The sequence below is a fragment of the Talpa occidentalis genome, unplaced genomic scaffold (genome assembly GCF_014898055.3).
Source record: "Talpa occidentalis isolate TD23 unplaced genomic scaffold, MPIMG_talOcc4v2.1 talOcc4.13, whole genome shotgun sequence".
Classification (NCBI taxonomy): Eukaryota; Metazoa; Chordata; class Mammalia; order Eulipotyphla; family Talpidae; genus Talpa; species Talpa occidentalis.
This window is the reverse complement of record NW_023601322.1, coordinates 58,202,693-58,335,858: the sequence shown is the minus strand read 5'-3', so window position 1 is coordinate 58,335,858 and position 133,166 is coordinate 58,202,693. Positions and strand designations below refer to the sequence as shown.

The 133,166-nt window shown below is 40.1% G+C and overlaps 2 protein-coding genes and 1 non-coding gene across 4 annotated transcripts; 1 reads left to right on the top strand and 2 right to left on the bottom strand.

Annotated features, from left to right (window-relative positions):
- Positions 1-14,827: 14,827 nt before the first annotated feature.
- On the bottom strand, positions 14,828-92,311 carry DCTN4 (dynactin subunit 4). Of its 2 annotated transcripts, none has more exons than XM_054694257.1 (13): positions 92,163-92,311; positions 49,197-49,267; positions 46,964-47,142; positions 36,239-36,282; positions 34,007-34,114; positions 32,342-32,415; positions 31,983-32,095; positions 31,580-31,689; positions 25,418-25,491; positions 24,076-24,130; positions 22,996-23,103; positions 21,898-21,995; positions 14,828-17,415 (listed from the first exon to the last, which is right to left on the bottom strand). In XM_054694257.1, the coding sequence occupies exons 2-13, from the start codon at positions 49,229-49,231 to the stop codon at positions 17,205-17,207; spliced, it is 1,209 nt and encodes a 402-aa protein (XP_054550232.1). In that variant the 5' UTR covers positions 49,232-49,267; positions 92,163-92,311; the 3' UTR covers positions 14,828-17,204. The 2 variants fall into 2 exon arrangements, with proteins under 2 accessions (XP_054550232.1, XP_037364820.1); XM_037508923.2 differs by lacking the exon at positions 92,163-92,311 and adding an exon at positions 51,821-52,005.
- Positions 26,369-26,499, bottom strand: LOC119243872 (small nucleolar RNA SNORA17). Its single transcript, XR_005124872.1, has one exon. It is a non-coding gene; the product is annotated as a small nucleolar RNA SNORA17 (small nucleolar RNA).
- A 4,407-nt stretch (positions 92,312-96,718) lies between the features above and the next one.
- Positions 96,719-117,536, top strand: SMIM3 (small integral membrane protein 3). The gene is made up of 2 exons (XM_037508921.2): positions 96,719-96,931; positions 116,110-117,536. The coding sequence occupies exon 2, from the start codon at positions 116,121-116,123 to the stop codon at positions 116,301-116,303; it is 183 nt and encodes a 60-aa protein (XP_037364818.1). The 5' UTR covers positions 96,719-96,931; positions 116,110-116,120; the 3' UTR covers positions 116,304-117,536.
- The last annotated feature ends 15,630 nt before the right edge of the window (positions 117,537-133,166 follow it).

Below are 133,166 nucleotides of genomic sequence, written 5' to 3'. Positions count from 1 at the left end.
ATGAGTTCGATCCCCGGCCTGGAAGGGAGCAATCCACATGGCACAGCAGACCTCTCCTGACTCACCCACTGCTGCCCTCAGCAGTGTACTACAGTACATCTGCCTGCTCTGTTCCCCACTCTGTCTTTGGTGAATCCTCTCACCCCCAACACCTCTGGCCTGTACCTCAGCTCTTGTATGCATAAATAAATAAATCTTAAAACAAAACAAAACAAAATGAAACAGTATTTTGTGTCAGTAGCTACTATTATCTGCAAAATGATCTGAGCCAGAAACCTATGTTAAAAACAACTAGGAAGTATTATATGTTATAAAAATAAGATTATTAGGATAATTTCCTCTTGATTTAACCAGAAGGGTAGGGAGAAAACGTGACAAAGAAACAACTTTCTCATTATTTGATTCCATGTTATTTATTTTCTTTGAAATAAGGTAACATTGGTTTACAACACAGTATATTATTCAGAAATGATAGGATCCCACCTCTTCAGGTGTATATTACCATGCCACACTCACCACCAAGGCATCTCTAGTGTTCTGCCACAATCTATTGTGCCTGCTCCTCCTCTGTCCCCTCTAGTAGCTTCAGTTTTACAGCCATATTTACAGGGTTTGTTTTTGATTTGGGGTTGCCTGACTCTCTAAATTCCACACATGAGCAAAACTATCCCCTATTTGCCTTTCTTATTCTGGCTTATCTCACAGCATAACCCCCTCCAGTTTCATCCATGTTGTCACAAAGGGCAAGAGAGTTCATCTTTTTTTTTTTTTTTTTTAATAGCAAGCTAGTATTCATTGTGTATTCATGCCACATCTTAATCCACTCATCTGTTTTTGGGCACTTAGGTAGCCTCCATAGCTAAGCTATGGTAATAGTGCTGCAGTGAATGTGGAGGGCATGCACCCCTTCACATTAGTGTTTTTGCATTCTTTGGGTAGGAGTGGAATTGCCGGATCACATGGCAGATCTATTTTTAATATTTTAAGGAATCCATACTGTTTTCCATAGAAGGTAGATAGTGTATGAGGGTCCTTTTTCTCCACATCCTTGCCAGGATGAGTCATTCTCAGACATGGTAGCACGGGCAGTTTTGACTTGCATTTCCCTGACGCTAAGTGATGATGAGCATTTTTTTCATATATCTATTGGTTATCTATATGTCTTCTTTGGAAAAGAATTTAGGTCTGCCTATTTTTTGATGGTTTTTTTTTTTTGGTTGAGCTGTGAGTTCTTTGTAGATTTTTAATGTTACCCTATAGTCAGATGTACAATATGCGAGTGTTTTTTCCCATTCAGTATGTGTCTTCCATTGTTTGTTGCTTTCCGTCCCCTCACTTTTATTTAATTATTTATTTATTTAAAGATTTATTTATTTATGTATAGCTGGGGTACAGGCCAGAGGTGTGGGGGGTGAGAGGATTCACCAGAGACAGAGGGGGGAACAGAACAGGCAGACTGACGGAAGTACACTGCTGAGGGGAGCAGCCGGTGGGCGAGACAGGAGAGGTCTGCTGCGCCATGTGGGAATCTCCCTGGCCGGCCAGGGAACAAGCTCTTGCCACAGAGGCTTGGGATTGCTTCAGCTATTGCCACAGAGGCTGTGCAGTGCTTAACCCCTTGTGCCAACAGGGAGGCCCCCACCCCCTCACTTTTAACCTCAGTGCCCTCACAATGTTTATTAATGTCTACTTGTTTTTGAAAGTGTTTTATGTTATTGAACTGTCTGTTATGTAAATGTCCAGTATTTGTTTCTATCATTTTGACTTACTTTGCTGCACATAATTCTCTCAAACTGTCTCCATCTTGTTAAAAATGGCTGCATTTCATTCTTTCTTTTAACTATATAATACTCCATGGTATGGATAGACCACATCTTCTTGATCAAATTGTCCATTGATGGACATTTAGGCAGCTTCCAAAACTATTATAAATAATATTTTTATGACACTGTGGAACATACAGATTTTCTTTGTTGAAAGTTTCATAGTCTTTTTTTTTTTTTAAAGACTTATTTATTTTTATACAAGAATTGGGGTACAGGCCAGAGGTGCAGGAGGGTGAGCAGATTCACCAGAGACAGAGCGGGGAGTAGAACAGGCAGACAGACCGAAATACACTGCTGAGGGGAGCAGCGGGCGAGACAGGAGAGGTCTGCCACGCCATGTGGGAATCTCCCTGGCCAGCCAGGAATCGAACCCGTGCTACAGAGGCTGCGGACGGCTTCACAGCGCTGCGCCAACAGGGAGGCCCAGTTTCATAGTCTTTGAATATATCCAAAGAGTGGGCTTGCCAAGTCATACAGTGATTCAATTTTTAGTTTTTAAAATTTTATTTTCCTTACATTGTTATTCATGGTTGTGCAATAAATGAATAAATCCCCACAAATCTCCCACCACCCACCTCATCACCTGTGAACCACCATGGTATTCCCTTGTATGCTTCCCTCCCTTGTTTTGACCCTACACTCTTCTCTCCCTGCTATATACCTTAGATCTATAGTTTGCCTAAAAGATTTGTCTTTTTTTTTTTTTTTTGGCCCTTTGTTTGGTTTCCTTATATTCCTCCTATGAGCGAGCCATCTGATATTTTTCTTTTTCCTTCTGACTTATTTCACTGAGCATAATCTCTTCCAGCTCCATCCATGTTGCTGTGAATGGCATGAATTTATCTTTTTTTTTTTCAGTCACAATTACCTTTATTTTTTTTTTAATTTTATATATTTTTATATCATTTTTCATTTTTGCACGACATACGCATTTTCATCTTGGTTATAGTCCCCATACAATTCCCACCCCCTTGTTTTGATCCTACTCTCTCCTCCCTCCCCCCATCCCCCCTAGTGTGTCTCTCGTTTATAGTTGCTTGTTGATTTTGATTTTTACTTTATTATAATTAGTCTTTTTTATGGTCGAACCACTATGGAAAGCTGTCTGGAGGTTCCTCAGTCTACTAAAGATGGAGCTTCCATATGATCCAGCAATTCCACTCCTAAGTATTTACCCAAAGGACACAGAAACATTAATTCAAAAGGGCACCTGCACCCCTATGTTTATAGCAGCACTATTTACAATAGCTAAGCTATGGAAACAACCCAAATGCCCAAAAATAGATGCTGGATCAAGAAGATGTGGTATATATATATATATATATATATATATATATATATATATATACACAATGGAATATTACTCTGCGATATAAACACATGCAATTTGCAGCAACATGGATGGCACTGGAAGGGATCATGCTCAGTGAAATAAGCCAGAAAGAAAAAGAAAAATACCGGATGGTCTCACTTATAGCAGGAATTTAGAGTTTATCTTTTTTAACTGCTGAATAGTGTTCCACATCTTCTTGATCCAGTCATCTGTTTTGGGGCACGCAGGTTGTTTCCATACCTTAGCTATTGTGAATGCTGCAATAAACATAGGAATGCAGATTCCTTTTGAATTAATGTTTTTGTGTCCTTTGTGTATATTCCTAGGGGTGGAATCACTGGGTCATATGGTAGATACATTTTTAACAATTTGAGAAACCTCCACATTGTTTTCCATAGCAACTGGACCATTTTGCATAACCACCAGCAATGTAAGAGGGTTACTTTTTCTTTACATCCTTGCCAGCATTTGTTGTAGTCAGGTTTTTTTTTTTTTTTTTTTAAATATAGGCCATTCTCATTGGTGTGAGGTGGTATCTCATTGTTGTTTTGATTTGCATTTCCCTGATTATAAGTGATGTTGAGCATTTTTTCATATGCTTGTTAGCCATTTGCATTTCCTCTTTGGAGAAGTGTCTTTTTAGCTCTTCTGCACATTTTTTGACAGTGTTGTTCACTGCCGGGGACCAGCCTCCGGCAAAATGTCGTGTCAGGGGTTCCTGAAAGGATGAGACAGCCTCGGGGACCTGTAAGGGGCTGAAACTTAAGGCTGAAGGGAAGGGGATGAGGTAGTGAGGAAACACTAACACTTGGATGAGGTGCAAGTATCCTTTGCCGAGAGACTCAGCAGGTCTTTATTTATTCATTTTTAGTAAGCAGAAAAAAAAAATACATTGTCATGTGTAAAGCAGAAACAATTAGTGTATTTTATTCCCATGGACTACTAGCTCCTACGGGTCCCAGCTAGACGGTAGCCTTCAAGGTTAATAGATAAAAAACCAGACCTAACACTAAAACTTATTTTTTCAGCTAGACAATTATCTAAGACAGTGGATAGCCGCCAGTGCATCCCTATTAGCTAAAGCCTAAGCATCAAAAAACTATTTTATTCACATGGCCTTCAGTCAGAGACCAGCTGCTACTCAGCTATCAGAACTTTTTCTGCCTACAAACTTAACACAGTTAACTTCATTTAAAAACTTTCCTAAGAAACTTCTAAATAAAAAGGAAACTTCTGAAAAAACAAAACAAGGATATACTATAATTGTTATGCTGGATTGCTTGTCAGATATATACAATAAATTGTCTCCCTTTGTTAAATGGGCTGAATTGTGTAGTAACTAATTTCTAAACAGGTAATTTTCCGTGCCAATTGCTTGCAGCCTGCTGATACATATAATTTATTGCCTAATGTACTTTTTTGATAAATTTTTCTCTTTTTATGACCAAGAACAAAAAATGAAGGAATGTTAGATCTTCAGCCCCATGGTGTGAGGCACAAGGAATCTTCAGCCCCACGGTGTGAGGCTCTTTAGCTTCGGCCCCACGGTGTGAGGCCCTTCACCTTCGCTGCTTGCCAGTGTCTTATCTGGCTGGGGCATCAAGGCCTCCTGCAGCAGTTCACTTCATTTTTGTTGAGTTCTGTATGTTCTTGTAGATCTTTGATATCTATCAGTCCCTTATCAGTTGCATAGAATGCAATATTTTCTCCCAATTTGTGGGTTGTCTCTTCGTTTTGGTTATTGTCTCTTTTGCTGTGCAGAAGCTTTTCAGTTTAATGTAGTCCCAGATTTTTATCTTTTCCTTCATTTTCTTTGCTTCTAGGAAAGAGTCTTCGAATGTATTTTTGAGATGTATGTCATGTAGTGTGCCTGTGTCTTCTATGTATTTTATGGTTTCGGGTCATACATTCAAGTCTTTTTGTCCATTTTGAGTTTGTTTTTGTGTATGGCATGAGGCAGTAGTTTAGTTTCATTCTTTTGCATGCAGTGGTGCAATTTTCCCATCACCATTTATTGAGAAACTTTTCTTTTCCCAGTGCATGTTCTCAGCTCCTTTGTCATAGATTACTTGATCATATATGTGTGGTTTTTATTTCTGGGATTTCAATTTGATTCCTTTTGTCTATGTGTCTGTTATTTTCCAGTACCATGCTGTCTTAATTATTATGGCTTTGTAGTATAGTTTGAAATCTGGGTTTAATACCTCTATTCCTCCCCTTCTTGGAAAAGAGATCTTTGGCTATTCAAGTTTTTTTGCGATTCCATGTGAATTTTAGCAATATTTGCTCTCTTTCTTTGAAGAATACCATTGAGATTTTTATTGGAATTGCATTGAATCCATAAATTGCTTTCAGTAGGATGGCCAATTTGATAATGTTAATTGTTCTGATCAATGATCAGGGAATATCTTTTCATTTCTTTGTGTCTTCTTCTACTTCTTTTAACAATGTTTTGTAATTTTCTTTATTTAGTTCTTTTACCTTTTGTTAGTTTTTTTCCTGAGGTATTTAATTTTTTTGTGTACAATTGTAAATGGGATGGTTTCCTTGATTTCTTCTTTAGACTGATTGTTTGCATATAAGAGGGCTACTAATTTTTGTGTGTTGATTTTGTAACCTGCTACTTTACTGAACTTAATATTTTAATGAGTTTTTCTGTGGAGTTTTTAGGGTTCTCTCTATATATTATATCATCTGCAAATAATGATAGTTTTACTTTTTCCTTCCCTATTTGGATTCGTTGTATGTCTTTCTCTTACCTAATTGCTCTAGCTAGGATTTCCAGTATTATATTAAATAGTAGTGGTAAGAGTGGACATCCTTGTCTTGTTCTAGATCTTAACAGGAAGGCTTACATTTTTTCACCTTTAAGATTGGTATTAGCTATGGGTTTGTCATATATAGCTTCTTTAATTGTGTTAAGGTATGTTCCTTCTACACTGAGAATTTTGAGGGCCTCCACCATAAATGGATTTTCAACTTAATCAAATGCTTTCTCAGCATCTATTGATATGATCATATGGTTTTTATTTTTTTTAATTGTTGCTTATGAGGTAGATTATATTAATTGATTTTTGAATGTCGAACCAACCTTGTGTTCCTGGAATAATCCCCTTGGTCATGGTGTATTACCTTTTTGATGCATTGTTAGATTCAGTTTGTAAGGATTTTTGCATCTGTATTTTTTAGGGAGATTGGTCTCTAGTTTTCTTTTTGTGTGTAGTCCTTGTTTGTTCTTGATATGTGTTTAATGCTGGCTTTGCAAATGTATTTGGTAGTATTCCTTCTTTCTCAATTTTTTGAAAGAATTTTTGTAGGATAGGCACCAGTTCATCTTTGAATGTTTGGTAGGACTCATTTGTGAAACCGTCTGGTCCTGTGTTTTGTTTTGGGGAGGATTTTGATTATTGTTTCAATTTTGCTGCTTGTAATTTGTTTAGGATTTCTACTTCTTTATTCAACTTTGGATTCTTGTATAGTTCTGAGAATTTGTGCATCTCCTCTAGATTGTTGAACTTTTTTGCATATAAATATTCATATAATCTCTGATGATCCTCTGGATTTCTGCTCTGTCATAATTTCTCCTTTTTCATTTATTATCCTGTTTATTTGAGTTTTCTCCCTGTTTTTCTTTGTGAGCCTGCCTAGGGGTTTGTCTATTTTGTTTATTTTCTTCAAAGAACCAGCTTTGGTTTCATTGATCTTTGGATTATCTTTTTTATTTATGTTTCATTTATTTCTGCTTGTATTTTAATTATTTCCTTTGTTCTACTGACTTTCAGGGTTTTTTTTTTTTGTTCTTTTCCTAATTCTTTGAGGTGGAAAATTAGGTGATTTTTTTTTCTTCTTTCTTGTTTCTTGATGTAAGCCTGTATTGCTATATACTTTCCTCTTATTACTGCTTTTGCTGTGTCCCATACATTCTGGAAAGTTGTTTTCACCTTCTCATTTTTCTCAATGTATTTTAAATTTCTTCTTTGATTTCCTCATTAATCCAGTGGTCTTTCCATAGCATTTCTTCATTTTCCAAGTAGTGAGGGGGTTCCTTGCTTGCTTTCTTTTTGTAGTTGATTTCTAGTTTGATGCCTTAATGGTCAGAGGAGATAGTTGGTTTGATTTTGATCTTCATGTATTTGTTGATGTCTGTCTTGTGGCCCAGTATTTGGTCTCCCAGAGAATGATGCATGAGCGCTTGAGAAAAATGTGTGCTCAGGCTTTTTTTTTTTTGGGGGGGGGTGGTGTACAATCCTACAGATGTCTGTTAGGCCCATGTGGTCCAGATCTTTATTTAGGGCTATTATTTATTTATTTATTTTGTCTCAGTAATATGTCTCTTCCTGGTGTAATGTCCCCTTGATCACTATAAAGTAATCATCTATGTCATGTTACCTTTTTTAGTTTAAAGTCTATTTTATCTGAAATAAGCATGGCTACCCTGCTTCCTTTTGGGGGCCATTGCTTTTAGAATTGTTTTCCAACACTTTACTTTCTATCTATGTTTATCTTTAGCAGTTAGGAGTGTTTCCTGGAGACAGCAGAAGGTTGGATTCTGTTTTCTTATCCAGGCTCCTACTCTGTGTCTTTTTATTGGTGAGTTTAGTCCATTTATGTTTAGGGTGATTATTGATACATAAAGTCTGCACTTGCCATTTTATTCATTTCATGTTTCTATTTGTTATCTTCTTCAGTTCTTCCCATTCATTTTTCTGTTGGTTTAGAATTAAAGCTTCTTGTATTAGGTCTTGGAGAAGGGGCTTAGTAGAGGCAATTTTTTGAAAATTTTATTCTTCAGAGAAGATCCTCATTTGTCCTTCACAGAGGAAGGAGAGCTTTGCAGGATAAAGTATTCTTGGATGACATTATTTTGTCTTGGCACTTTTTGAAAATGTTACTCCATTCTCTTCTAGCTTGTAGTGTTTCTTCAGAGAAGTCTGATGTCAGCCTAATAGATTTTCCTTTATAGCTTATATGTTTCTTTCCCCTAGTCAGCTTCATTATTTTTGCTTTGTCTTAAAACTCTCAGTATCTTAATTATTATGTGTCTTGCTGTAGTTTTCCTTTCGTTATAGTACTTTGGTGTTCTAGCTTCCTGTATATCTATTTTCATTTTCTTCTTCAGATTTGGGAAGTTCTCTTCAATTATTTCCTTCAATAGATTTTTCAGTTCCTGATTCTCTCTTTTCCTAATGGGATTCTTGTGAGTCTTTCCTTTCATCATGGTGTCATATAAATCTTTAAGTTTTTCTTCATTCTTTTTCCTTTGGATTTCATTTCCTTTTCTCTTTTGGTCCGTTTCATATCTGTATCTTCCAGAGTAATTATTCATTCTTCCATTTCATTTATTCTATTTTCATGGCTCTTCCCAGAACTTTTTAGCTCTCTATTGATGCTTTAAAATCTTGTTCATTATAGTATGTGAATTAGTATAATTCACATTAGTATAATTAGTTCCCTGGTATTGTGTTATCAATAGCTCTTTTAAGGTTTTTATAGTTGTTTCTGATTTTATTTTGGTTGCCATTTGTTTGTTTAACTGTCTTCCAGTCTTTAATTCTAAGTCTGTGCTAGTCTTTGTTGGCAAGGTGATTTTCTTGTAACAACAGAAAGCTGGGTTTTATTATCCCTTATTATCAGGGAAATGCAAATCAAAACCACATTGAGATACCACCTTACACCAGTAAGAATTGCACATATCAAAAAAACTAGCAACAACAAATGTTGGCAAGGATGTAGTGAAAAAGGAACTCTCCTACAGTGCTGGTGGGAGTGCAAACTGGTCCAACCACTATGGAAAGCTGTCTGGAGGTTCCTCAGTCTACTAAAAATGGAGCTACCATATGACCTGGCAATTCAACTCCTAGGAATCTACCCAAAGGACACAAAAACACTGATCCAAAAGAACACCTGTACCCCTATTTTTATTGCAGCACCATTTATAATAGGCAATACCTGGAAACAACCCAAATGCCCAAAATATATGACTGGATCAGGAAGATGTGGTACATATACACAATGGAATATTATTCAGCAATCAAAAAAGATAAACTCATGCCATTCACAGCAACGGGGATGGAGCTCAAAGGAATTACGCTCAGTGAAATAAGCCAGAAAGAAAAAGAAAAATATCAGATGGTGGGTCTCCCTGGTGGCACAAGGGGTTAAGACGCAACCTATGAAGCAGTCTGCAGCCTCTGTAGCATGAGTTCGATCCCCGGCCAGCCAGGGAATAACCCACATGGTTCAACAGACCTCTCTTGACTTGCCCGCTGCTCCCCTCAGCAGTGTACTTCGGCCAATCTGCCTGTTCTGTTCCCCGCTGTCTCTGGTGAATCCTCTCACCCGCAACGCCTCTGGCCTGTGCCCCAGCTCTTGCAGGCATAAATAAATAAATCTTTAAAAAAAAGATCGGATGCTTTCACTTACAGCAGGAATATGGGGGAACCAAATAAGACATCAGTGTAAAAAAACAGTAACAGTACAAAACACAACAAAGCAAAAAGACAATTATAAATCAGAGACATACTGCAGGGAACGGGGAGGGAGCAGGATCAGAGGAAGGAAGGGAGGGAGGAGCATAGGGGACTGAGGTGATGGTGCACGGGTGCATTGGTAAAGGAAATTTTATGGGGACTATACCTGAGGGGGTGGGGGGAAGCAAATATTGTTTAAAAATGAATAATGATGTAAAAAATAACAAAATTACTAAAAAATAAAAAGTTGGGTTTTGTTTTGAAATCCATTCAACCACTTTACATTTTTTGGTGAATCCAGGCCATTTATGTTTAAGGTGTCTATCAAGACATAAGTGCTTATCCCATTTTTGTTTATTTATTTTTTTTAGGATTTGCCACTATGTTTTAAGAGCCATTTCATTGTCTTATATGTTTCCTCTATTACTATTTATTTGAGGATTCTACTGTTATTAGCATATGATGCACTATTTTTGTGACTCATTGGACATTCTGGTGTCTGGGTGTGTTTTCCTTTTAATAATGGTGGTTTTTTTGTGCATAGGCTTTTTAGTTTGATGTAGTTCCTTTTATGTACTTCTACTTTGGTTTTCTTTGCTTTAAGAGTTGAGCCCCCAAATACATCACAGAGGTCAATATCATGGAATATTTTGTCTGTTTTCTTCTGTTTTATGGTTTCAGGTCTTACATCTAAGTCTTAATCAACTTTGAGTTAATTTTTTGTATATGGCGTGAGCTAGCATTCTTGTTCCATTCTTTTGCATGTGACTGTCCTGTTTTTCCATCACCAATTTTTGGGGATACTCCTTCTTCTAGTGTATACTAGTAGTTTCTTTGTTGTAAATTAACTGTCCATAAGCATGGGTTTATTTCTGGTCTCTCAATTCTATTCCATTGGTTTATGTGTCCATTTTTATTCCAATGCCATACTGTTTTTGATTACTGTAACTCTGTAGTATAGTTTGAAGTCCAGGAATGTGACATCTCTAATTCTTCCTCCTTTTAGTCAGGATTGTTTTGACTGTGTGGGTTCTGCATGAATACAGTATCATTCTATTTTTTAAAAAAAGGTCAAGACTTTTATAGGTATTGCATTGAATGTGTGTACTGCTTTAAGATGGCCATTTTAAGATGATTCTTGAGATCTATGAATGGGGAATATCATTCTATTTCTTCAGTCTTCTATTTCTTTTAACAATATTTTGCCATTTTCATTGTACAGGTTCTTCAGCTCTTCTGTTTAGTCCTAATTACTTAATATTTTTGGATGTGATTGTTGTTTACTTACATGAACACAATTGATTTTTGTAGATTGATTTTTGTACCCTGCCACTTTCTTGTACTGATTTGTTGTTTCTAATGGTTTTTTAGTAGAGTCCTTTGTGTATTCCATGTGTATTACCAAGCCATTTGCAAATAGTGATAGTTTTAATTCTTCGTTTCCAATTTGGATTCCTTTTATATCTTTTTTTTGCCTGATTGCTCTAGCTGGGACTTCCAATGCTATGTTGAATAGAGTGGTAAAAGTATTTTTGTTTTATACCTAAATCTTTGAGGAAAAACTCCCATTTTCACCACTGAAAATGATGTTAACTAATGGCCTTGTCATATTAACTTTTACTATGTTTAGATATGTCCCCTTTGCTCTCTTGTTTTTGAGGCTTTTTATCATAAATGGATGTTGAATCTTATCAAATGATTTCTCTGCATTTTTTGGATATAATCATATGGTATTTACCTGTCCTTTTGATTTAGAGTTTTTGTATTGTGGGAGATCTTTGATTACTGTTTCAGTTTCCTTGCTTGTAAGTGGTCTGTTCAGGTTTTCAATTTTTTCTAATTCAATCTCAGAAGGTCATATATCTCTAAGAATTGTTCATGTCTAGGTTATTCAGTATTTACAGTAGTCACTTATGATACTCTGTATATCTGAGATGTTATTTACTTCTTTTTAAAATTTCTGATTCTATTCATTAGATTTCCCTTTTCTTTTTCTTTGTGAGCCTAGCTAGAATTTTTTTCTCTTTTATTTCTTAACTGAACCAGTTTTTGATTTCATTGATCTTTTGGACTGTCTTCATCTATTTATTTCTATTATTTCCTTCTTTCTATTCATTCTTGGTTGGTTTGTTCTCCTCTTCTAGTTCCTTAAGATTTAATTTATTTGAGCTCTTATTTCCTTATGTGGACCTATATTGTATATATTTCTCTCTTAGTACTGCTTTTGCCATGTTGCATGTCTTCATTTTTTATTTTCTCCCCTTATTTTTTAAAATTTCTTCTTTGAGACCCTTATTAACACAACACTCAGTAGTGTGTTGCTGAATTTCCATATATTAGAGGTTTTCTATTTCCTTTTTTGTGGTTGTCTAGTTTGATGTTCCTGTGAACAGAGAAGATACTTGACCTGATTTCAATCTTAATGAGTTTTTTGACACATTTTGTTAATTGGTCTATCCTTGAGAATATCCCATGTACACTTGAGAAGAATGTGTACTATTTTTTTGGGGGGGTGGGCACAAGGTGCTGTGCCCTATAAATGTTAAGCCCATGTGGTCTAATTCCTCATTTAAGACTATTGTTTCCTTGTTGCTTTTCTTCCTGATTGGTCTGTCCACTGATGACAGTGGGATGTTAAGGTCCCCTACAACTATTGTGTTGTTGCCGTGTCTGTTTTAAGTTTGTCATATAGTTCAATGCTCCTTCATATAGTGCACATGTTATGTATCCCTGATGTACTATTCCTTTAATCATTATAATCATTACATAATGACTGTCACTGACTCTTATTTTTTCAGCTGGGAGTCTATTTTATCTGCTATTAATTATGGCTGCCCCTGCCTTTGATCCCAGTTTGTTTCTTTCAGTTAACACTTAAAGTCACACTCTTGTTAAAGGCTTATCACACTGGGAACTATGTCTCTACAGATAGCTCTTACCACCAGTAAGTGGGGGTATATTGAAGTACTGCAATTGAACAAGCAACTCAATTTCAGTTGCGAAGTTTGCTCCAGACTGCCCTTTAAATGAAATATGGGAAAAACAGCTGATAAAGGGGGTCTGGTTATGAAGGGAGTTGCAATCCAGTAAAGGAGCTACATGCATACAACATGAAGAGTAAATGTCCTAGAGATGTAGAGGGCTAGGGATTATGATCAAATATACATGGGAATAAGGGGAAATGGGAGCAAAAAAGTAATTCTGGAGAATTTGGAGAGGAAATTGTATTCCAAATATAGAAAACACTAGAACAAAAAAAGTCCAAAGTAAAAAGATATTTGGCTTATGACAAAGAGAGCTATGACATTTGGCTTATGACAAAAAAAATCAAGTTACAAAAGAAAAGGACTACAGTATTAACTTACTAAACAAATACTATTATTTACCAGGAACTATTCTAGGCTTTGTATTAAAACAAAAACAAAAATGACAAAAATCCCCGTTATGTGGAGCCCATGTTCCACTATATTGTCAGAAAATAAGCAAGTGATGTATATCATATGCTAAATGATGATAGGTAATACTGAAAAAAAAGAAAAAAAATAAGGCATAGCAAATATGCTTAGCAGAGAACAGTCTACATTAAATAAAAAGGCCAAGCCTCATAAAGAAAATATTTGACCAAATACATACTCAGGGTAGATGTGGGTTATTGATATCAGGAAGAAAAGTTTTCCAGGCAGAGGACAGTCATTGCAAAGGTCACGAGAGGGAAAGCAGACTCATGCCTGGGGTGGAGTGAGCAAGGGGAAATGGAAGACAAATTTTGGGAGCAGTAAAAGTGAGGCTTGGCTTTCAGGTCAAAGAAGCTATTGTAAAGAGTTTGTACTTTTTTGCTTTTAAAGCTTTATAAGCTAAGAAGCCAGCTTGAGTTTAAAGATAGAAATTACTTAGTCACTGGGTGCTGTGTTAAAAATTGACTCAAGGGTGGGAGTAGAGAACAGGGTGGTTTAAAGACCAGTTTGGATGCTACTGCAATAATCATCTAGGAGTGTGTGTGTGTGTGTGTGTGTGTGTGTGTGTATATATATATATATATATATATATATATACTGATTTAGCCCAGAATAATGATGTTTGGGAGGGTGTAAAGCAGTTGTAGTTTGAAGACAGAGCTGATGGGATTTGACTTATTGGCTATGGTATGTAAGAGGAGGCACCAATGATGGCAAGGTTTGTTATAAACAACTGAAAGGGACAGTTAGTTACAGACAACTGCAGGACAGGAAGATGTGAGACAAACTCCAGGTTGGGCTTTCAGACTATTCTAGCGTTGGTATGTAAATTTAAGAGATGGTCTAAAAAAATAGGTGAGATTAAGAGAGAGAAGTATAAGAAAAAGAGACCTGGTATACACCAAGGTTGGAAAGATGGGGAAGACCTACCAAAGGATACAGAACAGCAATTACCAGTAAAGTAGAAGGAAAAACAGGTTGCTGGCTCTGGAAACCAAGTGAGGAAAGTCTGTCAAGAAGGGGATCAACCATCGGCTGCTACCGAAAGACGCAGATAAGGACTCAGAATAGACAGATATCTGGGGACCTTGACAAGAGCATTCTGGAGATGTGGTGGGGCGGTAGCCTAAGAATGGGTTCAGGTGAGAAGAAGAATAGGTAGAGTTGGAAGTTTGGCTGTGAAGGGAGTACCGAAAATGGGTAGTAAGCTGAAGAAGGTGATGGGTGTCAATTTCTTTTTAAAAAGAAATCATAGGAGGCTGATGGAAACAACACAGGAGGAGGATTGCTGAATAAGTGAAGAGGAAGAGGTTGAGTACATTAAGTGGTTGGGCTGTATTAGGAGTGTGAAGGATTCACCGACAGTAATAGGGAAGGAGGCTAGAGTACAGGAGGTACATGAGTGCTACTTGTTGGGTTTAGGACATTTTGTGTATTTGGAAGAGTAAGTTTGGGAGTGATCACCAGGATGAAAGCTGGAGAGCTGGCTGAGGCCTAACAAAGTGAAATCGACAGAGTGGTTTTGAGAAAATGTTCCTAAAGAGTGCAACATCCACTTACATCTCATGTCACAGTGAACTAACTTGACAGGATTTAGCTTAGTTTGTTTACAGAAATGGAAGGAGTCGCATACCCCCCATCATGACTCATATGATATCCCTTTACTCCACCCATCTTCTGAATCTGAGCCGTGAAATTCCCACCTTGTTCACCACACCAAAAAAAAAAGAGGCACACTCAAGCTTTGTCTGCTTTATTTCACTACATGAAGTTAAGCAATAAGGCAAAACAGTAACCTGTCATTCATAAAGATAAAGGAATGCCTCTCATTCTCACAGGGGTCAAAGGATTTTTCTTTACAAATATGCACGACGCTACCTCATTATGCCTATAAGCACTTTGAACAAAAAACTTTGGTAGGTTAATCAAATCACAAATCCAAATTAACTTAGCTTTAAGTTTCCAAAATTGTAGTTTCAAGTGCTAATGACATCGAATTCTCCTGCAGTGGTGCACAACTACTAGGCATTAAAAATCTTACACCTAATTTAATATAAAAAAGTAACAAATAAAATTCCAAACCACCAGCTGCAGGTGTTAAACCATTTCTTCTAGCACACAGAACATAAGCTTGCACTGAAAACTATCTCAAGGAAACATTAAACCAAGGGCTCTGCTATTCTGCAATTTGGCTTCTGAAGAAAAAAAACTCCTATGATCAGAAGTGTCTGTTTTTGTATCACATGGGGCTGATGAGACCCATCACGTCAACATTATTACTTTTGGGAACAAATAACAGTGATATGCCGTAAGTGCACGGCCAACAATGGTGTACAGTCTATGCAAAGGTGTAGACATCTAAAGCTAGTCTCTATTTAGAGGCCCAATCCTTCCACTGGCCAATAGTGAACAGTGGTTTCACAGCAGGCTCTAGTAGGTCAGGAAATAAAAATGAACTTGACACTCTGTGGGGTCACAAAAATTAAACTATTTCTATAGTCTGTAAATTTGTCATTATATAACCCCTTTCCCACCACCCCAACTCCTAAGAGGCTAAACCTTATTACTGCCATAATAGTAGAGATAGGATTTTTTTCCCTTACATTGAAGCAAATATATTAATCTGTGGAATATTGTTTCATAAAACTGGCCTGACCTTAAACATACAATTTAGTGTCTTTCAAAGTCTTTCTATTTATTTTTATCCTCTCAGTGGAGCTGAGAAGTTACTATGTCCTATCTGTATTCTAGATCATTATATATCTTTCTTTTTAAAAGTAAAGACTTCAACTTAAAAAACAATCAGGGTAAAAAGAAAATTTTTTCCCCAAAAGTATGTTGGCCACTTGCTAATAGTTCACTAACAAAAAATGTCACACAACTTGTCTACTTTGTGAAGTCTCACTTAGAAACTATCATAGAAATTAAGGTGAGTAACCCCACACCAGGATGCCAGGCGAAAACAGCATGTGTGCTGTTAGGCAAGTGTTCTGAGCGATTTGCTGAATTATTTATGGTTTACAATCAAAATGGTCTTGTTCAATATACCATATGATAAGTCTTAAACACAGGAACATGGTATTTTTCTTAGCATCTAGTTTTGGATTTAAGAGATGAAAAGTTGTAATTTCCCTTTCAAATCAGTGGAAAGAACATTAATTCAGATCATGCTAAAAATCCAACCTTTAAATATTTTCTGTATGCCAGAAGTGAATTTGTCCATCAAGGATTCTTTGGGCTCTTTCCCAACCCCAAATACTCAGAGCAATTTACTGAGTTAAAGAGACAGAGTAGAGATGAGAGGCCACAGAGAGTAAAACACAAAGGCTGCCTCCCCATGGCCAAGTTAACTATGACAAGATTTACAAAGAATGGAATTTGCCACCCCCTTGACAGGATGTAATTGCCTACTTCTTAAATTCTTCCTAACTAGCTCCACATTCTACTGGGAAAGATTTTTTTTTAACTGATAGGTTCAAAAAAAATATGGATTAATATTTTGTATTCATTTGGCAGAGGACACATGAAGTGCCTTAAGAATGTCACAGGTTTTCCCAATCACCACAAAACTAAAGATCTTAGTTTTTGATCAAATGGAAACCCATGGAACGATGGAAGCCATGGTGGCAAGTGAAGGGTAGTTTTGACAATGAGGCTGTATCTCATGGACTGCAAAAACCAGTGGGCGCACCGACAGGGCATGAACAGCAGGCCCCTCTTTCATTAACATTTAAAGTTTTATCTGTGAAATTGTGATTTTTTTTTTTTAGTGAGATCAGACTGGGAGATAGTACAGAAAGTTTCTCGGGTGGCAAATCAAAGGCCACTCCAAAGAACAGCCATCCTCTATCTTGGGATGGGATTATGCTGTGGTTATTCAACGTGCAGGGTTCAGTGAGGGAGACACAGATTTACTCGTTAACAGCAGTGAGAGCAAGGGGATTGGCGGTTATACCCTGTGTCCCCAGTGCAGGCCTATGCTCACACCCCTTATAGGAACAGGATTCAGTAGTGCATGGGTACATCATTATAAACAAGGCCTAGAGAAGTAGAGGTGTCCACATTTTAACGTGGGTGGTAGTGATACTGTCCTTTGGGGTCTGGCTGCCAGTGATACCTCTTAAGGAAGAAGTGGGCCCAAGCTGAGTTCCACGTGCTGGGTGAGCCAGATGACTTCGGCGCTCTGGTCACCTTCTTCAGTGGGGCGGACGGATGTCACGTTTTTAAAATCATGTTTCATCTTAAAGCACACGGTCACTTCACCCTCCTCACGTTGTGGGGTCACTTTGATGAAAATACCCACTTTGTTGGCTTTTCTGAAGGCGATAACACTATGAAGGAAATAAGCACGACATTAGACAGCACTCAAGTCAGCCAAACCACTAAGACATACTGTCGTTTTGTGGCCCAACAGGAAAACTCATGACAAGATATGACCTCCACCTTGCTTATCAGCAACGAAAGAGTTCCTCAGCAAAATGCTGCTCTCTTTACTTTAATATTACAAAAGTAAAATATATAGTTATAAAAATTTAAATGGAAAAATATAAGTCTTTCTCCATATTTTCTCTTTCAGCACACAGAGAAAAACTGTACATAATTTGGTTCTTAACCTACCACGTATTTTATGGAGTTTAGTTCTACTTTTCTACTTTTATCCACACAAAAGGGACACACTATTTAATAACTTGCTTTTCCCCACTGTTTATCACAAACACATTCCATATTGCAGATATGCTCTGCATTCTATTTTAACAGAACTCTATTATCTATTTACCATTGGCATACACTGAGATAATGGCCAGTTTTCCGGTTATAAACAATGGTGTCTCCAACATCATTTTACACTTATCTTTGTGTACATGCGGTAATATTTCTATCAGGTAGAGACTGAATCTAACTCTGAGCTTTAATGAGATTTCTGGAATACCACAAATCAGTGTGCATTTTGTAAGTTACTTAGTAAAATTTGGGGGAGAGAAAAATCTCTTTAAAAATCTCTTTGAGACTGGGAGAACATTTTTGCACACAACACTAATGATAAAGGACTGATCACAAAAATCTGCAAAGAGCTGATGAGACTCAACAACAACAAAGAAAATAATCCCGTCAAAAATGGGCAGAAGAGCTAAAAAGAAACTTCTCTGAAGAGGAAATGCAAATGGCCAACAGGCATATGAAAAAATGTTCAACATCACTTGTCATCAGGGAAATGCAAATCAAAACTACCATGAGATACCATCTCACACCAGTGAGAATGGCACATATTAAAAAAACTAGCAACAACAAGTGTTGGCGAGGGTGTGGAGAAAAAGGAACTCTTCTGCACTGTTGGTGGGAGTGCAAACTGGTCCAACCACTGTGGAAAGCTGTATGGAGATTTCTGGACCTACTAAACATAGAGCTTCCATATGATCCAGCAATTCCACTCCTAGGTATTTACCCAAAGGACACAGAAACATCAATTCCAAAGAACACCTGCACCCCTATGTTTATAGCAGCACTGTTTACAATAGCTAAGCTTTGGAAACAACCCAAATGCCCAAAAGTAGATGACTGGATCAAGAAGATGTGGTACATATATACCATGGAATATTACTCAGCATTCAAAAAAGATAAACACATGCAATTTGCAGCAACATGGATGGCGCTGGAAGGGATCATGCTCAGCGAAATAAGCCAAAAAGAAATAGAAAAATACCGGATGGTCTCACTCATAGCAGGAATCTAGAAAACTTAAATAAGGGACCAGGAAAATGAATAACTATAAGAAAGTGAAAATCAAAATCAACAAAAAACTATGAACCAGAGACACTTTTAGGGGGGCGGGGGTGGGAGGGGAGGGATTGGGGTCAGAATGGGGGGGCTGCAATTGTATGGGGAATATAACAATAAAATTTATTAAAAAAAAAAAAAAAAAAAAAAGATGTGGTACATATATACCACGGAATATTACTCAGCATTCAAAAAAGATAAACACATGCAATTTGCAGCAACATGGATGGCGCTGGAAGGGATCATGCTCAGCGAAATAAGCCAGAAAGAAAAAGAAAAATACCGGATGGTCTCACTCATAGCAGGAATCTAGAAAACTTAAATAAGGGACCAGAAAAAATGAATAACTATAAGAAAGCGAAAATCAAAAATCAACAAAAAACTATGAACCAGAGACACTTTTTGGGGGGTGAGGGGCGGGAGGGGAGGGATTGGGGTCAGAATGGGGGGGTTGCAATTGTATGAGGAATATAAAATAAAATTTATTATTAAAAAAAAAAATCTCTTTGAGGTTTCCGTTTCAGTTTTCTGACATGTACTTGAAGTTTGTGATATAATAACTTAGTTTCAAAAAGTAAAAGAGCAATGAAATAAGCTGAATTTCCAAATGATACTCATTTACTCTAAGAAGTTACCAGAATGAAACATTTACATATTTACATAGTACTATTCAGTACTAATTTCTAGGTATCTGAAAAGTTTATACAGCACAATGATGTGAAATATAATTGATTGAAGTAATTGGCCTGGAATTTGGTATCTCAGATGATTTTTCCAAAAGTTTTCCTTGGTGGAACATATTTCTGTACCCTATCAAGTAATTAAGGATTTACATAGGCAAAGATTACAGAGAATACATTTTACATTGTGCTAATTTAACACATTTGTACTGTTGTAGAGCAACCCCGATACAAAACGGGGTGCCTGACTGTGGGTCCTCACCCGCGCGCTTAAAAGGACTTATCAATGCTCTACTGCAGGCACACGTGAAAGGTTAATAAAAGGTTTATTTACAACGGAAAGGGAAATGAGGAAATGTACAGCTCTGGGAGAAAAGTGGGAGACAAAGTTTTAAATGCGTCCTACCCGATCCGCCGATCAGGAATCCCAAAATGGCGCTCTCAGAGTTGGCCGCCAGCCAGGAGCGGTGAAGCCAGGAGGCGAGCGATCGCGAGCCAGAGCGTGAGCAAGGCCCACGTGTTTGGTTTTTATATCCAACCTGGCTGCCCAACTCCACCCTCAGGTCCCAGCCACCCTCCCCTTGGTGGTGATGGGATTTGTCTTTCCCAATGTCCTGATGGCTTTAGTTTGGAGTGGGGGTGGAGTCCACAAAGCCTGTATGAGATTATCTCAGGACATCCTTTCCCCCTAACAGTACCATAACAAAAGTCATGATTTGTATCAGATTGGAAATAAATCACTTAAAAATAGTAAAAAGGAAAAAGTTTTTCCAGCTTAAAGTTTACAGGCAACCACTGATGTCTGGGAAGTTTAAAAAAAAAAATCCAATCTCTGAAGCTCACTTAGACCTGCTAAAGAGGCTCTCTGGGGTGGGGCATGTGCCTCTACAGAAAAACAAACAAAAAAACACTTGCCCCGGGGCTTTCTGGTAGCTGGATTTTGGTAATAGCTGCACTATTTCACACTTTCCTCCCCAACCCATTCCATGTTATTTTTTCTTTCTAATCTTACTGAGGGAGCTCTGATCATTCTGTTACAAAACCTGAAATGCTCCCTTTGCTACCGTTTTTCAGCTCCAAGCCCACAGTCTGTCTCCCGATCCGTACACAGGATTCTGCTAATCACATTTCTGCGTGGCAGGCTGGCTTCCTGCAGGTTCCCTTCCCAGGGGCACGGGAGGATAGTGGCTTACAAGAGGGAGGGGTCTGCTCCTCTCTGGGAGCTTCCCATTTCCTGGTGGTTCCAGTAGGCAAACACCCCGCCCCTTTCGGGCCAAAGTATTTCTTCACCCAGGAAGGGGCACTATCCAGTTGTAGCTTTCCAACTCTTGCATATGCAGCTTCACCCTGCCTCTCCTCTGGGGCCGCCTGAGATGCCAACACTGGTTAGGAAATGTGTCCTCCCCATTAAGAGGTCTGACTCTTAATTTTAGTAATTCTAACTATGCTTCTGTTTTCTCAGCCCTAGGGATGGTAGCTGCTTCATAAACTTACTATTTCTGGGATATTTCGGAGTTTATTATTATTTTTTTTTAATCTTTGAAGTTACTCAGTTAGCATTTCTTTATAGGAAATTCTCTATTCAAATAACCAGATGTAATTTCTGTTTTTATACTGAAACCTAATTAATCTAGAGAAATGTTTTTATTTCTCAATTATTAGGTATAAGAAAGGAAAGTCAATTAGTGACTCAGGGGAGAGGCACATAAATCCATGATGAATCTGTAGGGACAGAATATTTTATCCTGTCCACAGTAAAAATCATGCACTGAAAATTTATTATTAATAAGGGAAAATATATTTAAATGAAAAACACATTGAAAAAACTGTGCTTATAGAGAGATCCCAGAGATGAAACAAATATATAGAAGGACAAACACCAAAACGTTCATGGTGCTTCTCTCTGGCAGTGGGATTTTATTTCATTCTTTGTGACTTTGTATATATTCTATGGTCATTATTTTTGTGTAGGAAGAAATAAATTATTTTAAAAAATAGTTAAAAAGGGCCTCCCCGGTGGCGCAGCAGTTGAGACTGGGTTGCGAAGTTGCCCGCAGCCTCTGCAGCGCCGGTTCAATCCCCGGCTGCTCCCCGGCCACCGGAGGAGGGTCCCAGATGGCACGCAGACCTCTCCTGCCGCCCGCTGCTCCCCTCAGCAGTGTACTTCAGTCCTTCTGCCTGCTCTGCTCCCCGCTCTGGCTCTGGTGAATTCTCTCACCCTCCCGCGCATCTGACTGTACCCAGTGCTTGTATAAATAAAAATAAATAAATCTTTAAAAAAAAAAAAAAAGTTAAAAAATTGGGACATAAAAGTGAGCCTCCTTTGCCAGTCATCTGGGGACACAAGAGATCACTCACTCAGGATCGTCCTGAAAGTCCTGGGGTTCTGCCAATTCATCATACTCTGCTGCTGCATCCTTGCCAGCTAGGACGAGCTCTTTGGGAGGCACCACCACCTGGAGAGTGACACAGAAGGAATCACGGCCTCAGGGGACACTTATTCAAGGGAACACCTCAGAGTGTTACACTGACCATGACAGACAGAAGCAAGCAGCAAATTTCAAGAAACACACAGCATTATTTCACTTATACAAACTTCAGGAATACAGAATTCCTAGTAAAAGTACAAGAAATTTAAAGGAATAATGGGGTCCAGTGAGTGCTTACTTCACTTGGGCTGCATTGGGAAATTCAATGGGGACATGGGGGCTTCAATTATATCTTTAATGTTTTATTACTTAAGGGCTCAGGGTACATGGGCGTTTGCTATATTGTTTATAAGTTTTAACATATATGAAACAGTTCATCACTCTTAAAAAAAAATATAAAGGAGATACATTGGTTCCAACAATGTTGTATCATGCTGAATTATGAGTTAGTAATATAAAGAGAGGTATGGGCAAGTGTATCACGGAAGTGGGGATAGAATGAGACACTGTAGATAAAATGTATATTAACTCTCCAGAACGAAACATCACAACCCACTGAAGCTTCTTGATTGAAAACAATTACTAAGTAGATTGTAGAATGCTAGATTTGGGGATCTGGGGGAAGATCATCCTGAAGAATGGACAGAGGTGAGGTCATTGGGGAGCTCTCATGCTAAGCCAAGGAAAACACTTCATCCCAAAGTCCAAGGGATGCCATAATAAAAAATATATTTCAAAAGATCATTCTGGTGGTAAGATAGAAGATGGGCTGAAACAAAGCAGGGTGGACTAAAAAACAACGAGGTCAGTTAGTTAAAAGTCACAGACTAAAAAAGAAATGACGAGACCTTCAAACAGGACAGTAGCAGTGTGTCTGTAGATTAAGTGAAAAACACAGAGGAGATGGAATCAAAGGAACTTGATGACTGTTTAGATGTGGAAGTAAGAGATAACATAGAGTCCGTTAAGCCAACAAATTAGCCACTCCAGGAAGTCAGCCAGTCAGGATGAGGCAAAATGCTCCTACCTTTGCAGTGCTATTGATATCATCAGCGTCCCCCTCCTCACACTCCAACAGTGTCACATGGGTGAGGCTCTCCACTGGATTTGTGAGAGTCAGGAGGACCTGGCTCTCCTGGTGAAAAGGAAAAGCATCTCTCAGACATGTCCCACTACTGCCACCTAGGGCCACTTTATTAGCACTTACACTAAATACTTCAAAACCATCAGCTTACCTCCTCCCCACCATTACTCCTGAGCACCTATAACTGTATCATTAAATTCTCAAAGTGCTCACTGAGTCCTACTCTAGTATTTTTATGGGATATACACTCCTAGAATTGCTATCTCACTGAGGAAATGAGACAAAGTCCATAGAAAGGTCCAGTTACTGGATTGAGATATTCTGAGGAATGTATATTATTTAAATGTAAATATCGACTGCTTCAAGTTTATAACTCCTGTCTCAACCAGGCTGCACTTAAGAACTAGAAAATAGGAAGTCTTCATAAGTGTATGAGAGCCACAGACTAACCATATGTAGTAACAGATCAAGACTACAAAAGACTAGAGTATTCCTGAACAATAATTTGTCCTTGCTTGATACTTTCTTGAGATTAGCAAGAAATCTTTAAAAATGAATAGGGACTATGTAAATGTCTTCATGAACAGCACAAAAAGGAAGAACTTAAGAGGCTGTTGTAGAACATTCTTTAATATATGCATGTGTGTGTATGCGTGTGCAGGGCATAAATAAAGACCCCCAATCAAAGGGCTATGGTAAAGAAGAAATCTAATTGATTCCTGATTATTTGACATTTAGGTACATGGGATGGTAGAGAATCTCCTGAATGGAGAAGACTTGAGATGCCTCTCCTTCCCCGCTTACCTATGACTCCACCTTTATATAATGGACACACTGTGCTGCACACATTTCAAAGACGCTATTATCAAGAATTCCAGTTTTAAAGAAATTTAAAATCTCATTCCTTTATTATTCCAAACTGTCTTCATTTCTATCCCTTGCTCATTGTAGCCCATGCCAAATATACATGCCACTGAACACACACTCACACACATCCTTTCTCCTGTTAAAGACAGTACTAACCTTCATGTGGCGAAGATTAGGAATTGACATGATTCTCACCTCTGGGATGTAATTGCTATACATGAATAAAAAATTTCATTAATATTTAGTGAAATCTGTTAAAATTATTACTATTTTTCTCATCTAGTACAGCAAAGGAAAGATTTCCTTATATTAACTGGAATAGTGAAAGAGCACTGACTGTGTATCTGGCCCTTTTTAGTTCCTTCCCCTAACTCACCAGAACATGTCTCAATCTTTTTGATTGTCAAAGACTTCTTTTTAATTACAGAGTAATCTACAGAATTGAGTAAGTATATTTTGATTTAATCAGTTATTTCCCATTATTAGTTTGAAATTCAAATCATTTCAATTTCTTTGTCATTAAAATGTCGCAATACACATCCTTGTTATTTCTAGCTGCTGATGCTTTTGTTTCTACAGAATAGAAAGGTGTATGAAGTTTTCTTGCTCCAAAGACTCTAGCAATTCATAAACCTACCAATAATGTACACAAATATGCTTATTCCTATTCTCAAGAGTACTAGAAGCTATTTATTATTTTTTAACTTTTCCTATCTACTCTCAACATCTGTCCACATATTTACAGGTGATTTGGAATTCCTCTTCTCTAAGCTACCTGGTGAAATCCTTTGCCACCTATCCCATTTTTTATCTTTCCAATTGCTGGAAATCTGAGTACTTTGTAGTTAATTTTTTACAATTCCTCCCCCCACCCCCCTTTTTTTGGCAAAGGTCAAAGCTATTTTTCTTAGTGGCTTCTGGGTTTCCTGTCTCTTTCTGCCTCTCTATCCCATAGTGACAATTTCTATAACTTATTTGACTTATTTCTCTATAACTTTAGGAGGGGTTCTCTCACCCTGAGGTCAAGATAATATTTTCCTAATCCTTTCTGCTTGATAGTTGATTTTTCATGCACAAAATTCCCATTCAGTGACAAGCCCCAGTGAGTTAACACTAACTTAATCACTACCTCACTCATGGACATATTATTAGAACATAGCTAAATAAAATGAACAGTTACAGGATACACCTTCAAACTGTTATAATTTTTTACTTTACATAAAAAAATCATTTTCAAACTCAAGTACTTAATAACTTGTGGTGACTCATGATTTCTAATAACCAACATACCACACCACCACAGACCACACCATTATTGTGGCCCTGATGCCATCAAGCACCACTGATTGTATGTTTACACATTTGCCTTAAACTTCATGGTATGTAACTGAACTCCTAAACAGGAACAAATAGCAAGATTATTCTGATGTACTTTTTCTGATAAATACATTTCACATTGGAAAAAACAAAGGAACAAAGCCAATCTTAGAATACTCACACAGCAACCATTTGGATTTTGAATTTGATAGATGTTGGATTGAATTCTGGTTTGCTCAAATTATGTTCACACGGCTAAAAAGGAAAAATTGTAATCTGTATCAGGGAAAAGAATACTCTCTGTTGATCTGCATAGCGGCTACATTCAGGAGGGCAGCACTGACTAGAGTTTAGTTTTATTCAGCTACAAGACAAGGCCACGTATGCTTTGAAGAATGTGCACTACTGATAACCAAAATTTACAAATGCAGCTATTTTGGACTTCTGGATATAAGCAACCACACTGGTAATACCCCATGGTGCTTCAAAACAACTGAAATAGTAACTAACACAAACTGAGTTCATACTGTGTGAGCTGAAAAATGTGCTCCTGAGTTTAAGGGGATGTGAGCATTACATTGACTGTCAGGTGGAACAGGTACTACAGTACTGCTTGTCCCCATTTTGCAGATGACAATGGAACAGGGCACAGGAAGGTAAGCAGTCTGTGCAAACTCACAGAGCCTATTAAGAATTGAAGCTGGGGGCCTCCCTGGTGGCAAAAGGGGTTAAGATACAACCTATGAAGCTGTCTGCAGCCATTGCAACACGAGTTCGATCCCGGCTGGCCAAGGAGCAACCCACATGGCGCAGACGACCTCTCCTGACTTGCCCGCTGCTCCCCCAGCAGTGTAATAACAGGTATCTGTTTTTTTTTTTCAGTAGTCCAAAAAAAGTACAGTATAAACATACCCATTTCCTGCCCTTTGTTTCTCTCCTCAGAGTCAACCTGTTTCTCCTTTGTTTTCTCAAAGATAGCCTGTGCATGAGAAAGTATATGCATCCATATCTTTTCTTCTTCACAAAAACACAGAAGGGAGCCCTTTGCTTTTTCACTTTATCTTGGAATTCTATACCAGCACACAGAGGTGCCTCTCTATCTCACAGTGACAATTTCTATAACTTTTTTCCCCGTGTCAGACTGTCAATCATCCAAACGTTCACAGGCCAGAACGCTGGACATAGACAAGCCTCTCTTCTCTCTGCCACCTAATGACACACACATGGCACAGCAGCCACATCTGCAACGCCTCTAGGGGCAGTTCTACAACTTATTTAACCAGACTTATTTAACTTGATTGCTAGTCAATCAGGATGTTTCCATGATTTTGCTACTACAAATGCAGTAGCAATGAGTACTACATGTGAATCATCGCCCTCAGGGTTGCATGCATTTGTTATCTTCAGACACTGCCAAACTGCTGAGTTTTGTTTGCTAATTTGATGAGTATGAAATGGTATCTCACTGCAGTTTTAGTGCACTTCTTCCTGATCTGTGTAAGTTTGAGTACCTTTCCTACCTACTGGGATTTAATTTTCTCTGCCATGACTTGTATGTTAGTATCCACTGAGTATTTTTATACCAGGATATCTTTTCCTTACTATTTCACAGAAAAGTTCTTTACCCATTCTGGATACTGATACTTTGTTCATTACATAATATACAAATTACATCAGTGTGTAGCTTATCTTTTTCATCTCTTTATCAGTTTTCTTTGGAGTGGTGGTAGAAGTTTTACCGCTAATGTATTCTAATTGATAACTTCTTTATAGTTTGTGTTGATTTGTCTTAATGGAACACATATTACACAAAAGTCTCCCACCTTTCTTTCTGAAAGTTTTCACCTTCGTATTTGCTCTTTTAAGTTTCCAGTGTTCCTAAATTGACTTTTGTGTATGACGTGAGGTAGAGACTCAATTTTTTTTATATAATTATTTAACTGAGAAAAATTTAATGGGTCTTTCTTTCTCTAATGATTTTCAAGGTCATATTTAGTAAATCTTATTTTCTCACAAGCGTGAGTCTTGTTTTTGCTTTCTTTATTCCATTAGTCTTTAACAAGTATATATATTTTTTCTTATTTTTTTATATATTACATGTTTTCACTTCCCCTCCTTATACAAAAAGTAGTGTACCTGCCATGCAAATTGCTTTTTTTCATTTAAAAATGTCCCATCCTGGAATACTGTTCTAGGTTAAACGGTAAATAACTAAACAATGCAAATGTGTCATCCTTGATTGGATTATGGTACAGAAACAAAAAGTCACAAATCTACTTGAGGACAGTTAAAGAATGTGAATATGAAATGAATATTAGGTGATATTAAGACATCATTAAGTTCTTATGTATAGTAATGGTATTGTATTTATGGGGGAAAATGTCCTGTTCTTAGGAGATGCATATGTAAGAATTTATGGGGGAGTATCACTGACTGCAGTATTTTCAAAATAAATAAATGAAATGAAACGTGGCCAAAAAAAAAATAAGTAACACAAAAATGTCCAATCCTAGCATATTCTTTTTTTTAATAGATTTATAGTACTCATTGTGTGGATATACCACAATCTCTATATGTTTTGGTTTATATGTGTGGAAGTGCAACTTGAAGACAGGGTGCTAGAAGTGAGGTCAATGGGTCAATAGAAAACTGCTTATTTAGTTTTGGCAGACACTAGTATATTAATGGTATACTCATAATTGACATTATTTTAAATATACTTTTATTAATTTATTTTATATTAATATTTACTATCACTAACCTTTTAAAAAGAATAAACTTTTAGTTTTGTTGAGTTTTTGTATTTCATATTGGTTACTTCATTCATTAATGTTACTCTTCCTTCTGATTTATTTGGACTTACTTTGCTGTTCTTCTGACTTCCTGAACTGGATACTGAGACCACTGATTTCTTAACATTACTTCTTTTCAAATATTTAAATATCTAAGCATAGTCTTAGCTGAATCCTACAAACTCTCCTGTATAGGAATCACTGATTTCTAACTTAGAGTTGTAGTATAGTCAAATAATATGCTGTAATAATTTCATCTTTTTTTTAAATTTAATTTTTATATTCCCCATACAATTAAAACCCCCTTATTTTGACCCCAACCCCTCCTTTCCCCTCCCCCCCCCCATAAAGTGTCTCTGGTTCATAGTTGTTTGCTGATTTTGATATTTTCTTTCTTATATTCTTTTTCCTGGTCCCTTATTTAAGTTTTCTAGATTCCTGTTATGAGTGAGACCATAATTTCATCTTTTTAAGAGATGATCCAACATGTAGTTACTTTTTATGAGTGTTCTGTGCGTACTTGAAAATATATTTGCAGACTGGGTAGTTTTCTATACATGCCATTCAGTCATGTATGCTAATCTGTATTGTTCTATACATGCCATTAAGTCATGTTCAAATAGTCTACATTGTTATTTGAAAATGTTACTTAGTGCATATAATCAATTCAACCGGGTCATGATCTATACTTAACACTTTCTGGAATTGATTTGCTAATTTTGTTGAGGACTTTGCATCCATGTTCATGAGTTTTCTTGTAATGTCTGTCTGGTTTTGTCATTAGGGGAATACTGGATATTGTTAAGGTAAAATGAGTTAGAAATATTCTTACCTCTGCTTCCTTCTATTTTTTCTGAAATTTTGTTGAAAACCGATTGTCATTTTTTCCAGTTAATACATCTGGGCCTGATGCTTTCTGTTTTGAAAGGTTATTCATTACTGATTAAATTTCTTTGATATGGGCCTATTCAACTTGTCCATTTCTTATGTCAATCTTGGCAGATAATGTCTTTTCAGGAATTGGACCATTTCATCTAGGTTATCAAATTTGTGGAACAGGCTTACTTCATTATTCCATGGGATTTAATGTGATGTCCCCTTTTCATTTTTGATATTGGTAATTTGTGTCCTCTATTTTTTGACTAGAAGCTTATTAATTTTGTTGACATTTTCAAAGAATCAGTTTGAGATTTCACTGATTTTCTCTTGTTCTCCTGATTTCAGTTTTTTTTTTTTAAAAGATTTATTTATTTATTTATACAAGAACCAGGGAACAGGCCAGAGGCGTGGGAGGGTGAGAGGATTCACCAGAGACAGAGCGGGGAACAGAACAGGCAGACTGATGAAATACACTGCTGAGGGGAACAGCAGGTGTGACAGGAGAGGTCTGCCATGCCATGTGGGACCCTCGCCGGCCGGGATCGAACCGACGCTGCAGAGGCTGTGGACAGTTTCACATCGCAGCGCTCAACCACCTGCGCCACCAGGGAAGGCCCTGATTTCAGTTTCATTGATTTCTGTTCCAAATAATTTCTTTTCTTCTGTTTACTTTGGATTTACTCTTTTTCTAGTTTCCTAACGTGTAAACTAATGATGACTGACTTTAGATCTTTCTGCTTTCTATTATATGCATTTATTGCTATAGATTTTTCTCTAAGCATGACTTTTGCTGCACCCCACAAATTTGCTATCTCTGTAGAGATTGATTTTTTGCCCCATGTGTTATTTAAAGTGTGTTGTTTAATCCCTACATACTTTGTGATCTTCCAACTATGTTATGATTTCTAGTTTAATCCATTAGAATCTGAGAGCAGATATTGTATGGTTTCTATTCTTTCAGATTTTTAAGGTGTTTTATATTGCCCAGAATATAGTCTATCTTGGTGAATGTTTCCTATGATCTTGAGAAAAATGTATATTCTGCTGCTGTTAAAAGGAGAACTCTATAGACGTCAATTATTTCCAGTGACTGATGTTGGCGTTGAATTCAACTATGTCCTCACTGATTGTCTGCCTGCTTGAAATGCCAATTTTTTTGAAAGGTACTGCAGTGTCCAACTGTGATGGTGCATTCACTTATTTCTCCTTCTAATCCTACCATGTTTTGCATCATGCAGTTTGACACTCTTTTGCTAGGCACATAAGAATTAAGAATTGTTCTGTCCTTTTTGAAAAATGTCACCTTTGTCATTATTTTTATATTTCTTTATCCCTGATAACTATCCAGTATTATAAATCCCTATATACCCACCCAGCTTTAACAATTAGCAACTTATTAGCAACAATAATCAAACTTGTTTTCATCTGTACTTTCCACCCACTCCCCATGCCTGATTATTTTAAAACAAGTATCAGCTATTATGACATTTCATTCATAAATATTTTGGTATCTCTTAAATACATTTTAAAAATAACTACCGTTATCTCTTTAAAAAAAGTAAGTCAACAGAAACCCAGGCAGTGCTTCAATCCCCACAAAAGGGGATTTATAAATTTTTCTTTCCTTCCTCACTCTTCCCCTTTCATTTCCCTTTTCTCTCTCCCCCGGCTCCTTTTTTTCTGTTTTGCTTGAATCAGGATTTAATAAAGTCTGTGCATTGTGCTTGATTGATATGCCTCTTAAGTCTCTTCTAATTTAAAGCTGTGTTATTTGACAATAATAGCCAGTAATCACATGTGGTCATTTAAATGAATTAAAACAAAAGATTCAGTATTTCAATTACAGCATCACATTTCACGAGATCAACAGTCACAAATGAGTAGTGGCTACCATACTGAACTATGCAGATGCTGAACATTTCTATCATCACAGAAAGTTCTGTTGGATAGCACTGACTGAAAAGCATTTTTAGTTTTTTTTTTTTTTTTTTTAAGATTTATTTATTCTTATACAAGAACTGGGGTACAGGCCAGAGGTGTGGGAGGGTGAGAGGATTCACCAGAGACAGAGCGGGGAGCAGAACAGGCAGACAACCAAAATACACTGCTGAGGGGAGCAGCATGTGAGACAAGGGAGGCCACATCATGTGGGAATCTCCCTGGCTGGCTGGGAATTGAACCGGCTCTGCAGAGGCTGCGGACAGCTTCATAGTGCGGTGCCCAACCCTCTGCGCCACCGGGGAGGCCCTGAAAAGGTTTGTTTTTAAGATTTTCTTTTACAATTTATTTATTGAAGAAACTTGTTTGCTCTGTAAATTCACAGAGCCTGGATTTTTCTTTTTAAATTGATTATTTTTTATTACTCCTTTTTATTCCCTCTCTTCTAGCCAAAAAGCTACACTTTTAGGGGTGAGTACTATGAACATTACCTTCAAATGCCTCCATTTCCACATCTGCAAGGGATAACAATAGTACCTACACCTCATAGAGCTGTGAGGATTAAGTTTATCTTGAAAGAATTTAGAATAGTGTCTGGATGCCAAGTGCATCCTTTCAGTGATTTACCTGCTACATTCCAGGTGTTCTGCTATTGGCCAGGTACCAATCACGTTTATTTTTTTTGTTCTCTTATATAAATGAGAACATGTAACTCTATAAAACGGAACACTCACCCGGCAGCGCAGGGACCGTTTAATCAGAAGATGTTTGTGACGAGGATAGAGCTGTGAAGCACAAATTGGTTGGAAGTCAGGCTGTAAGAGGCGCTGCTGAAGAGTGGTCACTAGCATGGAAGGTAGAAACCAGGCTTAGTTTATAGTGGCTTGCTCAAACTCAGACTTATATGCAGTATTTACATGAGAAAACACTGCCTTTATGAAGCAGGTTCTTCAAAAAATGGTAAAATAGATATTTGACATTTTAAAGTTTTTCATGATCACTTCTATTTTATGTTCTACAGGATTCATTTTATTATGAACTAACACCATTACAAAATCCCAAAACACAAGAGATATAAGTAACAAAAGCAGAAACAGATATAAGATAGAGACAAAGTTGAATAGTGTATAAACTTACCCTCTGTTAAATTTACTGGTCTTGTATAATAGTCTTCAGGTAGAGGCTCCACTTCTTCTACAGCCTGAGCTGGCTCAATTTTTATCTCTTTCTGGTCCTCCCCTTCTTTAAGGCTGAAGGATTAAAAGTAGAAATTTCTCAAGGATCCACTTGATAATCTTCAAAGTCTATGACATCAGTTATTGAAGCATTCTTCTACTGTAAAATATTCTTTCTGTTTAGGTCTTTTCTAAGTTTGAGAATCTTCCCCATTCGCTATGATTTTGCTTTATAAATTATATTCCTTCAATATAATTTATATTATATTTAATATCCCTGGTACCTCCTTTTCGCCTCAGTCATTTAATGTACAAACTTACGAAAGTCCAGCAAGGGTACTGATTGTTGCACCAGCTCGTGGTCGCTGAAGTCGGGTTCCAAGACCGTATTTATCCTGAAAAGTTCAGAACATCTAATTAGAAATTCCATATTTATACATTCTATGCTCCAAAAGAAAAGATATGGGGTGGGGCAGCATGAGAAGCTCAGGGAAATAAGCAAAAACAAACAAAAACAAAAAAACCCCAGCTAATTTGAAAGATTCTTTTAGACAGACTAATGTATAGTTCCACATCATCTTAAAGTAATAATAAAAGTACCAAACATGGAGACTAAAACTACATTAATACTGTCAAACTGAACCAAATGTGAATTCGCTACTATCGAGTATAGAAAGAGCTAAGCTATCGCTAAGACTAGTACTATGTGGAGCATCTAAGACACATGATGAATATGTCTTCTTGGAACACCAGTGATCATCTGCTAACTTCTTCAGCGTTGGCAAGAATCATAAAAGAGAACTTACCACTACATGAATAGTGTGTTGCTGTAGGCCCCAAAATAGCAGCAGGTTGCAACAGAGACAAAAAAATGCAGCATAAGATAGAAGCAAACTCATACAGCAGGCAGGTTGTAAGGGAAAAGTTGAAAGAATGCATTTAATTCCAATTTCTCTCCTAAATATACTTGTACATACGCCAAATTATGCCACTGAACTACTCAGAAAAGTTCACTAAGACTTCATTAAGGTCTTTGGCAATTGTAGATCCTTTCAAGTTTTAATGTTTTAATCTGAGCTAGGTATTTTTAAATGTCCTTTATCGATCCTTAGGTTTCAAAGGCTTAACTCTCAAGTGGAAGTGGGATGGCAAGTTATTTAACCTTTATAGGTTTCATTCCTCAATTATAAAACAGGAATATATCACCTACCCCACAGAACTGGTTATGAAAACAGAATGGTAAGAGTAAAGTGCTTAGCACAATGTTTGACACAAATCATTGCCCTTTAGTGTTATGGGTCTGTTTGGCTCCAAGCAAATACAACAAAGTACTACATACTGTTGGTAGTACTCAATTAATTTGTTCATCCGGAACCTGGGGGACAATAACAAATATTCTAAATCTTAATGTAATGCTAAACAGTAACCATTTTGGGGGAATAATCCACAAAGAAAGAGGAGTGATGGAGAAAGAAACATAAATGTCCTTAAAACTTAAAAAACTCAGGCCTCCCCTGGTGGCGCAGCGGTTGAGCGCTGGGCTGCGGGGCTACCCACAGCCTCTGCAGCACCGGTTTGATCCCTGGCCGCCAGTGAGGATCCCATATGGCGCAACAGAACTCTCCTGCCATGCCCGCTGCTCCCCTCAGCAGTGTATTTCATCACTCTGCCTGCTCTGCTCCCTGCTCTGGCTCTGGTGAATTCTCTCACCCTCCCACGCTTCTGACTGTACCCAGTGCTTGTATAAATAAATAAATCTTTAAAAAAAAAAAAAGTAAAAAAAAAAACCTTAAAACTCAAACAGAACTAATGATATGGCAAAAGCTGAACTGCTGAACTTAAAGGTCTGTAATTCGAGGAGCTTTTCCCTGCTACCCATCAGTTAGGAATTCAGGGACCCTGGCTACTTCCTGAAACTGTCACTGCTCTCATGCCACACAGTCTTGATCAATGAGCTGCAAACTCCATTTTGGATAAAGTTCTCACCGAAAAAGCCAACGGCATATAGTTTCTACGCCGCGCCAGTTTCTTGCGATCTCGTTCAACCTTCTCTTTTTGGGCAAGCTGTTGGTAGTACTCAATTAGTTTGTTCATCTGTAAGAAATCAAAGACAAAGTTATTTGTTTCATGAAAATGTTAACAGGAAACATGCAAAATTAAAATTAGTCAACTACACTGATGAGACAAAATGAATAGAGAAGACAAATAGTTTGCCCTTTTCTTCAAAAACAACTTCTCTTTACTACATAACCTTTTCAGAACTGAAATGAATCAAGTTTAACAAGAAATGTGCAATGAAAGGTTTACTAACTTTATGCTCTTTTTATTGTGTTTTTACTTCGCTGTTTATTTCCCCTCAGCTCAGACTGCTCCTATTTTTTTTTTTTTTTTTTTTGGCAAGGCCACAGGATCATCTATTTTTAAGAATATGACATTTTGCACTGCTTTATCCCTCAGTCCATCACACATTTTCACTTTTAAAATGTTTTCATCATAAAAGCAATAATTGTTAATTGTGAAATTTTCAAGAAAACAAACACAAAGAATCAAAAAGGGAGACTTCTCTTTAACCTCTTGGGCCCACGTCCAGCATTCCCCTGAGCAGAGGTATCCACTATTATTAACAGAGATCTTTTTATACACTCACAGACACAGGTCTGATGATGTTATATTTTGCATACATTTAAAAAAAATCTATAAGCAGACCTATAGCTTTGATAAGTTTAAAAACAAATACAAGTTTTTATTTTTTAATAAATGTATTTCCTTTGCAAGGAAACTATATCGTAACTTTCTTTTTCACTGAAAGTATCATGAACTTTCCATCCAATACAAAAAGATCTACCTCATTCTTACCAAAGGCTGCATCTTACTGAATGTACAGATGTCCTGTAAGAAATGTAAACATTTCCTATGAAATGATAAATGGTCTTCTGGTACCCACTTTGGGTCTCTTAAGTCAGCCGCAGTTACATTTTAGAAACACCAAGCTAATCCTGTTATTACTTAAAGGTATCGCAAACTTCTTTACTTGGTCTACATGGTCCTGCATGGTCTGATCCCAAATATTACTCTTCATTTGCTTAATCCTATGCTCCATTACAGTCATATTCCATTTCTTTCCTACAATTTGCTTTGTTTCTTCCATTTACAAGCTCTTTGCATATAGTGTTCCTTTGCTTTGAATTCTTTCCTATCTTTGTTAGTTGTTCTCAGATCTTAGTGCAATCCTTAGACATGAAGCTGACAAGCTGAAATTCCTCCCTTACATATTAGCATGGCATAACATCTCTCCTTTACTTTAGTTAGCATAGTTTTTCCTTTATCTGTGGACTATTTGACTGGTTTTTGTTTTCCCATTAGACTTAAGCTCTATGAAGGTAAGAACCATGTGTCCTATTGTCCAGCACAGTCCCTGGCACATAGTAAGTACTCAACAAATGTTGAATGAATAAATATCGTTGTGCACAAGTTCAGATATTTCTGTAGATAAGAGCCCAGGAAATAGATAATGCTGAGAACTCAAGAAACCTGTACTAGTTTACAATAACAATAATGAATGTCAGAAGGTCCAAGTTTCTAAAGCATCACCTCGGATAGGTTTGGTTATTTCTAATTTTGTTGCTGATATAGGTGAATAACTACAAATTATTAAGTTGTAGTTCGACTGTAAATACTTCATTTCAACAGCATTTCATTATCTTTCTTACATTCTACTTCCAGGGGAAAAAACAATAAAACCCAACACCTTTACTACATACTACAGAGATCTATTCACTGTGAACTATTTAAAGGGTGCTCAAGTCACGATTCTATAAGCTACCATGACTGAGTCCAAGGGCATCTTCTGAATTAGTGGGGTTCTCAGGAGTTAAGATGTCAACATGTTGATGTGATTTCAAGAGCATCTGTGAACAAATGGAGCCTTCATTTTGTTGGTACTTCTATGAAAAACAAAAATATATTTTTTTCTTTTGCCAATTTAAAATTTGAGTAGGGAGCTAAAACTACATCTAGGTTTCTCTATTAACTCAGACTTGGAAAAAATCGCCATGGTGACAATGTCTAACAGTGAGAAGCACTTTCTATGTGTAATAGATACCAAAATACAGAAACATCATGGATTTCTAAGCATAGGCCACATTGATGAAATGGAAGCTCTTCAGTCTTTTCTCCATTTTTAATTATTTCATCCTCTCTCTGAAGATCTTTACTTACCCTCTGTGTGTGAGGATTTTCAGGTTCCTGCCAACCACCACTAGCTGCAAAATAAAGGAACATTAAACAATTTGATAAATTTTCAAAAATACAGATCATCTGCAGGCCACAAAATGAACTTAAAAACACACAAATTGCAAAACTTCCAAGAATGAGTCCTAGAATTATATAGATCAGAATGAGAATTAATTTTTTTCTTTAAACAAAATGGAGATAATGCTCATCACCACCACAATGACACATGTATAGCTTCTGTCCCAGGCAACTGAAACACATTGCATTTCATTTTATTCTTATAATAACCCTCTCTGGCAGGGACTCTTCTTAGTAGTTTCATTTTATAAAAGAGGATACTGAGACTCAGAGGGATTAAATAACTTGTCCAAAGTCACACAGAGTCAGTGGTAAAGCCGGAATTCCAGCACAGGCAGCCTGACTCCAGAGACTCAGTGTTATAAGGGTCTCCGCAATTTTTTATGATCTTGGTGTAAAGAAGAATTTCTTATATAAGAAAGAAACAGCAAAAATCACAAAAGAAAAAATTATTCCAGAAAGCAGAAAGTAAAACCATAATAAATACTTTCAATAAATGGTGCTATAAGAATTGGATATCCACATCCAACAAATGGACATTGACCCTTACTTCACAATGTATACAAAATTTACCCTGCAATGGACAAGAGGTTTACATGTAGGAACTAATAATATTTCTATAAGAAATTATAAGTGAAAATCTTATGACTGGCTTAGACTTAAGTTTTCCTTATTTGAACACAAATACGAAATACAAAAATTGTATGACTATATCAAATTAGAAACCTGTTTTCTTCAAAAGACCCTGTTGAGAAAATAAAAAGACAAGGTACAAACTGGGAGAAAGAATTTGCAAAACATATATTCAAAGAAGGGCTTGTATCCAAATAGAGAATTTTTATAATTCCACGATAAAAGATAAAAACCTCAATTAAAAAATGGGCAGAAAACGAAGCCAGCTGTATTTGCTGAACTGTTAAGATTGTCTGGACCTAGAGCTGAACACTTTACATACAACTCAGTCAAGTTTTATTACAATCTCACAAAAGAAATATCACTGTTCTCATTATAGGAAGCGGAAAATAAAGGTTTAAAGAGATTAAAGAATTGCTCCCACAGCCTGTTAATGACAGAAGTGGACTTCATGCTTAGGCCTGTCTCCAAAGTCATGTTTTAATCTGCGGTCTTCAGACATATTTGTAAAATTTTTTGAGTGAATACTCTGATGGATGTGTAAACGTATAACACCACATTGTATACATGTGCTGCTGCATATGTACCCTTGTAAATCATACAAAATAAAAATATTTTAAAGATGCCATAAATATATTTGCAAAATATTTGTACAAACACCTAACAAATAAAATATATTCTTTGCATGGTAAATAAACAAAGTAAGAACATGCAAATTAAAATCATAATGCTAACTGAATGACTAAAATGAACAATTGACATTATTAAGGGTTGGTGAGGAACTGGAACTCAGTTACATTGCTGGTGAGGATCCAAAATGGAAATTGGAAAAGAGTTTGGAAGTTTCTAATCAGGTTAAACATACCCTGTGACCCAATTCTACTCCTAGATATTATTTACTCAAGAAACCACACATCTACACATCACTAAGACTTGAAGGCAAATGTTCATAGAAGCTTTATTTCTAGAGTACAAACACTGGAAAAGACCCAATGTCCATCAACTGAAGAATGAATAAACAAACCAAATACAATAGAATACTACCTGAGAATAGAAAGTAAAAAAACGGACAAGCCTCAAAGGCATGTTAAGTAAAGACTACAAGCAACTGTCCAATTATACAAACTTCTAGAAACAGCAAAATGACAATGACAGAAAGTTATCAGTGATAATCAAGGGCCAGGAGGTAGGAGGGAAGGCACTGACTGCAAAGGGACATGAGGAAACATATTAGGGTGATACAAATGTTCTACAACATGACTGTGGTGGGGACTACATGATGATACATATTTACCAAAAATCATCAAGTTCTTAAAAATGGAGAGCTTCATTTTGAGCAAATTATTATCTTAATATAACTAACAGAAAGGATGTAAGCTATAATGAGGTACCATTTCCTAACTATCAGTTTGGAAAAATTAGAAGAAGTCCAACAATACCAGCAGCTGCCAAGGATCTGGAGCCTACTCATATATGATCAGTGGGGACAAAACCTGTTAACCATTTAGGAGAACTAAAGATGTCTACAACTTAAAGCCAGCAATTTCACTTTTGGTTATGGAGAGAAGTCCATACAAAGTCCACACAGCATTGCTGTCAAAAGCAAACAATCAAAACCAATTTAAATGTCTATGAAGAGGAGTCTGAGAGCCTCCCGGGTAGCACAGGGGTTAAAAGCTTAGTGCCATCAAGCTACCACCAGCCACTGCAATAAGAGTTCAATCCCCAGCCAGGGAGCATATGACTCAGCAGAACTCTCCTCTCTTGCCCACTGCTCCCCTCAGCAGTGTATTTCAGTAGATCCACCTGTTCTGCTCCTCACTCTGTCTCTGGTGAATGCTCTCACCTCCTGCACCTCTGACCTACACTCCAGTTCTTGTATGCATAAACAAATAAAATCTTAAAAAAAGAGGAGACTGAACAACTATGTATCACAAACATCAAACTGATAGAGAAAAGTAGCAGGACATATAGAATGTTTTTATTTGTTTCAAACTGAAAAACTATTTTAGTGGCTACACACATAAATGGAGATATAAAGACATGTGCAGTCATTAGCACTGAATTAGGATTGTGATGATTGTCTATCTGGGGGGTAAAGGAAGGGGAATGCAGTGCTAGGTGGATATAAAAGGGGCATAAACTTTTTCACTGTTTCATTTCTTGAAATGAAGTACTGTCAATGAAGTTGACAGTTAAGTACATGAAAGCATATTATCTGTATAATTAAAAATAACCATTTTTCAAAACAAAAATGGATCTCATTGAAGGTAACACTGCAGCCCCTGGGAAGAAAAGTCAGCAATAACATCCTTTAGCACACTGTTTGTATTTTAGAGGTTGCTTTATGTAAAGCAAATACAAAAATAATTATGTGAAAGAAATGTTTTAGTGGTACCATTTTCAAAATCTTAATGTTTTACCTAATTGCATCTTTAGAAACGGCAACTTATTTGAAATGGCAATTTGGGGAACATAGTGATATCATTATTAGTTTTTCTATGTCCATTACTGCACAAACACTTATAAATAAACCAATAGTTCTAACTGAAGCAGTTCCAGGACTTCTCGGACACCAGTGACATCATGGAAGAATCTCTACTCTTATTTAAGAGCTTTTAGCTTTCAAGTATCACTGTTAAGATACCCTAGGGGGATGTTTCTAGAAGCAAACACAAGTTTAAAGCTCTGAAATATAAGTTCACCAATTCTAATGCCTTATAATCCAAAAAGCAAAAACATTCATTTACAGAATAGTAAATTGAGAAATCTATTTGGATTTCTGGATTTTGTTTCTTCAACTTAGAAACATGGAAAACTATACTTCATCTCACTGAGGCATGAAAGCCACTTTGAGGTTATTCTTAACCTTTAATTTTTAAACAAATTCAAACAACTTATCTGCAACATTGACAATGAAATATAAATATTTACTAACTTTTAAAAAGATGCTATAAACTCTTTCTACATAAACAATATTCAGGTAAATCATCTACACACCAAGCACTTATAAGAAACTAAGATATAAAATAGTTGTCGGGCCTCCCTGGTGGCGCGAGGGGTTACGACACAGCCTATGAAGCTGTCCACAGCCACTACAGTACCAGTTCAATCCCCAGCCAGCCAGGGAGCTATCCACATGGCGCAGCAGACCTCTCCTGACTCGTCCGCTGCTCCCCTCAGCTGTGTATTTCAGTCAGTCTGACTGTTCTGTTCCCTACTCTGTCTCTGGTGAATCTTCTCACCTCCCCACACCTCTGGCCTGTACCCCAGTTCTTGTATGCATAAATAAATAAATCTTTAAAAAAAAAAAATAAAATAGTCGTTAACTTTTTGTTAACTCAATGACTATTTTATTAACTCAATGTACAAAATATTTTACAAACACAATGTACAGAAAAATGATCAATGCCCTTTGATAACAAAGGACAAACTCAACAGAATCAAAAATTAAAATGTTAAAAATAGTTGAATCTAAAGAAACTTCACTCACATTTACTTCCAAATTGCATTGAGAATTTAGACAAAGCTTTTAGCTAATTCTTCATTTGTTATGTAAAATGACACAATGAGTTTATTATGGGCTTATTTGTATACTAGTAAGCTAAATTTTTTTTTTAAGATTTATTTATTTATGCATACAAGAACCAGGACATAGGTCAGATGTGTGGGAGGGTGAGAGGATTCACCAGAGACAGAGCTGGAACAGAACAGGCACACTGACTGAAATACATTACTAAGGGGAGCAGCGGACCAGACAGGAGAGGTCTGCCATGCCATGTGGGGATGGAACCCGAGCTGCAAAGGCTGCGGACAGCTTCACAGCGCTGCGCACAACTGCCTGCGACACCAGGGTGACCCACTAATTAAATTTTTTTTTTTTTAGATTTATTTATTTATACAAGCACTGAGGGTGAGAGAATTCACCAGAGCCAGAGCGGGGAACAGAACAGGCAGAGTGACAAAATACACTGCTGAGAGGAGCAGCAGGTGGAGGAGAGGTCTGGGCGCCATGTGGGACCCTCATGCAAGGGCCAGGGATCAAACTGGAGCTGCAGAGGCTGCGGGCAGCTTTGCAACCCAGCGCTCAACCACTGCGCCACTGGGGAGGCCCTAATTACAATTTTTTATGAAAATCCAAAAAGGGAATCTAACAAATCTAAAAATTTTTCAGAAAACAAATGAAATTTCAGAAAGAATGAAAAAAGTGGGAAGTTAGCAATTTTAGTCTTTTTATAAATATATATATATACACACACACATATACACATAATCTTTCCACTCTGATGTTAACTGTGGAGTATGTAAAATGTAAAGAGGGAAGTTTCCTAGTAAAGGTGAGTGTAATCTTTCCCTGAAACACTCAAACAATGAAAGTAAATAAAGCCCCTGGTGCAGCTGGTTGACTCTGAGGATGTGGAAAGTGTGGATATAGAGGGTTGACTGAAGTAGTAAAGTTGAACTTATCTTATTGCTTAACTATTTTTTAAAATATTATCTCACAAAGCTGTGTCTGAAAACAAAAAATCCAAAGAAGCCAATAATTAAACCTATGAAGAATTCAGATATTCAAAACAAGGTCTTTGTTTCCAAGGAACTCATTACTGGAGCTGAAAACACTTGACAAATTCACATATAAAAAGAGTAATAGTGCAAGGCAGTTCATGATACCCAAAGAAAGAGTAGTAACAAGAAAATGACAAAAGAATATTACTCAACAATCAAGAAATATAAATTCATATCATTTGTGGCAACATGGATTGATCTGGAAGGAATAATACTCAGTGAAACAAGACAGAAGGAGAACGATGAATACTGGATGGTATCACTATTATGTGGAATATAGAATAACTAACTAAAGGTCAGATAAAGACAAGCTTAAAAATTAACCCTTGATAGCTTACTATAGAACTAAAGCACCAAGGAGGGTTAATGTCAGGGGGTGGGGAGTGGGGGTGAGAACAAAGAGAGAAGGAAGCAAAATGGTCTATGGTGATGGAAAAGGGATGAGTTGGTAGTGGGTGCACTATGGTGGTAATACCTTATGGGGGTACCCCAGAATTATCTCAGTTAAAAAACAAAGCATATTTTGTGGGTCTGCTAAACTTAAGCAGCCTGTTTGGCCACCAATATTGTTACCTGCAGTTCTGCATTCCTATACGAGGTCAGAACTGCCCTTCAGAACCAGTCAATCAGCCATAGGCGCCAAACCTTACAAGGTGCCTTTCAAATCAATCTAGAGCAGAAAGCTTGATCACCCTGGGAAGCTGATGATAGATGCATAAACTTACTCCGACTCATACATCATGAGGTATGACCTGGAATGTCCGAGAACCAATGTATGACAAGGGACCCCAGAAGCTGATCAGTGGAATGCCTTGTCGATAACATTAGGACCATGGCTGGGGGTCTGGTTTCAATTACAACACTTGATCATCAAGCAGATAAGAATTACTTGGTCAGTAGACTCATGTCCCTCCCGAAGCCCTACACGACATTCCTTAGTTTCACCCATCCATTTCTCCTTGTCCTCCTAACCCATGTAACGGATGCTGTGTAATTATTCTATCAATAAAAACGGCCAGGATCTTGCTCTTCAGCAGCATCCTGCATATGTAGCCTGCTCCACAATTCCCATTTCTTTATCAGTGTGGTGTTGCCTGAGGCAACATATTTAAAAAAAAAGAAACAAGAAAAAAAGGAGCTATAAAATTTAAGAGGAGGGACACATAGGCAGGACTTGAGTTGTGACTTTATAAGGGTTAGGGTCGTTCATGGAATCTGTAAAGATTATTGAGGAGTTTGGGGGTGAAGACAGATCATTTTAACCCTACTTAATCCTTTTAGTGTGCACATTTTGGTTACCAACCATTTTTATTTGCACTTCTGAGAACTGCTATTTACATACTTTGCCTATTTTTCCAATAGGTTTTTCTTATTGGCTTATGAGGTTACTTATTTTCATATGATATATGATCCAAATATTTTCTTTGGGAGACAGGAGATCAACATGGCGGCAGGGAAATGCTGCGAGTAAGTCCTCCCATAAAAAAAAGTTAATAGGGAGGAATAGTGGCAGGTCCCTCCGAAAACCAGGACGTGGAAGATAAATGGCGACTCTGGCAAACTGCCCAAAGAGGAAAGCTGCCATAATAGAGGACGAAAAGAGAGGAAAGCTCAGAACCCTACTACCCTCGCCCACCCACAAAGCTGGTACATGCCGACCAACAGAAAGAAAAAAAAAAAAAACGAGAAAACTAGAGATCAAGCAGGACTGTGAGTGGAAAGGAACTATTGCAGGCACTGCACCCCTCCAACAGGAACTGTGGAGAACTGTGCGGGAATCTCCACAGAGGTGTGAGAATGGCGTCTGCGCCATTAGAGGAAGATAAGGACTCCGTGAAGAGACCTACAAATAGCCCAAGGCCAGCAGTTAAGCTTGTGTGGCAAAGTGCATACGTGCTCGAAAAGCATACACAAATCACGGCTGCCTAGATCCCTGCGCCTGCACCCTAGGTTCATGGGGAGACACTTGGGAACCGTCAGTGAGGTGAATGACCCTCACTGAATAATCAAAATCCAGGTGTTTGGGCACAGGAGCGGGGTGCAAAAGGCGCTATTTCTGAGGACAATGAACTGGGCGACCGCCAATGTCCCAGAGCTGAAGGCTTTGGAACTGAGACCCGGGGCACGAAATTCGGGGCGTTGGATTCCCAAGGCACGAGGCAGACACATCACCCATTGAGCCATTCCATGATGCCATGGAGCCATTCCATGACACCCCCTTTCAGTTCCCCAGAGACCCACGGGAAAAAAGCACAGCTCTGGAAGGATACTAGGAAAGACCTCTGGTGCCACCTAGCCATCAGAACAAAATTATCAACTTCTTAATAGTTGGAAGTCAGGGTTTCCAAAACCACCCTTGGGCTCTGAGAGGGGGTGGGCCACACAAACAGGGGTAAGAAGGGAAACAAGGCTTGGAGCAAGACCCCATTCTGGAACTGAGAGCTAGGCACAGGATTTGGGCCTGGGACACACCATAACAGTGGGCACTGCACAGGGCAACAGCCGTCGTTTTGGATCTGAGACCCTGAGATTGAGAACTAGAGCACAGAATTCAGAGCATGGGATCAACACAGTCATGGGCACATCAACAGGTGAACACCAGGCAGACACAGCACCCAGCGTGAGCAATAGCCCCTGTGTTGAGGTGCTCCCCTCCCCCCAGGCTAATCTCCCTATTGAACACTGATGCAAAAATCCTCAACAAAATCCTTGCCAACAGAATCCAACAATGCATCAAAGGGATAATACACCACTATCAAGTGGGATTCATTCCATGGGCACAAGGATGGTTCAACATATGAAAATTCATCAGTGTAATCCAACACATCAACAAAAAGAACAATAAAAACCATATGATCATATCAATAGATGCTGAGAAAGCATTTGACAAAGTCCAACATCCATTTATGATGAAGGCCCTTGAAATTCTTGGGATAGAAAGAATATAACTTAACATGATAAAAGCCATATATGACAAACCCACTGCCAATATTATTCTCATGGCGAAAAGCTGAAGGCCTTTCCTTTAAGATCAGGAACAAGACAAGGATGTCCTCTCTCACCACTGCTCTTCAATACAATACTGGAGGTCCTAGCCAGGGCAATAAGACAAGAGAAAGACATACAAGGAATCCAAATAGGGAAATAAGAAGTAAAACTATCACTATGTGCAGACGATATGATAACATAGAGAACCCTAAAAACTCCACAGAAAAACTACTCAAAATAATCAACCAGTTCAGTAAAGTAGCAGGATACAAAATCAACACTCAAAAATCAGTAGCCTTCCTATACACAAACAATCAATCGAAAGAAGAAATCAAGAAAACCATCCCTTTTATAATTGAAACAAAAAAAATCAAATACTTGGGAATAAACCTAACAAAAGAGGTGAAAGACCTATACAAAGAAAATTATAAAACACCGTTCAAAGAAATAGAAGAAACACAAAGAAATGGAAAGACATCCCCTGCTCATGGATTGGAAGAATCAACATTATTAAAATGTCCATCCTACCAAAAGCAATATACAGGTTCAACACTATTCTAATAAAAATCTCAATGACATTCTCAAAGAAATAGAACAAATACTGATGAAATTCATTTGGAACCACAAAAAACCACGACTAGCCAAAGCCCCACTGATGAAAACAAAGGAGAAAGGAGGTATCACACTTCCAAACTTCAAGCTATACTACAAAGTCATAATAATTAAAACAGTTTGGTATTGGAACAAAAACAGACACACAGACCAATGGAACCAAATAGAGAGCCCAGAAATAAAACCACACTTATACGGACAACTGATCTTTGACAAAGGAGCAAAGAATATGCAATGGAACAAAGTTTGTTCAATAAATGGTGCTGGGAAAACTGGACAACCACATGCAAAAAAATGAAACTAAACCACTGCCTTTCATTGTGCACAAAAATGAACTCAAAATGGATTAAAGAACTGGACATAAGACCTGAAACCATTAAATATATAGAAGAAAATATAGGTAAAACACTACAAGACATACAACGCAGTAACATTTTTAAAGACTCATCACCCAAAGCAAAGAAAGGCAAGGAAACATAAACACCTGGGATTACATCAAACTGAAAAGCTTCTGCACAGCAAAAGAGACATTAATGAAAACAGACAGACACCCCACCCATTGGGAAAAAATCTTTGCAATCCAGACAACTGATAAAGGACTGATCACAAAGATATACAAAGAACTCACACGAGTCAACAAAAACAAAATAAACAATCCAGTCAAGAAACGGGCAGGAGAACTTTTCTCCAAAGAGGAAATGCAAATGGCCAACAGATATATGAAAAAATGTTCCACATCCCTTATCATCAGGGAAATGCAAATTAAAACCACACTGAGATACCACCTTACACCAGGAGGAATGGCACATATCAAAAAAAAAAACAAGCAACAACAAATGTTGGTGACGATGTGGTGAAAAAGGAACTCTCCTACATTGCAAGTGGGAATGCAAACTGATCCAACCACTTTGGAAACTGTCCAGAGGTTCCTCAGTCTACTAAAATGGAGCTACCATATGACCTGGCGATTCCACTCCAAGGGATCTACCCAAAGGACACAAAAACATTGATTCAAAAGATCACCTGTACACCTATGTTTATCGCCGCACTATTTACAATGGGCAAAACTTGGAAACAACCCAAATGCCCAAAAATAGATGACTGGATTAAGAAGATGTGGTATATATACACGATGAACATTATTCAGCAATCAAAAAAGATAAACTCATGCCATTCGCAGCAACACTGATGGAACTAGAAGGAATTATGCTCAGTGAAATAAGCCAGAAGGAAAAAGAAAAATATCGGATGGTTTCACTTATAGCAGGAATATAGGGGAACCAAATAAGACATCAGTGTAAAAAAATAGCAATAGTACAAAGCCCAACAAAGCAAAAACAGACAATTATAAATCAGAGACATAGTGCTGTGGAGGAGGAGGGAAAGGGATCAGAGGGAGGGAGGAGCACATGGGACTGAGGTGATGGTGTACAGGTGCTCTGGTGAAGGAAACTCTATGAGGACCACACCTGAGGGGGTTGGGGGGGAAGCAAATATTGCTTAAAAATGAACAATGATGAAAAAAAAATAAATATAAAAAAAATATTTTCTTTGTCACTTTTATCTTTTAGTTTTGTTCTTGGTATGTTTTCATGACAGGAATGTTTATTTTTTATTAAAAGCATTAGTATTTGATTCTAAAAAAGTACCAGATTTGAAAAACTAGTTTTTTAAAATATTATGGCCCATCATAATACAAGAAATCAAAGATTTAATGACAAAATACTCTGAATTTAGCTATTACCATCCAACAGGTAACAGAAATAATAATCTGTGGGCAATTATAGCATTACCAATTTCATGAAGTCTCATGTTGAATTCCATCTCACTCACCCACAGATTTGTCTGCCATGCCCACATCTCTTGAGGTCCAACGACAAAATCCACATGCCAGGTAATAGGCTTTCTTCATGGTGGTCTTGGCTGGATCATCAGGAAGCTGTGTGGAAATACTTGTTGCCCGGGTGGAGAGGGTGTGCATGCATCCAGGACAGTCAAAGCAGTTGGCACATCTACAATAGAGACATTCATTCATTCAGTAAATATTATCAAGTATTTACTATGTGCTAGATATTGTTCCAAGTATTAGGAATTTAAGGGAGGAACATCTCTCAAGCAAAAAGAAAAAAGTACTCCTGACTCTTACAAATTTTGTTTTAAAATTTCAAAAGCATGATACTTATTTTTTAAAAATGCAATCATCACTAAAGTTCTTGAAGAATTAAGAGCCTATTCCATAGAGGGAACCACTGTCAAAAGACAAGAATTAACTGTTTCAGTCTCTTTAGGCTTGTACAGACCACAAAACGCTTAAGTCCTTATACATGACAGACCAATTATACAATAGAAAACTAAGTGGAAACAATACAATAAGTGGTGAAAATGGGTTTGGAAAATAACTGCTTGTTTGCTGTGCCAAAGAGCTGAAACAGTATCAAATAATGCTGTCAAACTTGAGCAGTTTAGAGGCAGGGCATCTTCAGGGCTTTCGAGGTTTTTTTTGTTTTTCTTTCTCTTTAGGCATTACTCTTTCTGGGGCTCAGCCAATATTTCTGCTTCAGGGGCCTCTGTGCCCCTGAAGGTGTTTCGTTTTAAAGTCCTGCCACCTAAGTCCAGTTCTGGACTTGGTCTGAAGTTTTATCCGTAAATCCAATTACCTGTAATATTTTGTTACCTGGATAATATCCTTGAATGAAGTTAGTAACAATACCTTCCTCACATGCATACTTTGAGGATTAAGTGACACAATTCATATGCAGACAGCATAGAAAGCAGTGGTAATGAGGACTGATTTCTCTGGAACAGGAGACAGGTAATAGTGGTTTACATCCATGGAGGTGTAGGGATATGACTGGTTGCAAAATGACTTTCACACCAAGCTAAATGAGCAGTGAGTGCCTATACTACCCAGATCTTGGTTTTTAATACCATTCTCCAATAAAACCAGGGCTTCTTGGAGAAAGGGTTAACTCTAGGACTGAGGCAGAAAACCTACGGGATGAACCTAGAGTGGTACTCAAAGGAATGAACAATTCTCCCTCACCAATGATGGAGGTATAATGTAGGCATACAGGAATCCACTGAAAGAGTAGCCAAAAGCCAAAGTTGGAACAATTTGAAGGAACAATGAAAGTAATATTGGATTACATGCTAAAGTATGAAATAAGTATTTGTAAGCCCATTCTGCTTTTTATGCAAATAATAAGGGAAAGAAGAAAAAAATTTCCATGCTAAAGAATTCCAAATTGATGTAGTTAGCCCTGAGGAGGGCGAGCATAACTCCTCATATTTAAGTGTGGGCTGTGACTGACAGTGATTTTCCTTTCAAAGAGTACATAAACTGTGGAAATGGGGTGGGGGGCGGGGGAGAGCAGAGGGTAGTAACTTTACAGTGGAGATTCCTGACAAACATTAAACTCTGGTAATCAAGGTTCAAGCCAGGTAGTCAAGATTAATATCAACAATGATAAGTTGATGATAGTATGCATCCTTCATATAATGAGATGAGAAATGCACTTTACTTTTGTGGTCCTCCTCCCAAAACTCATTCCCCAGCTGATGAGAAAAAACATCAGACAAATTCCAACTGACACACATTCTACAAAATATCTGACTAGTCTCCTCAAAACTCTTAAGGTCATCAAAACCAAGGAAAGTTTAAGAAAATATCAAAGCAAAAAGAATGGAAGGAGATATGCCTATTAAATATAAGATCCTGGAACAGAAAAAGATTAGGAAAAACTGAAGCAATCTGAATAAAATGGGTTTATTTAATAATAATGTAGCAACACTATTTATTAAGATAAATATGCCATACTATGTAAAATGTTGATAATGGAGACTATAGGGTAAATTGAAATTCTACCATCTTCACAATAATTCTTAAATATGAAACTATTATAAAATAGCTTATTTAAAGAAAATCAAAGGACATTTCATTTTTGGTAAAGGTAATGCCAAAAAAATGAAAAACAGCTCATCAAAAGAGTTAATTCTATGTATTTTTTAAACCAAGTAATTAAAAATAGTTAGGGAAAATAGAAAAACAAATGGATCTCAGTCTTACCTATTCTTTTTTAGTTTGGCTTCAGCCGATGGCATATTTTCTAAGCAACTGGGACAATAATGGGAGTCCACCTAGAAAAATAAATCAAAAAACCAGGAGTAAAGAAACTCAGTTTAGCTTGTATATATGCCTATGCTAAATACTAAAAGTTAAAATGCACTGTGACTGCAGCTCTCTTGCCTGTTTGTGACTATGTAGGTGTTTCTTTTCACAAACCTTTTCCCTTTGCAATACAGGAGTGGCAGCTCTCCTACCCACCTGCTACTATGCAGAGGCCTCTTTTTTCTTTGTCTTTTCAAAATGTTTCAAAAAAAAAAAAATACTGCAATTGACAAAAAACAATGACTGCCAAAGAACCTGAACTTGAGGTTTATTCCTCAAGTCACCTGTTTTTCTTATTATTCAGTTTTTCTGAAACCCTTGTTTTTCCTTTCTGGTCTTTCCTGTTCTCGTTCATCAGGGTTTTATGTATTAGATGGCTAAGTTATCTTTGTAAAAGAAAAACTATTATAATCTATGAACAGGTTGATAACTCAGTTTATAAACCTGTAATCTAGCTTAGCATTCGTGGACAGTAATAACTTTACCACATGTAAATTGTAAGGGAGACTAAAAGCTTTCTCATTACTAAGGTAACAGGCTCACTGAAGAACAGTATAAATTAACAATATAAATTTTCAAATTCAGCTACAGTCAACCAACAAGATTTTTAAATGATAATTAGGTTGGCAAGGTAGAATCTTACTGTATTTAACTAGATAGTACAAAATTTAATTCATTATTTTTAAGGCCTGAATAATTATTTTTAATTTTATTTTATATTTTAATTATTTACTTTAATGTAAGTGAAACTTTCTTAACAGTTCTAGACCTCTAGTCCACTCTAGACAGAAAGACGGACTGACTTGAGCATAAGTACTATAACAGAAATAGGCTTCTTTTTCATCATTTGTATAAACAGGAACCTTCTTTGAAAAAACAACCAAAGTTGCTGCTCAAATAATAATCAGAAACATAAAATACAGTATTGTTAACTAATATTTGCACTGACTTTTCATAAAAGGCAAAATATAATTCATTCCTTCTTCCCTTCTTTCCAGATTATGCTTGACCCTTCATGTGCAGCTCCAATTCCAGGTTCTCCGTGGAACTTTCTAATTAGTTTTAGCCCTCACTAGCCTCATCTTTCCCCAAGCCCTAATGGCCTCCAATTCACAGGCATACACTGCTCTGTAAAAGATATAGTCACAGATGAAACATCCTAGCTGAAGAGATCATGGAGACTGAGCTCCCTCACCACCACCAAATGGGAATCTAATTTAGTAAGTTCTGGGGTGGAGATGGAACAAGGGAGACTCTAAAAGAGAAAGGACCTGCCAAGGTGAGAGAGGTAAGAAGAAAGGGAGGGAGGAAAGGATATTGGGGGAAAATATAAGAAAAATCAAAATAATACAAGAATCTTTTATTACTTAACTGTTTTACTATTCTCAGTATTATAAAAAGTCTCCAATAGGGTTATTACTATTATCAATGTGTTATGTAGCCTATGGTAAAAAAAGTCCTATAGTATAGGACATGGTTTCATATGCATTTTTAACAATCCAGGTATCTTCAATGAAGCTGTAGGAGTTACGCTGCTCGGTTTCTAATCTTGGTTGTCCCTCCCACCCCCAAATTTCTGGTTGTATGACTTAGGACAAACATTATGTCTGCTTTTTAATCTGTAAAATGATTTTTTTTAAAAAAGGTATCTACTCCATTGATTTATAGGAATATTATAAATTAGGTAGAGCATATAACATAAAGTACTGAATAAACGGTATCTATTATTACTATCAGCTTTTCCATCTAGCAGGATTTATGTCTTAACTTGTTTTTTAATTTCAAAAGTTTACTGTTTAAACAACAAGCTATGCCAAGGACTGCAAAAGTTTTGGGATTTTGTTATTTGGTGATTTTTTTTTTTGGGGGGGGGCGGGATTTTGCAGTGTCAGCAATCCAGTGGCTAACGCCCACTTGTGCCTGTGAAGGAAGTGGCTGTACCTTCAGAATTGCCGTGAATATAACAGGTTAAGCTTCTTACAGACCCTATTCTAAGCGCGTTTCATTCAGTTCACCCCATCCCATTCTCTTTCTTGCTACAGGCCTCGGCCAAGAAACAAAACAAGGCAGTCTGATGAGGGCCCAGTTTCTGGCCATAGGGGCAGAACTTCCAGGATGGGAGGGGCAAGAATGAAAACCCCTGTCTTCCCAGCACCCCCCAGCCCCCGCGCCCCGCAAGTGGCCAGAACTAAGCAACCCTACAACCCTTTCTTTCCCACCTACCCAATTAGCAACCCTCCCCCAGGCCACAGCCAGGTCACTAAACCCAGTTCTGCCCAATCAGGGGGCGCTCTACAACCAGAAGATTCGTTCAGCCCCACCCAAGGCCGCACCTCCTTCCCAAGTAACAAATTACAAACAAATTAAATCGCAGGTTAGATGTGAGTGACGAAGACAGAGCCAATCAGCAATTAGGAAAATAACCACCCGCCTCCAACCGGCGGAACTTCCCCGCCGCCCCGGTGACTCGGTTGAACGCCTCTCCCACCCCACCCCCACGACTCATGGGCCGGCTGCGTTACCTCGTGAGACACACATTCCAGCGACCGCAGCTCTTTACAGTAGCGGCAGAAGTAAAGCTGCGAGAGCGGGGCCCGAACCTTCTTTTCTCCCTGGACCAGATAGAGAACCCGCTCCGATTGCAGCAAGGACGCCATCTTGGAGGAGGAGGAGCCAACGACGCTCACGTCTGTCACATGACCAGGGCGGCGCCACCCTCGCCGTCCTCTCTACGTCTTTTAACGTAGCCCGTGTGTTGAGCGTTCCGACCGGCGAAAATCGCAGTGCGCGTGCGCAGCAGGATTACAGTTTCTCCTCGGTGATGGTGTCGCGTCCCCTACCCCCCCCTGCACCTTACTGCGTGTTCACGGCTGGGGCCGAGCGCAGACTTCTGTCGTTAGGTCCGGGAATCACACATAAAATCCAAAGACGTAGTCCTCCCCTTTGCTTTTTGTAGAAAGGAAGGCTGCTCTTGCTTTCTTAACATAGGTTCTCCGCTCCCACCTTCTAGGCAGATATAACGAGAGTAGATACCACATTGCATGCATGGAGCATTGACTTTTCTTGTATTAGTTAACTGCTTTTATTATTATTATATTATTATTTATCTCCCCAGGGACAGAGTTCCATGGGAATTAGAAAGCTGAGTCACGCTAGCATGTTCTTCGGACAGCCTTGCCACCTATGGTGCACAACTTGAACAGAAATTACCTCCTTGCAAGTGTCTTAAGACTGAGTTGCTCCACAAAGAGGACATATCTTTTTTAAAATTTTTTTTAAAGATTTATTTATTTTTATACAAGAACCGGGGTACAGGCCAGATGCCGGGAGGGTGAGCGGATTCACCAGAGACAGAGCCGGGAACAGAACAGGCAGACTGAAGAAATACACCGCTGAGGGGAGTAGTGGGCGAACTGGAGTGGTCTGCCACGCCATGTGGGAGTCTCACCGGCCAGCGGGGACCGAACCCGCGCTGCAGAGGCTGCGGACAGCGTCACAGTGCGGAGCCACCAGGGAGGCCCTCTTTTTAAAATTTTTAAAAAAGATTTATTTATGCATACAAGAACTGGGGTACAGGCCAGAGGTGCAGGGGGTGACAGGATTCACCAGAGACAGAGTGGGGAACAGAACAGGCAGAACGACTGAAATACACTGCTGATGGAAGCAGCAGGAGAGACAGGAGAGGTCTGCTGTGCCATGCGGGTAGCTCCCTGGCCAGTGGGAATGGAACTGGTTCTGCAGAGGCTGCAGGTTGCTTCACAGTGCTGTGCTTAACCCCTTGCCCACCAGGGAAGCCCCACAAAGAGGCCATATCTTCTTCATTTCCAGGTTTCCAATACTTAAAATTAGAGATATGCCTGTATTGTGGATAGTCAATATGCAAACATTACCTCTATGCATACTGCCATCAGCGTTTTCCTTGTTTTACTAATTGTTTAAGGTTTAATTGACAATTAAAATTATTTATCATTAAGGTGCACACCTTGATGATTTGCTATACATTGTGAAATAATCAACACAATCAAGCCAACTAACATATCTGTCACCTCATACAGTTACCTTTTCCTCTTCCTTTCCTTCCTCCCTTTTGTCCTTTCTTTACTTTGTAATAAGAAGACTTAAGATCTACCTACGTAGCAAATTTTAAGTATATTATGCAGTATTGTTAACTATAGTCACATTGTTGTATAGTAGATCGTCAGAACTTATTCATCTCCCATAACTGAAAGTTTCCACCCTTTAACCCAAGATTTCTTGGTTTCCTGCCCCCACTACCCCACCCCCATAATTGGTAACCATTATTCTTCCTGCTTCTATAAGTTTGCCTATTTTATTTACTTTAATGAGTACCATTGTTTTACATCCTTGTTAATTTTTTGACAGTTTAGGATTTTCCCCCTCAGGTGTAGTCACCATAGCTCTCCCACCAACAAAGCACCCATAGTCCTCCATCGCAATACATTGTGCTCCTCTCTCCCTGCTTCCCCATTTTCACCCCTTGTCCTTTCGTCCCCTTCTTTACCCCTCCTGGATACCTCAGATCTATAGTCAGTTTTCAAGTTTGTTTTTTTTTAACTTACATGATCAATATTTTTTATTTTCCCTTCCCACAAACAAGTTTGAAAGTTTCTATTTAGGAAAATAATTTAAATCTGACCAATCAATACATTAGGTCAGCACTTGTACCCACTACTATTAATCTCTCAATAGCTATTACTTTCTATCTTTTACTTCTACATTCTCTTGCTCTGAAGATTCAGGTACCTCTGCATCCTCAGTGCTACTCAATTTCAGGTTCAACCACATCCCTTACTAGTGTGAATAAAATAATTGGTCAAACTGGTCTCCCAGTCTCCAGTCTTGTTCAGTTCAGCTTGCACTTGCTTAAGTTCTTTTTTTTTAAGATTTATTTTTTTTTAAAGACTTATTTATTTATTTATTTATATAAGAACCAGGGCACAGGCCAGATGTGCAGGAGGGTGAGAGGACTCACCAGAGACAGAACAGGGAACAGAACAGGCAGACTGACTGAAATACACCGCTGAGGGGCACTTGCTTAAGTTCTTAATGGTGATTGAGCTGCTCTGGTCTTCAGATGGCTCTCAAATGCCAAAGTCAAGGTCAAATTCCAGGGTCCCATATTTAAGCTAATTTCTGATTCTATTTCTCTTGCTCATACCTCAGATTCTGGTCCAACAGAACTACTGCTTCTGCTCCTAGTACACATTTTTGGATTTTCTACCTCGGCAATGTCTACTCACCTGACAAGTCACTGTCCTCCATGATTACCATGGGCCTGCATTCTTCACTGACGCAAACTAGTGGGATCTCTCAAATGTGCTAGAGTTTCTGTGGTTTCAGGTCCTTTGGAAAGGCTTATCCTTGTCTTGGAATGTGCCTTTCTCCTAATTTCTATTCTTGCCTCTGGCCACCATTCCCCGATAGGTCAATTTCCCTTAATGCCTTTTTCATTATAAAACATCTGTGATAAATATTAACTCTTTTCTCCCAATCTCAGCTGAAGAAATCTTGAGAATGGAGCAAGTTTCAGCTTACCATTGTTAACCCAGAGCCTAGCATAGTACTTATCAAATGAAACCCAGAGTAAATCTATTAAATAAGCAAAGACTCTCTGTAAAAATATTCACTTGCACATTGTTTATAGTACCTAAAATGGAGAAATCATCTGATAACTAAAATAGGAGAAAGATTACATTACATGTATGTATGGTACATATGTACATATGGTACATATAGTGGCATAGCATACAATCATGCTTTCTTTTTGTGGTTGATTTCTGGTCTGATACTTATGTTCCGAGAAGATTCTTGGTATTATTTCAATCTTCATGAATTTGTTGCTATTTGTCAGTATTTGTTTTGTGCTTCACTGTGTGTCAATCCTGGAAACTGTCGCATGTGTAGGTGAAAAAAATGCATATTTTGTTTGTTTGGACTGCAGGGTCCTATAAATTTCTATTAGGTCCATATGTGTTAATTCTTTAACATTATTAAGTTCCCATTTATTTTTTGTCTCATTGATTTGTTCACTGGTGAGGGTGGGTTGTTGAAGTCTCCTACCACAAATGTGTTTTTTCCAATGTTTGTTTTCTTAGTTAATAGTAGTTATCTAATGAAATTTGGTCCTCCTTTGTTTGATTAGTACATGTTGATATGTGTATGTCCTCCTCATGTATTTTTCTCTTAATCACTATGTAGTGTCCATCCCTGGCTTCTGCTCTCTTTTTTTTTTTTTAAGCTGGATATTTATTTTGTGTGATATAAGTATAGCTGTTTCTGACTTTCTTTAGGTCTTGTTCACTTATTGCTTTGTTTCACAACCCTTTACCTTGAGACTTTGTTTACTTTTGGAACTCGGGTGCATCTCCTGGAGACAGCAGAAGTTTGGATTCTGCTTCATAATCCAACCAGAGACTCTGTCTTTTAATTGGTGAGTTTAGCCCATTAAGATTTACAGTGATTATATGAAAGTCTGTTTCTGTCATTTTGTCTGCAGTTTTCTGGTTGTATCTATTTTCTTTTTCAGTTCTATTAGTGTGTTTCTCATTTAGATACTATACTTCCTTTCATTACTTCTGGGGTGGGGAAGGTGTCTAGTTTTTGCAAACTCCTTCAGTTTTTCTTAGTCTGAGAAGGCCTTTATTTCTCCTGCATAGCTAAAGGAGAGTCTAAAGGATATAGTATTCTTGGTTGGAAGTTTTTATCTTTAAGTTTTTTGAAAATGTCTTTCCTGTCTCTCCTGGTCTGCAGGGTTTCTTCTTAGAAGTCCAACATTAGCCTGATCTGGGTTCTTTTGTAGGCTATCTGCTTCTCCCTCACCAATCACAGTCTTACCAAAACCCAGTCACCTCAAATCCAGTCACCTCAAACCCAGTCACCTCAGTCACCTGTTGCTACACCATAAGTCAGTTGTGGCAGTTGTTTACGCCTCAGAGTCCAACAACTGCCCTTAATTCCTGGATCATAGAATTGACCAATCAGATGAAAACTATGAGCTGATTGGTGTTAAATGGTCCAATCAGCCAGAGGAGTCAAAAAAAGTTCCAGTCAGACTTGTGAGGGTGACATCTTGAAAGAGGATATAACTCAGGGCTGGAGGGAGCTGGTAAGAGACTCTCTGTACCAGCCTCCAGACTCTGTTCCTGACCTCTGAAGAAAGAGGAAAGAAGAAGGAGCAGAAGCTGGCATCCAATAGCCAATCTCTGAGGAGGGAAGCGAAGCCAAAGACATTGCCTGAAAGGAGCACCAAAGACTCTGGGCCTGGTGTCACAAAGAGCTGTTTGTGTCTCAGACGCTGCCTCAGGAGGACCAGTAGTCATCATGAGTACTGGCCAGAGCTGTCCTGGTGACAGGTGACTGGTACTCTGCTTGTACTTATGGTGAACACTATCTGGGTGAGATAGCGGGTCACTTGTGTCTACACGAAGCTCTTTGTTTCCTCAGTTTGTAAAGTAAACCCCATAGTTGTTCTTCCCAGAGCTTGAGGTCTCTTGCAATTGTGCACGTGGGTGAGACAGCTTTTCAGTGACTCTTTTGTCTTAGACCTTGGTAGCCATTTCGGCCTATCCTTGTATCCCATCTTCCTGCCCCTGTGGCACCAGTTTCAACAATATTCTTTCTTTGTCTTTAACACTTAGAATTTCACCTCTATATGTTTTGGTGTTGCTAACATTTTTCTTGCCCCAGTTTTCTTTTAGCTCCTTAGAATTGTGTATATCCTTTTACAGATTTGGGGCATTTTCTTCTGTTATTTATTTAAATATGTTCTCTGTTTCTTTTCATCTCTCTCCCCCTTCTGGGAAACCCATTATTTTTATATTTTCTTTCCTTGTGATGTTGGATAGTTCAGAAAGTGTTTCTTCTTCTTTTTAAAAGATTTTATTTATTTTTTATATATTTATTTTTGCGTAGAACTGGGTATAGGCCAGATATGTGGGGGAGGGGCTGAAAGGATTCACAAGTCAGAGTGGGGAGCAGAACAGGCAGATTTACTGAAATACAGTGCTAAGGGGTCAGTGGGTGAGACAGGAAAGGTCTGCTGTGCCATATGTGGATTAGTTCCTTAGCTGGGTATTGAACTCAGGCCATTGTGGTGAGCTGTCATGGTGACTGGGCTGAGACTAAACCCCTAGGCCACTAGGGAGGCCCCCAGAAAATGTTGTTTCTTTTTACTTCATTTTTCTTTTTTCTTCTTTCATCTTTGTAAATTTGTATCTTCAAGTTCAGTGAATCACTCTTCCATTTGGTTTATTCTACTTCCATATCTCTATATGGTATTTTTCATCGCCTCTTTATTTCTCTTCATGAAACACCTTTTTCCCTTGTTAGGGTATCATTTTCAATATTCTGTGCAATGATTTGTTTCTTAGGACAGTCATTTGTTTTTCTGTATTTTCCTGTATATCCTCAATCCTCTTTCCTTCATGTTCTATGATTTATTTGAATTTCTTTATGATTCAAGCTTGAATCCTATGTCTGATAGGAGAAGTGTATCTTCCATGTCTTTTGCTTAGGTCCTAGTGATTTGTTCTGTTTCTGTGGTGTAGCATTTCCCTTAGGACTACTCCAGCCACTCATCATGTTATTCCATCTCCCCATTGCCTTCAGGACTTCACTACTGTGGGTTTGGCCACTGCTAGGCATGTCTCCGCCCCTATCACACTGAACTGCAGAAATCACCAGAGGCTGGTTGGTGGTAGCTGATGATGTCAGGTGTGGGGGAGGGTGGGGGTGGGGAGTGGGGGCAGCGGGGGTGGGGGGTGGGGAAGGGGGTGGGAGGTTGGGGGGGGGGAGTCCTGCCTGCATTCTGGCCCCTGGCACCCCTGAGTGCCATGTACCTGGTTGCTGCAATGCATGTAAATCTCAATAGAAGCCTGAGAAAGCCGCTGAGGGCTCCAAGATATGTGGGGGAGGGGCTGCTGGATCAGAAAACCTGCTCAGTGGCCTTCCTGCCCCTACAGTCGGCAAGATAATTTGAAGCAGACGGGTATGGAGCCCTCCGAAGACCTCAGGAGGGATTGAGGCGCAGACTGTTTTTGCCTGTGATAATGCTAGATGTGCCACGGCAGCACAGGTAGTGACCAAAGTCCAGAAGTTGCGGAAACAGCTGAAGATGCTGCAGGAGCATAGAAGGTGGGCAAGGTCCAGGAACTGTAGGACAAGACCTCAAGTGAAGGAGGAGACGGCCCGCAACCCCTGTGGCAGCAGAATCTTCGGGAAAGAAAGGACCACGATTTGGAACTCACCCAGTGCTGTGCAAGAAAAGATTGATGGACTTGGGCTGACAATCCTGCCAGAATGCGGAGGATCTTTGGCAGGGTAATGTTATATTTTGGCGACCCTGGGGAATTATGGTATTGTTTGTACATCCCAGGAGATGGGAATCTTGGGGTGGCCAGTGGGCCTTGATGCCCAAAAGCAGCCTGTGTACTGTCCAGCAGCCAGGCAGAGGAAAAAGCCAACTTAAAAAGGCAAAAGCTGTTGCTGATATTGGGAAGCCCTGAGCTCCTGTTAAACAGCCTAAGTATGTTGAAGAAGGCCAGTGAGTCTCTTAAAATCACCTGTGGGTGATGCCCTGCTCACTGTTGAGTAAGGTGAGGAGCTGAGGAACCCGTCTTTGGGGGATGGGTGGGGAACGTGGCTTGCAGTGGAGCCCACAGCCAAAGAGGGGACCCAAGAAAGGCCGCATGTGGAGCTTGTACCAACGGATCCCCGACCCATGTGCTTGTGCAATGGGTTGGCCTGGGTGCAGGGGTCTGCATGTCGCATTGGTGGCTATGAAAGTCGAGTGTTGGAGTGACCACAGACAGAAAACCCTGAGGATTGGGCAATCACCCCCAAAGAGTACAGAATCGCCAATCCAAAAGTGAGTGCATCCTGGGGGTGGATGTGGTGTGTGGCTTGTGGCCGAGACTACAGCCAGAGAAGGCCAGGAAGCCTAACGGCTCCTGGTGTGTGACAGCAGATGCCTGAGTGGTTCCCCTCCCTCGAATGAGCATTGCCTTCAGCAGCAGAAGTGATGGATCATCTGCTGGTGCCAATAATCATCTTTTGTGTTCTGCTGTATTATTTCACTATTCAGTTGTATTTTTTTTTTTTTGTGGGCTATGGCTGCAGTGTTTATGCTTGTTAAAGGAAACTTGTATACAGATTGTATGGCAGAAAACGCTGAGGGGGTAGATTGTAGGGTAAATGGTTTTCAGGCTTTTCTGGCCTCCCACCATTAGGATTGCTCTGCCTAATGAGGCACCTGCAGTTGTTACATTGTTGCAAGCTGTCTTATTTACTTCTGTGGGCCATGGGAGGAATATTGAGATAGTCACCAAGAGAAACAAGCAAGAGAGAAGAGGCAGGAGAGGGAAGGGGAGAAAGAAGCCAGAGAAGCCCAGAGTGAAGACTTGCTGGGGACGTGGAGGCCTCCGGGCCTCCTAGCCCCCTGCCACCCCTGCCTGCCATGTACCTGTTTGCCACACTACTTGTAAAGCTCAATAAAAGCCTGAGAAACCCACTGAAGGCTCCAGGACTCCTCCTTTACCTGGTCTGGTCTGCTCAGATCATAGATTACCTGCTTTGTGCCCTTCCTGGTACTACACAGAGGCACTGAAAGATGTGGCTTGTGCCACAGGTGCTTCTCACAGTGGGGTTTTCCAATTTTAGCTCTCATATGTGAGACATGTATTCTTTCTGGGTATGGCTTATTTCACTTTGTTCATTGTCTTCTAGGTTCATCCACTTTGTTGCACATGGAGGATTTCCTTTCTAAGACTGAACAATAATCCAGTGTGGATGTATGTGCACACATACTATAACATTTTACCTATCCATCTCTCAACAGGTTGTTTCTATATATTGCTGTTGTGAATAATGCTGAAATGATCATGGGAATGCAGCTATTTCTTCAAGATCCTGATTTAATTTTCTTTGTATAAATACCCCAAGTTGGATTTTATCATCATAAGGTATTTCTATTTTTAATTCTTTGTGGAACCTTCATTCTATTTTCCATAGAAAATAGAACCTTCATTCTATTTTCTTTGTGGAAACTTCATTCTATTTTCCATAGTGGCTATACCAGATTACATTCCCCCAACACTGCACAAGGGTTCTCTTTTCTCCACATCCTCACCAACACTTGTTATCTTTTGTCTTTCCTATAATACCTAACAGGTTTGAGTTGATCTCTCATTGTGATTTTGATTACATTTCCCTGATAATTAGGTTGAGCACATTTTCATATACTTTGTGACCACTTGAATGTTTTCTTTTGAGAAATACCTGTCCAGGTCCCTTGTTAATTTTTAATTGGGATGTTTATTTCTCTTGAGTGGTTATGTTTTAGATATTAACTTACATATTTTGGATATTAACTTCTCAAATATATTATTTCCAAACATTCCCTCCCATAGAAAAGATCACTTGTTTACTCTGTGATTGTTTCCTTTGCTATTCAGGTGGTTTTTAGTTTGATACATTCTTGTCTATTTTTGCTTTTGTTGCTTGTACTTTTGGGGTCATATCCAAGAAATCATTGCCCAGACCAATGTCAAAATTTCCATGTACGTTTTCTTCTGACTGTTCTACTGTTTGAATTCTTACCTTTAAGTTGTTAATTCATTTTGAGTTGATTTTTAAGATCTGGTGGGGAAAAAAGGGTTCACTTTCATTCCTTCACCTGAGGACATTCAATTTCTCCAGCAACATGTATTGAGGAGATTATCCTTTTTCATTTGTGTGTTCTTGGCATCCTTGTTGAAGATCAGGGAACTGTTGATACATGGATTTATTTTTGGGCTCTCTGTTCTGTTCCATTGTTCTATATATTTACTTTTATGCCATACCAAACTGTTTTACTTGCTGTAGCTTATAAAATCAGGAGGTGTGATGCCACCAGCTTTGTTCTTTTTGCTTAAGATTGCTTTACCTATTGAGGGATTTTTGTGTTTCCACATGAAATTTAGGATTATTTTCCATTTTTTGTAGAGAATGCCATTGGGAGTTTTGGTAGGGATTGCATTGAACCTGTAAATCACTTTGGGTAGTATGACCACTTTAACAATATTAATTCTTCCAATCAAAAAATATGGAACTTCTTTCATTTATCTGTGTTTTCTTTAATTTCCTCATTGATGTTTTATAAATTTTTCAGCATACAAGTCTTTCATATATCTGGTTAGGTTTATTCCTAAGTATTTTATTCTTTTGGTGCTATTGTAAGTGGGATTATTCTTTTAATTTTCTTTTTCAGATAGCTGTTTTTAAGTGTATAGAACCACTGATTTTTTATGTTGATTTTGTATACAGTAATGTCACTGAATTTATTCATTAGTTCAAAAGCGTTTTTGGTAGCAATTTTTACATTTATGATAACGTCACTTCTGATTTGGATGACTTTCATTAATTTTTCTTGTCTAGGTACTCTGTTATGCAAGCACTGGGTATAGTCAGAAGCACGGGAGGGTGAGAGAATTCACCAGAGCCAGAGCAGGGAGCAGAGCAGGCAGAAGGACCGAAGTACACTGCTGAGGGGAGCAGCGGGCGGCAGGAGAGGTCTGCAGGCCATGTGGGACCCTCCTCCGGTTGCCGGGGAGTAGCCGGGGATCCAACCGGCGCCGCAGAGGCCGCCGGCAGCTTCACAACCCAGCGCTCAACCACTGCGCCACCGGGGAGGCCCTCTGGTAGGGCTTTTGCCAGTACCATGTTGAATAGAAAATAAAGAGTAGGCATCCTTATCCAGTACTGGATCTTAGAAGGAAAGTTTCTACTTTCCCTTCAATGATTATGATGTTAACTGTGGATACTTCATATATGGCCTTTAGTATTTGAGGTATGTTTTCTTCTGTCCTTAATTTGTCAAGAGTGTTTGTAATGATTGTTGAATATGGTAAAATGCTTTTTACAGGCAGAAGGACCGAAGTACACTGCTGAGGGGAGCAGCGGGCGGCAGAAGAGGTCTGCGCGCCATGCGGGACCCTCCTCCGGTGGCCGGGGAGCAGCTGGGGATCGAATCCGCACTGCAGAGGCTGCGGGCAGCTTCGCAACCCAGCGCTCAACCGCTGCGCCATTGGGGAGGCCCTCTTTTCTTTTTTTTAATTTAATTTTTATTTTTATATTCCCCATGCAATTGCAACCCCGATTTTGACCCCAATCCCTCCTTTCCACCCACCCCCCACCAAGAGTGTTTCTGGTTCATAGTTGTTTGTTGATTTTGATTTTTTTTTTCTTTCCTATAGTTACTCTTTATCCTGGTCCATATTTAGGTTTTCTAGATTCCTGCTATGAGTGAGATCATCCGGTATTTTTCTTTTTCTTTCTGACTTATTTCATTGAGCATGATCCCTTCCAGCTCCATCCACGTTGCTGCAAATTGCATGTGTTTATCTTTTTTGAATGCTGAGTAATATTCCATGGTGTATATGTACCACATCTTCTTGATCCAGTCATCTATTTTTGGGCATTTGGGTTGTTTCCAAAGCTTAGCTATTGTAAATAGTGTTGCTATAAACATAGGCATGCAGGTGCCCTTTTGAATTAATGTTTCTGTGTCCTTTGGGGAAATAACTAGGAGTGGAATTGCTGGATCATATAGAAGCTCTATCTTTAGTAGGTTGAGGAATCTCCACACAGCTCTCCATAGTGATTGGACCAGTTTGCATTCCCATCAGCAGTGCAGGAGAGTTCCTTTTTCTCCACATTCTCACTAACATTTGTTATTGCTAGTTCTTTTAATATGTGCCATTCTCACTGGTGTAAGATGGTATCTCATTGTAGTTTTGATTTGCATCTCCCTGATTGCAAGTGATGTTGAACATTTTTTCATATGCCTGGTGGCCATTTGTATTTCCTCTATGAGAAGTTTCTTTTTAGCTCTTCTGCCCATTTTTGGACTGGCTTATTTTCTTTATTTTTGTTGTGTCTCATCAGCTCTTTGTAGATTTTTGTGATCAGTCCTGTATCGTTAGTGTTGTGTGCAAAAATTTTCTCCCAGTCGGTGGGGTTTCTCTTTGTTTTGGTTATTGTCTCTTTTGCTGTGCAGAAGCTCTTTAATTTGATGTTTGTTGATTTTGTATCCTGCCACTTTACTAAACTGATTAGTTTAATTAGTTTTTCTGTGGAGTTTTTGGGGTTCTCTATGTATATTATCATATCATCTGCAAATAGTGATAGTTTGACTTCTTCCTTGCCTATTTGGATTCCTTGTATGTCTTTCTCTTGTCTTATTATTCTGGCTAGAACTTCCAGAATTATGTTGAAAAGCAGTGGTGAGAGTGGACATCCTTGTCTTGTTCCAGATCTTAATGGGAATGCTTTCAGCTTTTCACCATTGAGAATGATACTGGCTGTGGGCTTGTCATAGATGGCCTTTATGATGTTGAGGTATGTTCCTTGTATCCCGAGAATTTCAAGGGCTTTTATCATAAATGTGTGTTGTACTTTGTTGAATGCTTTCTCAGCATCTATGGATATTATCATTTGGTTTTTATATTCCTTTTTGTTGATATGTTGGATTACATTGATTGATTTTTGGATGTTGAACCATCCTTGTGTCCCTGGAATAAATCCTACTTGGTCGTGGTGAATTATCTTATGGATGTGTTGTTGGATTCTGTTGGCAAGTATTTTGTTGAGGATTTTTGCATCAGTGTTCATTAGGGAGATTGGCCTGTAATTTTCTTTTTTTGTGCTGTCTTTGTTGGGTTTTGGTATTAGTGTAATGTTGGCTCCATAGAACATATTTGGTAGTATTCCTTCTTTTTCAATTTTTTGAAAGCATTTGTGTAGGATAGGCACTAATTCACTGCTGAATATTTGGTAGAATTCATTTGTGAAGCTGTCTGGGCCTGGGCTTTTGTTTTTGGGGAGTGCTTTGGTTACTGCTTCAATTTCACTGCTTGTAATTGGTCTGTTTAGTTGTTCTATTTCTTCTTTGTCCAGCTTTGGATGATTATATCATTCTAGGAATTTGTCCGTCTCTTCTAGGCTGTTGAATTTGTTTGTGTATAAGTGTTCATAGTAATCTCTTATTATTCTTTTGATTTCTACTCTTTCATTTATAATCCTATTTATATGTGCTTTCTCCTGTTTTTTCTTTGTGAGCCTTGCTAGAGGTTTGTCTATTTTGTTTATTTTTTCAAAGAACCAACTTTTGGTTTCATTGATCTTTTGGATTGTTTTTTTAATTTCTAATTCATTTATTTCTGCTTTGATTTTTATTATTTCCTTTCTTCTACTGGCTTTAGGTTTTTTTTGTTGTTCTTTTTCTAGTTCTTTAAGATGTGAGGTTAGTGTCCGGAGCATGCGCAGTGTTGCGCAACACGTGCCATCAATTAAGTTTTGCTTTACCGTTTCGCATTCTGAGAAACCACAGGTTTTTCCTGTTAATCAAATGAGACTGGGAGGTACAATGGGAGGAGCTACCAGGATATTAGAAGAGAACCACTAGAAGGTCAGGGGGTTACTGCGAGAGGAGCAGAGAGAAGGTCAGGGAAGGTAGAAAGACAGGGAAAAGTAAGAGAAGGTAAAGAAAAAATAAAGAAGCAACCGCTAGCGTCAGGTTGTCTCAAGCCCCTCATTTCAATCCTCAGCCCTTCTCTTTTCGTGCCTACGAATCCTGCGGGTCAGGACAGGTGGTACCCAACGTGAGGCACGAAAAAGAACAAAGGAACCACTGAAGGACCAGCTGTGGTAAGCCGGCAAGTAAGGGTAGGTAGCTGGGATCATGGGCAATTCAATGTCCAAGGGGCAGTTAGTTATTTTCCTGGAAGCTCTCCTAAAAGAGTTTGGGGTTCCTCTCAGTAGAAAAATTCTTAAAGGATTTGTAGAGACCCTTAGTATCACTAGTAAGTGGTTTCTGGAGCAGGATCGGGTCGATTGTGCCAACTGGAATAAGGTGAAAGGAGATATCGTCTTACATCAGCAATTATATGGCCTTGAGTCTCTTCCTGGCACTTCTTTGATGGTCTGGGGTGTGGTGGGAGATGCTCTTAATGCCGGTGGCACTGCTGCCGCTCAGTTAGCCACTGAGGCCATCAGGACCGCTAAACAATCGGAGGAAGAAGGTAGAAGTTCCATTGTGAGTTCTACATCAGTAAATCCCCCTTCCTCTACTCAAAAAATACCAACAGCCCCTCCCCTAGATTATTCTACCGATGAGTCTGGAGGAGAGGAGGAACAGAATGAGGAAGGCCTCAGTTGTTACAAGCCAGGGAAGCGTAAAAGGAGATGGAAAACACCTGGGGAGCCACCTCCTGAGCCACCTCCTAGAACACTCAACAGGGTTGATCTTCTGTTAATGGAAAGACTGTGCTCTATGATGGAAAGGAAAGAGTCCTGGTTTCCCAGGCTCCTAATTATGCTTACCCAGTCGTGGAAGGGACAGATCCTGAAGGGGTGCTTACTAGAGTACATGTCTCCACAGCTTTTAAAGATTTGAAGGCGTTAAAGGAGGCAGTTACTCAGTATGGCCTCCAGAGCGCTTTTACGCATACCTTATTGGATAGCTGGATCGGCAAGAATCCGACTCCTAATGATTGGAAGGCGCTAGTCAGAGCGGTGACTTCCCCAGGGGATTATTTGGTATGGAAAGGTATATTTTTAGAGAACTGCACCCATACAGCTAAACTCAATGCTGATGCTGGATTTCTGGTTAGAAACAAGGATATGTTAGCAGGAGAAGGGCAATATGATAGTAATAACCGACAAAAGGATTAAGATCGGCTGTATTTGCCCAAGTTGCAGCAGCTGGACGGTCAGCCTGGAAGGCAATAGGAGATAGAGGAGGAGCCAACATTCAATTAACAAAGGTCATTCAAGGGTCAACAGAACCATATGCAGAGTTCCTAGCAAGATTGATGACTGCAGCTGGCAGAATTCTAGGTAACACTGATGCCTCCCTACCGATAGTTAAACAGCTTGCATTTGAAAATGCTAATAAGTGGTGTCAGGAAGCTATTAGACCCTGGAAATCTCGGGCTAGTTTGGATGATTATGTGAGACTTTGTAAGGATATTTGTGAAGCTCAAGTTACCAGTGCGGTGATCGCTCAGGCTTTGCGTGGTCCAGTTACTGGACCACGAAACCATGCCTGTTTCGCTTGTGGTCAGCCAGGGCATATAAAGGCCTCCTGCCCGTTTTTGGGGTGGAGTGGGGGCACTACGGCACCACGAACTGCTAACCCTCAAAAGAAACCAGGAGTTTGTTCACGGTGCCGAAAGGGTAGCCATGAACGAGTGTCGGTCTAAGACAGATTATCAGGGAAATCCGCTGACCACCCCCCCCACTATGGGAGGGCAGCCGGGAAACTCATGGGGGAGGGCGCAGCCCCGGCGACCCTCTCAGCCAATTATAGGGGCCGTTCAGAGCAATCCCCAAATGAGGCAAAGTTTTTCTCTAACCTCTTCCGCACCTCCCCAGGAAGTGGCGGATTCGATTTGAGTGTCTCCGCATACACTGTTCTGACTGCTAGCATGGGAGTGCAATGCTTACCAATGGGCCAGTATGGTCCTATCCCCGATGGAATTGTGGGACTAATAATTGGCCGCCGCTCCAGTGCCCTTAAAGGCCTTCAGGTCATCTCAGGCCTCGTTGATACTGATTACACTGGAGAAATTAAGATTCTTGCGTCTGTTGCTCGTGGAGTTATCTCTATATCCCCTGGTGACAGAATAGCTCAAATTATACCATTACCAAGACTAGCCAGTGATGGAAAAGTCAACTGTGTAATTCGCGGTGCTGAAGGTTTTGGCTCTTCAGGCAACCCTCTTGTGAATTTGGCTTTGACATTAGATAAGAGGCCTCTAATTGAATTGATAATTAATGGCAGAATATTTAAGGGCCTTTTGGATACTGGGGCAGACACTTCCATTATATCCAAGGAGCATTGGCCTTCACAGTGGCCTGTGGCTACCGCTTACACCTCCTTGCAGGGTCTGGGAATATCCCAAAATCCTTCCAGGAGTACTACTGTGCTCCGCTGGAGGGACAATGAGGGCCATAGTGGGCAATTTCAACCTTATGTCCTCCCTGGAATCCCCATGAACCTCTGGGGACGAGATGTTCTGGTGGAGATGGGGGCTTCATTAGTCACGGATAGTCCAGCTGGCCAAATGATGATTAATCAGGGCTACGTGCCCGGACAAGGTTTGGGTAAACAACAGCAAGGGTCTCCCTCTTTTAATCTACAGGAAGTGACGAGGGAAGCGGGGGATAAGTGAGGGCTTGGTTACCCTTTTTCTAGGGGCCGCTGTGATTAGGCCTCCACCCACGCCCATTGCTATCACCTGGAAATCTGACACACCTGTGTGGGTACCACAGTGGCCCCTGCCGAAAGAGAAGTTAGAGGCCGCAAGAATGTTAGTAGAAGAACAGCTACAGGCTGGACACATAGTCTTGTCTACCTCCCCCTGGAATACTCCCATCTTTGTTATCAAAAAGAAGTCTGGAAAATGGAGACTATTACAGGACCTTAGGGCAGTGAATGCGACTATGGAGAATATGGAACCAGTGCAACCTGGCATTCCCTCTCCAGGTGCCATTCCACGAGATCATTATATCTTTATCCTTGATCTTAAGGATTGTTTTTTCACTATTCCATTACATGATCAAGATTCCAAACGCTTTGCATTTTCTTTCCCGGCCATTAATGCTGCTGCCCCGCATGATAGATATCAATGGGTGTGCCTTCCTCAAGGTATGGCAAACAGTCCCACCATCTGCCAAATTTATGTCTCCAGAGTCATTGCTCCTGTTAGAGTCAAACATTCGCAGGTGCATGTATATCATTATACGGATGATTTGTTACTGGCAGCTCCTACGTCCGACCTGCTGTATGCCTGTTTCCAGGACCTGGAGAATCATTTACTGATGTCAGGTCTAAAGGTTGCTCCTGAGAAGTTACAAATGGCTGAGCCTTTTCAGTATTTAGGATACGATTTGAGTAAAGGCAGTTATGCTCCAGCAGTACCAAAACTGGCAGTAGCTCACCTTTGCACCTTGCATGATTTCCAACGCCTATGCGGCGATCTAGCATGGATATGCTCTTTGCTCTCTATTGCATCAGGAGAGCTGAAGCCTCTTTTTGACATGTTGAAAGGAAATGCAGACCCCGCTTCTCCTAGAGCCATTACGTGGGAGGCCCGTGAAGCGATTACTAGAGTCAAAAAGGCTCTAGCCCAGGTGACCTTAAATAGATTCTGTCTCTCGCCCTTTTGATGTCTTGGTATTTTGTAGTAATTTTACTCCCACAGCGCTTATAGGGCAAGATGGTCCTGTTTATTGGATCCACCTTAACATCTGTCCAAAATGAGTCTTAGAGCCATATTTTCATTCAGTTGCCAGAATTGTACAAACGGCTCTGGACTCCAGCCTACATCTTTCAGGTACTCACCCGCAAGCAGTGATTCTCCCCTATAACAAAGAACAAATTCAGTGGTTAATACGCCACAATGAAACATGGAGTATTCTTTATTTTACCACTTCAATGCTTTTTGATTCACATTATCCTAGCAACCCTTTATGCAAATTTTTACAAAACCATCCAGTCTGTTTCCCCAGGATCCTCGTTACTGAACCTATTGCGGGGGCGCAGATAGTGTTTACAGATGGCTCCAGTAATGTTACAGTCTCTTTTGTCTCTGAAGGAGATCGGAAGGTGGTCTCGGTGCCCAGTGGTTCGGCCCAAGTCCTTGAGGCGACTGCCGTCCTCTCGGCTCTCGAGACCTACTCACAAGAACCTATCAATTTGTATTCTGACAGCAAATATTTGGTACATGCTTTAAATGTTTTGGAAACTGTTGCTCATATTTCTGTTCATAGTTCATTGCACCCCTCCTTCATCAGTTGCAAACACTGATTCGTAAGAGAACTCATCACCTTTTTGTGGGTCACATCAGAGGTCATCTTCCATTGCCAGGACCTTTAGCGGCTGGCAATGCCGCGGCTGATTCTCTTACTAGGGGACATCTAATTTGTCCAGCACTTCAGAGTGCTATGGAAGAACATGCAGTCTTGCACACCAATGCCATGTCACTTAAGGGTCGTTATGGGTTGACTTGTCGTCAAGCTCGTGACATTGTTCGTGCCTGTCAGTGTGCACCTTTTGCACCAGCTGCTGTGCCGCCCCCAGGAGTTAACCCCCGAGGCATCCTCCCTAACAATATTTGGCAAACCAATGTGACTCATGTACCCTCTTTTGGACGACAGAGCCTGGTCCATGTCTCCATCGACATATTCTCTGGTTTTCTTTTCGCCTCCCCACATTGCGGTGAAAAGACTTCTGATGTCCGCTCACATTTGTTACAAGCATTTGCGGTAATGGGACGCCCACATGTCATTAAGACAGATAATGGTCCTGGTTATACCAGTAAGGCTTTTGCCTCCTTTTGTGCGGTCCATCGCATTGTGCACAAAACGGGAATTCCATACAATCCGCAGGGGCAGGGTATAGTTGAACGTGCCCATGGTTCTCTGAAAACTATGCTTTTAAAACAAACAGGGGGAGAACACTCCCCCAGGGACCGTTTGACTACAGCTCTCTTTACCCTTAATTTTTTGACCCTAGATACCCAGGGGCGGTCAGCTGCTGCTCAGCACTGGTCGCCAGACCCTCGGCAGGTCACGATGCTGCAAGCGAGATGGAAGGACCAGGTCAATGAGTGGCAACCACCCGCGCCAGTATTAATACAGCTGCCCGGAAGCATTTGTCTTTTCCCACAGGATGCGGAAGTGCCCCATGGGTTCCTGCTCGATTGGTTCGGTTTGTCAATATACCTGACCCTGCTAACCTTGATGACATGAGCGTCCCAAATGTCAGTACGTTGGGCGATTGTGCATCGGCTGCCTTTTTTGCTCCTCATTGATCGTCATGATTCCACTTTTCCGCAAGTATTTGCCACTAATCTTACTACTGGTCTGGCTTCCAAGCCATTGGATAGTGCCCTGTTGGGCCAGGGTGAGGTGAAATTATTTAATGGCATTTACTCTGCAAACATTAGTTCTACCATTGAACAATCCGTTAGTATCCAGAATAATAGATCAGAGAATTTGTCTACTGTTGTTTGCCTGTCCCCTCCTTCTTTTTTGTCCTCTCCAATAATGCAGGAAATGCAACTGTGTTGAACTGTTCAGCGGAGCCCTGCGCCCTCTCTGCCTGCTGGACCCGGAGTGCGGAAAGGGTGGTGATCGTTCTTCTGCTTTCTACTTTAATCATGCCCGTGGATGTTTCTGCACATCTTTCCTTTTCCTGTTCTACCTAGGAGGAGACGTGATTTTGGCATCACTGCAGCTGTTGTTGCTGTTTCACTAGCGGTGGCCGCGGCTGCGGCTGCTGCCGCCGTCTCTGTCACTCAAGCTGCTGCAAATGCTGACACTATAAACAATTTAGCTGCCAATGTTGCTTCTGCATTATCAACATAGCAAGACATGAATGAACATTTACGAAATGGACTTTTGATGCTTAATCAGCAGATAGCTCTAATGTAAGAAGAGATAGACACACTTTTGTTAACTGTTCACATGCCTTGTAACCTTCTGTACCGTTTTATTTGTGTAACTCCTGTTGTGGTGAAAAATATGTCTATGGAAGTAAATAGGTTAAATAGTGTAATCAGAGGGCCTTGGAACCACCAGTTCCTGAACATGAATGCTCAATTGGCGAGACAGCTCATAACTGTTAACAACACTCGGGTTACCCTGTTTCGAGTAAGGGTCTCATTGCCTGGTTTAGAGGACTCCTCCCAGAGTTGCTGTTTGTGCATTTGGCATATGGTTTCTTGTCGGCTACGGAAGCGAAACAAAGAACGTGCTATTGCGGTCAGGCAAGTACTTGGCGCCATGGTACTTGACCAGGACTCCCCAGTGGCATCCGGATGGGTCAGCTTAGCCCTAGAGAACCTGAGAGCCAAAGACGGGTAAGAGCGTAGCCCGTCCAGATCAACCTAAGACAGCGGTCCGGACCAAGTGCGCCGGATTAGCGATGACGGGTAAGGCTGGTCACGGAATATGCCAACCTAAGACAGGCCAGGTGTCTCATTTAAAAGAAAAAAAGGGGGAGATGTCCGGAACATGCACAGGGTTGCTTGACACGTGCCATCAATTAAGTTTTGCTTTACCGTTTCGCATTCTGAGAAACCACAGGTTTTTCCTGTTAATCAAATGAGACTGGGAGGTACGATGGGAGGAGCTACCAGGATGTAAGAAGAGAACCTCGAGAAGGTCAGGGGGTTACTGCGAGAGGAGCAGAGAGAAGGTCAGGGAAGGTAGAAAGACAGGGAAAAGTAAAAGAAGGTAAAGAAAAAATAAAGAAGCAACCGCTAGCGTCAGGTTGTCTCAAGCCCCTCATTTCAATCCTCAGCCCTTCTCTTTTCGTGCCTACGAATCCTGCGGGTCGGGACAGTTAGGCTGTTTCTTTGAGTTCTTTCTTGTTTGTTGATGTGAGCCTGTATTGCTATATATTTTCCTCTTATTACTGCTTTTGCTGCATCCCATACATTCTGGAAAGTGGTGTCCTCCTTGTCATTCAACTCAAAGTATTTTTTAATTTCTTCTTTGATCTCATTAGTCCAGTGGTCTTCCAGTAGTGTGGGTTTCAATCTCCATGAAGTGGGAATGTTCCTTGTTTTCTGTCATGATTTATTTCTAGCTTGATGCCTTTGTGATCGGAGAAGATAATTGGAATGATTTTGATTTTCATGTATCTGTTGATTTTTGTCTTGTGGCCCAGTATGTGATCAATTCTGGAAAATGACCCATGAGCACTTGAGAAAAATGTGTACTCAGATTTTTTTGTGTGCAGTGTCCTATAGATGTCTGTTAAGTCCATGAGTTCTATGTCTTTATTTAGGGCTTTAGTGTCTTTGTCTATTTTCTGTCACGTTGATCTGTCCATTGGTGAGAGTGGGGTGTTGAAGTCTCCCACTATATATGTATTTTCTTTTTTTAAAGGGATTTTTTTTAAGATTTATTTATTTATTTATACAGCACTGGATACAGTCAGAAACGCAGGAGGGTGAGAGAATTCACCAGAGCCAGAGCAGGGAACAGAACAGGTAGAGTAACGAAATACACTGCTGAGGGGAGCAGCAGACGCGGCAGGAGAGGACTGTGTGCCTTGTGGGACCCTTGCCAGCGGCCGGGGATCGAACCCGCGCTGTAGAGGCTGTGGGCAGCTTTGCAGCCCAGCGCTCAACTGCTGCGCCACCAGGGGAGGCCCTATATATGTATTTTCTTTAATATCTGTTTTCAGAGCTGATAATTGTCTAATATATTTTGGTGCCCCTTCATTGGTGAGGATGTATTGATGAGTGTTATATCTTCCTGATATATTATCCCCTTGATCGTAATGTAGTGTCCAGGGCCTCCCCGGTGGCGCAGCGGTTGAGCACTGGGTTGCGAAGCTGCCCGCAGCCTCTGCAGCACCGGTTTGTTCCCCGGCCACCAGGTGAGGGTCCCACATGGTGCGTAGACTTCTCCTGCCGCCCGCTGCTCCCCTCAGCAGTGTACTTCGGTCCTTCTGCCTGCTCTGCTCCCTGCTCTGGCTCTGGTGAATTCTCTCACCCTCCCACGCTTCCGACTGTACCCAGTGATTGTATAAATAAATAAATAAGTCTTTCAAAAAAAAATAATGTAGTGTCCATCTATGTCTCTTTACTTTTTTTAATTTGAAGTCTATTTCATCTGATATAAGTATGGCTGTTCCTGACTTCTTTTTTGGTCCATTTGCTTGTAGGATTGTTTTCCACCCTTTTACTTTCAGTCTATGTTTATCTTTTGTGGTTAAATGTGTTTCCTGGAGACAGCAGAAGGTTGGATTTTGTTTTTTAATCCACTCTGCTACTCTGTGTCTTTTTACTGATGAGTTTAATCCATTTACATTTAGAGTTAATATTGATATGTTGGCATCTGTGTTTGCCATTTTGTTTGTCTTTTTTTGAGATTTTATTCCTTGCTTTATTCTGTTCTTCTTGTTCATTCCTCTGTTGGTTTTGTTTTTAGGGCTTCTTGTAGAATTTTTTTGGAGTGGAGGTTTAGTTGTAATGAATTTCTGGAGTTTCTGTTTGCCTGAGAAGGTCCATACTTTTTCTTTGTAGAGGAAGGAGAGCTTTGCAGGGTAGAGTATTCTTGGTTGGCATTTGCTGTCTTGAAGTTTGCTGAATATGTTACTCCGTTCTCTTCTTGACTGTAATATTTCTTCGGAGAAGTGAGAAGTTAACCTGATTGGTTTTCCCTTATAAATTATCTGTTTCTTCCCCCTTGCCAGTTTATTTTTTCCTTGTCTTGGACTCTTGCAAGTTTTACTATTAGGTGTCTTGCCGTAGTTTTCTTTTCACTATGGTAATTGGCAGTTTTTCTCGCTTCCTGTATGTCTATATTCATCTCCTTTATCATGCTTGGGAAGTTTTCTTCAATTATCTCCTTGAATAATTTCTCAGTTCCCTTGTCTCTCTCCTCACCTTCTGGAATGCCTATAACTCTTACATTTCCTCTCTTCATGGAGTCTGATAATTGCCTTAAGAGTCACCTCATACTGCTTCATTCGCACTTCTCTCTCCTTTTGTCTTTTGGCTCTTTTTATTTCTGTATCTTCTATAGTACTGATCCGTTCTTCCATTTCATCGATTCTGTTTTCATTGCTTGTCCCAGAGTTCTTTATCTCTTCTAGTAGTCTTTTTATCTCCTGCATTTCTTTTCTTTCCTTTCCTAAGGTCTCAATTTCATTCTTCTGTTTAGTGATTATTTGTATCAACTCATTTTTTCCCTTTTCGTTTTCTCTCTGCTTTTAAATCAGGATTATTATTAATTCTCCATCTGATAGGCCGAGAAGTTCTTCCATGTCTTCGTTGAGCTCTGGTGACTGTATTTCTTTTTGTGCTGTGTCCTCCTGCTGGCTTGCTTGGTTATTTATATTTTTATTTCTGCCTGTTGTTTGCTTTCTTATTAGTTCTATGTGTTGGGATGTTGTGCCACTGGTGTTGGTGGGCATCTCTTTGGAGTGCTCCTTTAGGGGTGTCAGAAACTGTTTACCAGACTGAGACCAGCACTGGTAGGCCAAAACTCCACCATGGTGTTGATGCTGTGTTGCTGGGCTCTGTCCCTTACAGTTCCCGCCCTCTGTATTTACTCAGTTCCAATAGGGATCAGCTAGTTGGTGATTTAGTTCTGGTCACGCGGTGGCGTCAGAGACCTGTACTTGCTGATCTGTGCTTTTTCCCAGTGGTTCTCTGAGTAGTGGAGGGGGTACACAGGGAAGCACCTCAACACAGGGGCTCTTAGTCAAGTCAGGTGCTGTGTCTGCCCTGTGTTCACCAGGTGTTGTGCCCACATCTGTATGGATCCCACGCCCTGAAGTCTGCTCTCTAGGTCTCAGTTCCAGGGCTATCAGATCCAAAATGCTGGCTTTCACCCTGTGCAGTGTCCGCTGCTATGGTGGGTCACACGCCCCGGATCCTGTGCCTCGCTCTAAGTTTGAGGATGGGGACTTGCTCTATGCCTTATTTCCCCCTTACCCCCGTTTTCACGGCCCACCCTCTCTCAGCGCCTGAGGGTGCTTTTGTGATCCCTGGTTTCCAACTATAGGGTGTTGGTGATTTTTTTTCTGGTCGCTAGGTGGCGCCAGACATCTTTCCCAGTGTCCTTTGGAAACTGTTTTCAAGCCCGTGGGTCGGGGGAACAGAGTGGGAGTGACGTGGAGAGCCTCAGCGGCGTGGGGATGCTGTGTCTGCCTTGTGCCCCACCATCTTGGGGATCCCACACCCTGAATTTCATGCCCCGGGTCTCAGTTCCCAAAGTCCTCAGGTCCAGGACGCGGGCTGTAGCCCAGTTCAGTGTCCGCAGAAATGGCACCTTTTGCACCCTGCTCCCGGGTCTGGGCACCTTGTTTCTGATTACTCAGTGAGGGACATTCACCTCAATGAGGGCCCCTGTGCATCTCCCCGCAAGCCTAAGTTGCAGGCGTGGGGACCAGGGCAGCCCTGATCCCTGTACACTTTTCAAGCACGCCGCTTTTCCGCACAAACTTTCCGGCTGGCCTTGGGCTATTTGCAGGTCTCCTGGGAGTCTATATTTTTCTCCAATGGCACCCAGAGCCGTTCACTCACCTCTGCAGTGAATCCTGCAGGGTTCTCCACAGTTCCAGTTCACAGGGTGCGATGGCTGAAATAGTTCCTTTTCACTCACAGTCCCTCTTGATGCGTAGTTTGTTCTTGTTGGTTGTTTTAGTTTTTTTTCTTCTTCCTTTCTGTTGTTCGGAGAGTGCCGACTCTGTGGGTGGGGGAGGGGAGCAGGGTTCTGAGCTTTCCTCCCTTCTGATCCTCTTTTATGGCAACTTTCTTCTTCCGGGCAGTTTGCCAGAGTCGCCTGTTTATCTTCTGTGTCCCAGTTCTCTCAGGGACCTGCCGCTTTTCCTCCCTATTAACTTTTTTTTTATTGGCGGTCTTACTCGCAGCGTTTCCTTGCCATGTTGATGACCTATCTGTAGTTTTACTTTCTTGCAGCATCTTTGATTTTGGTATCAGTTATGCTGGCCTCATGAAGTGAACTTGGAAGTGGGTCCTCTTCTATTTTTTATTTATTTTTATTTTTTAAATATCATTCTTTTTTTTTAAGATTTATTCATCTATTTACACAAGCACTGGGTACAGTCAGAAGTGCGGGAGGGTGAGAGAACCCACCAGAGCCAGAGTGGAGAGCAGAATAGGCAGACTGAGGAGGCACACTGCTGAGGGAAGCAGGGGGTGGCAAGAGAGGTCTGCACGCCATGTGGGACCCTCGCCCTTAGGCCAGCGATCAAACCGGTGCTGCAGAGGCTGCGGGCAGCCTCGCAACCCAGCGCCCAAACACTGCACCATGGGGGAGGCCCTCTTCTATTTTAAAATAAAGTAAGAAGGATTGGTTTTAATATTTATTTAAACGTATGGTATAATTAATCCATGAAGCCATCCATGCCTGCTTTTCTTTATTGGAAATTTTGATTACTGTTTCAAATTTCTTTTCATTATTCAAGCATTCTATTACTCTTTGATTCAATCTTAATAGGTTGTGAGTTTGAAGGAATTTTATTCATTTCGGTTATCTAGTTTGTTGAAATATAATTGTTATAGTAACCCCATATGATCCTTTTTATTTCTTGGCCATCTATTGTAGTGTCTCATCTTTCATTTGTAACTTTACTTATTGAATGTTCTCTCTTTTTTCTTTGTTAGTCTAGCTAAGAGGTTGGTGACTTTATCTTAAAAAAGCCAACTCTCAGTTTTGTTGATTTTTCTATTTCATTTCTATTTGATTTATTTCTGCTCTAATCTTTATTATTTACTTCCTTCTGCTAATTTTGACCTTAGTGTGTTCTATTTTTACTTCCAAGAGGCATAAAATTGTGTTGTTTATTTGAGATATTCTTCTTTTTTTAAAAAAATTAAATTTTATTTTAACACACATGTATTTTACATCATTTTCCATTTTTGTATAATGTTTTATTTCTCCTCTCAGTTGTAGTCCCCATAAAATTCCAACCACCAGGTCACCCTGAACCATCACCATAGTCTCTTGAGCTCTTCTCACCACTGTTTTGATCCCTCTCCCTCCACCTTGCTGCTGAATGTCTCTGATTTATAGTTTGCCTGCTAGTTTTTGTCTGATCCCTTGTTTCATTCCCCTATATTCCTCCTTTAAGTGAAACCACCCCATATTTTTCCTTTTCCTTCTGACTTATTTCACTAAGCATAATCCCTTCCAGCTCCATCCATGTTGCTGTGAATGGCATGATTTATCTTTTTTGATTGTGGAATAGTATTCCTTCTGTATATTTACCATATCTTCTTGATTCAGCCCTCTGTTTTTGGGCATTTAGATTGTCTCCGTATCGTAGTGCAAGCAGTGCTGCAGTAAACATAGGAGTGCAGGTTTCCTTTTGGATTAATGTTTTTGTGTTCTTTGGGTAGATTCCTATGAGTGGAATCACTGGGTGATATGGTAGCTCCATTTTTAATAGTTTGAGGCTCTTCCACACAATTTTCCATAGTGGTTGGATCAGTTTGCATTCCCACCAGAGTTGTAAGAGGGTTCCTTTTTCTCCACATCCATGCTACCATTTGTTATTGCTGTGCTTTTTTTTTTTTTTTTAAAGATTTATTTATTCATGCATACAAGAAACAGGGTATAGGCCAGATGTGCGGGAGGGTGAGAGGATTCATCAGAGACAAAGCGGGGAACAGAACAGGAACACTGACTGAAATACACTGCTGAGGGGAGTAGCGGGCGTGACAGGAGAGATTTGCTGCGCCACGTGGGATTCTCGCTGACTTCCTGGGAATTGAACCGGTGCTGCAGAGGCTATGGACAGCTTCATAGCTCTGGGCTCAACTGCCTGCGCCACCAGGGGAGGCCCTGTTTGTTTGTTTGTTTGTTTGTTTTTAATATGTGCCATTCTCACTGGTGCGAGGTGTTACCTCATTATGATTTTAACTTGCATTTCCCTGATTATAAGTTATGTTGAGCATTTTTTTCATATATCTGTTAGTAATTTGTATTTCCTCTTTGGAGAAGTGTCTTTTTAGCTCTTTTGCCCATTTTTTGACTAGGTTGTTTGCTATGTTTTGTTAAGTCATGTGAGCTTGTTGTGGGTCTTTGAAATCAGTCCCTTATCAGCTGTATGGAGGGCAAATATTTTCTCCCAGTCAATTGGGTATCTTATTTGTTTTGGTTAATGCATCTTTGGCTGTACAGAAGCTTTTTAGTTTGATGTAGTCCCAGCTATGCATCTTGTCCTTCACTTTCTATGCTTCTGGAGATGAGTCCTCAAAGATGTTTCTGAGGTATATGTCATGGAGTGATAGTCTTCTATATATTTTATGGTTTCAGGTCATATGTTCAAGTCTTTTATCCATTTTGAGTTGATTTTTGTCTATGGTGTGATGTAGGCCAGACTTCAAACTACACTACAAAGCCATAATTAAGACAGTATGGTAGCAGAACAAAAACATACACACACAGACCAATGGAATTGAACTGAAACCCCAGAAATGAAGCCACACATATATGGACAACTAATCTATGACAAAGGAGCAAAGAATATGCAATATAACAAGGATAGTCTGTTCAATAAATGTTTCTGGGACCACATGCAAAAAAAATTAAATAAAAGAATTTATTTTTTAATTGATATAATACGAGGATATTATACCCATCAAGTATTGCTACTATAGTGTAACCATCACCAAATCACCTGTAGTTCACCACTATAGTCCACTGTACTTCCTTCTCTCTTTGTTCTTTACTCCCCCCACACCTGCTACCCAGTCTGGATGCTTCAGTTCTATAGTAAGCTTTCAAGGGTTAAGTTTGTGTTTATCTGATCCTTAGTTTAGCAATGCTTTATGCTATTAGTGACACCATTAGTGATATGTTAGTGATACCAACCAGTACTTACCTTTCTCCTGAATTACTTCATTTAGCATTATCCCTTCCAGTTCCATGCATGTTGCTAAAAATGGCATGATTTTATCTTTTTATAATCACCATTATGTATTTATATATTACATCTTCTTGAGCCACTCATTTGTTTTTGGGCTGTTACGTTGTTTCCATGATTTGGATATTATAAATAGTGCAGCAATAAATAAGGAAAGCAAGTTTCTTTTGAATTAGTGTCTTTGATTTTTTTCAGGTAGATCCCTAGGAGTGAAGTGACTGGGTCATATGGCAGATCCATTTTTGTTTTGTTACACTTCCATACTACTTTCCATAAGGGCTAGACAAGTAAGGGTCCAAGAAATATACTTCAATCTTTGTGAATTTGTGGAGAAGGAAAGTGTGGAGAAGGAAAGGAGTTTGCTCAAGGCCACTGAAGTAAGAAGTGATGCTAGTGTTTCAATGCAGGTCATCCTTTCATTTTTGCTTTCACTATGCTCAACTGTACCTCTAACTCTACACAATTCACTGCCTAACCCCAATGCTTGCTTCTAGGAGACCAGCAGTATATTGTTTGTTGAATTGAATAAAATAGATTTGAAGCTTGAATTCTTTCCTAACTCAGTGCTTGACCCAGAGCAGGCACTCACTATTGGGAACTTGCTGGTAGATAGAAACCGGTAACTAAGAATTTTTTTTTTTTTTGATCATTAAGCAATTCATTTTTTTAGAAGGTAGAGGAAGAAATCATTGAAGGGAAACAGATCAGTTTTAAATAGTGTGGTCAGGGTGGACTTTATGAGAAGGTAAGATATAAGCAAAGATTTGAAAGGTGAGAAGGGGGGCTGGTGGATGTTGGGGAACTGTCTTCCAAGCAGAGGCTGAACAGTCTTAAACGTTTCATTGTGAAAGAGTAAGAGGACAGTTGGGCCATAAGGGAGTAAGCTAGGGGGCAGGTATAGGAGATGAACTTCAAAAATAATGGTGGGGGGAAGGATACAGCACATGTGATACCTTGAAGGGCTTCTTAAAGATGTCTAATTTTGCTCAAAAGGAGGTGGGTGCCAGTACAAGATTTTATGCATAGCAGTGATGTAATCTAACCTACATTTAATATGGGTCACTCTAAATGCTGTTTCAGAATGGATTGTAGAGAGATAAGGCTAGGAACATGGGGTCAGTTTGGAAATTAATGTAATGTCCAGGCAAGAGGTGTCAGTACCATGGAATAGAGAGCCTGACTATGTTTTGATGGTAGAGTTACATATTTTCTGATGTCTGACACTGAGACATCATGTACATAAACTGCCATGTAAAGGGAAGTTGGAGTGAAGTACCAATGAGAACCTTGTTGGGCTAGGGAATAATCCATTTTGTGGGTTAGCCAGAATCAGCACTGAGAGTTTCTTTTCTTAGAAATTAGCAAGGCTTTCTGATTATTCTTTCTTAAGGTCAAAATAAAGATTGTGGAAAGGATCACTCACTTTTTTGTCTAAAGGAAGGGGATGAAGTTATCTTGTTCAGTCTTCAGTTTACTTTTTTCCATATCGTAAAACATGATGATTACCACACAGGAAGGCATATTTCACAAGGGGCCCAGAGAAAAGTCAGTTGCTAAATACATGAATCAGACCATCAGAGCTCAGGCTGAGGAAAAGTTGTAGGAGAGTCCATCCCTTTTGGAAAGGTACCAAGGGCTCTTCCAAACAAAGCTTGCTCTCGCTCTGAAGTTAAATGAGTTAATAAAAGCTAGAGAGTATAGAGAGGGAAACACTGTAAGTTACTATGTAAGTATTTACTACCAGGCCACAGAGTTTAGTCCAAACCCCCCATTTACTAGTGAATAAATCATTTTGGAAAGAGGAAGTGGTTTGTTCAGCATTACACTGGACCTCCAGCTTCCTTATTGAACACTAGATAGATTTTTTAAATTATGTTTGCATGTTTGTTTTCCCAGTGTTGCCCACACTCCTGTGTGTGTCTCTTGGGTGTCTTTATAATTCATTTCTGGGAAGCTCTTACAGCATTTGGGCTGTCAGTCTCCTCTGAGAATTGTTCTGCCTTCCCAGGGAAGTTCAGTTGGAATGTTTTGCTTTTCTTGAGATCCTGGGAAAGCCAGTCTCCAGACTCCCCTCAGTTGTGCCCTGTGTATGCCCCTTTGCCATGGCACCAGTTTGGTCTATGTAACCAACAGTACACAACAGAAGGGGTGATAAGACACCTCTGAGAGTAGATTATAAAAGTTCGTGCTTTCTGTGTTCGTGCTTTCTACTGAAGTCTCTGGCCAGTAGCCTGTAGTGACTGAGACCTGACGGTTACCAACATGTGACCTTAAGGTGGATTCTCCATCCAGGGTCAAACTTTTAGGTAACTACAGACCCAGCTGGTGACCTGACTGCAATCTCATAGGAGACCCTGGGCTAGAATCAACCATCTAAGCAGCTCTTGGAATCCTGGCCCTCAGAGACTAAGACTGTGAGATAATGTGTGTATCTTTTCTTTTAGCTGCTAAATGTGGGGACAATGTGTTAGCTAGTACAACCATAGTAGCTTGTACAACCACCACCATTTACCACTACCTTAAAAGTTAGCCTTTGTTGCACTATACACTGGTGTTTCCATTTTAACTCCCTACACCATCCTCACTTGATGCTTTCCTTATATCATCATCTGAGGCCAAACCCTTATTTCCTTGAAGCTGCTGGGCAGAAGGTGAGCTAAAATTAGACTTTGAGAAAAGTTTAATAAACAAACTATTTGCAAAGGCATGTTAGAGGAACCAGGCCAGTTAGAGGAACAATAAGGAGCAAACTCTAAGTGTGGGAGCTTGGATTATTCTGTGCATCAACCTTTCTGTGTCTTTGCCTGGACTATTCTGTGCCTTTCACCCAGAGTATGAACAGGGAAAGTTTGAGATAAGGAACCTCTCAGAGCAAAAGTCCTGGTATGAGGATCTATGTATGTTGAAAACAGCAATAGATGTTAAGCTTAGAGTAGCAAAAACACTGAGGCTTCCTCTGACGCTCTCCCTGATTTCCCAGCCTTAGCTGGGGCCAGAAGGTTATGTATCCCCCACACACTTACACACTACCCGTTTGCCTGCTTGTTGCTGCTGCTGCTGCTGCTGCTGCTGCTGCTTCTCTTCCTCCGCCTCCTCCTTTTTGTTCCTCCTCTTCCTCTTCTTCTTTTCTGAATTTTTCATCCCACACCACATCTGAGCCCATGTAACAAGACATCTGAGCTCATGAATGACATCCTGAATGAACATACATGCTCTTTCTTGGTTTTCTAGCTTTAAGTTGCACCCTGGTGTCTCAGCTCAGCTCAGACAGCATTGCTGGTAGGATGTGTATTCCCATTAATCTTCTTTCTCTTTGTTCTCCCTCTTCTTATTCCCTTTGTAAATAAACCTTAAAAAAAAATCTCTCTCTGTATCTCCACTTTTGGGTTTGTCTCAAGTTCTTAAGTGATGGGTGAAGACTCATACCCAGGTCCTCCTGTTTCCCCGTGGGGTTGCTCTGTAACAGGTCTAGTAAGGATGAGGTGATTTTTGTGGTGTGAGGCCTGTATGATAAGGGAAGGTGGCAGTTTTGGAATCTAGAGACAGAGTGGGTTGTGTGAATGTGGCCCCTTGACAGCAATTGAAACTTCGGGTCCAGGAAGAGCCAGGCATTGGCAGTACCTGAGTGGAAGGTAGGAAATAAAATATCTCATCTTCTGCTGGTGCTACTCTCTTAGCTGAAATCAGCAGGAAGCCACCTATCTTAGTTTGGTTTCCCTCAGAAGCAGACTATGGGTTAAAGGTTTAAGTGAGTAATTTATTTGAAAGGTTCAGGATACTGGCAGAGAAGTGAAGGAATGATAGAGGGAAGAGAAGGCAGCCAGTAAGATTGTGTTATTAAGCAGCTAGCATAGTGGGACTAGAGCTTAGTCCCACAGAGAAATTCTGGGAAACAATGTGAACACACACCTGAAATTGTTGCACCTAAGTGGAAGCAGATGGGGTATTTATACTCCTTGAAGTCCTTGGTTCAGGGCTGCTCCTGGTGATGGGTGTTGACTTTTAGATACTTTTGCATTAGTAGGCTGACAGTTTGCTCCTCTGTGGGTCTAAGAAAAGCCCTCAGACACAAAGATGCAGATATTGATAGTTGGAAGTCTGTGAAGAACTGATATAGGTTAAACCAGTCCAAGAGATTTGGTCAGGGCAGTGGCAGTGCCTGTGACTGGGCCTGATGCTGTAGGCCAGGTGGTAGACATATGACCACCCCACGCACAATGCAGGGTTGGAAAGTTTGTGGAAGTTGAATTTTTAGGGGCAAATAAAATTTACATGCTTATTTAAAGTAAGTAAGTGATTTTTACTAATACTTTCAATTACTAATAGCATTGTTTAGGTTTCAAAACAAATTTTCTTTTTGAGTGTTACAATTACTGTTCTCTTCCTTCCATCACAGTCATGCATCTAATTGTATGGTTGTGTTTGTGCATTGTTCTCTGTGCTTTAGCTAGAGCAGTTACTCAGAGCATAAAATAGGTACAGAGAGGACTTAACTCAATAGGTCAGTTAGGGGTGGGGCTTTTAGGATTAGTTCTGCCATGTACTGGTTGGATAATCTTAAACAAATTAATTTACCATCTTCGGGCCTATGTTTCACCATAGTATTGTTGCAAATATTAAGTGATATGATCCTTATTTCACAGTAAGTACTAAACAAGTGTTTTTAAAGTAAGTAATCTTTTATGAAACTAAAGGCAAAGTCCTTTAGTTCTTTTGTCAAAGTCTTGACTGACTAAAATGAGATATCTTTCAATACAGGCATTCTATTCTTTCAGCTACATTTCTTTAATAATTGAACACTTTGGAATTAAGCCATGGGAACAGATTCAAATAATTATCACCACACTAATGAGATCATGTGACATCACTCCACATAAAATTTATAAAATAGAACCCTTCCATTTCCTTTTCTGTCTGTCTGCCCAGCAATTTATTTGGTCTCATATTCCATGTTCGAAAAATCCCATCATTTTACTTTCTTGCCTGAATATTAACAAAAAGTCTTCATTAAAATAAAAATTCCTACATTTAGCTTTCAGATTAAAAACATATTTTGTTTGACAGTTTGTAAGCAAGTGGGGCTTCTACAAAGAGTAAAATGACATTTTGCCCAAGGATCTAAAAAGCTGCCAGTGTTGACTTTTTTCTTTTTCATTTTTAATAATCTATATGTGTGGTTATATATATATATATTTTTTACATCATTGTTCATTTTTTTCACATTGTTTGCTTTCTTTTCTCTCATCACAGCCATGCATCTAATTGTATGGTTGTGTTTGTGCATTGTTCATTGTGCTTTAGCTAGAGCAGTTACTCATAGAGCATAAAATAGGTACAGAGAGGACCACCAATTCACCCGTGGTCTTATGTTCAGATCTTTTATCCATTTTGAGTTGATTTTTATGCATTGCCGGTATTGACTTTTCTTTTTTGTAACCCAAGTGCCTGACGTAAGCTTTGATGGCTGAGGCATCCACATCAAAGGGGCTTCCGGTAAAAGAAGGCTAACTCAAACCCACTTCTACCAGACAACTAGGTAAGAGTCAGGCCACCTCCCCCGACTGAGGCACCTTTGTTTTACATATCCTGGTTGATTTCGATAACTGGTCAATTGGGACTGACTTGTTTTTTTCTTCCCTTTTGTGGGTCTCTCTTATCTGCACCCTCTGATCCCCTTTTTATGATTTAAATTTACCAATAAAGACTGAGTTTGCAAAATCCTAGACCTCCACACTCAGCCCAGTAAAAACAGAACTCCAGCCCATGCTCTTTCACTTTCCCACCTAATCTCCTACCCTCACCTCACTGGCCCACTTGTGCTAGTAATTTCCAGGTCGTGTGAGTAAAAGCCTCTATTTTTTAAAAAATTTCCTCGTAGTTATTGCTGAGGGGCATCTTGCAATCATAACACAAATTCTAAGGACCAGTCATTTAAATACTGGTTTTAAAAGAGGAAATGTCTAGGGCCTCCCCGGTGGCGCAGCGGTTGAGCGCTGGGTTGCGAAGCTGCCCGCGGCCTCTGCGGCGCCGGTTCGATCCCCGGCTGCTCCCCGGCCACCAGAGGAGGGTCCCACATGGCTCGCAGACCTCTCCTACCACCCCGTTGCTCCCCTCAGCAGTGTGCTTCGGTCCTTCTGCCTGCTCTGCTCCCCGCTCTGGCTCTGGTGAATTCTCTCACCCTCCCGCGCTTCTGACTGTACCCAGTGCATGTATAAACAAACGAACAAACAAAAATAAATAAATAAAACATGCCTCTATTAAAAAAAAAAAAATTAAAAAAAAAATTAAAAAAAAAAAAAGAGGAAATGTCTATGGGAAACTTATCTGGGTCTAGATTAGTGCCTCCAGGCATCTTACCATTAAAAATTGTTATCTATAGGGTGAGGATGGTAAATAGATCTGCAAAGCAAAAAGAATCTTGGGAATTTTTCCTGATGTGGGAGATTTATGGGACTGTAACTAGTGGCTGAAGGCAAAGGCTGTTATAGGTGGTGCCCCCTGAAGGGGGTTGCTGGTGAGGATAGATAGCCCCAGTGAAAAACGCTAAAAAAATCCCATTTTGGGGTAAAGTGACTGATAAGAAATATAAGAGACTGCAGAAACAGCCGTGGATTATTTCAGTGTTTGAGATTTAGTATTTCAGATCTTCAGCAATTTTGGGGTCAGCGATTTCGGCTTCCATGGTGCTGATCTTCCAGAAGGCTATTGTGGGCCTCAGAAGGTAGAGGCCTCCAGCAGCCAACCTCAGAGAGAAAAAAGTTTGGAGGTTTTTCAAGAAGCCAAGCAACTGAAAATGTTCCTGGTTTTGCTGCTATTACAGCCTGGCAGAGAAGACGAAGACCCGGAGCTGGGTGCCTCACTGAGCTGTGAGTGTGGCCATTTGTGGGTCGTTCAGCCACTGCAGTTGCTGTTTTGCTGTGCTGGGGCACCTCGGCAGCTCCAGGAGCTTCTCCTATTGTGTCTTCTGTTGTCTTCATGAATTGGAACCTGGCCTATAGTCTGACTGCCGTGTGCTTCAGGTCCACAGTTGCTGGAAGATGCCATCTTGGACATATGGCCTATTGCTCAGAAGAGGAGCTCTGTGTCCTCAGTGGTGGGAAGATGCCATCTTAGCTGCTTTGATTAGGACTTAAAAACACTAGACACTGCTTCCAGTGAGGTACAGTTATTTTTGACCTCACTAACTCTTTGTTTTTCCCTGGTTTGTTAAATAAATCCCATTGTTGTTCTTTGAGCCTGAGTAGTCTTGCAATTGTGTACCCGGGTAAAGAACTCAGACAGTGATTGGCAATCTATTCAGGCTGTGTCCTCGGCCAGATTTAGTGCCCCTTGCTGCCCTGTTTCAGGAGGAGAGCCATATTCTGAGTAGTCCTGAATCTAGTTCCTTACTTTTGAGGACGATCTGAGCTATTTTAGGGCCCTGTACAGAGTGAACTGGTGTCTGAGTCAGGACATATCCATAAGTAGACCTAGATGGATCACATTCCATGTATATATATATTTTCACTCAAACCTGTTGTAATCTTTACATACTTGAACCCTAGCTGTGAAAGGATTTTGGAAGAACAAATTGTTAGAGGAAGAATCCACCACGTTTTTTAAGACTCCAACTTCATCTCCACACTCAAGAAAATTCCAGCACTAAGGATTACAGCTCCCAGGATGCCATGGACCTAACTTTCCAAGTGGGAACTGCTAACTATACTTTGGTGGTGGAGTTAATTTTTTGTTTGTTGATTATATAATAAAGAATGACTGAGGCATCTACATCAAAGGGGCATCCATGTCAAGAAGGCTAATTCAAACACACTTCTACCACACAATAGGTAAGTGTCAGGCCACCTCCCTTTGCCGAGGCACCTTTGTTTTACATACCCTGGTTAATGCTGTACAGTGCAATAAAAGCATAATTTTTAGGTAATATTTTCTATCAGATTAAAGGATTCATTTAAATCTCTTATTGGACAAACAAAACCAAACAAAGAGCATTTGCACATATTAAATGTTCTACAAATTGGTAATTAACTTCATAAGTCCCAAATATCTTGGCCCTTATTTATAGAAGAGAGTGACCCTAGCAATATACATATTCCTAAACAGTAAATGATCTTTAGGCAACTTTGTTAGACCACATTCTAGGCTGACATTGATAAGACATATTTCCTTTTACAAGTTCTGGATAATTTTTTTTCAGTCCACCTTTATGATCACAAATTTAAAAAATTATGCTCTTAAAAATGGTTGATTTAATTATATTTTGAGGTTATTTGGCCTAGCTCACTTGCATGGAAGCTCCATTTTATGGTAAGCAAATCTAGAAGCTATGGTAGTGAACAATTATTATCGACAGAGAATTAATTTCTGTTTGGAGATTTCACAAAGAATTAGAATTTCAATATCCACTAAAATTCCAAAGACAGGAAGGAAGAGAATAAGACATTGGTGCAAACATTTTGGTGGAAATAGAGTGAAGCATGTGCACATAAATAAGTGTGAAAATGTATCCCCCAAATGATATAATTATGTAAATTATTGACAAATTAATAAAATTTGAGGGAAAAAGACATTTTCAATTTCCGTGAGATACAATTCACATATCACCCAATTAATTCATTGTTTTTCAGTATGATCACAGTTTGTGCAACTACCATCACAATCAATTTTAGAAGATTTTTGTTATCCCAGAAAGTTATCTCACACTCTATATAGACATCATCCTCTATTCCCTTCCAAGCCCCAACCTTAAGAAACCACCAGTCATCTTTTCATCTTTATTGACTTACCTGTTTTGGATATTTCAAATAAACTGCATCATATACTATGTGATTATTTGTGGTTGGCTTCTTCTTCTACTTAGCATAATGTTTTCAAGGCTTATGCTGCATCAGTACTTCATTTTTTTGATTGCTGAGTTATATTCCATGTAGATTTACTACTGTTTTCTTCTAAGAGTTTTATAGTTTTAATTCTTTTCTTTACGTCTTTTATCCACTTGAGTTCATTTTTGTAAATGGTGTAAGATTCCAGGTTATTCTTTTTCATTTGGAAATCCAGTTGCCCCAGTACCATTTGTTGAAGAGACTATTCTTTTTCCATGTAATTGTTTTGGCACCTTTGTTGAATATCAACTGACCCTGAATGTGAGGATTTATTTATGGATGCTCAAGTTTATTCCATTTATCTATATGCATGTCACTATTTCAGTAGTATTCTCTCTTGAAACTGTCACTTTGTAGTAAATTTACAGTTGGAAATTGGAAATGGTTCAATTTTGTTGTTCTGTGTAAAGGCTGTTTTGGCTATGTAAGTTACCCTGCATTTTCATATTCATTTAATTTATAAGTGTCTACATTTTTGCAAAAATACAGTTGTTTTAATAACTTGGCTGTTGTAAATAGTGCTGCAATGAGCATAGGAGTGGATGTATCCCTTTAAATTGGTGTTTTGTATTCTTTGGGTAGATACCTAGAAGGATTGCTGGGTCATGTGGTAGATCTAGTTGTAATGTTTTAAGAAACATCCTTACTATTTTCTGTAGAGCCTGGACTAGTCTGAATTCTCACCCGTAGTGTAGGTGGGATCCTTTTACTCTACACCCTCTCCAACACTTGTTCCTGATCTTTTTTGATACAGGCCAGTCTCACAGGTGTGAGATTGTATGTCATTGTGGTTTGGTTTGCATCTCCCGAATGATAAGTGATAGTGAATAATGACCATTGGCCATGTATATGTCTTTTTTTGAGAAATGTTTGTTTAGCTCTCTGCCTATTTTTTGATTGGGTTATTTGTTATCTTGTATAGATAAGTTGTTAAGTTGTGTAGGTTCTTTGTAGATTTTGGATATTAAATCTTGTTGAATGTATAATGTCCAAATATTTTCTTCCATTCACAAGGCTGTCTTTTGTTTTAATGTTAGTTTCTCTCACTGTGTAGGAGTTTTTCAACTTTATGTAGTCCCATTTGTCTATTGTTGCCTTCATTTTTCTTGTCATTTTAGTCCAGTACCCAAAGACATTATTGAAGCCAATATTGCAGTGTTTTCTTCTAGTTGTTTTATGGCTTCTGATCTTATGCCCAAATCTTTGATCTATTTCAAATTGATTTTTGTGTATGGTGTGATATACTGGTCTAGTTTCATTCTCTAGCATGTGACTGTCCAGTTTTCCCAATACCATTTGCTGGAAAGTCTTTCCTTTCTCCATTGTATAGTATTAGCTCCTGTGTCATAAGTCAATTGTCCATATAAGTGTGGGTTTATTTCTGGGCTCTGAATTCTATTCCATTGGCCTATAGATCTATTTCAATTTTAATGCCTTATTATTTTGGTTGCTATAGCTTTGTAGTTTAATTTGAAGACTGGGAGCATAGTACCTCCATTATTCTCAGGACTGCTTTGGCTATTGAGGGTTTTTAAAGATCCATATGAATTTCAGTAATGCTTACTTTGAAGAATATCTTTGAAACTTGCACTGAATATATATATATATATATATATAGCTTTGGGTAAGATGGTCATTTTAACAATGTTAATTCTTTTTTATTAAAGACTTATTTATGCATACAAGAATTGGGGTACAGGCCAGAGGTGTGGGGAGTGAGAGGATTCACCAGAGACAAAGTGGGGAATAGAACAGGCAGATTGACTGAAATACACTGCTGAGGGGAGCAGTGCATCTCAAACTCATGCTTCAGTGGCTGCAGATAGCTTGATAATGCTGCAACTTAACCCCTTGCACCAATAGGGAGGCCCCCAACAATGTTAATTCTTCCACTCCAAGAGTGGAATATCTTTCTGTTTTCTTGTGACATTTTTTCCTTTAGCAATGTCTTATGCTTCTCATTGTACAGGTCTTTTTCTTCCGTGTTAATTCCTAGGTACTTAAAATTTCTTGATTCAGTTACAAATGGGATTGTTTTCTTGATTTTATTCTTTTCTGGTTTGTTATTTACATATAAGAACATGACAGATATTTGTATATTTGACTCTGTGGTCAGCCACTTCACTGTAGAGGTATGATGCCTCTAAAGTATATACAATATTATAAATGAACATTGCTTCAATAAATGTAATACAAAATGAACACAAGGAGAATAGAAGTTATTTTTTATGAATCATTTATTTCATTTTTTTGTTTTAAGGCATAAATCATATCTTTCAACTGTAGGATTAATTTTTGGCAGTAGTCTCAATTAAGGCAATTAACATATATGGAATATATAAAGCATACCTATTTAATTCTACTATCCCTCCTAATTGAGAATGACAAATCATGGGTTATCAGGTGAGACTAAGCTTTTGGTATCTTAGTCATCTAGAAAGATTCAGAAGTGATTTGAGATGTAAAAGCTTATTATCAATTGCACCTTTATAAACTGTGGAACTGATCTTGGGAAGATAACATTAAAAAATAGATTTTCAAGAAATAATCATCACTAGGTTTAGCATAGATCCCAGGGAACAATGATGAGTTGTAGCTTAACTATTAATAAGAGAGATAACACACTGGTACTAAATAAACATAATGGTAGGTATAATTATTAGGAACTTCAGCTATTTAAGAAATGAGGAACTTCTACTATTGTTTTGTTTTTAAATAATCAAGGCATGGCAAACCACAAAGCAGAGATCTGACAGATATATGGTAGCTGCTATTTGAGAAGATTACACAGAAGTTAAAAATGACTTTTATTATCTCTCATTAAGAATAAACTGAAGGGCCTCCCTGATGGCACAAGGGGTTAAGCACCACACTATGAAGCAATCCGCAGCCTCTGCAGCATGAATTTGATCCCCAGCCGGCCAGGGAGCAACCCACATGGCACAGCAGACCTCTCCTGTCTCGCCCGCTGCTCCCCTCAGCAGTGTATTTCAGTCAGTCTGCCTGTTCTGTTCCTCACTCTGTCTCTGGTGAATCCTCTTCACCCCCTGCATCTCTGGCCTGTACCCCAGCTCTTGTATGCATAAATAAATAAATCTTAAAAAGAACAAACTGAATATTCCAAAACTGTTTTTTTTCATTTTAAATAAAATTGGCAATTAAATATTCACAAACTTAAAAATAAAAAATTCTATTAGGAAGTTCATTAAAATAAAGCCAATTTTGTAAAAATGTTAATATTTTCATTCTATATATGCATATATGTAAACTGTTCATGTACTAAAGAAAACGAAGTTTTCTTTTCCTTAAACATGAACAGCATATCTAGTCAGATATTTTATTTTAGTAATCTTTCAATTTCTGGCACAATCAGTCCTTTATTTTACTTCAAAACTATTCTCCTTTTCCCTTGATATGCAAAACTATACTCAATATCACATACACACTCATAGTTTTTTGCTACTTAAATCTTAATATAGTCTCAGTGGGCCATAGGCATTATAACTTTAAAGTTTATATATTTACTTGAAGAGAAATGACATAGCAAAACTTTAGATTTTTCTGCTAAAGAACTATGTTCATACATTTGTCCATTTCTTATTTTGCGTATTTCAAGAACAGTTTTTCAGACTTCATCATATTGAATACAGTGTGTTCCTACCCATTTTTTCCAACTTTATTTAGATCTAATTATAATTGAGACATAACGTTGTATTCTTTTAAGCTATGAATGGTGCTGATTTGATACATTTAAACTGGAAAATGATTACCACTGGTCATGTGGTTACCATTTCTTTTTGCCATAATATTTAAATCTATTCTCTTAGGTATAAATTACAACCTTTTAACCAATGTAACTACTTTCTGTTTCCTCATAGAGAGAAACATAGGCAAATAATTGCGTATGGACTGAAATACATTAGCAGATTAACAACACAAACATTATAAAACTCATGGCCACTACAAACTTTTTATATTTCTTAAGGTGGCAAAATTGAACATACACATGTTGATACACCTCAAAGGTTTATCCATTCACAACCGTATAAAAACTAGAGACAAAGGTCATACATGCTGTGTTTGGTGAACAATGGTTTTGTGTTTTATCTTCCTTACAAATTCTCCAGGCAAGTGAAAACTACTCCCACCAAGAGACTCTCACCAGACCGTTTAGCTTCCCGCGCTGGGCCTGTGCTGTTGCCAAGGGGATCCCCCGTGGTAGGCGAGGAGCCGCAGGTTGGGACTTTTGGTGTCTGTGTCGGCTGAGAAGCCACTGGGGTGAAGCTACCATCTCTGGGATTGTGACTTACTGCCTGCGTAGAAGTCAGACTCCTGCCCAGGTGGGACCAGAAGGCAGCCCCGGGGAGCCTCGGTTGGCCGCGGAGAGCCTGACCTCTGCGGCCCCACTGGTGGCCACCTTGCGCCTGGATGGGGGGCAGAGTGAGGCTGGAAAGGAGCCGCCCCTTCACTCCTCACACGCCGCCCTTTGCTGGGGCTCTAGGTGCTCACCTGCTCCTAGACGACCTGCACTTGGTCTACTGGGTAGTGGTAGCTGCGAGGTAGCTCCATTGCTGCGCTCTGTTTGTTACGGAACCCAGCCGCCTCAGCGTGGGAGCCGCAGGACAGTGACGTCCTCTCACCCTGCTGCTCCACCGCAAGTCCGTTGGGGCAGTTGCTCCTCAGAGCTCAGTAACTGCCGTTTTATAATGGACTCATCAGTGCGAGCTATGAGCTGATTGGTGCCAAATGGTCCAATCAGACTTGTGGGTGGGGCACCTTGAAAGAGGCTATAAGGGAGGGTTGGAGGGAGCTGGGAGAGGCTCCAAAGAGAAGAAGAGGAGCCCTGGAGAAGGAGACGATGACTCCAGTCCTGAGAGAAGAGCATGGGGGCCCCAAAGAAAGGAAGATGACACCAGCCCCCTCAAAAATAGAAGGCAGTTGCTGGCCTCCAAAGAAAGAGGAAAAGAAGCATCCCGCAGCTGTCCTCTGAGGAGGCAAGAGAAGCCGAAGGACGCTGTCTTGTCTCTGACATCGCCTGAAAGAAGCCCCCAAGGCCCTGGGCCTGCCGTCTGGAGGAGCTGTTTGTTGTTGGTGTCGCCCAACACCTCACAAAGAGCTGTTAACACTACATGTCTCTGGCACTGCATCTGCAGGGCCAGTAGTGATCACCACCACTGGTTAGTGCTGTCCAGCACTCCTGGTGACCGGTGGCGACCATCACTGCCTCATCCACTGCCTTTTGTGGATGAAGTAAGCGCTTTGTTTCCCGTCTGTAAAATAAACCCCGTGATGGTGGTTCCTGGGGCCTGAGGTCTCTTGCAATTGTGCAGGGGGGGTGGGGGGTGGGGGAGGTGAGACTCACAGACAATGACCTTTCTTCTTATTGGGCGCTGTTCTTTGTTAGGCTATAGCCCAGAGGCCCCTACTGGGTGGGTGCTGTATTGCTATAGCCCTTGGTTTTGATTTTTGACCTTTTGGGGCTTTTTGATGGGTCTCTGGTCTCTGAGCCTGGGTGGGCGGGTGGCTGTTCCTTCCTTCCATCCATCTGGCCTCCTACTCTGCTGCCCTTTCACAGCCCTCTCTGCTCCTGTTTCATATTGAAAATCATCTTTCAATATAAGTACTTGTATGTAAAATAGACAAAATGAACAGATTACTCACCACTTTACTTGATTTAATATCAGTCTAAATTATTAAAGACCTTGGAAATTAAGTTTAAGATGATCTATTACAGAGTAACATAATTACTGATGATATAAACACTTTTGGAAGTTTGGGTGAATTACAATCTCCATGATTAAACACCTTTTATCACTCCATCACGTCATCGTGTTTCATATACTTCATAGTTTCACAAACTGATGTGACCTTATGTATTTGAATGCTTATTCATTGTAAATATTTTATATTCAACATAAACACAAGAGAATTTGTCCTTTTCAGTGCCTGGGATATGTACGAGACTTAAAATGAGTAGTTATGCATGCAGAAATACATGAATGAAAACTTTACTCATAGTAATTGTATCAGGCAGGAGGACCGGGCACTATTTTATACATGAGGAAGCTGAGGCGTTAATGATCATTTAGCTTTTGAGAGACATGAGAGGAGCTGAGACCAAGAGAAGTTGGGGAACAGGAAAGACAGACATGGGACAGTGATTTTAAACAATATAGGAACAGAAGGAACAAAACAGCTCCCAGGAAAATAGAAGTGTTTTGCTGAAGTGTTGCTGAGCCGGTCACCACCTAGGGTAAGATCTGGCTACAGGGTAATTAGGGAACAGAAGAAAAAAAAAAAAAAACCACCGTGAAACTTCCTGACCACATAGAGACCAATCAGTAGTCCAGCACGTTGGGCAACAGGAGCCTGGCAGTATACAGTCATAGACAGGGCTGGAGTAAATGGGCTTCCTCCCTTGGACCCCTCTTGCTGTCAGGAGTTCTTTCCTCTTGCTTCAAAAAATCCACACTTGCTTGCTCTCACATTTGGTGTGGCGGCTGTTATTCTTCAACCAGGGAACACATCCAGACCCACGAGCATCCACTCTCCTGACAGACTCAGGAGTTTGGTTTCCTGATTTCCAATCCAATAAACCACATTATTTTAACAAATTAATATATATGTGTGAAAAATGTATAAAAGAAGAAAATTCACACAGATGGGACTCACAGAGAGGGCCCACCACTAAGAGGGGGCCCCTCTAAAGAGACAGTGTTCTGATAGAAGCCAATGCCATCAGTCTACAACTTTTAAAATTCAAATTCCCCCCACTGTTTGGGTATCTTCCAGGCACTACTATACATTTCTTTGAGTTCCTGGTGGTTTTCCATTTGGAGTGCTTGTAATTGAAGATCAAGGAAGTGAAATGTGAGTTGTCCTCTGGATTTTGCTGTAACAGAAGCTTCCTGCTGGGTTGGCTGTAATTGCTACTCTTAGTACTCTAGCACAGCATCGGTTATTCTTTACATGAAAAGCCCTATTGAGCAAAATTGGCCCAGTTGAGACATCAGCACTAACGCCCTGCAGGTATTCAAACTTGCTCTTGGCTTGCTCTACTGGGTGTCAGGACAAGTCACTTTTGAGGTTATCGAGGCGCTGCTACATGGTAACAGACAAACTAAGCTAAGTCTTGCTGAGGCTGGCTCTGGTGCCAACTGAGCAGGAAGCCAATGTTCCCACCAGGCATGCTACCGCTTCCATCCCAAGGAGCTCCCTCTCCCCTCCCACAGGCTGAGGAACATTTTGTATTAAATCGAGATGTTCCTCTTTTAATGTTTTTTCCCCTGTGAAGAGTTTATATCCAACTATTTAGAATTGTGAGGTACTTGCTCTCAGGATCCCACGTTCCTCTTTTAATTAGAACATGTTGGGTGACGATGCCTAGAATTTTTGTCAAATTATTTCACATGTCAATTCCCTTCATCCTCATGTCTTCCCTGTAAAACTCTGACATTCAGTAAAGATGATTTGGAGGTGATTTCTTCTGAACTAATGCTGATTCCTTCCGAGGGAGGAAGCCCATTTACTCCAGCCCTGTCTATGACAGTAGGCGGTAAGCGCAGGCCCAATGCCATAAACAAGTAGCCCTGGGTAAGGCTGTGTGGTTCTTACCATATGTATTAGACAAAAGAAGGAACTGAAACTCAACTGGGCTCCAAGTTTCCTCAAGGTCTCACTGATACTCAAGGCCTGTACTCTTTTTATGGTTTTCAGAAGAGTAATATTGGAGAAAACCGGACCACTGAGCTAAAATTGTGAGTGTCACAATGGACACTGTGGATCGCACAGGGGCAAGAGAGCAATAAGTTGGTGTGGTAGGTGGGAACTGAGGCCATAGGGCTTGGGAAGTCTCTCAGACACTGGGTCTTGATTGCCTTCGACCAAATATTTTCACTGTTGTCACAAAATAAATAGGATGCTCAGAGGCATGTTGCCTCTGCCAAACAACTGATAACCATAATTTCAGGTTTTCAGACCTAGTCTCCCAGCCAGGAATGGATCCCAAGCTACAGGGGCAGCACTGAGTCCCAGCCACTAGACCACCACAGGTTGGTGTCTCACAAAACCTCAGCAGGAACTTCGCTGACTCTCAGGCAAACAAGCGAAAAGAGGCATATTTGTTCAGAGAAAAAGTTGTAAGAGAAAAGAAATAGAAACAAAGTGGGACTCCCAGGCCCTTGGAACCAGGCCAGGGAGGGGCAAGGAAGTGGAAGTGGGTCATGACTCAGGGAATATGTACATTCTTCCCCTAATTATTCTAAAGCCCCATCAGTCTGTTTGTGATTGGTTAGTTCTCAGTGGTCTCATTCACTCTGCCTTAATGTCTCGATGCCCAGAATTAAGTCTCTGTGTCTCAGCCCTTAGAGCCCTTTTCTTTATGGTCCTTGCTCTGGAATGTCCTGTTGTCCCTAGTTCTGGGGTATTTGATTAGTCCCTTTGGAATTTGTTGCCCCTCTCTATGGAGCCTTCCTTATTATTCCCAGGCTTTTCCTATTCTATTCTGACCCTAGAAGCCATCCGCTTGCTCTGTGACTCACAACCAGCTTGATACTGGTCTACTAAGTCAATCTTCTCAGGAGGACTGGGAGATGGGTATCATCCTCACTTTAAAAGAAGCAGTCCACGAGGGGAAGCTTGGGGTTAAGGATCTACGCTACAGGCATGGCAAAGTAGGCACCCCAAGTCCAGGCTCCACATTCCGAATCCATGGGCTAGACTTTCCCATGGGCACTGCAGCTGGAAGGGATCTCGGAGGACACATTTTAGATGGACAGCTTGGTTTACAACTCAGAGAACAAAGCTCCTCCCCTCCCCCAACACACACCTACACCCACACACACACACACCCGCGAAGTAACTGCCCAGGGCGGAACAGGGCAAGAGAGGAGCCCAGACTTCTTTATCTCTTCTTGCCCTGGCTCTGGCTGGCTCCTTCCTCCCCGGAGCCTGGGGGAGGAGTTAAGCAGGGTCGGGGCGGCTGGAGGCCGGGTGGGCGGTCCTGGGGCGCGCATTCCAGAGCCGCCCCTGCGAGCGCGCCCGGCGCCGAGCAGCTGCCCCCGCGCCCCCGCGCGCCGCGGCTTCCCGGAGATTTGGAGGATCCGGCACGTTCCGAGGAGGCGCCAGGGCTCGGGGCCGTGGCCGCTCCGCATCCCGCGTGGTCTCTGGCGCCCTGGAGAAGCGCGCGAGGCTTCTCCGCTCCAGGAACTTCCCGCACACCCGGCGCGACCCGGCTGCGGCGGGGCCGCGGGCCCGACCGGCCTCGCCGCGGGGCTGGGGTGAGTGCGGCCGCCGGGGGTCGGGAGTGGGGTCCTCGGCTGCCTGCGACCCGGGGTTCCGCCCTTGCCCCCCGCCCCCCAGCTTTCCCTTTTGATCCCTTCTTCTCTCTCGTTTCTCCATCACTTCTGCGTCTTCCTTTTATCTTCTTTCCGGTCGTGAGTTCCAGCCACCCTGTCCACGCCGCGGGCCCCGGGGAGGCGCGCGGTGGGATGGGCGACCCGCAGCCCCGCCGGAGACAGGCTTCTCCCCGCTCCGCCCGCGCTCGCCTTCCCGGGGCCCGGCGCCTCCCCGCCCTTCAGGTCGGGCCGGGGCTGGGCTCGCGGCCGGGCAGCCGCCGTCGCCCGCGCGCAGGCTGGGGCTCCGCGCCCCGGGGCTCGGTTCCTTTTCTCAGAGCCCCGCGAGGGCGCCAGGAGCTCGAGTCGGAAGTCGGGGCTCCTTGTAGTTTCTTCGCGTATTTTCAAAGCTTAGCCTCTCCATCTGTGAAAGGGAGACAATAACCTTTGCGTAAGAAACCAGATGAGAAAGGCGCTGAGCACAGAAGCCCGGAGAGAAGCCTTTCTCCCAAGCATCCTACTTTTTCCTCCTGCCTCTTCTCTTGAGACTCGGTGGTTCAGACTGCAGGTTCACTCGCGAACTCAGCCCTTGGCACAGGGCCTGGCAAATAGGTGCTCCACGCATGTTTACTGAGTGAAAGAAAGAGATGTAAGCCATAAAACCTGTCCCACTGAGGTTATTTAATTTTTTTTAATTGGTTCAACGATGGTTTGCACTGCTGTGTGTTTCCAGAGTACACTTCTGCACCTTTCACATGTGCGTCCCTCATGGCACCCACTGCCCAAGTTCCAGGCATTCACACTGTCAAATTCACCCCATCCCTCCATCCCCTCTTCTTCCCCGCTGGCATCCGGGTTGTATTTTGATCCGGTGGCCGGGTCTGGCTCTTACTCATGCTGTTCAGTTTTTTCTTCCTGACTGGCTCTAGGCCAGCGGGCACCAGGGTTGCCATTTGTCAGTTCCTCAAAGCTGCCGTCTGTGGTGGTTGAAACTGCCCAGCCTTTCAAGTATCAGAGCTTCCTGGGACATTGCTATGATCTGTGTCCCCTGCGTGGGCCAATAGTCAGGAAGGATTGTGAATGCCCTCTGGGGGTGAGGTGGGGGTGAAAAGAACAGTTCTCTCTCTAGGCATCAAGAGGCATCTTTTGGACTCCTCTCCCCATCTGAGAAGTGAGGAAACGGTAGTGGATTAGATAGGAGGCCATGGCTGAGCATGATGTGCTGCTCTTTGGCTGTGGTGGACCTCCAGCAACCCTCCCAGCACAAACAGGCAGCCCAGCGGAGCTTCAGAACATCCTGTACTTCTGCACTAACAGTTGAAAGAGCTAAGGAGAAGTGATTCCCTGCTTGAGCAGTGACCTCCTGTTCCCAGCTGTCCCCAGGGTTATGAATCATGATGCAGAGGTTACAAGTCATGCTCCATTAAATCTTCCAACATGGACCTGTCAGGGTGTCAGAATTGTGAGCTTTGTTGCATAATCAGCCCGGGGACTCCCCAACTCTCTGGCATTGCCTGAGAATCACTGAGCTGCGGTGAGGTGTTTGAGAAAGAACAAATCTGAATCTCTGGGGATTTACTGTGGCTGGTGACAGGGCCTCGGGGTGACAGACCATGGGGCAAAGTGGCAGTCACAGTCTCAGATGCTTTCCTACCATATTGACTTTGTTTAAAAGCATGCTTTTGTTTCTTCCCCATGGATTCAGTCACACAAGCACAGGAGAAAAGGGGGTATCTTGATTGGTCTGATATTGCTGCTGGTAGCGGTGGTGTCAAAAGGACACATGGACTCCCACCGCACCCTGCAGACCCCCATTCTGACTCACCAGGTTAGCTGAATGATATAATAACGATCATATTTGACATTTATTGAGGGCTAACTATGAGCCATTGTTATTTTTTTCTTATTTTTATTTTAACATTTATCATTTTTTAAATTTTTTAAACAATGTTTGCTTTCCCCAGTCCCCTCAGATTGAGTCTCCCTAGAGTTTCCTTCCCCAATGCACCCCTGCGCTATCACCACAGTCCCCTGTGCTCCTCCCTCCCTTCCTCTGATCCCTCTCCCTCCTCCTCCCCTGCAGGATGTCTATGAGGCATTGTTCTTAAGAAATTTTTTTATTGAAGTCAAATTGGCTTCTGAAACATTCAAACATTCTCTGTTTCAGAAGTGCATCATTGTGGTCAACATGTGTTTATTTTACATTAAGTTCACCACTGAAAGTCTTATTCAATTCATTACGATACCAAAGACCTCTTTTCTCCACTTACCCTTTTCCTCCCTTCTGGTAAACACTCATTTGGTCTTAGAGGCTGAAATTTTTTTTCTTTTTTTTTAAGATTTTATTTATACAAGAACTGGGGTACAGGCCAGAGGCATGGGAGGGTGAGAGAATTCACCAGAGACAGAGTAGGGAGCAGAACAGGCAGATGGACCAAAGACACTGCTGAGGGGAGCAGCGGGTGAGACAGGAGAAATCTGCCATGTGGGAATCTCCCTGGCTGGCCTGGAATCTAACTGGTGCTGCAGAGGCTGCGGACAGCTTCACAGCACTGCACTAAAACACTGCGCCAACGGGGAGGCCCGGAGAGGCTGAAATTTATTTTTGTTTTCTTTAGTTGTTAATTTGACTTCACATAGAAGTGAAGTCAAAGTGTTTGTCTTTCTCCATCTGATGTATTTCACTAAGTGTAGTACGCTCTAGTTCCACCCATGCAACCATGCATTGTTCTGAGGATTTCACGTGTATTAACTCATTTAGTCTTTACCACAATTCTATGAAGTTGGGACCATCATTACATCCATTTTATAGATGAGGTAACTGAGGTCCAGAGAGTGAGTGACTCCCCCATGATCTCACAGGAAGTGTCAAGCTGCCATCGGAACTCAGGTGCTGGTTCTGGGGCCTTGTGCTGACCCTTACTGCAATTGAGGGACCTGCATTCACATCTCGCTTCTCACTTCCTTGCTGAGAAAGCCAGGGAAAGCTGAGTCTGAATTTTGACAGTCGCTGACCTAGTGAATCACTAGGGGCCCTAATACCTTCTTACTGTCTAGGGAAACAGAAGATTTACTTCAAGAGGATGGTGTACAGAAGTAAAGGCTAAAAAGTTAGGTACCAGGAAGGTGAGCTAGTTAGAATTCAATTGTCCGACATATTAAACAACAGTGAACCAGATTCCATGACTTCATTGTGTTCTTTCAGTTGCTTAATTGTGTATGGATATAACTTCCTTATTTTATCGATCTGAACTTTGATTGGCCAATTGGTCATGTGAATCAGGACAGTGAAATAGAGGAGGGAGAAGGAGAGGCAGAAAGTGAAACTGGGTTCCCCAAATTGGTTTCAATTAGGGACGACGTATCTGGCACACACGTCACTCCTCATCCTTTGCCCCATTCAGGGGAAGACAGTGATAATCAGGACTTTGCACCTATTTTCGGCAGAATCCTTCTTAACCCAGTGCTCTGGACAGAGTCAGTCAGTTGACTGAAGCTTTTATTTTGCTTCCCCAGACTGCCCACTCCATCCCTCTGGGGCATAGCAGGAGACCTTTGTTTTTGACGTGCCTTGGGTGGCAACTTAGGAAACACCTTGGGACTTTTTAAAGATTAATCTTTGCTTCACTCCTTTTTGTTTTTCCTTTAATGACGTTCAACTTCAGACCCTCCTGGAACTGGGGCAGGGCAGTAGGGTGGGGGTAGGATGTCAGAGGAGCTGTCAGTCTGTCTGATGTCATTGCATCCATCTTTTTTCATTGACTGACAGGAGGCTGAGCTCAGATTGTAAAAGGGTCACACAGTATATTGATTTCCTAATGCTGTAATAAGTCACCCTAAATTTAGTGGTTAAAATAACTCTCGAATTGTATTGCAATTCTGTAGATCAGAAGTCTGATCTGGGTCTCCTTAGAATGAAACCAAAACATAGTCAGGCTGCTGTGGGCAGGATTTGGTTTCTCAGGTGGCAGGTTTCTTTGGCTGAAGCTGAGGATGGTCCCAGCTTCTGGTTGCTGTTACACTCCTTGGCTCATAGACCTCCTCCTCCATCTTGAAAGCCAGCAAAGGTGAGTGAAGTCTGTCTATCATATTCCTCTGACTCCTTCTTTCAGAGAGTCATGTGATTAGATTAGACCCTCCCAAATAGTCCAGGATCCTCTCCCATCTCAAAGTCCCTCGACTTTGATCACATCTGCAAAGTCCTTTTTCGCCTGTTTTCCTGGCTCCGCCCTCTGAGTCATGCTTCCTTTTTCACGTTTAAATTTCTGGAGACCAGGCCATGCACATCTTTGCAGGGCTGCCTTCCCACCTACCAACACAGCGAGGCCCAGTTTGGGTGACTGACTCATTCTGACCATATAGTGAGGTGCAGGGGGTTATCGGCGTTCTGGGGGCCCTTGTGGCTCTGTGGCCGGAACCCTGACAGCCCACCCCATGGAGATTCTCCTTTGTTGGCCCAGCTCACAGCAGGCAGCCAATGGAAAATCACAGTGATGGATAGTAGAAGCTTAAACAAGGCTGTGGATTTGGCCTGGGGTTCTCCTCAGTGGCTCCCTGCTGGTCTCTGAGACCCTGGCATGGGCTGGGCTGGATGACATATGAAGTCTACAGCAGCACTGGCTCTTTATGATCTTTGAAATATCCTGGTGTTTTTCCATTTTTCCAGCCACAGGGGAACAGACAGAGACTCAGGCAGGAAACAAGTCTTTAGACTCTTAAGAATTTTGGAGGAGACAGAAGCCAACTAGCGTAAAATGAGAAGGGAGCTTGCTCTGGGACTTTGGGTCCTTGGAGAAAAGCCTCTGCTTTGTTTCACACCATGTTTCTGATGGTAGTGTGTGCCTACATTCCTCTTTCTGGGTCCTGTTTTTTGGAACAGAGATCTCTGGTGAGATGGACTCCTTGCTGGGCTGGTGAATATTTGAGGCCAACTGTTACATAATGAGAAGACAATTATGTCAAAGAATAAGTGTGAGGCTCCGATAACCTCACACTGGACTTGACATGGGGAATCTTCCACCTACCCCCCCTTTTAACAAGTTCTCCTGTCCTCTTCTGAGAGAAAAGAAAGAAAAGCCCATGCTCTGGGCAGCACCCCATACCCCCTCAATGCCCAGCTCCTGCACAGAGGGAATCTAACCTTGATTTTGAACTCACCAGCCCAAGGGAGTCAGCGGGAGGGAATCCTGGGGCATTGATTCTGAAAGTTCAGGTCTCCTCAGCCTGGTATGTACACAGTGGGCTTGGGAAGAGAGGTGTGTCCCGTAGTCCTTCCTGATGTACAGACAAACAGACATGATCTAATCAGAGGATGATTTTTTTTAAAGATTTATTTATTTATTTTATACAAGAACTGGGGTACAGGCCAGGTGCGCGGGAGGGTGAGAGGATTCACCAGAGCCAGAGCGGGGAACAGAACAGGCACACTGACGAAATACACTGCTGAGGGGAGCAGCGGGTGAGACAGGAGAGGTCTGCCCCGCCACGTGGGACCCTCGAACCGGCGCTGTAGAGGCTGCGAAGAGCTTCACAGTATGGCACTCAACTTCCTGTGCCACCAAGGGAGGCCCTCAGAGGATGACTTTTTACAGATTTTTTATTTTTTTTTTACAGATAAGGGTTTTGACTTTGAGGGTCTTTGGGACTTCTGCTGGGTGAGAATCCTTCCTGGACCTCCGCCAACTAAGTTACAGGAGTCAAATTCTAAATGAAGTTTCCCAAGTCTGCCGTATCCATTCCTTTATTATTTGCCTTTGGAGACACTTGCTGTGTGCCAGGGCCTGTGCCAGGAGCTGAGGGTACAGAAGTGAACAAGAAACCAGGCTTTTGCTATCTTTGTGCTTGCATTTGAGCAAGCACACTAATTTTATGAAAGATTATTTAGTCATTTTTTTGACAGAAAAATCTCATCATGGTATATAAGCTTCAGGTGTGCATCATTCTAAATCAGCATGACTATATACTACATTAAGTTCACCGCTAAAAGTTCATTGCAATCCTTCACCAGAGAATTGACTCCTTTTATCCAATTTATCCCCCTTCCCTTCTGATCAAACAAGTTAATTTTAGATTGTGAAAATACATCTATGAAGAAAATAAAACAAGGTCTGAGATAGACGATGGCTGGTGGAGGGCTGATGTTTAAATGAGTGGACCTGGAAGGACTTTTTAGGGAGGAGACATGTAATTTGAGATCATGGATGTGGGGACACTGGGTATTGAAGAAGAGAACCTGGAGGGCAGAGCAGAGCATCTTGGAAGGGGGAGCGGCCAGCACGATGGTCTGCACCCAGGACACAGGGCATTAGGTGCTCAAGGATACCAGGTGGCCAGTGGTGCCCTTCCTGGTGCAAGAGTTGCCGTTGCTCGCTGGCCTACATGCTCCAAGCTCTGACAACCTCCCCAGCACCTTCTGAGAGTGGAACCTCTGAGCTGGGTGACGCTGGTAAGTCCCAGAGTCTAGTGGCCTGGAAATATGAGCCTCATTGTACCCATCCTGCAAGATGCTTGAGGAGATGCTCTGGTGTCAGTGGCTCAGCTAGTTCTAGCTGCCCCCCCACTCCCACTGGTCTCTGTGTCTGGTGGAAACGAAACAGCAGCAGCTGTGTCTGCTCAGACTCTGGCATTGCCGGACTACGACCACACCTGCCTTTATCTGTCTTTTCTCCCATTTTTGGATACTGCAGCTTGCCTGCCAGCAGGAAGTCATTTTCTTTTATTGCCTTCTTCCTCAGTCAACTCCTTGGCTGTAAAACCGGTTGGATAACCATTGGCAATCTCTCAAAAGTAAACTGTTAGCTGCAGTTCACATGTGGAGGGCGTGCATTTCCGGTGGAAGGTCAAAGCTGGGACAGCATGCAAAAGGCTATGTTTTTTTTTTATGAAACCATTACTGTGGTTTCCTAGATCAGACTCAGAGCAGTCACATGCCCACAGAAGTGGTGGGGCCTTGAGGGCTTTGAATTTCTGGGCTGAGCTGTGCTCACTAGCCATGTCTGTATTGAAGGGACCCTTGTGTCCTGGGCATTGTCCTAAGCGCTTTTTGTGCCTGCACTCATTCAACTTCCATGGCATCCCAATGGAGTAGTTGTTGTTATTAGTTATTATTATTCCCAGTTGACATATGAAGCCCAAGTAAAGAGGTCACTCGTCTCCCAAAGCCACAGGGAATGAACTTTGCTCCCACCAAACCCATCTCATTACCTCTGGGCTTTATTGGTGACATCTGTTCTCCTCATCCTGCCTTTCCCCTCACTTTTTCCTTTTGAACACCTTCAGATCTTTGAAACCCTTCTCATGGGCTCCCTTCTTTGCAGAGTCTACTATTTTACTTCGACAAAAGCAAAGGAATGAGAATTAAATTTTTTTGGTGCGTTTAACGTTCCGGGACTCTACACATATTGTCTCACTCTACCCTTACAGTAGGATGTTGTGGGAGCCTCTGCAGTGCTGTTTGCATCCCTATTTTAAGTATGAGAAGACTGAGGGTTAGAGATTTTAAATAATGTCCAAAATCAAACCTCTAATAAGGATGGAAAGCGGGATTTAAATCAAGATCTTTTTAATTCCAGAGCCCATGCTCTTTTTCCTTTTCTCCTTCCCTTTTCTGCAGTAGCCTGTGGTTTGTGCCTTCAGTGCAGTCCTTTGCCTTGTCTTGCAATTAGCAGTGGTAATTACTGTCTTTTTTCTTTAGGGGAGTGAGCTTCTCAAGTGCAAACAACTCAATTTATTTCTGTCTGTCCCTACTCCTCCGTCCCCAGTATTATTCACAGTGCCATAAATGCTTATCAAATTAGACCTAATTGCTGCTCTAGCAGCTTCATACTTGAACTGGAGGCACAGGTCAGGTTAATCACCTTTTCTGCCAATTGATTAGAAAAATCATTACTATGGATTAATCATTTGTCATCTTTGTGATAAGTGATGGCATTGACCACATCGCAGATGCTAACAAACTCAAGCTGCCAGAGGAGGGTTCTTGCTGAAGTCAGTGAGTCCCTCCAGTGAAGAATGATTTCTTATTAGCAGGAACATTTGTGGAGTGCTTATCGTGTGTCAGGATGCTGCTACGTACTCTATGTGATTATCTCATGGAATTTTCCTCACCCTGTGAGGCAGGTATTTTTCCCCATTTTTGGTTCTGCTTTCTGTTGAGTCAAAAGAAGCATAAAGCTTCAGTGACTACATGGAGGTAGATGGGCTAGAAAGGGTTGGAGTCACATTTAAACTGGAGCCTGGACCTTTAACACTACTTTATAGTGAGTATAAAAAAACAGAATTCCCTGCTGTTTCCAAGTATTTCCTCCAGCAGAAAAGTCTCCATGTGCCTACCAGAATACAGGAGCTTGGGGTTTGTTGACTTAAGAAATGTTTACTTATTACCATCCCACTGGGAAGTCAGGGAAGGCATTCATTCCTTCAGAGAAGCCATGAAACCTGTTGGGTAGAATCTTATGAGGCGGAGGGAGTCTACGCAAAGGTGTGTCATTCCTCTCCCAGTCCCCTTCCTTTACATATGCATGTGTGTTTTTTTCCCAACTTGGTGGAATATCCCACCCCAAGTAGGATACTGGGGCCTCTTTACTCTTCTCCAAAATTCTTACCCACAGTGAGGAGTAAATAACCGGAGGCTTACTACCTTCTTTGCCAGGTTTATTTGTGTTTGGGCCTGAAATCAAAGGGATGAAATGCAAAGAGAAGTGCATCCTTCAGTGATTCTGACATGCATTGTTTTGCTTTGCTTTGCTTTGCTTTGCTTTGTGAGTGTGTGTGTGTGTGTGTGTGTGTGTGTGTAAAACCTCATCTGCTTCAATGGTTGTGAAGTTGCTAAGGGCTCTGGACCTCAGGTCCTCCAAAGGCTTTTACATAGAAGAACAAAATAATCAGGAAGCCTGGCTGACTTTCATTGTTAATACTGTTTTTTAATTTTTGTCTCAATCACCAACCTGACTCCATTTTCCTCTCCGGGCTCCCATCTCAAATAGGGTAGTGATGGAATTGAAAAGAACTCTGCACATCAGGAAGCCAGACTTCTCCATTTGGTCCTGCACTGAACTTGTACTGACCTGGGCATATTCATTTGCTTCATCTGCGAAATGCAGCGTAGGTTATATTGTTTAAATTAGGTCATGTCTAAATTCTGAGTAGGTTTCCAGAATACCCTTAGTTTGTAGAAGTTTCAGCTCCACAGAACAACCCCTATAGGATATAGTACCTCTGTGTTAGTTTTTGATTGCTGCATGACAAACTACCACATACTAAGTAGCTTACAGCACACATTTATGATCTCACTTTCCACGGGTCACGGGTCTGTGCACGGTTAGCTGGGTCCTTTGAGAGCTGCAGTCCAGTGCCAGCCAGGCTGCGTTCCTGTCTTTTTAGGGAAGGATCTGTGATCTAGATCATTCACATGGTTGTCAGGTCCATTTCCTGGCAAGTCAAGGCCAGCAAAAGAATGTCTTTGACCTAAGGGACAGCTTTAGCCCCCTTTAAAGGATTTACACTAGATTGTCAGGCTCACCCAGGATTGTTATCTTTCTGATTACTTTCAAGTTTAATTACATCTGCAAAATCTCTAAATCCTTGTTAAATGACCTAACCTAATCACAGGGGTAACATCAGGGACTGGAGATTAAGGGATCCTCTTAGAATTGCTCTTCATACAGATGCTTTACAGGAATGTCCTATTTTCCAGCTTTCTATTTTCTGAGTTAGGTCAAATGACGAGTAGGGCCAAATGTCATTTGTCAAATGCCAAATATTGCCTGAAATGCCCGTTATTAGTAGGGCACTTTCTGGGGGGAAGAGCTTCCTCTGGACTATCATGAACCTAAAAATAAAACTGGTTTAAAAAATGACTTAGTTTATGAAATCAGTCCTAAAAGTTATCTGGTTCTACACTAAAACTTACTCTGCTTTGAAGTCTTTTTAAAAATGTGTTATGTTATGCTTTCCTTTATTCTTATGTTCAGATCTTTAAAGTTATTGTCAAAGCTATTTTCTTCTAATACCCCTAAGTGAATATATATATATATAGTTATATACAGAGGGAATAATTAAAAGTTAACATATAAATTATTTCCTCTGTATATAACTATATAATATGTTAACTTTTTTATATTTAATTAATTTTGGTACTCTTCTCTTTGGCATCAAATCCAGCAGGTTCTCATAAAATGTTGTATCATATACAATATGTGGAAAAAGATATCCTATTTGATGTTGAATGAAAGATGTTTGGGGATCTGCTTTCATTATACATTGTTTTGCTTATAGTCAGTTTTCAGGAATCATTTGAAGGTATTAATGAGAACTTAATATATTGTGGAAAATTATTAATTTAAGAAAACACTTATGTCCTTAGCTGATTCAAAAGATCTTTTTATTCTATCAGTATCTGAGAGAGAAATGTTGAACTCTACCATGATAATTGTGGGTATGTCTATTTCTCCTTATAATTCCAAGATTAATTAAAATTAAACACCATTTTACCTTTTGGTATCTAGAGTGGTACTTTTTGCTTAAAAGTCACTTTGTCTGCTAGTAAGATAGTTCTACTAGCTTATACATCTCATGATTAGATGTTCTGTTTGTGTCCTTTTACTTTTAATCTTTCTGAATCCCCATGTGTCTCTATTATATTTAATCTGATAGTTTTTGTTACTGTGGGTTTAAATCTACCACCTATATACTTTCCATTTGTCCTACCTGGGCTATATCCCCTCCTACCCTCCTTGTTTTTGATGGAAGTTATATACTGTTACTTTTAAACGGCTACCATAGAAATTACAATATACATCCTTGACTCAACAAAGTCTAATGTTATTTGGCTGTTTTGTCACTTTCCAGACAATGCAAAAACCAGAACACTTTAATTTTATTTCTTCTTCTGTTATCGAATATTTTAATTCTATGTTTTTCTCTGTAGATGTCTTATTTCATCTTAATTCTTGGCAGTGATTTTTGTTCAACTCTTTAAGGATATCGTTCTGCTGCTTCCTAGAATTCATTATTTCCTTTGAGAAGCTAGTTATCAGTCTAATTGGTTTTCATTTGAATATAGTATCTTTTTTTCTCTGAATTTTGGCTTCCAGCAGATGTACCCATGACCTAACCATGGATTTCATTTTATTTATCCTGCAAGAATTTCACAGGACGTCTTCACTTTGTGAACTGATATCTTTCATCAGTTTTGGAAAATTCTCAGTTATTACTTATCCTAATATTGCTTCTGCCCCATTTTCTCTTCTCTCTTTTTAGGAGTCCAATTACATTAATATTGTACCTTGTCACTATTTACTCTATGCCCTTTACCTGGTTTTTTGTATTCTCCATCATTTTATCTCTCTCTGCTTTATTCTGAGTTCTCCTTTTTTGCCTCCAGTTCACTAACTCTTTCTTCAGCGGTCTCATTTGCTATTAAGCCCATCTCCTGAATTTTAATTTCTATTATACTATTTTCTAGTACTGAAATTACTCCTTTATTCTTCAAAAAGAAAAAATCTGTTGTGTTCTTCATTATAGTTTCCAGTACTCTGTTGTATCTCTCAGTTTAAGATTTTCCTTTATCTCCTTGAACATTGTAACTGAAGCAATTTCAAGTGTGTGTCTGGCTCATAGTTCCAATAACTGGGGCCTTTGTAGATATTCTCCTGTTGTCTGTTGTTTCTGTGGTTCTCTTCTCGTCATCCTGCCTTTTCTCATTCCTGCTTTTTTTTCTTCTGCATTGGACATTATATTTGAAATTGAAGTCTATTGTGATGTTATTTCTTCCAGAGAAGATGTAGGTTTGTTTCTGCCAGGCACCAGAAGGTAAGAGTGACCTGGAATAAATAATTTAATTTCAGAGACTATGATGATTCAAAGTTGATTGCAGTCTCTGGGACTGGTATATTTCTAGTTCACACTTGGCATTAAGGACACTCTTTAAGGTCCAGCCTCAAAATTCAGGGGTTTTATTCCCTCTGTCTTAGCTGTCTTAGACTCTAACTTTTGTCCCCTTAGTCACTTGAGTCTTTCTTAGTGTTGAGACTCAGTTCTTAGTCTCCATCCTTCACTGGGTAAATACTGCCTGAGATGCTGGGCTCACCACTTGGAATTTCTGTCTTCTACCAGATTTTAGCTTGATAAAATCAGTGTTTGTTGGTTATTAATGTCTTCAAGCATTTTTTTTGTCCAGTATTTCTAGTTGTCTTCAGTAAAAGCATAGGTCAAAACTGTCTAGTTTGATATTACCAGAAGTCAAAGCTCTGATTTTTATAGATGGCATAGCACTTTTTTTTTAAAGTTATTTCATCCTTTTTATTTATTTATTTTTTAAGATTTATTTTTATTTATTTATACAAGCACTGGGTACAGTCAGAAGCGCGGGAGGGTGAGAGAATTCACCAGAGCCAGAGCTGGGAGCAGAGCAGGGAGAAGGACCGAAGTACACTGCTGAGGGGAGCAGCGGGCGGCAGGAGAGGTCTGCGCGCCATGTGGGACCCTCCTCTGGTGGCCGGGGAGCAGCCGGGAATCGAACCAGCGCTGCAGAGGCTGCGGGCAGCTTCGCAACCCAGCGCTCAACCGCTGTGCCACCAGGGAGGCCCTGGCATACCACTTTTTAATTCTCTAAATGTAGAATGGCATTTGAATAAAAGCAGTAAGAGACTGATGTGGATTTACAAGAGCGCCATGGACCTAATGACCTCCCTGCTCACAGTCCTGGGTATGTGGATGTTTTGGGTAGTTGTTTGTTTGATGAATACCAGATCAGGAGACTTGAGTTTAAATCCCATTTATGGGCCTCCCTGGTGGTGCAAGGGGTTAAGATGCAATCTATGAAGCTATCCACAGCCCCTGCAGCACGAGTTCAATACCTGGCCAGGGAACTACCCACATGGTGCAGCAGACCTCCCCTGACTTGCGTGCTGTTCCCGTCAGCAGTGTATTTAAGTCAATCTGTCTGTTCTGTTCCCTTCTCTGTCTCTGGTGAATCTTCTCACCCCCACACCTCTGGCCTGTAACCCAGTTCTTGCGTGCATAAATAAATAAATCTTAAAAAAAATAAATCCCACTTACTTAGCTCTATGATCACTTGCCAGTTGGCCTCTCTCAGGTTTAGTTTTCACATCTGTAAAATAATATATTCTGTACAAGATAACTGTGAAGGTTAAACAAATTAATGTATAGGATATGACCTAACACAGTACTTAATACTCGAAATTGTTTTTAAAATTGCTGGTCTGAGGCCTTCCTGGTGGCTCTGAGTTAGTCTCAGTGCTATCAAGTGATCCCCAGCCATGAGTTCAATCCTGGGCCAGGGAACTAAACCACATGGCATAGCAGACCTCTCCTGTCTCGTCTGCTGCTCCCCTCAGCAGTGTATTTCAGTAGATCTGTTTGTTCTGCTCCCCGCTCTGTCTCTGGTGAATCTTCTCCCCCTGCCCCAACCTCTGGCCTAGATCCCAGTTCTTGTATGCATAGATAAATAAAACGAATTAAAAAAAAAAATGCTGGTCTGTGTGAGTATATTTGAGGAAGTAGGGGGAGGGGAACTTAACTTCTCTGTGCTTCTTGAAAGTAAAAATGTTATGTCTTCTAAGTAAATAATAGTAAATCCTCAGCAAGTGTCTAGTATAGAGCAAGTACTTGATAAATGAATGACTGAATGAATATCCTGGACAGTTACTTGCCCTGACTGACAGTGCTCAACCAAACTCAATGTTGTTCTATTAGAGAGGTGAAAGTTGCTTGCTGGGGAGAGATTCTCATGACTGGATTAGCCCCTTGAATTCGGGTATTCTAAAGCCATTGAATTATGGGAAATTTTAATTTATGAAACCTACATATTTTGTGTTGAAAATAGAAAATTTGTCATATGATGGGATGGGCTGGGATAATTTACTTTTCTCCCACCCCCTTTTTTGTTTGCAAGAGTACTTGTAGTTGTTTAAGAAAAATGGTTCCAGCAGATATCAAAGCCCTCCCTTTTCTCCTTAGATTGACTGAAATAGAGTATTTGACAGATTAGGTGAGTTTTCCATCTTTAGAGAAGTTAAGATACCTTTCACCTTTGGAGGAACTGCAGTTTTTTGATCTTATATTTAGTCTGGCTAATGGATGCATAATAGTCATTTGGGGATGATTAGCTTTTCCATTGACTGAATTGCATTTGTGGTGTCAAGGGAAGCCAGCACCCGGAGGTGATGTTGGGCCTGTTACTACAGGTGCCGGTGTTTTCCTTGCTGCTCAGTTCAGGGTGGTGGTAATGTAGTTGGACTTACACTGAACATATATATATCAAAGTTCATTATTCATGAATGGAGTAAATTACAGATAAAGTGTGTCAGTTTAAAATCACAGGAGTTTAGAGCTGACTGCCATTTTAAGAGGATCTTTATGGTCCTCTGAAAACAGGTTTGTTTTTTGTTTTTTTTTTTTTTACTGGTGATAAGATTTAATTTGTGACATGAATGGTTTGGGTTGTATTCTGATATGACCCATTCATCAGAAATACCAAGTAACTTATCTGCAAAGAAAGTGATAAACAGGTTGATCTATGGTTATTAATTAGATCCACCAAGAAACAGGGTTTTGTGCACTCACTGAAGCCCCACACCCGCTGCCAAATAAGGGTCATACAGGAGTCAATAGGCAGAAGCTTTCTTCAAGCAAAATTTTCCAGCCTGCCATTAAAGATACTGAACAATTCTTATTTGGTAGACAAAGACACCATACAATTCTTTTTTTTGGGGGGGGAGCAAAGTTGTCTTACAGTGGGGAGAGGCAGAAGTGACTAGGCCCCCTTACACAGGAAGGAACAACCTGTTGGGGACACATGTTTGAGGACTGAGGAGATAGAAATAGTGAGCTTGAAGTCCCTGTGACCGCTGATGTCTGGCCACATGCAGAGCCCTGAAATAGCAGCTGGAAGGGCCCTGGAGAACCTTATAGTCTGTGGTCTCCAAACTGTTTTGAGGCACCCCAGGGGTCAAGGGGAAGCTGAACAGCTCACCTGCTGTACCAAGTGTGCCAACTGTGCCAACTATGCCGGGGTGAGGAGAGGGGGGGGAGCACCAGAAAGACAAGTGGGAAAGCAATTTCCTCAGGTATTTCAGCCAGAGGGAAAAAATAACCGTAGTTCTATCAGAGCATACATGTTTTGTGTGTCATGTTTTTGTGTTGCTGTTTTAGTTTTTGTGTTTGGGTAACAAGAGTCAGCATCCTAATCTCGAGTGTTTCGGGCCTCTCAGGGTGTTTATCTAGCCCCACTGAATGGGAAGCCCCTCCCCTACCGCCTCCCTAGCATTCTGGAGCAGCTCAGCTTTTAACTACGCGTGCGTGCGTGTGTGTGTGCGTGTGCGTGTGCGTGTGTGTGTGTGTGTGTGTGTGTGTGTGTGAGAGAGAGAGAGAGAGAAAGAGAGATTGGGGTTGTAAACAATTTATTACATGAAAGAGTAATATCGACAGTCTAGACCACAGGTCACAGAAGAAGGTCCATGTGTTCAGCTACTTGCTCTGTTCTGTTTTGTTTTAGTGGAGTGACTTCATCAGATTTTTGTCCTTGACGGATTGTTTTGGTGGAATTGGAAGTGGGGAGGACCTTTGGACTTCAGTCCACCAATAGATGGTTCTGGCTTCAGGACTTGTTTGTGGATGAGCCCTGAGCCCAAATTCCTGTAAATGACAGGTCTGGTGTATGAAAATCAGCCAAGGAGATTATATAGTCCTCACATTTGGCATCATGGAGACTGTTTGATGTTAATGGGTTTACCGGAAAGGACCTTTGTGGGGTTCACTTGGCCTAAGGCAGTCTAGCTATTGATGTAATCAGGAGACCACAAAGCATGATTTCTCTGCCCCGTCTCTCCTTAGCAGTGAGTTTCCTGTGAGTCATGCATCTGTGCCGTAAACCTTGGAGAAAGTTACCACGTTTCCAAGGCAGGGGCAGGGCTAACTTGATAATCCTGTGGCTCTGGAGAGTCTTGCCAGAGGCTTCGCCTTCCTCCTGGAACTTGCCCAGATCTGACTAGAGCTACAGAGCACCTAGAACTGACTCCAAGTCACAGTGGTAGAGGCCTAAGAGATAGTGGAGGCCAGGGCCCCCCCAAACTTTCACCTTTGAATTGCCTGGGAAATGTAAAAAAAAAAAAAAAAAGCCTTCCTCCCATCCTTTAAGTCTAATTCAGAAAGTCTGGAATAGGACCCAGAAGCCTATTTTTAATATATATATATATAATATTAGCATGGCATATGGCATTTGGGACCACTGATCTTAGGCCATATTTTAATTTTATTTGACTTAAAATTATATGTATTTATTTGACTTAAAATTATATGTATCCCATACAGAGAATTATAAAGAAAGCCCTACCCACTTTTCTCTTTGTCCAGTTGATGTAAACAATTGACAGGAACACAGCAAACTCATGTTTCAGCAATTCAAATAGAAAGACAAGAAGGATGAAAACCAAAAAGCCTCTCACTCCTAGTAGAGCTCCCAAAGGTAATCACTCTTAACACTTTCTTGGGATTCCACGCACAGAGGAGTTTTCATTTATAGAGTTAAAACTTAATTGATCTACTTAATTCTATAAAATCTGAACTCAAGGCCTCATCCTATACCCTTTACCTTGTACTTCTGAGCCCACTACAGAGTAGAGTTCTTTTTAATAACTGTTATGTAACTATTGATAACTTTTAAATAATATCTTATTGGTAAAGTCAATATTTGTAACATTTAGGACAATGCTTGTAGCAAGCCTCATGTATTTGTTAAATGAATGAGTGAATGAATGAAAGTTGCTGCCTGTATTCTATTACATGAATATATCCTACTTACTTTTGCTCGTTATGGACACTTTGTTATGTCAGTTACTATAACAAGAATTGCAGACATGGACATTCTTGTATCTTGGGGACTCCAGTTTGGGCATGGTGATCAGTACCTATTTAGAGTGACAATAGTAGGCATGGAGCCAAAGGTATTAGGAAGGAAAATTCATTGATTACATAGAAGCAGGAAGTAGAACTGGATTCGGAGTTTTGCTTGGGTCATGGAATCACAGAATTATAAACCTTAGATCTAGAAGGAACTATAAGAGATAATGTGTTTCAGACCTAGACCCTGGACAGGGAACATGTTACCTCTTAAGTTCCAACTTGTGCGTTGAGCCACAGTGAATTCATTGGAAAAGAGTGTGTGTATGTGTGTGTGTGTGTGTGTGTGTGTTCGAGTCTATGAGATCTTTAAAATTTTGACAGAGACAATGATATTTGACATTGCTCAGATTCTGTGAAAACTACAGGCTCAAGACAGCTTACAGTTTAGCATTAATCTTCTGCATTCCTTTTAGTGATATTATATTTAGTGAAGCTGAGCATTTTTCAGTTGCCATGATTCAACAAACAATGTGCACAAATGGATGTGGGTTAGGGAGCGAGGATGGTGTTGTCCAGTCTGATTCCAAAATTTCAAAAGTTGTGTAGTGACTAATGGTTGTACATATGCTGTGAGTAATTGGATAAAAATGTTCTTTGCTTTCAATTTGTGTGATTCCTTTTTCAAAGTTATCAATTTGTTGGGATGCTTATTAAGTTGGTAGAATCTAACTATGTAATAAACACAATTGGTACGTATTACTTTTGGCCTGGAAAAACTGTGAAGTAATTGTGAGGATACTAAGGGTACCACGAAACAAAAAGGTCTGGGAACAACTGACTTCATTTGTATTCATCAGAACTCAGCTGCGAGTGAGAGAAAATTAGCTGACATTGGCTTAAGCAAAACCAGGGCATTATTTGCTTTTATATTTGGGACATCTGGGTTTGCGGATGGTGTCAGCCTGGGCTGGGTTCCACTTCTCCTTCCATACCTAGAATGGGATCTCCACATGTGGACGGGACTTCTTCAGGACCCTCCTTCTCAGACTCACGTCCTTCCAGTTTAGCAGTCCCAACAGAAACAACCACCTTTCCCACTGGTTTGTACATAAAAGCCTTGAGGGAACTTGGGTCCACAGCCTGGGTCACTTGCCCGTCCCTGCACTATGGGGATGCAGGTTTGTGGTGGCCAGTTCTGGGTTACATGACCATCCCTGTGCTCAAGTGGGCGCCCCAGCTAAACTGCACAGAACAGGTTCTGCACAGAAAAGCGAAGATTCTGTTATCAAGAGAATGGGGGAAGGGGCTCCAGACCAGAAAACAGTGATTTCCCATGTTACAGATGAGGGAACAGATGGCATGATAGGTTAGAAGATGGACATGGAGCCTCTGAGGTCCCACCTGTCCGGTTTCACTTCCTTGGGCAAATTAACTACATCTGTGTCTTTTAAGACTTTGGAGTCCCCATTTGTGAAATGGGAATAGCTGAAGCTAAAAGTCAGGATGTTAAAAAGGATGACAGTAATGGCTTCTACTTCATGGTGGATCAGGTTTTTTGGGAGCAGGCCCAGAGTCCCAGGACTCTGTTCTTGTCTTAGGCAAGGAAAGATTTAAAGTTGAGACCAAAGTTACAGAGAAGCAAGAGATTTATGGATAGGAAGAAGAACGGGCAAGCTCTTGAGTGGAAATGGGCCCTGAGTGGGTAGCCACTGAAGGGGTCAGAAGTGCTTTTACGGGTACAGTGAGCAAGAAGGCAGGGTTTGACCATTGGGTGCTCCTCCTTGTGTCTCTTGCTGATTGGCTGGGCCCATAGGGTCTCCTAGGCTACCAAGGCCCACTGAGTTTTCCCACATTACCCCAGCCTTTTTTTTTTTGAAACCAGCTTTGGTCTATGGCTATTGTGCTATTATGTTGGTATCCTGAACATTCCATTTTTAATTGAATTGGGGGCGGGGAACCTGCCTGGTGTGCGATTGTTTCTCAGTCAGGCTGATCCAGGACTTGGAACTTGGGGCACCCTGGTACTAACTGACTGCTTATACCCATTTCCCAACTTCCTTCTTCAGTGAAGACTGAGTGAGTTCATGCATGTATCTGCTGCATGCACCTGGCACAGAGGAAGTCCTCAGTAAAACAGGCCCTTACTATTATGATTGCCTAAGTAAGTGACCTCTGTGTCTGACTCCTGCAGCAGGTCTCCGCCCAACTAGGGAGGCGCGAGAGGACGCAAAGCAATGATTTCCTCTTTCTGTCTGTTGCAGAGTGGAGCAACATGGACGCTGTCAGTCAAGTCCCCATGGAAGCTGTGCTCCCCAAGCACATCCTGGACATCTGGGTCATTGTCCTCATCATCCTAGCCACCATTGTCATCATGACATCCTTACTGCTGTGCCCAGCCACTGCGGTCATCATTTATCGCATGAGGACTCATCCTGTCCTCAATGGTGCGGTTTGAGAACTGCCTGGGAGGGGCAGGTGGGGGCTGAGGACAACACCCCCTCCCTCACCCGCATCCCCTTCCTTAGAGATCAGCAGCAGTGACATTGGAGTGTGGACTCTGGAGCATGACATGTAAGAAGAGACCTGAGATCTGGTTTGGATTCTGCCACTGGCCAGCTGTGTGAGGTTGAGGGACCTAAATCTGAGTCCTGGGTTCTTTATCTTTCAAATGGGGATCATGATCCCTGTGTCCTTCCTACCTCATAGGGTCATGAGAACCAGTTACTTCGTGGATTTCAGAGCAGTAAAGCAAGTGCAGGTACCAGGTGTTGCTGCTGAAGGCTGAGAAACTTTGAAAAATCAAAGAACCTAATTGCTGATGATGATCTTCAAGATGGAGAGGGGGACACTTGGCCAGAAGCAGCCTTTACCAATGTCCCTTTACCAAGGTTAAACCAAGCCAAGCAGGGTCACCCTGACCTCATTCCAAAGGGTTGCAACACATTGGCTCAAAGTTTTATATTTTCTCAAGTTTTCTGAGTCAAGAGGAAATTGAGTGAGGCAGGGAGAGTGGGTAGAACTTTCTAGGACCTTCTTTAGTCAGAATCTCTGCCATTGGGCAGTCTGGAGTGCTCTCTTATTTCTTGGCAATGCTAAGGGAGCTGGGGCAGTGGGCTTCTTTCTGCACGGGACTCTCATTGATTTGACACTCAAGCTATGTTGGAAAATGCAGGGTGGTTGAGTTCCCTGGCCAGCTCCCAGGACCTCCAGCCCGCACCCCTTGCATGTTCCACACCAGAGGAGCCTGTCCCTCAGCCTGGCTCCTGCTAAGTTTAGGTGTCCTCCTTTATTCCCTCCAACTAGCACTGCAACCAGTCCAAGGGACAGACTTGTACTTTAAGAGATGGTCCCAGGGCTGTGGGAACCAACTCAAAACACTGATGGTTGTTTTAGATGCTGACTTACATTTATGTAGAGAGATCTTTGGACTGCTCAAGCTCTTTGACCAAAATCAGAAATGTCTTGAATTTGCTGAATTATGTAAGAAGATAGCCCCAGTACCAGGATGTTATTATGTGAAAACAATGCTTTTACTTTGATTTGATTTCATTGATGTGCAGAATAATTTCTAATAAAGTGCTAAAAAATGTGCCTGATGTCTTTCTTAAAGAGTGTGCCTGTTAAACCTGAGGAAACTCAGGGAAAAAGCTCCCACTGCATTTATGGACCCTAAAGGCAGTTTGAATTAGAAATAGAAAGCGAAAGAGAAGAATCAAATCCCCTGGAGGTTCTGGCTTTGGTAAGTGGTGATGTCGTGCAGTTTATACAGGAGACAAATAGATTTTGGGAGGAAGGTGTTAATTTTTAAACAATGTTTGCTATTTCCACCCCCCCCTCAGGTGCAGTCCCCACAGAATTTCCTTCCCCAATGCACCCGTGCACCATCACCTCAGTCCCCTGTGCTCCTCTCTCCCTCCCTCTGACCCCTCTCCTTCCTCCTCCTCTGCAGGATGTCTCTGGTTTATAACTGTTTGTTTTTGTTTTGTTTTGTATTGTTATTATTTTTTCCCCTGATGTCTTATTTTGTTCCCCTATATTCCTCCTGGAAGTGAAACCTTCTGATATTTTTCTTTTTCCTTCTGACTTATTTCACTGAACTTAATTCCTTCTAGCTCCGTCCACGTTGCTGTAAATGGCATGAGTTTATCTTTTTTGATTGCTGAATAGTATTCTCTTGTGTGTATATACCACATCTTTTTGATCCAATCATCTATTTTTGGGCATTTGGGTTGTTCCCAGGTTTTTTACCTATTGTAAATAGTGCTGCAATAAACAGAGGGGTATTCTTTTAAATCAATGTCTTCGTGTCTGTTGGGTAGATTCCTAGGAGTAGAATTTCTGGGTCATATGGTAGCTCCATTTTTAGTAGACTGAGGAACCTCCAGACAGCTTTCCATAGTGGTTGGACCAGTTTGAACTCCCACCATGGGGTGCTGGTAATATGCAGGTGGTGCTTTGAGAATGCAGCTGGAGACGTATGTTCTTCAGGAAAGATATCAGGGCTGGAGTTTTGTTTTGGGAGATTATCTGTACATGGTAGATATTCCACATGAGTGGACAGGATCACCGACAGTTTACAGAGAAGTGAGGGGCCAAATGCAGAATGTGGAGCACACTAAGTGAGGATGGAAAGAAAAAAGGAAGCTCTGAGATCAAAAAGGATCTGTGATAAGGAGCATATGACCATACGTAAGGGGTCCAATCTGGAGGTAAAGGACAGCGGGAGTTTAGGAAGCGTAGGCAGGGAAAACAGACAACTCTTTCCAAGTGTTTTAGTTAGAGGAAGGTATTGAGAAAAATAGTTAAGCTATATGTGATAAAATAGATGTGATGAGATTCTGATTGGTTGGCTCAGCGTCCATTCCAACTTTTCTTTCTGATGCAGTTTTGTAGACGACAGGGCCTGAAAAGTGAAAAACTTCTTTGAAGGTGAAAAACTACTCCCATTATTAAACAACAGTGCCACAGACTTGATTCAAGTTCTACTCATCAGATGCACACGGGTGAGGTTAGCTTGGAACTCAGTTAGCCTGGGGCTTTTATGGTGCAGAGTAGAGGCGAGTTCCAGAACTGAACAAGCAGCTTTTTCATAACCTGGATTGTGTTTGAGCACGGGTCCCACAGCCTGACGCGGTTTTCTTACTCACTGGCTCTCTATTTGCGGCGGAAGTAGCAGCTGGCCACAGGGGCAATCCCCTGTACGGCTTTGGAAGGAATTCTAGCTCATCTCTGCCTTCAGTGCTTCTCGAACCCTCATATTGGTTTAAAGCATGTTAATTCTCTACATTAAAACTCAAACTTTATCTTAAATCTTTGCAGTGAAACTTGATTGGTCCTGATGGAAGAAATATTTATTCCATTCAATTTTTGCTCTAGTCATTGCATTTCTAAGCTCACCATGTGATCCAATATCTGTGGGGAAAGAGCTCTGTCAGTGAGACACAGGTGGTCTGAGAGAAACAGATGCCAGGGAACCGGTGGTCTCAAGGAGAGCCTGGAGGTCTGCTGGTGGTGGGGAGTGAGAACGTTACTTGAGTTTCTAAAACAATAACAGTGAGGATAGTGAGATAGTTAGGGGGGCATCAGCAACAGAGTGGATTTTGAAAAGAGAGTGAAAATATCATTTCTCAATCCAAAATCTATGGGCTACTTTGGAAAATAAAGGACTAGTAATAAATGTTTAAAAATACATCTATTGAAATTAATGCCTAGATCATATCATTTAGTTGCATGGAGTGTTTTAAAAAAGAATGTGGCATGCCGACAGGTAAGAACAGTGCATGAACACTTCTATCATAAACTCCCAAACGTGTCAGTTCATGTTTTCACATTTCTTTAACAAATAACATCCCCACTGAAGTTAGAAGAAATAAGATTTTGAAAGGATATGTGGTAAATCAGAGAGAGCACGATTTCTTGTAATAACTAATAAGCATTAATACCTTAACTCCAGAACTAACTAACTTGAGAATTACTAGAGGAGAAAAGAGAAATAATTCCAGTATTTATATAGCCATAGAGGAGAGGTCTGGTAAATACGGCATAACAAATGGAATAAAACTTGGTGAGGGAGTACTATTATAAGTAATGAAAAGCAAAATACATTAGTGCATTTATTCAGAGATGCCTCTAGCATTTTTTATAACAGGTAAAGATGTGCTAATCTGGTCAGAACATGCAATAGGAACTCCTATAGCTTTTCATATTTTATGTGAGGCTTGGAAAACATTTGACTGCTTATACAAAAGAATTGAGGGGATTATAAGTGGAGATGATATTGAGAATATACTAAGCATCCAGACCAGGCCAGGAAGGAGGATAGAGAGGAGAAAAAGAGAGATTATGGTGACAATTTGTTTGCATTTGATTCTTCATTGGTTACAATTGCCTGTAATAAATCATTGACTACAAGTATTGCCAATTTTTCACAAATAAAACGATTTGACATTCTACTCCACTTCTCATGAAAAGGGTAATTTCTGCTACTATACCTCAGATGTAACTGGTTTCATCAGACTTCTTCAAATAGACTTGTGTCTTTGGAAACCAACATTCCAAGGACGTGCCTCTATACGTCATCTACAAAGCCCAAATGCAGTTTGAGAAATTTCATGTGTTTGCATGTGTGGGTGCATGCACACTACTAAGTGTATGTTAGAATGTAATGTCCCCCGCCCGAAGTGCACAGGCAATGTTTTGTGTTGAGCTATTTCACCAAACCACTCATTTCTTGATAAACATTTTTGGAAGTAAACAAATTTTGTGGCCTCCCAACACATACATGGCATGTTTGGTTTCCTTTTAGTTTCTGGTAAGAGTACTCAATCATCACTAATAAAAATTACATAAGCTTTGGAAACAACCCAAATGCCCAAAAATAGATGACTGGATCAAGAAGATGTGGTACATATATACCATGGAATATTACTCAGCATTCAAAAAAGATAAACACATGCAATTTGTAGCAACATGGATGGCGCTGGAAGGGATCATGCTCAGCGAAATAAGCCAAAAAGAAAAAGAAAAATACCGGATGGTCTCACTCATAGCAGGAATCTAGAAAACTTAAATAAGGGACCAGGAAAATGAATATAAGAAAGTGAAAATCAAAATCAACAAAAAACTATGAACCAGAGACACTTTTTGGGGGGTGGGGGGCGGGAGGGGAAGGATTGGGGTCAGAATGGGGCGTTTGCAATTGTATGGGGGAATATAAAAATAAAATTTATTATTTAAAAAAAAAATTACATTTGACGTTTGAACAGCACTGGCTTGAACCCTGTGGTTCACTTAGAACCACATTTTCTTGTAAACAGACAATACCACTAACCCCCAAGTGTAGCTTTTATGAGATTTTAAATGCAGCATCCTGTCTTTTGAGAAACACAGTACTGAAGTAGTCCAGAAATTAATTTTATTGTGATAGCCCTCTAGAAGTGAAACCTAATTGCCTGTTGTAGGAAAACTTGGAAAATTGTGTGACAGATAAGCATAGGAATAGTCGTGCAATTTCAGCCCTTGAGAAGTGAGGAGTGACTGGGAATTGCTGGATGTGGGACATAAGCTCTGTGTGCTGTCTAGCCTTTCTGGGTCTGATTCATGCTTTGCAAGTGTAGACAATCAGAATTAGATGGGAAAAATCAGTCCACGGTTTTAGGGTGAATGAGTGTAAGGAATTTGCAGGCAGTCCACCAGAGGGCGATATTGCTCTTTTTTCAAAAGGCTCTGTTAACAGACGTTTCCAAAGTAACCCTATCACATTGCTACAGAATTTTGGCTTTACTCTTCACTGGCTTTGTGATTAGGGGCAAGTCACAACAACTCTTTGAGCCTCATTTTCCTTGGCTGTAAAATGGTATGAAATTAATTAAATTATACTTACCTCACAGGGTTGATCTGAATATTAAATCACAGATGCAAGGTGGAAAGGTAAAACACCAAAAATGCTTAATAGGTGATCTGACAATGAATCTTTAGTTTCTTCATCTGTAAAAGGGCAGTTATTTCATGATGAAATAATAAGTATAGGATTTGGCCAGTGTCTGAGTCACAGCAGTCTTTCAATAATGCCACTTATTAGATGGTCAGTGATGCAAAGACACCTAAGGTCTATGTTACCTTTCTTAACTGGAGAGGTGTATTTGAATTTACCTCCTGCCTCCTTACCAATCAATTTGCAATAACACTTCTTTCTTTTCTCGAAACCTGGTTGCAGGTATGTGGGCTTCTATGCATATTGGTCATGAGTCCATTGCTCAGAAATAGGAGGAGATGATTTTTGATTTTTAAGTCTTCACAGAAATTCCTTTGAAAAATTTTAAGAATTTTTAACGTAAAAAAACATTAAAATCTTTCAGTAAGATTAAAACTTTAATCTAGTCCTTACATAATTCTTGCTAATGAGAGAATGGAAATAGGATTGTGAAATGGAACAATGATAAAACAATAAAATTCCCTTTGAAACCCTTAATTCTAAAAGTTGAAGAACAACGTTTAAGTTGTCCAAATCACACAAAGCATTTAATTGAGATGTGTGAAATGTCCTCAATTCCCATAAAAAAGTTCTGTGTTAGCAGGTCTCTAAATGCTATCAAAATCATAAACATGATATATAAATATTTAATTGATATGTAATTTAACTTATAGAAACAGAATTTATAATATGTAATGTATGGTATGTATTATATCATATGTTTGTATATTTTACGATTATATAAATACATACTTTACTTAATGAATATATTTATAGGTATTTAAATTCAAACATATGTATTTCACTTTGGACAGCTTCCATTATCCAGTGAACTGTTTATGTGCACAAACTTTCGGGTTTAGCACACCAAATTCCCATCTTGCTCCACCAAAGTCTTCCTTAGTAACTGTCTCCAGTCTCTCTGGCCTCATTTGTAGAAAGGAGATCATGCTTATCTCGGCAGTGATGCTGGAAGGATTAAGCAAGATGCTATATCTGAAATATTTACAGAAAGCCTGGTCTGAAATAAATTCTCAATATTACTTGAAATGAAGAAGGATCATTAGCTCCATCTTAAAGAATAGAGATATGAGGGTAGGTGGTGCGAGGGAGGTTGACTGGACTCGTCTCACTGAGTTGGTTTCAGCCAAACACCTCCTCCTGGGCTCCAGCAGGAAAGTGGAAACCCTGAAAGAGGATTGGATTGGGAGACAGTATGAGATATATTAATAGCCAGAAATTAAGAAACAGCATAGGAATCTAATTGAATAAACTCTATTATTCTCATATTGCATTTGTACATTTTTTTTTAAAGATTTATTTATTCATGCATAAGGGATACAGAGCAGATGCGGGGGAGGGTGAGAGGATTCACCAGAGACAGAGTGGGGAACAGAACAGGCAGACTGACTGAAATACACTGCTGAGGGGAGCTGTGGGCGAGACACGTAAGGTCTGCCCGTGCCATGTGGGTATCTCTGCAGCCAGCCAGGATCCAATTTGTACTGCAGAGGCTGTGGATAGCTTCCTAGCGCTGCGCTCAACCGCCTGCACCACCAAGGAGGCCTGCATTTGTATATTTTTCTTAAAATTATTTCTCTGTAATGATCAAGTTTCAGTTTGTGCCAGTGATAATGAAAAAAAATCCCACAGACTATGCAATAAAAGTTTAGTGGTGGTTGGAATTCACAAGTTTCATAATAACAATTTAAGGAAAACATTCTTTATGAATTTTTATGTATGTATGTATTTATTATTATATAATTTATTTTTATATATTTTATATCATTGTTCCTTTATATATATAAATATAAATTTTTATATATAAATTTTTTATATATAAATTTATTTTATATCATTGTTCAATGTTTGCTTTCTCCTCTCAGGTGTAGTCCCATTAGAGTTCCCATCACCAATCCACTGTGCACCATTGCCATAGTCCCTTATGCTCTTCCCTCCCCTATTTTGATCCTTTTCCCTCTTCTTCCCCTTCCCCTGCAGAATGACTCTGATTAATAGTTACTTGCTAATTTTTTAATTTATTGTTATTATTTTTTTCCCTGATCCCTTATTTGTTTCCCCTATATTCCTCCTATAAGTGAAACAATTCAGTATTTTTCCTTTTCCTTCTGGTTTATTTCACTGAGCATAATTCCTTCTAGCTCCATCCATGTTGCTGCAAATGGCATGAGTTTATCTTTTTTTGATTGCTGAATAGTATTCCATTGTGTATATATACACCACATCTTCTTGATCCAGTCATCTATTTTGGGCATTTGGTTTGTTTCCATAGTTTACCTACTATAAATAGGTCTTTAATAAGCATAGAGGTGCAGGTATCATTTTGAATTAAAATTTTTATGTCCTTTGGGTAGATTCTTAGGAGTAGAATTGCTGGGTCATACGGTAGCTCCATTTTTAGTACTTTGAGGAGCCTCCAGACAGCTTTCCGTAGTGCTTGGACCAGTTTGCATTCCCACCAGCAGTGTAGGAGAATTCCTTTTCTCCACATCCTTGCAAACGTTATTGCTATTTTTATTATGTGCCATTCTCACTGGTGTAAGGTGGTATCTCATTGTGGTTTTGATTTGTATTTCCCTGATTATGAGGGATGTTGAACATTTTTTCATATACTGATTTTGCATTTCCTTTTTGGAGAAGTGTCTTTTTAACTTGTCTGCCCACTTTTTGACTTCTTTATGAATTTTTAAATTGCTATCAATGACTAACATTTCCACCAATGGAGTACTATTTTATATTTCTCTTTATCTTCAATCAGTAAACATTTAAAATTTAAAACTCTGTTGTTAGAAAAAGTTCAATATGATTGCTATTGTCTTATGCATGGCACATATTTGGTTTAACTATAATAAAGAATTGACATTTACTCTAAAGAGATATTTTGTGTTCTAGGAATTGAATAACAATTGGTCAAAGAATAATTGGAAAATCTCTGGATGCCAGGGCAGGCCACTTAACTTTAATTTCTTAGTTTTCTTTCTTTTTTCTGTACTTAGTACTAAATTATTTTGAATTTATGGAATGTTAAGCTAAATGAAACTTGTTTAATTTTGTTGCAAGAAGCATGCCATGTTCAAAAGAGACTAATATTCTTTTAATGGATTGACCAGTGACCCCCAAAGATATGCCCTCTTCCTAATTCCTGGAACCTGTTAATGTGAACTTATTTTGGAAAGAGGTCATTGCTGATATTACTGGATTGAGGACCTTGAGATGTCAGAGAGCATTATGGATTATCTGGGTGGGTGGGCTCTAAATCTAAAGATAAGCATGTATTTTCTAATTACTAGATTCACATGAAAGAATTTTTTCTTTTGATAGAAAACTAGAAATGCCAGCAATTTCTGCCAGGAGAAAGGGCAGGGAAAAATTCCTCCTCCTTGGAATTCCTCTGTTCCATCCTGTGTGCTATTATGGTCATACATCTTATTTTATATGTATTATAGAAACCATAATATGTTATTACCATTTTCCAATTAGCAGTTAACTTTGGCAGTTAGTTGTCTTTTTGAACAAATTTTTAAAAATAAACTTTTGCATTTACACTTATTTTTCACCATTTCCAAAGCTCTTCACTTTTTTGTGTAGATTCTGTCTACTATAATATTTCTATTCCCAAAGAATGTCCTAAGGAAAGAGAGCAGGGAATTTCTTCATTTAGCAAAGTAAAGAAAATATTCCAGGGCCAAACTGGTGGCACAAGGGGTTAAGACGCAACCTATGAAGCTATCTGTAGCCACTGCAGCACTAATTTGATCCCTGGCCGGCCAGGGATCTACCCACATGGTGCAGCAGACCTCTCCTGACTTGCCCGCTGCTCCCCTCAGCAGTGTATTTCAGTCACTCTGCCTATTCTGTTCCCCACTCTGTTTCTGGTGAATTCTCTCACCCCCCACCTCTGGCCTGTATCCCAGTTCTCGTATGCATAAATAAATAAATCTTAAAAAAAAAAATTCCATTCCCCAAGAAAAGATATTTCTTATGTAAGGGTGGAGCAAAATTCTTTTACAGGGAGCCTTATTAAAGGCTGCATTTCTGTAATTTTCTTAGGTGCTTTTTCAAGCCTTTTCACAAAGCTTTTGGCCTTCTGAGTTAATTTCATGTTCATTTATCCTTTCCAGTTCTATCCATATTATTGCAAATAATTGCAAATTATTGCAAATAATAAGCAAGAGCTGATTCTTTTTAATAGCTGGGTGGTATTGCATTGTATATATACACCACATAGTTCTGATTCATTCTTCTGCCCTTAGACACTTAGCAGTTTCTGTAACTTAGCTATTGTAAATAGGACAGTTATGAACATAGGAGTACATATATCCTTTTGAAATAATGTTTTCCTATTCTTTGGATAGTTACTAGGAGTGGAATTACTGGGTATTTGGTACATCCATTTTTAGTATTTTGGGAAACTTGTATATTGTTTCCATAGGGCTTGGAATTAATTTACATCTCGACTAGCAGTGTATGAGAGTTCCTTTCTCTCCATATCTTCGTCAACTCTTGTTGCTGGTCTTTTTGATATGGGCCATTTTCACAAGTGTGAGATGGCATCTCACACCTTTTGATTTGCATTTCTCAGATGATAAGTGATAATGAGCAATTTTCATGTGCCTATTGGCCATTTTTATGTTTTCAAGGAAGTATCTAACATTTCTGCCCTTTTTTTGTATTCATTGTTTAAAACACTTTTGTTGGTGTATTTTTGTTTTACTGATAGTGTCTTTCACTGAGCTTTTTATTTCGATATTTGTTTATATTTGCTTTTTCTTCTCTTGCCATTGGAAATGAATCTCCAAAGGTGTTTCTGAAGCCAAAGAGTATTTTACCTCTTTTTTTCTTCAATGTATTTATAGTTTTGGGCCTATGTCCATGACTTTAAATCATTTTGGGTTAATTTTTGTTTACGTTGTGGATGGTGGTTTAGTTTCATTCTTTTGCATGTGACTGTCCAGTTTTCCCAATACTATTTACTGAAGAGTCTCCCCTTTCTCCAGTGTATACTCTTGGCTTTGTCAGAGATTAGCTATCCATAGATGTGTGGGTTTATTTCTAGGCTCTTAATTTTATTCCATTGATTGGTGTGTCTATTTTTGTTCCAGTACCATACTGTTTTAATTGCTATAGATTGTGGTATAGATGTAGCTGTGTGTGCTATGCTCTCTCTCTCTCTCTCTCTCTCTCTCTCTCTCTCTGTTTTCAGGATTTCTTTGGCTACTCAGGGTATTTTTGTGGTTCCATATGCATTTCAATATTATTTATCCTCTTTCTTTGGAGAATGTCATTAGAGCCTTGGTAAGGGTTGCACTGAATCTATATTTTGCCTTGGGTAAGATAGCCATTTTTAACAATGTTGATTCTTCCAATCCATTTTCTTGTGTCTTCTTCTATTTCTTTTAACAATGTCTTATAGTTTGCACTGTATAGGTCCTTGAACTGCTTTATTAAGTTTACTTCAGGTATTTCATTTTTTTTTTTCAGTTGTGAATGTTACTGTTTTCTGACTCTTCAAACTTGTTTGCCTATAGATATAAACTGATTTTTGCAGATTGATTTTGTACCTGCTACTTTGCTGAACTTAGGGTTTTTCATATATATTATCATGCCATTTGCAAATAATGAAACTACTATTTCTTGATTTGTATTATTTTATAGCTTTCTCTTGCCTGATTGCTTTAGCTAGAACATCCAATGTTATGTTGAATAGTAGTGGTGAAAGTGGAATCCTTGTCTTAAACCATATTTTACAGGAAAATCTTCTGGTTTTTAACCATTGAGAATGATATTGTTGGTGGGTTTGTCATATATGACTTTTATGATGTTGAGGTATATACCATTTATCCCTAGTTTTTTGAGGGCTTTAAAAAAATCACAAGAGGATATTGAATATCATCAAATATGATATAATCATAAGATTTTTATCATTCCTTTTGTTGATGTGATGAGTTACATTGATTGATTTTTGGATGTTGAGTCTTTGCTGTGCTTGTGCAATAAATCCTACTTAGCCATGATGTATAATTCTTATGATGTATTGTTGGATTTGGTTTTGTTAAGATGATGAGAATTTTTGCATCTATGTGCATCAGAGAACTTGGTATGTAATTCTTTTTTTGTGATACCTTTGTTAGGTTTTTGTATCAGAGTAATATTGGCCTCATACAATGTGTTTGGGAACATAACCTCTATTTTTTGGCAGAGTTTGAATAGAATATATTCCTCTTTGAAGGCTTGGTAGACCTCTCTAGTGAAACCATCTGGACCTAGACTTATGTTCTTTGGGAGTCTTTTGATTAGTTTCAAGTTCCTGGTTGTAATTGGTCTGTTCAGGTTTACTATTTCTTTCTGATTGAGTCTTGGAATTTCTCAATTTCTTTTAGTATTTTTTAAAAAGATTTATTTATTTATGCATACGAGAACTGGGGTACAGGCCAGAGGTGTGGGGGTGAGAGGAGTCACCGGAGACAGAGTGGGGAACAGAACAGGCAGATTGACTGAAATATACTGCTGAGGGGAGCAGTGGGCGAGTTAGAGGAGGTCTGCTGTGCCATGTGGGTAGCTCCCTGGCAGGGATCAAACTGGTGCTGCAGTGGCTGCAGATAGCTTCATAGGTTGCGTCTTAACCTCTTGCACCACCAGGGAGGCCCTAATATTCATTCTTTAATAATCTTTCTTTCATTTCCAGTCAGTGGGAGAGCCTGAGGGACTATTGGGGGAAGGACTGATAGCCCTTGTGAACTTTTACCTATCCTCACTTACTGTTTCTCAGTCTTTCTATCCCTTTCTATCTCTTGAGTACTTTGAAATAACATGATTATATCTTGATGTAGGTCTCATTGCATTTATGTAGCCATGTGTTCTTTTTGCTTCATGAATTTGTATATTTATTTCCTTCTCAAGGTTTGGGGTGTTCTCCTCTATTGTATCTTTAAAAAATTACTCTTTTTACTTTCTTCCTGAATCAGATACCCATTATCCTTATGTTGCCTTTCCTAGTGGAGTCAGAGAGGCCATAGATGAAAAACCCACAGCTAACATCACCCTCTGTGAGGAAAAAATGAAAGCCTTTCCATTAAGATCTGGAACAAGACAAGGGTGTCCTTTGTCACTATTGCTATTCAGCATAGTACTGGAAGTCTTAGATAGATCAATTAGGCAACTGAAAGCTATAAAGGAATTTGAATTGGGAAAGAAGAAGGAAAGCTAATATTTTTTTTAGATATATCATATATTTATCATCTATATACATACATCATCATATATCCAATATATATCATCCATACATCCTCTCTCTCTATATATGTATATATATTCCTAAAGAAATTCCATGGAAAGCTAATTAAAGCAATAAACCAGATTTATAAGTTGGCAGGTTACAAAATCGTTACATAAAAATCAGTTGCCTTCTTATGTGCAAAAAGTCAGCCTGAAGAGGTAGAAATTAAGAAAACCATACATACACTCATACCGCACATAAAAAATCAAATACTTGGGCATAAACCTAACAAAGGAGTTAAAGAAACTATACAAGGAAAATTATAAAGCATTGTTAAAAGAAATACAAGAAGACACTAAGAAATGGAAAAATATTCCCTGCTCATGGATTAGAAGAATCAACATTATCAAAATGGCCATTCTACCCAAAGCAATTTATAGATTCAATGTAATTCCAATAAAAATCTCAATGGCATTCTTCAAAAAAAGAATGGAACAAATATTGCTGATATTCATATGGAATCACAAAAAAACACCAAGTAGCCAAACCTATCCTGAAAAGGGGAAGAATAGAGGTATTACATTTCAAGACTTCAAGCTATACTACAAAGCTATAAGAATAAAAACAACATGGTGTTGGTAGAAAAAGTGACACACAGACCAATGGGCTAGAATTAACGCAGAAATAAAACCAAATATATATGGTCAACTACTTATGACAAAGGAGCAAATAGTATACCCTGGAACAAGGAAATCCTCTTCATTAAATGGTGCCTGGAAAATTGGACTGCCACATGCAAAAGGATGAAACTAGACTACTATCTCACATTCTACATGAAAATCAACTAAAAATGGATAAAAGACTTGATTGTAAGACCTGAAACCATAAAGTAAATATACAAAGAAAACATAGGCAAAATACTCCATGACAAACTCTGGAACCATCTTTGAGGATTCCTCTCCAGAAGCAAGGAAAACAAAGAATATAAGCAACCACAGCTGTATCAGACTGAAGCTTCTGTATAGCAAAAAAGACAGTAACCAATATGAAGAGACAACCTTACAAGTAGGAAAAAATATTTGCATACCATACATCTGATAAGTGTATGATAGTGAAAATCTAGGAAGAGCTCATATAACTTAACAAAAACAAATTGAACAACCCATTCAAAAATGGGTTAAATAGACACTTCTCCAAAGAAAACATACAGATGGCCAAGAGGCATGTGAAAAATTTTCATCATCACTTATTGTCAGAGAAGTGCAAATCAAAACCAAAATGAGATACAAACTCACATCTGTGAGAGTAGACATATTAAATAAAAACACACATACAATATGTGCTTATGGGGATATGGAGAAAAAAGAACCCTTGTACACTGCTGGTGGAAATGTAAATTGGTCCACTCATTATGAAAAGCTGTGTGGCTGTTCCTCAAAATATGAAAAATGGATCTAACATATGACCCAGATATTGCTTTCCTAGGAATCCACCCAAAGAACATAAAATACTAATTTGAAAGACTACCTTCACTCCTTTGTTTATTGTAGTATTATTTACAGTAGCCAAGATATGGAAACAACATAAATACTCCAAAATAGATGAATGGATTATGAAGATGTGGTATATATACACAACAGAACACTACTCAGTGATCAAAAAGGATAAACTTATGCCATTTGCAGCAACATGGATGGAACTGGAAGGGATTATATTAAGTGAAATAAGTCAGAAGGAAAAAGATAAATATGTGGTTTCAATTATATGTGGAATATAGAGAAACCGAACAAAGGGTCAGACAAAAAAAAAAAAAAACCACATTGTGAACTGATCCAAGGCATTCATGAAGGGAAGGGTTGGGTAGGGGTAAAAATTGGGAGGGGAAAGAGTACATGGGACTATGGTGATTGGATTAAGGGTACTCTGGTGATGTGAGAACTACAGGGATCACACCTGAGAGGAGAAACCACATACTGTCCAAAAATTAACAATGATGTAAGAAAAAAAGTACTCAGTAAGTTAAAAAAGTGGAACATTATTGCCACATACTATGACACTATTTAAAAAATTCTAGACTATTCCAATGCTTCATACATTAAATGACCTACCCCATTACAATGTATTAGTACATACATACTTGATTATACATGATATACAGTAGGTATAATCACACATTAGTTATGTACTCCCATGTATGTAAGCAAGTACAAAATGCAGTATTACATAATATATGGAATGGTTTGTTGTACATAAAATTCTCTTTGATATGTCTATTCATAAACTCATAGATGATTGATAATACAAATGACAAAAACATTGTTGATCATATATACCCAATTAGGTCAAATCAATGCTAGTCACCATACTTATCACAAATCTCATTTTTTCTTAAACATCAAGTTTCAAGAAACCAGAAAAAAATTCCTCTGTACAATGACCCCATTGGGACACAAACTGGTCAAACACCTGAAACTTTTCTCCCTGATTTGCAAATCTTAAATTAAATGTTGTTTTATTTAGCTTTGTGTTTTTCTTAGTTGACAAAATGTTTACCAACTTTATAAAAATAACCATGCTTTATCATCTAATTTATTTCTTCATTTTCATAGGGTCACTGGTCACCCCAAAGGTGGAAAATGTCAACAGTGGGTTATTTTTTTTTGCCTCTGTTGCTAATAAAAAAGTTTTGTTTCCAAGTGAAAATATCCTTAAACCTTCAAATATCTGAAAATACATATCATATCTTGTTACAAAATCATCATGGCCAGTGTTTGGACTAAATTTTACACCTTTGCCAATAGTAGGACAAATCAACCACCGGCAGTAATCAACCACTGGCAGTCAAGAGCAGCCCAAATACATCAACAGCTTGTACAAAGAGCCAGTCTCTAGATTCAATCCAAAATCACTTTATAGGGCCATTCCAGCACCAATCTTCTTCATGTGTAAGAATGGAATGCCAGTGCATACTGTTTGCTTACCTTTTCTCCTTCGTCTCCCCACTTTTTTTTTTTTTTTTTTTGTGTGTGTGTGGATTCAGACAGAACAGCCAAGGACTGGCTTTCATTACTAATGATCAATGCCTCATGGAAGAAACTTGTAGGAGGATCTAGCTGGTTCTGTCACTGTCAGAAAAGCAACCTCTACAAAAATCCTGGTATTATCTAAAGACCTTGAAAAGGCCACTCTGCTAAGAGAAAAGCAAACACTGATGCTTGCAAGTCAACTTTCATGAGCCCCACCTCTCCACATAATCACCTTCCTGAGTCTGAGAAGGCAAGACTATTGTTTGGGATATTGAAGGCCTCTTTCTTCTCAGTTTGCCAGCACTTGATTAAAGCTGCTTTCCTTTTATCAAACCTCATCTGCCACACATTGGTTCCAGTGTGACAAATGGCCCAACTGTGGCCTCCAGTAACAAAATCACATCAGAAACTATCAGACCCTGAAGTTTCAGTCTTAGTCCAAATGATGGTAATTTTGTTTGCTTCTATTAAAGGGGAGTGAGGATATTTTGCACAGGAAAGGTAAATAGTTGTAGCCAAAAATGTGGACATAGGTAGACTGAGTAATTTAAAAAACATATTTTCTATCTTTTTGCTATAAAAAACCTCTGTTGCTGTATAACAAACCACCATAAAATATTTCTTACTTTCTGCATTTAAAGTACATTAAAAAGCTATGGTAATCAAAATATTGTGCTATTGGGCACAGATACAAAAATCTTCAACAAACTATTTGCAAACTAAATTCAACAATATCTTAAAAAGATCATATATGGTCTATTTTTCATTTTCTACAAAGAAAATGAATGAAGTGGGATTCATTCCAGGGATGCAAGTATGGTTCAATATTATCCACCAAATCAATAAAATGAAAGGTAAAATTATCATCTGTCAGAGATCGTTTTAGTGAGTGTTTAATGATGCAACAGAACAAAGCTCACTTTGAAAGCACATCAAAACCTCCTTCCATCTGGCCTCACTGACTCCAAATTAAATTAAAGACAAAAGGGAGTGCTTGGAGTAGATCTGAGAATTGGAAGCCTCTTCATATTTTTTTTTTAAAGATTTGTTTATTTATTTATACAAGAACTGGGGTACAGTCAG

Excerpts from the sequence above, each read along its gene's own strand:
- DCTN4 (XM_037508923.2), bottom strand. The coding sequence starts at position 51,955 with ATGGCGTCCTTGCTGCAATCGGAGCGGGTTCTCTATCTGGTCCAGGGA. Across the intron at positions 32,096-32,341 it reads AGTACCCTTGCTGGACTTTC|CCTTAAAGAAGGGGAGGACC; the intron begins GTAAGTTTGTAC and ends TTAATCCTTCAG. Across the intron at positions 21,996-22,995 it reads ATATCAATAGCACTGCAAAG|GTGGTGGTGCCTCCCAAAGA; the intron begins GTAGGAGCATTT and ends GTCACTCTCCAG.
- SMIM3 (XM_037508921.2), top strand. The coding sequence starts at position 116,121 with ATGGACGCTGTCAGTCAAGTCCCCATGGAAGCTGTGCTCCCCAAGCAC.